This window comes from Megascapheus bottae, chromosome 5 (genome assembly GCF_031878675.1).
Source record: "Megascapheus bottae isolate mThoBot1 chromosome 5, mThoBot2.hap1, whole genome shotgun sequence".
Taxonomy (NCBI): Eukaryota; Metazoa; Chordata; class Mammalia; order Rodentia; family Geomyidae; genus Megascapheus; species Megascapheus bottae.
The window spans coordinates 74,885,026-75,004,706 of record NC_143513.1 but is presented as its reverse complement, the minus strand read 5'-3'; the positions used below and the strand labels follow the sequence as shown (position 1 = coordinate 75,004,706).

Here is a 119,681-nt window from a genome sequence, read left to right as displayed (position 1 = left end):
AGAAAGTAAGATAAGGATTTGCCCTCAAAATTACCTTTATATATTGATTTGATAACCTAGTTAAAAATGCTAAAGATGTTGATGTTGGAGAACAAATGTTGGTTATGTTGATAGTAGTACCGAGCATGCTGATGAACTGGCCATTCTCAAACAGCATGCAGGGGTTTATTTCAGTCTGACCAATTTGACAGCTGAGTAATTGCTTGGGGATGTGCTCAGCTGGAAAAGAATCTCTTTCAGGTAAGAGACACCCAAACCCCCTTCTCACTTGACATATCCTTTAGGAAACTAATGAAACAAACTGAAAACATTTTCTTCAAAAATGTCAGCCTGTCTCATGCCACTAGAAAACCAGGATTGCTGTAGCTTACCTGGTAGCATCCTAGCTTTGATCCAGAGCTCAGGGACAGTGCCCAGGTCCCAAGTTCAAGCCCCACAAACAACAAGTCAGCCTGAGAGGGCACCAGTACCTATAATGGTAGCTACTCATGAGGCTGAGATCTGAGGATCGAGGTTCAAAACCAGCTTTCTCTTCAATTAAATGCTGTAAGTGAAGCTCTGTCTCAAGCAGTAGAACGTTGGCCAAGAGCAAAAAAAGTTCAGGAGCCAGGTGCAGTGGCACACACCTATAATCCTAGCTACTCAGGAGGCTGAGATTTGAGGATCGCAGTTCAAAGCCAGCCTGAGCACTAAAGTCCGTGAGACTCTTATCTTCAATTAACCACCAGAAAACAAGAAGTGGTGCTGTGGCTCAAGGGGTAGGGTAGTAGCCTTGAGCTGAAGAGCTCAGAGACAATGCCCAGGCCCAGAGTTCAAGTCCCATGACCAACAGAAAAAAAAATTCAGGAACATAGCTCAGATCCTGAGTCCAAAACTCAGGATTAGCATAAAAAAAAAAGAAAAGTCAGCCTGGCTGGACCTCACTCTGGATTTGATCTCCAGCATCAGAAAGAAGAAAATGACCAAAATAATTCGGTTTAGTTTAATTTAATTTGTTTTATTATTGTTTTTTTGCCAGTCCTGGGGCTGGAGCTCAGGGACTGGGCACTGTCCCTGAGCTTCTTTTGCTTAAGACTAGCGCTTGACCATTTGAGCCATAGCTTCATTTCTGGCTTTTTCTGTGTATGTGGTACTGAGGAATTGAACCTAGGGCTTCCTGCATGCTAGGCGAGCACTCTACCACTAAGCCACATTCCCATCCCCTTCATTTAAATTTTGAAATGCTTATATGAATGTTGATATAATTGTGTCATGGAGAAGATTTATTAATGAAATATTTTGCTTTTGTTACTTTATTTAACCTTAAATATGATCTGAGGATTTCTAGTGTGGTAAATGCCTTAAATATAAATTATATTTTTTAAGGTATCTCTAGGAAATACTGGATGACTTGAGAATGCAAACTTTTTTTTTTTAGTATATACTGGAACAAAACTAATTACCTACAAAATAGCACCTATAATCCCATCACTTGAGGCTGACACACAGGATTTTCAGTTCAAGGCCAGCCTGGATTATACAGTAAGATCTTATCTCAAAAACAAAAACTTTATCATCAAAAAGATGGCTGAGGCCCTGGAGTTTGGCCTACTGGTAGAGTGCTTGCCTAGCATGCATGAAGACCTGGTTTCAATTCCTTAGTACCACATAGAAAAGCTGGAAGTGGTGCTGTGGTTCAAGTGGTAGAGCTCTAGCCTTGAGGAAAGCCCAAGGACAGTGCTAAGGCCCTGAGCTCAAGGCCAGGATTGGCAAAAAAAAAAAAAAAAAAAAAAAGATGGCTCAGCCAGCCGGCCCATATGAGTCTATGCCTGAAATCCTAGCTACTTATGCCAGGGCATGAAAGTCCATGAGACTCTTCTCTCCAATTAACCTGAAGACCTCAGGGACAGTGCCCAGGCCCAGAGTTCAATCTCATGACCACTCCCCCCCAAAAAAGAATAAAAGAAAAGAAAGATGGTTAAGACTGTGACTTCTTAGTAGGACAAGAGCTTCCATGCAGGGGACCCTGATCTTAATCCCCATGCTGGAAAAAAAAAAAAAAAAAAGGGAAAGGAGGGAAGGAAGAGAGAGGAGAGATAAGAAAAGAAAACAGGAGAAAAACATTTTGAAAATAATGAAGGAAAGAGCCGGTCAGAGTGGCTCACACCTGTAATCCTAGCTACTCAGGAGGCTGAGATCTGAGGATCATTGTTCAAAGCCAGCCTGGGCACTAAAGTCCATGAGACTATTATCTTCAATTAACCACTAGAAAATCGGAAGTGGTGCTGTGGCTCCAGGGGTAGGGTAGTAGCCTTGAGCTGAAGACCTCAGGGATAGCACCCAGGCCCAGAGTTCAAGTCCCACAACCGATAAAAAAATAATAATAATGAAGAAGAAAAGAGACAAATCACCTAAGGTCACATTTAAAAGTCCTCAGACTAGGTGCTGGTGGCTCGTGCCTGTAATCCTAGCCATCAAAAGGCTGAGATCTGAGGATTTTAAATTTAGAAGCCAATCAGCCACCAGAAAACTGAAAGTGGCACTGTGGCTCAAGTGGTAGAACATTAACTTTGAGCTAAAAGAGCTCAGGATCAGGGCGCAGGCTCTGAGTTCAAGCCCCATGACCGACATAAGGAACAAAAAATTGGGGCTGGGAGTTTGGCCTGATGGTAGAGTGCTTGCCTAGCATGCACAAAGAGCAGGGTTTGATTCCTCAGTACCACATACATAGAAAAAAGCTGGAAGTGGTGCTCTGGCTCAAGTGGAAGAGCTCTAGTCTCAAGAAAAAGTCCAAGGACAGTGCTCAGGCCCTGAGTTCAAGCCCCATGACTGGCAAAAAAAAAGTTACAAGTCCCCAAATGCAAAAACGAAATGAGAAAACCCAAAATTTCCAAGAGAATCTTAAGACTGATTGTAATCTTATGAAAGTGCCAGGGGTACACAGATTAGGAAGAAAACAATTTCAACACAATTGCAAGGAAGTTATAGGAATTAAACTAACAATGAATTGTTTTATGCCTAAAATCACATAATCAAGCCTAGTACGGGCAATCCGGAAAATTAACATCAGAATCAAGTTCAAAATACCAGAGGATTAAGTAAGAGGATTATAATATTAGCAGCAAAATTATTGACCTTGGCATTAGCTGGAGTACAGAACTGCAACTTCTGAGGAGAGAACGGGCAAGCGGGCCAATCAGGATTGCAATGGAAGGGCCTGTCCTAAAACTGGAAATCAGAAGTCAGCTGAGCCTGAAATTACAAAAGACACTCCAGAGCCCTGCTGGATATTGTTTTAAGAAACATGAATGCACACACATGTATCATCCTGTACTAAGTGTATACTCTACCACTGAGCTGCCCTTCAGCTCTCAATATGTCTCCCCCTTAGTACTAAGACACCGAGCCCAGGGCCTCATCCCTGCTAGGCCAGTGCTCTACCATCTGAGCCATGGACAGACACCGTTTTGCTAGTTCTTTCAAGTGGGGTCTCACTCTTACTTATTTGTCTGGGCTACCCTGGACTGGGATCCTCTGTTTAATTACCCTGTTCAGTTGGGGTGACAGGCTCATACTACCACACCCAGCTTTCTTGTTAAGATGAGATCTGGCTATCATTTGGCTTCAAATAATGATCCTCCTGCTTTTGCTCCTGACTTTCTGAGATTAAAGGTGCACAGCATCACAGCCAGCCCCAAATGGTTTTGATTGTTGAACAAGAACAATAAAGAGTATTTTATACAACCAAGAAGCGGTTGGTGACAAATACATTCCAGAGTTACTTTGGGTCATGGATTCCAAATGAGATGCCAAAGAGACCTTAAGTATCTTTTTATTTTTATTTTTGTTGGTTGTAGGACTTGAACTCAGAGCCTGGACGCTGTCTGTGAGCTCTTTTGCTCAAGGCTAGTATTCTACTATTTTGAGCCACAACTCTACTTCAAATTTTCTGGTTGCTAATTGGAGAGAAGGGTTTCACAGACTTTCTTGCCTGGACTGGCTTTGAACTGTGATCCCTAGATCAGCCTTCTGGATACTTACACATACAGGCATGATTTGCTGGCATTTAGCTTCTAAATATCATTAAGATAGAGAGGATAGCTTAGTGGTAGAGTGCTTGCCCAGCATGTACAAAGCCCTGGATTCGATTCCTTGGTACCACAACATAGAAAAGGCCGGAAGTGGTGCTGTGGCTCAAGCGGTAGAGAGCTAGCCTTGAGAAAGCTCAAGAACAGTGGCCAGGCCCCCAGTTCAAGCTCCAGAACTGGCCAAAAGAGAAAAGATACTTACTCGAGTGGATACTTCTCCTAAGTGAGGAGAAATAATGACCATTGTGGTAGTTTACATTTCCAGCAGCTTTGCTTTGTCACAGTACTGTGTGAAGTCCTTTATGTAGACAATTATTAATTGGATCAGCACTGCCCTTAGATCTGGGCAAGAAGGACTCTTTCCCTAGACCTCTGCTTTTGACAGTTGACTCTGTCCATGATTCAGATCATGTGACATGTGGAATGCAAAGCAATGTGTGTCCACATTTCCTCATTATGTCTTCATACCAGAAAGTAAACCGGGTAGGGGAGGGCACAGCTGTCATCCCACCCATCAAAAGGCTGCGGAGGGAGAATTAGGAGTTCCAAGCCAGCCTGGGCTACATAGCAAGACCTTGTCTCAACAAACCAAGGACTAAGGGTGTCGGTCAGTGGTACATCTTTTACCTAACAGGCTCAAATGGAGAGGAAACAAAACAAAGGGCCCCAAGATTGTGTCAGCAGAAGAAAGAAGCTCAGCAAAACAAATGAACTCATCCAGTCCAGCCTTTCAGATGACATTGCAAAACCAAGCCTTTTCCTTGTCCTTTCTAATGCACCCTCCCCACCCCCCCTTTCCTTTCTGTTCCAAGGGCACACAGCTGTGGAAGATTCTCTACTGTGCAATAGTAGAGTTGACTCTGTAACACCTATACATGTAGCCTTCTATGATACATGTTTGTGTGGGGAGAGAGAGCAAGATATCACCTTCTTCTAGTAGCTTCTATTTGCATGGTTATATTGTTATAAAAACATTATGATTTAATTGTATTTTAAAAATTACATGGAGGGGCTGGGCACGGTGGCTCATGCCTGTAATCCTAGCTACTCAGGAGGCTGAGATCTGAGGATCAAGGTTCAAAGCCAGCCTGGGCACCAAAGGACCCGAGGCTCTTATCTCCAGTTAACCTCTAGAAAAACGGGAAATGGGGCTTGGCTCAAGGATAGGGTGGTAGCCTTGAACTGAAGAGCTCAGGGACAGTGCCCAGGCTGAGTTCAAGCCCCACGACACCCCCCCCCACACACAAATTACATGGGGGAATTGTATGTCAGTTTGGAAGGTAGACAGTCACAAGAAAATAAGTGATAACTTGCAACATCATATTAATGAGTCCACAAAAGAATTGAGGACAAATGCAAACAAGGTGACACAGGCCCCCTAAAGAAGGGATGTGCCACAAATCTTTTTTTGTCTTTGGCAGAGTATGGGGAAAAGAGAAGGCCCTCATACAAATAAATAGGTAAAATCTGGTGAAACTTTGATGAGGTGTTCTGTTTTTTTGTTTTTTTTGCCAGTCCTGGGCCTTGAACTCAGGGCCTTGGCACTGCCCTTGGGTTTTCTCAAGGCTACAGCTCTACCACTTGAGTCAGCACCATTTCTGGCTTTTTTTTCTATGTAGGTGGTATCAAGGACTTGAACTCGGGTCTTCGTGCATGCTAGAAAAGCACTCTATCACTATGCCAAACTCCTGGAACCTTTTCTTTTCTTTTTCTTTTCCTTTTCTTTTTGTCAGTTATTGTTGCTGAACTTAGAGCCTAGGTTCTATGCCTGAGCTTTTATTGCTCAAGGTTGGTTGGTGCTCTATCATTTTGAGACATCGTTGCATTTCTGTTTCTAGGTGGTTAATTGGGGGTAAGTTTCAAGGACTTTCCTGCTCTGGCTGGCTTTATTCTGGAATCCTCAGATCTTAGCCTCCTAAGTAGCTAGGATTATAGATGTAAACCACCAGCCACCAGTTAGCACTTCTGCACTTCTGATAGACTTTTGGTGCTCAACTCTGGCATTCTACCCTTGAGCCACAGCTCTACTTTGGGCTTTTTGCTGGTTAATTGGAGATAAAAGTATTACAGATTTGTCTGCTGGGGGTAGTTTTGAACTATGATCCTCAGATCTTGGCCTCTTGAGTAGCTAGAATTACAGTTGTGAATACTGACACTCAACTGTCTGCTTTCTTTTGAAATAGGTTTCCCCTAAGTTGCACAGGATACCTTTGAACCTGTGATCATTTTGCCCCATTTCCCTGTGCAGCTGCTATTACAGTTGCAAACCATCATACTCAGCTTCATCCTCATTTTTAAAAACCATCATTGTTGTGTGTGTGTGTGTGTGTGTGTGTGTGTGTGTGTGTATTTGGATGTGTATCTGTATGTATGTGTGAGTATGAATTTATACATTTATTACATTTCGAGAATCAGGAGAGTGTAGATATCTAATAATGCTTTTCAGATGGTGAGATTACAGATAATTTTAATATTCATGATTTTACTTCTTTGTATCATATGCCTTTTCTACAATGTGTGACAAAATAAGTTGAAGTTCTTTTTAGAAAAGTGAGAAAAATGCCATGATCCCAAATTAATTGGGTGAATTAAGTAGGTATCATTCTTCACACTGAAGAAGATTCCTTAAGAATCACATTAGAAGCTAATTGCATTTATTTCATTTTATTATCTTTAAGTAGTTGTACAAAGGAGTTGCCATTTAACAAAGCAGTTTATGAAAACAATGCATCTTGATCAATGTCAACCCTTGCAACATTCTCACCCGTCCCTCCCAACCCACTCATTTTCTCACTTTTCCAATTTTTTTTTTTTTTGGTCAGTCGTGGGACTTGAACTCTGGGCCTGGGTGTTGTCCTGAGCTCTTTAGCTCAAGGCTACTGCCCAACCCCTTGAGCCATAGGGCCACTACCTGTTTTCTGGTGATTAATTAGAGATAAGAATCTCAAGTCCTGGGGCCGGGAGTTTGGCCTAGTGGTTAAAGTGCTTGCCTAGCATGCATGAAGACCCGGGTTCGATTCCTCAGTACCACATACATAGAAAAAAGCCAGAAGTGGTGCTGAGGCTCAAGTGGTAGAGCTCTAGCCTTGAGAAAGTCCAAGGACAGTGCTCAGGCCCTGAGCTCAAGCCCAGGACTGGCAAAAAAAAAAAAAGAATCTCAAGTCCTTTTGTCCCCAAGCTAGCTTTGAACTGCAATCCTCAGATCTCAGCCTCCTGAGTAGCTAGGGTTACAGGTGTGAGCACAGTGCCTGGCTTACTTTTCTAAATTTTGTATAATAAACATTAAATTATTTTCTTTTCCTTTTTTTTTTCTTTTCTTTTTCCAGTCCTGAGGTTTGAACTCAAGGGCTGAGCACTGTTCTTGAGCTTCTTTTGCTTGAGGCTAGCACTTTACACTTGAGCCATAGTCCTCACATCCAGTTGTTTTTTTTTTTTTAATTTATTGGAGATATGAATCTCACAGATGTTTTTGTCTGGGATGGTTTCCAAGTGTGATCCTCAAATCTCAGCCTCCTGAGTAGCTAAAATTACAGGCGTGAGCCACTCATGCTTGACTTCATTATCCGAGCTCGCCCCCTCCACTTCTCTTTATTTGTCTGCCCCTCTCCCTTTGACCCCACCACACCCTTCAAGTACCTGTGTCCTGGTGTGCCGGAGCCAGCCGGCAGCAAGGCGGAATACTTGATTAGGGGGTGAGGATGAGAAAAGAAAAGGAAAAGACAAGTAATAGATGGGGTTGGGTGGGCTACAGCCCAAGACTACAGCCAAAGGCTGCAGTCGTTTATTTCCTGTTCTCGTCTTAAATAGTCTCTACAAAACAAGAACCTGTCAGGTGTTACATTGATAATCAAGTCTCAGCAGAGAGTGATAAAGCAATAACACATTCAAACATAATGGTAACCAACTCTCAGCGGAAAGTGATTCACAATACTGACGATACAGCACAAAGTTCATAGGAAAGGTGTCATACAAGACAGCTCATTTCTCTGTGTGGTTATCTTACTCAGTGATGCAGATTCATGGGCCAGCCTGACCCTGCATTCGGCTCCCAACACTCGTGTTCATTTTGTTGCATTCTCCCTTGAATCTACCATGTTTCCATTAATGCATTTGTACATACTTGCATACCATCTAATGTATTATTATTATTATTATTATTATTATTATTATTATTATTATTATATTTGCCAGTCCTGGGGCTTGAACTCAGGGCCTGAGCATTGTCCTTGAGCCACAGCTCCACTTCTGGCTTTTCCTATGTATGTGATACCGAGGAATTGAACCTCGGTCTTTGTGCATGCTAGGCAAGCACTCTACCACTAGGCTAAACTCCCAGACCCCAATCTAATGTATTTGATGTTAGTTTTTAAGCTCAAGACTAGAACTCTATTACTTGAGCTGCCATTGTACTTCCAGCTTTTTAGTGGCTAACTGAAGATACAAGTCTCACAGACTTTCCTGTCCAGGACGACTTTGAACTATCATCCTCAGCTCTCAGCCTCCTGAGCAGTTAGAATTATAGGTATAAGCCACCAGTGTGAGCCCTGCTAACTTGTATTATTATACAGATGGAGATTTCAATTTTATATTTCCACATACATTTACAATGTATTCCAACCAATCTCCCCCCTTTTTTATGGGAACCCTTTCTCCTGCCAAGGGCTATTGGGTGTTTATAACATTCCCAGTCCATACACAGTTATTGACATAGGCAGATGATCAGAGGCAGCTGGCAAGAAGCATGCATGCTTGTCTTGTCATAGAGTAAGGGTAGTTTTTTACTTTTTTTGCCGGTCCTGGGGCTTGGACTCAGGTGCTGGACAATGTCCCTGAGCTGCTTTCTTTCTTTTGTTTTTTTCTTTGTGGGTCCTGGAGCTTGAATTCAGCCTCTGCACTGTTCCCGAGCTCTTCAGCTCCAGGCTACCACCCTACCCCTGGGCCTAAGCATTGTCCCTGAGCTCTTCAGCTCAAGGCTACAGCCCTACCCTTGAGCCAAGCCCCAACTTCCTGTTTTCTGGAGGTTAATTGGAGATAAGAGTCTCAGGTCCTTTTGTGCCAGTACTGGCTTTGAAACTTGATCCTCAGATCTCAGCCTCCTGAGTAGCTAGGATTAAAGGCATGAGACACTGTGCCAGCTGCTCCGCTCCGAGCTGATTTTGCTCAAGGCTAGTGCTCTACCACATGAGCCACAGTCCCACTTTTAGCTTTTTTTTATCTATGTGGTACTGAGGAGTAGAACCTAGGGCTTCATACGTGCTAGGCAAGCACTGTACCACTAAGACACATTCCCAGCCCTCAAAATGGAAATATCTTAATTTTCCTTTTCAAATGGTAGATGAGTGCCACATAGAATTGTTTGTGGGTAGATGATTTTATCATCTGACTTCTTTTACAATTTTTATCCAGATTCTATAAGCTTTAATTTTGCATACTATTGCCTAAAATTCAATATTCAGGCATATGTTATTGTTTGGAGAATGTCATTCCCTAAAGGGCAGAGATTGTGTTCTTATTTTGCCAAGAGCCTTCGTCCACTAAATTTAATAAACATTTGTTGGTGCCAACTGGGAAGGTTTTTACTAAATTTTGAGGAGAGCCAAGTCTGTCGTGACTAAAGCAGCCTCCCACATTCTTCACAGTGTCTGTTGGTGTCACAGCGAAGGACAAAGGAATCCAGCATTTCTTGGCATACTACTTTGAGAAGTTACTCTGTCAATATAAAAACATATAAGTAGGCCTTGTGCTGGTGATTCTCTCTTGTCATCCTAAATCCTAAAGAGGCTGAGATCTGAGGACTGTAATTCAAAGCCAGTTTGAACAGGAAAGTCTGTGAGACTCTTATCTGCAGTTAGTGAAAAGTAAAACTGGAAGTGGAGCTGTGGTTCAAATGGTAGAGTGCCAGCCTTGAACAAAAGAGCTAAGGGATAAGATAACACCCAGCTCCTCAGTTTCAGCCCCAGTGACTAGCATTAAAAAATAAAAATGAAACAATTCTAGAAAATTAAAAAAACCCCATGGGCCCGGAGTTTGGCCTAGTGGTAGAGTGCTTGCCTAGCATGCACAAAGACCCGGGTTCGACTCCTCGGTACCACATACATAGAAAAAAGCTGGAAGTGGTGCTGAGGCTCAAGTGGTAGAGCTGTGGCCTTGAGAAAGTCCAAGGACAGTGCTCAGGCCTTGAGTTCAAGCACCAGGACTGGCAAAAAAAAATGTCTAAAAATCCCCCAAAGCCTCAGTAGCTGAGTGCTAGTGGTTCATGCTTTTGGAGCTACTCCAAGGCCATGATCTGAGGATGGAAGCTGAAGGCCTCTGGATGGGGAGGTTCAGATAAAGCATTGAGACTATCATCTCCAGATAATGAGCTCAAGCCTAGCACTCTACCCTTTGAACCGCAGCTCCACTTCTGGCTTTTTGGGTAGTTAATTAAAGAGTCTTAGGGAATTTCTTGTCCAAGCTGGCTTTGAACCACAATCCTCAGATCTCAAACTTCTAGTGTAGCTAGGAGTACAAACAACGCTCAGCTATATTTATGTCTTCAACAAGTCTTCACTGACCAGTCCAGCCCCAAAGTGGACCCTGGGGAAGGAAGCCCTGAGAGCCAGGTACCCATCCTTGAAGATCTACCCCAGCCAGCGTCACCCTGGGGACCATTCCAGGCAGCCCGTTCAGTGGCCAGGGGACATGCGCAGAGGAGGCTCTTTACATGGAGCAGGTTTCCTAATGGAAGCATGCCTGCAACTCTATGAGCCTCAAGAGCAGTGATCTCTCCCCTCGGAGGGATATGCCTCAGATTTGTGTAGTGAAGCAGTTTTCTAGAGAATCAAGGCCATCATGACAGACACAATTAGCGTGAGTGTGGTTTCGTTTATTCATGTGATTGATCTGAACTCAGGACCAGATGGAAGAGGAGGGTGTGATCATTACTCTCATTCTGAGATTGAGCCAGAGGCAGTGAGTTTGAGAACACAGTCATATGGCAGTTGGCGTTGGTATAAAGCCAGAGAATGAGGGAGATCCTAAAAATATCTCTCACCAACTGTTGCCATGATTCTAATGGGATTTGTGGAGCTATGTGGTGGGTTGGGGGTTATGGGAGGCAGTGGTGGTGGGCAGAGGCCTGCGCTGCTTCATCGAGAGGGCTGGTGTGGTGGTGGGCAGGAAGAGACATGGAGAGAAAGTAGATGAAGAAAACTGCAACAGGCAGAGAGCCAAGGCCTGCAATTTGCTTCAGAAACATTCTTGCTAGCCATTACTGCTACCAAACTGCAAAGTGCTCAGACATCTCTAGCTCAGCCCACATAAGAAAGGGTCCCAATTTTAACCACTGTACACACCATCATGAGGATAGAATGTTCTTCTTTCCACCCATGGCCTCCCCTTCCTCCTCCTCCCCCTCCTCTTCCTTCTCTGCCCTCTTTTCTTCTACTCTTCTTCCTCCTTCTCTACCTCTCTCTCCTCTTTTTCCTCCTTTTCATCTCCTTCTTCCCTCCCCCCCCTCCTTCCCCCTCCTTCCCCCTCCTTCTTCTTTCTGGTACTGTAGTTTACATTCAGGGCTAGGCAGGTGCTGTATCACTCAAGCCTTGTCCAGAGTCCATGAGGGAAGGCCCAAACCTGTCCTATCCTACTTATTTCTCTTTTGTTGACAAATATCTCTAAGTGAATTTCCCTCCATGTAAAGGAGCCCATCCTATGCCATATCAACTCTTCTTCTACCTTCTTGCCTTTGTCTGTCTGTCTTTATTTATTTATTTATTTATTTATTTTTTGCCAGTCCTGGGCTTGAGCTCAGGGCCTGAGCACTGTCCTTGGACTTTCTCAAGGCTAGAGCTCTACCACTTGAGCCTCAGCACCCTTTCTGGCTTTTTTCTATGTATGTGGTACCGAGGAATCGAACCCGGGTCTTCATGCATGCTAGGCAAGACTCTACCACTAGGCCAAACTCCCGGCCCCTCTTTATTTATTTTTAAGTAGAGCTCAAACACAGGGCCTTGAACATACTAAGCAGGTACCCTACAATATCCCTACCCCATTCTGTCACCATCTCCTCCCTCCCTCCTTCCTTCATTTTTTTTTTAATTTTTGCCAGTCTTTGGGTTTGAACTCAGGGCCTGAGCACTGTCCTTGTCTTTCTCAAGGATAGAGCTCTACCACTCAAGCCACAATACCACTTCCGGCTTTTTCTATATATGTGGTACTCAGGAATCGAACCCGGGTCTTTGCGAAAGCTAGGCAAGCAAGCACTCTACCACTAGGCCAAACTCCTGGCCCCTCCTTCCTTCTTTTTAATTTTCCTTCTCTTCCTTTTTACTGCTGAGGATCTGACTCCAGACAGCTACATGCCAGGCAAGCACTCTGTCACTGAGTCACTGCCAGCCCTTTGTCTATGGATTTCTCTGCAATGCCATCTCCTCTTCTTTTATTCTTCTCTCCACCCCTTAACATGTGTTATCAATTTTCTCATTGTTCAAAACTCAGTTTAAATAAGCATACATTAGATCTACCTATTACAGTCCCTAGTTTAAAAATTGTACTTCTGAAGCTGGGCTCGGTGGCTCATGCCTGTAATCCTAGCTACTCTGGAGGCCGAGATCTAAGGATCAAAGTTCAAAGCCAGCCCAGGAACAAAAAGGACCTGAGACTCATATCCAATTAACGTCTAGAAAATGGGAAATGGGGTTTGGCTCAAGGGTAGGGCGGTAGCCTTGAGCTGAAGAGCTCAGGGACAGCACCCAGGCTGAGTTCAAGCCCCATGACCCATAATGATAATAATAATAATGATAAATTGCACTTTTGGCCAGGAGTGTGGCCTAGTGGTAGAGTGCTTGCCTAGCATTTATTAAACCCTCGGTTTGATTCCTTGGTATCACATACACAGAAAAGCTAGAAGTGGTGCTGAGCTCAAGTGGTAGAGCTCTAGCTTTAAGAAAACCCAAGGACAGTGTGCAGGCCTTGAGCTGAAGCCTGGGACTGGTTTAAGAAAAAAAAAAAAGAATTAGCATAGCCAAGCCCTGATGGCTCACACCTGTAATCCTAGCTACTCAGGAGGCTGAGGTCTGAGGATCATGGTTCAACACCAGCCCCTGCAGGAAAGCTCATGAGACTCTTTAATTAAGCACCAAAAAAGCTAGGAGTGGAGCTGTGGTCAAGTGGCATGGCACTAGCCTTGAGCAGAAAAGGTTCAGGGATCGTGCTCAGCCCTGAATTCAAGCCCCCGGATGAGCACACACACAGCTCCAACATATGCATTTTGAAATGGATTTTCTAAGCCTAATGGTAACTCCATTTCAGTACATGTGCTGTCAAAGCAAGCCCAGAAGAGACTTAAGGGGTGATATTCCCCTCCTGGAATTTTTGTTTTAATTAATTAATAAAAATCATTTTCATAGTACTGGAGTTTGAACTTTGATAGGGTCTTTACCACTGAGTCAGACCTCCCATTCTTTTTTTGTCAGTCCTGGGGCTTGAACTCAGGTCCTAGGAACTTTCCCTGAGCTTTTGTCCAAGGCTAGCACTCTACCACTTGAGCCACAATGCCACTTCCAACTTTGTTTCTGTGGTACTAAAGAATCGAACCCATGACTTCATGCATGCTAGGCAAGCCTTTATCACTAAGCTCCAGTTCCAGCCCCCAAATCCACATTCCCAGCCCTATCCTACTCTTTTTTTTTTTTTTTTTTTTGCTAGTTCTGGACCATTTTTCCTATGTATGTGGTACCAAGGACTCGAACTCGGGTCTTCGTGCATGCTAGGCAAGCACTCTACCACTAGGCTAAAGTCCTGCCTCTATCCTACTCTTTTTTAAACACTGGTTATTTTTGCTACAGTGCCTTAATTCCTGTTTAGGCAGGCCGTCTGGACGGTAACCCACCTATTGTGGGCTCTTGATTGACAGCTCTTGCCATCATGCCCAGCTGCTGTTGAGACAGAGTCTCACAAACTTTTCTACGTGGAGCTGGCCTTGAACCTCAATCCTCTTGATCACCACTTTTCATAAAGCTGAGAGCTGTATGCTACTATACTCAGCTGTAGATTGTGAGAGGGTCTCTTGTGCTTTTCCACCTTGGCTGGCCTCAAAATGGTTCTTCCTGTTCTCAGAGTTCCAAGTAGCTAGAAGTATAGGCATGAGCCACTGGTGCACAACTAATCAATTAGGTTTGTGGGGTCTGAAGTCTTTGACTCACGCTTGCTAGGAAGAAACTTTCTCTCTCAAGCCTTGTCTCCAGTTTAAATAGTGAACTAATTAAAAACTGATAGATAAGGCCATATTGTCCTTCAAAATCTATATACTGATTAGCATTCTCACTGGTGGAATTGTGTCTATTTCACCATATTTTTGCATTAATGGATATTATCAAATTTTTAAAAGCTTTGTCTATCTGGTGGTGAAAAATAGAGATCATTCCCATTTCATGCATGCAGGGTTAAGATCTTATCCTAATTGGTCTCTTCACTTGCAGTCTTCCTCTAAATCATCTTATATATTGTTAATAGAATCTCATATTTCTTGTGCCTCATTCTAATAATAACTCACCAAGATTTTTACTGATAACTTCATTGCTTGCAAAATTAAGTCCAGACCCTTATGCTCCAAGGCCTTGTCTACGTCAGCCTCACACTTCTTTCTTTGATCACCTCTAAATACCTGTGTGATCCTTTTGAGTGGAAAGGTGAACTGAAACTTCTGCTTCAGTACTTTCTGTGTCTGAATACACAAGTGGCATGTCTCTGCACGCAGAGAATTGGATGTAATTGTTGGGAAATGTGGCCCAGAGGTGGTTTGTTTTGTTTACTGGAGCCCTGGTGATTTTTAACATGCAGCCACTGTTGTGGCCTAGGGTTCCAGCTGCTCTAACACATTGGCTAGAAAAACCTTCCATTCTGTCTTTGTCTTTGTCCAGACCATCCATCCTTCCAGCCTGCAATACCTGTCTGGTCCTTTCATTCTCTAAATCCTGCTCATCCCTCTCAGGCCCAGTTTATACGCAACCACCATGAAGTCCTCCTCCAGGCCTCCTACCAAAAACAATTCCCTTCTGGGAACATTTTGTGACTTCCTTCTGATATTTATCATGTTCTGCTTGGTATCATCATTATTTTTAAAGTTTATTTTGTTCTCATAAAATTTCAAGCTCTTTGAAGTAACTCTAGATAATTAATCTTACTCATCACCTAGAATTCGGCTCTGTGGGGCATTTACCCAGTAGAGCTTAGTAGATTTTTTTTTTTTGATGTTTATTTGAGTTGCTTCTTTATTTTTTTTGCATAGTTGTTTCCTCTTCCCAGGGAACCCTGTGGCTCAGTGGTACCTTATCAGAGGGAGCAATAGTCCCTAACTGTTCTAGTTAGTTGCTATATTAGTCTCTAAACAGGTATCATTGGCAGATCAAATATGTTCATGGAATTTACTGAATGAACTCTGTGGACGTTTACCTTATTTTGCACAATTCAGCCCAGGTAGGTATATCAAATCAAATCCACCATCAGACTTTTTCTTTTTCGGTGCCAGTACTGGGGATTGAACTGAAGCCTCCTGCTCTTGCTTAGCTTTTTTGCTCAAGGCTGATACTCTACCACTTAAGCCATACCTCTACTTCCTGCTTTTTGCTGATAAATTAGAGATGAGAGTCTTGGGAACTTTTCTGTTGGGTTTGAATCATGATTCTCAGATCTCAGCCTCCTGAGTAGCTAAGGATTACAGGCATAAGCCTCTAGTGCCCTGCAAGATTTGAATTTTGAGTCTAAGGCTAAGCCTGAAGCATGCATTCACAAGCTTTCATGGGCCAGAGTGGGGCACAGAGCTCAGCTGCCCCATTCCATAGTCTGGGGCCTCTTCTGCTGTCCAGCATTCCCCTCACTGAGCAGTCTGTCTTTCCTCCCCATCGGCATGCAGGCCCACCTCTGAGGATGGAGAAGCCCAGGTCAAGAGGGCAAATGGAGGCACACACCCCTATCCAGTGAAATATCTGCATGCCAAGGAGGCAGACTATGAAATCAAATGTCTGTCTTCCTCTCAACATATAGACCTTCTCAATGACCCACTAGACGGAGTTCAAGGGCATCATTTTAGACTGCTTGTGATAGAAGTGAATAGGAACTTGCAGCTCTGTTGACCTATGAATATGGAGCCCATTTGGCCTTCTCTTCCCGTCCTTCCTTCCTTGCCTCGCATTTATAGACTTTCTGTGCAGGCCCATCCACGCATCCCTTTGTCTTCTCCTTAGGACTAGAGGCACCAGCTGTTGGTCTAGCCTTGGGAGGAGAGATGTGAGGATGACACTACATCGGCTTTGAAGTGAGGCAAGGGACCAAAGAGCAGGGAATTCTGGGGCTTCTAGAAACTCAAAACTGGGAATGGCTGGGATCTGTGGCTCATGTCTCTAGTCCTAGCCATTCAGGAAGCTGATATCTGAGGATCAAGGTTCAAAGCCAGCCTACAAAGGAAAGTCCAGGAAACTTTCTTTCTTTCTCTCTCTCTTTTTTTTTTTTTTTGTGGTTCATGGGCCTTGAACTTGGCTGTTGGGGAGCTCTTCGGCTCAAGGCTATTACCCTAACCTTGAGCCAAGTCCCACTTCCCGTTTTCTAGAGGTTAACTGGATATAAGAGTCTCAGGTCCTTTTGTGCCTGGGCTGGCTTTGAACTTTGATCCTCAGATCTCAGCCTCCTGAGTAGCTAGGATTACAAGCGTGAGCCACCTCGCCTGGCTTCCCAAAGACTCTTATCTCCAAATAGCCACCAATAGAAGTGGAGCTGTGGCTTAAGTGGTATAGTGCTGCTGATCTTGAGCAAAAAAGCTAAGGGGCAGCACCCACTTTGCTGAGTTCAAGTCATAGTACACACACATACACACATACATACACTCACACACACACACACACACACAAACACACACCAATGATGGGATCATGGTGGTCTTTTGTGGGCCTCACAGATTTGTAGTGTAAGATGTGGCTGACAGAGGTGCAGCGATGCTCACATTGGAATTGATCCTACCTCTCACCTTCTCAGACCCAGGTAACCTCAGGAGCCAGGCTGATTCTCCTTTTGCCCTGGAGGTTATTGGTAGCTGCAAAGCTGCAGGTGCTAATTCTACTTGAGACAAAGCAAAAGGAACTCACCTCTCTGGCTTGTTTATGTATAAGATAAACATTGGATGAGCTGATCTCTAAAATTAATTTTTTTGTACCTTTCTTGGAACACTTACAGCGCTTGGAAATGCCTTCTAAATTTATTTGTCATATAATTTGGTATGAACTCTGTCTTAAACTCTGTCTTAATCCTTTTTCTTAGATATACACATTTGTTGCTGTGTGTTAATACCAGATTTTTTTCCTCTTCTTTTCTTTCTTTTTTCCTTTTCTCTTTTGAGAGGAATACTGGGACTTTGAACTCAGGGTCTTGCACTGTCAGGCAGGTGTTCTACCACTTGAGCCATGCTCTGGCCTGTGAAAAACATAATGAAAGCATAATTCCAGAACTGGGGGACTAAGGGATCGCTTTCCTTAGCAAGTGGATGCCCATGAATCATTTTGATTAGCTGAAATCGTGAGTTCTACTTTCATTTCCAGCTGACCCTGAGTTGGTTGGAGAGGGTGAGGGAGGTTTCTTTCTTCCACACTCTCAAGTACAGTGCAGGTGGGAGCTGCCTGGACGCTGAAGCCAGCCCTGACTGGCCCTGCTCTTCACTGGGCAGCAAATGCTCTTGCTCAAATCAACGATTTATCTAGCATAAACCGCTAGATAAATAAAATGACATAGCAGGATTATAACACGTCAGGAATCACCCAAGGCAGAGGTCTGTGGTCAAACCAAGGGTTTCCACAAGACAGAAGGAAGGCCATTAAGAAGAGCTCCCTGATGCTGTGCTTTTGTGTCCAGGGACCAGACATGTTGTGACAAGCAGCACCTCCACTTAGGTACTCACCTGAATGTGTACACTTGAGACAAGGCATGCAAGGCCCTTTGAAGTTGGGACAGGGGAGCTATTGTTCAGAATGCACTGGGAATGCTTTGTGGTGTAATAACTCACAACGTTAGCAACAACACAAATACATCCTTTACCTTTATTCCCCATTATTTTTCATGAGCCTAACAGTTCAGCACTGAAGAGCAAGTGCCTCAGTGGGGCTGTGTAAAGGAATTCTCTGGCCTAGAGAGTGGGTTTGGCTCTGCCAAGCTGGGCAGCTCCCCTGCTGGGCCTTTGGGAAGAAACCAGTAAGAGCCTTTGACCAAGCTCTTTTTGGTAGGTGGCTGATTCACACTGTGTCTTGGACCATCATTAGCTATTGCCCTTCTATAAAACCTTAGCACCCTGGCCTGTGCAACTTGGCTAAGAGGATACAAGCATCCTGGTCTCAGAACCTTCCAACCATCCCGACATCTCTTTAGTGTTAGATGCTTGGCACATGGTAGGCACTGGCAAATGTGAACTCCCTTCTTTCCAGCCTGGTTTCCTCCAGGAGCTCTAGCCCTGACTTGACCTCCCATGAGGGGCCTGGCTCTTTTTTTGGGGGGTAGAGGGAGGGGAGCTTGAACACAGGGCCTGGGTGCTGTCCCTTAACTTCTTTGCCTTAAAGCAGCACTCTACCCCTTGAGCCACACATCTCTTCTGGCCTTTTCTGAGGAGTTTATTGGAGATGAGTATCTCAGGGACTTTCCTACCTGGGCTGGCTTCCAATGCTTTTCCTCAGATTTCAGCCTGCTGAGTAGCCAGGATTACAGGCAGGAGCCATCAGTGCAGGCTAGGGCGTGCGTGTGTGTGTGTGTGTGTGTGTGTGTGTGTGTGTGTGTGTGTGTGCACACGCGCGCGTGCGCTCTACCTCCTCCTCCATCCGTTCTGCAGGCCCACTGTGTGCAGCGTGGTAGCTTTGCCAGGAGCCCACCTCGCCGAGGTGGCTGTGTGCCGAGGGGTTGGAACGCAGAGCAGGGAGCGGGCGGGTGCTGGGGAGGGGAGCCCCGGCTCCCCCCCCTTCCCCGCCGCTTTGTCCGATCTGCAATCCCGGAGGCTGCCCGGACGCCGGCGCTCGCTTCGCACACACCTGCTGCCCGCAGCGAGTCAGGCGGCGGCCGAGGACGAGCCGGAGCCCGGCAGCTCCCGGGGTGGCCAGCCAGATCGCCCAGCCCCGACCCCTCCTGGACGCCAGCACCGCGATCCCGGCGGCGGCGCGGGGCGGGGGTGGTGTGTGTGGGAGGACCCCGCGCGGGGGACCCGATGCGAGGTGCGGAGCCGGGCAGCGCGATCCGCCCGGCCGCCCGGCCGCCCTGCCCCGGCCTCCCGCGGCCCCCGCGGCCCCTCCCGGGAGGCGGGTCCTGAGGGGGGCGGGCGGGCGCCGTCCTCGCCGCGGCCGCCGCCGCCGCCGCCCTGGGTCGTCCCGCAGGCAGGCTCCGGCCGGCCGGGAGGGGGTGCTCGCCACCCCGCGTCGAGCCCGCGCGCGTAGCGGGGCAGCGGCTCCGGGGCTCCGAAGGGGGCGGAGCGGCGCCGCGTGCGGCTGGCGGCCCCCGTCCGCCCGCGGTTCCGGCCCCCCGGCCGCCCCCGCCTCGCCGGCCTCGCTCCACGCCGGTGCGCGGCGCCCGGTCCCCGCCGCAGCCGCAGCGGCCGTCCGCCTCCCGGGGCCCCGAGCGCGCCGAGCCGCGAGGCCGGGAACGCCGGGGGCTCTGACCGGGAACGCCGGGGGCGCGGCGCCGACGCCGGGGCGCGGCCATGGAAGGGAAGCCCCGCGCCGGGGTCGCGCTGGTCCCGGGGCCGGACGGCCACGGGCCTTCCGCTCGCCGCCTCCGCCCGGGGCTGCTGCTCCCCGGCCTGTGGCTGCTGCTGCTGGCCGGGCCGGCCTCTGGCGCCCCAGGTAAGCCCCGCCGAGTCCCCCGGGAGGCGGCCGCGACCCTGGCCGCCTGCCCCGCGAGCTCTCCCCACCCCGGGCTTCCCCCGCCCAGGCTCTTTTATTCTCCTCCGCTCCCTCGCCCTCCTTCGGTGGAGATGCTCTTTTTTTTTTTCTTTAAATTTTTTATTCATTTTTTCCCCCCTTCCCTTATTCTTCGTGGGCCCAGCAGATAAAGGCAGAGAGGAAATAAAGAAATCACACCGAAGCGTGCGGTGCTAAGCCGGGCTGGCGGCAGGTCTGCAAAGCCAGCCTCCGGCGGACCCGTGGCGCCCGAGGCGGGTCTGAACGTGCCCGGTCTCCCCGCAGAACCGCGCGCTCCCGGGATCGGGATTGTGGCCTGGCTGCGCGGTGGTGGCTTTTACCCAATGGTTCCGAATACTTTGTGATCGAGGTGTCTGCTTCGAAGCAGCATTGCGTTGCCCCGAGCAGCCGGTGTCCCCCCTCCGCCCCAGATGCAGGCTGGGCTGGTCGTGTCCCCCGGTGCGCCAGGACACAAAGAACATTCAAAGAAAATTCTCTTGGAAAGCGCCCCTGGCCGGGGATCTTTCCAGGGAAATACAGCTCTTGGTCTTACTTCTGCAATGGCATTCTCGGTACAATGGAGTGTGAACCTATTTTGATTCTGAAGTGTCAGGGCATGAAAGGAGTTGAGCTGGGTTTTGCTGTTGTTGTTTTTGTTTTTCTTTGCAATGGATGTCATTTTGTAACAGTTCATCGGTGTGAGATTGAGAGGTATGATTTATGAAGAAGCATGGAGGGGGGCTGGTGGGGGAGGGAATGATTTAATTCGAGTTGCTTCTCTGAAATGTTTATTTGTCCATTGGGAGTGTACACACAGGGGGACCCGGGGACCCTCACCAAGCTGACACAAGCTCAGCTTGTGAGGCTCAGCTCCACCACTTTATGGGTGGGAGAACAAAAAGCAGAGGGAAATGGAAGCTACTCAGAACACTCCCTTCTCACGGGAGCAGGGCCAAAGGACTGGCCACTGGCTTTGGAAGGAGTTGGAACACAGTTGAAGGTGTCCCTTAGGCCTGACCATGGAGGAGCCTCTCTACTGCGTAAGGGATGGAAAGGAGCTCAAGGTAGCACAGAAGGGGACCCCCCACCTTCCTAACAAGAAAAACTAGGGTCAGGAATTGAGTCATTCAAGGTCACAAGGTGGGTGGTCTGTCCTGTACCCCATTTCCCTTCTGCTCTTGATCTATGGACAGGTACACAGCTGAAGGCTCCACTGAAATACCCCCTGGCAGGGGGAACCCCAACTCGAGGAGCCACATCAGAGCTGGGGTTGAAGGAGTAGGTCTCTTCCGAGCACCATACCACTGAACAAGCATTTTATCCAACCTGTGAATGCCAGCCCTGAGTCTAGAGGACAGGAGACGCTCCTAACCTATGCTCTTGGCTTTAGTCAACAAAGAAAGCTTAGACGACTGGATTCTCCTGTGGGGCCACCCAGCACACTGGTACTTTCCATTCACTGAACGCATTTTTTTTTTTTTTTAAATACACTTGATCCAGTCACCGGAAGTAGGCGTATCACCCCCATATGGCAGATGAGGAGACTGAGGCCTCAGGAGTTGGGGTGGAGTTGGCAGCAGATTCTACCATATACTTTTCTCCGGCTTTCCATAGCTTTTCCTGTGCCATCTGAGAATTCTGCAGAGATGGAGGAGAATATTGTTAGGTAACTTTAAAATCAACAGTGGCGCTATTTGTACCATCCCTACATAGCTTTTTCTTGTTTGGAAGTCTAGGCCTGTTTCCCTGACTCCCCTCCCTCCCTCCTTCTTCCGTTTGGAGACTACTGTGTCCTGGGATGGAAGGGCAGCAAGTGACCCTCGAAGTAGGGCCATCTCAGGGGTGACCCTGATCTGCTTCTCGAATGCTATGGTGGTGGTAGTGGTGGTTGGGGATGACCTTGGTGTCAGTGAATGGATTTTCAGAAAAACTGCTTATAGAATGCCCAGGCATGGCCAGTAGCTGTGGGCCCTGGGAAGACGTGGCAGCCTCAAGCCTGTTTGGAGTTTCTGTGGGAGCAGCAGGCTGTTCTGTGTCTGGCTGACATGGTACCCTCTCTGGCCCCAAGCTGGTTCAATAGTCTACTTTCCAGGTGGTCTCCTTATTCCAGCCTTGAGTTATATTTCTATGTGGTATTGATTTCTTGTCTATTTCTATTCCATTCAGCATTTTGCACGTGTTCTTTTTTTATTTTTTAAAGTTTTATACTTGAAACTTGACAGGTCGTTGTTGTTGACATCCTAACTTAGGGGGTTTTGGACTCTGTTTTGAATGTGGTGATTTTACTCAACCAACCACCTATAATATAAAGAGAGACTGGTGGCTCATCACTTTATACAGAGAAGTCTTCTTAAATAAGCATAGTAATTATGACATTGACAGCTTTGCGGAATCTAGGAATTATGGGAAGGTACAGAAAACAGTCCTCAAGGGCCAAGGTAGACACTCACCTAGCATGGCCAAGTCCAGGCATGAGAGGATTAGGGTGAGGGTGAGGGTAAAGGGAGTGGGGAAGGGCTGGGGACATTAGCTCAAGTGATAGCCTGACCGGCAGCTCGAGCCACTGAGTTCAAACTTCAGTACCACCAAGAAAGAAAGAGAACTGAATTGGTTTTGGAGAAACTAAATGACTACAGTTTTTATGTGTTGTCATGAGAATTCAACACGATGTGTAACTGTCATTTTTTAACCCAATATTTAACTAAAACATTTCCATATTTATTAGCTAGTAACTGAAAATGCAATTTTTCTAGCATAACAATTTACTTTTATCCCAGCTTTCTTTCTGGGGGAAGAGTAGCTACATAGACAATGCTTTGTCTATGGTTTTTTTTTCCCTATGTGTATGGATTTGCTTCATTACAAATATTTGTAGAAAGGACATTAGAATCTCTCTGGCTTACCAGGCTAGGATTCCTGCATGTTTTCTTCCTTTCCAGTGGATACTCAGGGTGTGGTTGTTGAATGAATAAATGTTTTGAAAATTGTAATGTTGAAATAAACCCTGGAGGTTCTTGTGGTTGACTTTAGTCATCACCTCCATTGAATCTTATTTAGGACTCTTGGTTAAATAAGCTAGTATTACATTGTTTCCACTACCTTCTTTCCAATTTCCTTAGGTTGGTTTTTTTTTTTTAATCTGTTTATGTTGTATTTGTATTCAGTGAATTTTCTTGGTATTTAAGTTCATTTGGAAAAAAATACGTAATTTAAGATAGTAACTATTGTTCTTTCTGTTTATTGTTCCCTCTCTCTCCATGCTTGAGCATTTTCTTTTATGTTTCAGATAATTTTGAAACACAGAAGTTTGGGATGATTTTGATTAGGAAAATATGTTCTCTCCCACCCCCGTCCTCTTTTTCCCCCCTTTGTTTTGGCAGTACTGGGATTTGGGGACCCAGGTCCTGTTGTATGCTAAGCTGACTCTACCACTTGGGCCATGCCCTAATCCTGTTTTGTGCCTTAAAAAAATTTTTTTTTCAGGTGGTATATTGACTGGGCTGGCCTCTAGCCTCCAGCCTCCTAACAATGCTCTCTTGACAGATGCACACTGGGATGCCCAGTTTATCATGAAGATGGGGTCTCACTAACTGTTTGCTCAGATTGGCTATCAGGATGCTTTTGACTCTCGCTGAGTAGCTGGGATTCCAGTGTGAGCCATTGCGCTTGACTTGATTTTCTTTTTGTAATTGTTTTCATTGCAGTTCTGCTGATGGCATGTTAAATTTTCATCCTGTTTAATGTGCTATTGTGTTATTCAAGGCTTCTTTTTCTGTTTGTACAGTCAAGGGCCTTTTGCTAAGCTTGCTTGCCTGTCATTTGAGCCACACCTCTAGTCGGGCCTTTGGCTGGTTAACTGGACTTGGAATTTCAAGGACTTTTCTGCCTGGCTTGATTTTGAATCCTTGATTCTCTAAATCTCAGCCTCCTTAGTAGCTAGGATAACAGGTATGAATCCTTGGCACCTGACTTATTGGCCATTTCAAAGTGAATATTTGTGAGTAGTTTAGTTTCCTAGACTAGATAAAGACTTTAAAAAGGTTTTAAAAGTGTGGTGCCAAGCTTCTCAGGAGGCAGACATCTGAGGATCTTGGTTCGAAGCCAACCCTGGTGGGAAAGTTGGTGAGACTCTTTTATCTCCAATTAATGACAGAAAAAGCCAGAAGTGGCACTGTGGGTCAAGTGATAGAGTGCTAGCCATGAGCAAAGAGGAATTCTGGGACAGTGCCCAGGCCCAGAGTTCAAGCCTCAGGACTGGGGTGGTGGTGGTGGTGGTAGTGGTGGTGGTTCTAGACCTCCTGCATCCACAGCATTTGGGGTTGGAGAGGAGCTTGTGTTTCTGGGGGTTGCTCTTAACTGACATTTGAATCTTTAATGGTAATGCCTGGGAATCTCCATTGTAACAAGTCCACAGTAAAAATTTTTAGGCATTTTAACCTCATCTAATACTTTAAACCCAGGAAATGAAATTAATACGTTTTGGAAATTATCATTTTATGCTTTGCTCTAATCTTTTTACTGTTAGTTCATTTAAAATTGGTCTCTTGAAATTGTTCTGGATGTTCTGTCTTTGGCTCTGTGTCTTTCTCCTATTGCCAGTACTGGGGCTTGAGCTTGGTGTCTCACTTTTGATTAGTTTTTTCATTCACAGCGGGTAGTCTACCACTTGAGCCACTCTCACACTTCCACATCTGTTTTTTTTTTTTTCCTGGTGTTTAATTGGAGATAAAAGTGTTCCACAAGGGGCCGGGAGTTTGGCCTGGTGGTATTTGCCTAGCATGTACGAAAACCTGGGTTCGATTCCCTGGCACCACATCTATAGAAAAAAAAAGTCAGAAGTGGTGCTGAGGCTCAAGTGGTACAGCTCTAGCCTTGAGAAAGTCCGAGGATCGTGCTCAGGCCCTGAGCTCAAGCCCAGGACTGGCAGAAAAAAAAAAAAAAGTGTTCCACAAGATTTTTGCCTAGGATCCTCAGATCTCAGCCTTCTGAGTAGCTAGGATTACAAGTGTGAGCCATTGGTTCCTGTTATTGTTTTTCTTTTTTATTTATTACTTTTTAATTTTTTGGTCATGGGGCTTGAACTCATGGCCTGGGCTTTGTCCCTGAGCTCTTTTGATGAAAGCTAGCACTCAGCTGCTTTGAGCCACATTGCCACTTCTGGTTTTCAGGTGGTTAATTGGAGAAAAGAGTCTCACAGACTTTCTGTCCAGGCTGGCTTTGAACCCCAGTCCTTATATCTCAGTCTCCTGGGTAGCTAGGATTAAAGATGTGAGCCATTGGGGCCCAGCCTTGGGTTTCTTTTGTTCAGTATTGTTTTTGGTTTGGGTGTGTGTGGGGTGGTGGTGGTGGGGTTTTCTTTAGACACAGAGGACTTGTGCTCAGCTCTCACTCCTGATCCTTGGCCACCAGCCTCCCTCAGGGTGAAAGTAGACCTCCCCCCATGGGTATTGTTATCAGCCAGAGGAGATCTGGGAGCCTGGGGGTTTCTATGTGGATGATAGGTGGAGCGAATCTCTGCCAGTATAATTGCGCAAGGAGGATTATTCCAGATAAGAACATTGAGTTTGTCCTGATGTCATCTGCTTTCAAGTTGTGACCACCCACCTAACACAAAGATGACATTTTCTCTGGTGTGTACTTAGGCAGCCAGATTTATTGGACCAGGAGCTGGAAAACCTGGATTGTGCATTTCTAGCCATAACATACTGGGACTAAGGACAGGTGGCTGTGTCCTGAGTTTCCCTAGCGGGGAGATGGCTCCAGGGGAAGATGTCAGATCACTCTCCCAGCTCTTTCTTCCTTCCTCCATCTGGGATTGCACTGACTTTGGGTAGCAATTGTTTTGTTGCTGGAGGTATTTTGTGAGAGCCTGGAGATATCCTGTTTACAATCCCCTTCTCTGTGAGTGGGGGAAGGCTCTTGTCTATGCTTCCAGTGCCTCTGGAGGAAGATGCCGAGTTTGAAGCTGGCCTGGGCAGTTGAGACACTGTTTCAAAATAAAATTGAAATTGAAAATAAACTCTGATATAAGTGCAACCCCTCTGTTTCTTAAATAAAAGAAAGAAAGAAAAGCAAGGAACTGGGCTCACAGCTGTACTTGTAGCTACTCAGGAGGTTGAGATCTGAGGAAGGTGATTTGAAGTCAGCTCAGGCAGAAAAGCCCAGGAGACTATTTAATTAACCTGCAAAAGGCCAAAAGTGGAGTGGTGGCTCAAGTGGTAGAGTGTCACCCTTAAGTGAAAAAGCTAAGAGAGAGTGTTCTGGTCCTGAGATCCATTCCTAGACCTGGTGCGTGCATGCATGTGTGCACACACACTCACACACACACACACCCCGAGACATGCGCGTGTGCACACACATGCACACAGAGTTACTGGGGTACTGAAGGGGTAGCAGAGACAGCATTTGCCTGGCTTGCACAAGGCCTTGGGGTTGATCTCAAGCGTCTTCCTAATGAATATACCCCTCTCCCCATGTGCTCCCCTCTGCGTCCTCTTGCGTCTTCACAGCGAGGTACACTCCGTGCTTTTGCTTCTTACTTTCTTATTGGTGCTTCCATTATTGGATGTGTTTGGATGATGCTTTCGGTGTGGTGCTTGTTATATCAGGCATTACTCTTCATTGGTGAATATCTAACGTCGTCTCCAGTACTGTCCACAGGCCTATAGTAATTTAAAAAATCATGTTATTCTATTGCATGGAGAAATTTGAGTTAGTAGATTATTGGTGGTGTGGGATTGATTTAAAGTTAGAATGGATTATAGATTCCATTATGTTCATAGTTTTCAAGAAAGAATTGATAAAAAGGCAGGGGCTGAAACTATAAGGAGTAGAAGTAACAGATGTGTAAGTCACCTGGTGAGAGAGTTCGCACAGCTGTGAGGATCAAGCCTAATAAGGCGTGGGGAGAAGTCTGGTTGGGAGGAGGAATGGAGGGGACTTGCTGGAAGGCTGAGCATGAAGTGTAAGGTGAGGAGTCATCTGTGGCGAGGTCAGAGCCCTCCATGTGCCCTGCCACGTGGATCGACCCTGGTTGCGGTGGTGGGTGGAGTGCGGGAGTTGTTGAAGTGAAACATGGACACAGGATGCTCATGGTGAAGGATGTTGAACTTGCCAGGAGCGAGGTTGGAGAGCCAGCTGGGCCTCTCGTCCTCAGCAGATGAGGGGAAGTGACCGGAGCACTCCGCCTGATAGGGAGAGCCTCGCCTGAGCTTTGCTCTGTCATCACCACCCTGCCCACTTCTCCCACCTTCTTTGCTCCTGACTACTGACATGGCCTCGCTCTATTCAGGTCCTCCTCTTCCTCCCACTGGGGCATCTCTCTAGAAACATATTTGGTTAAATCATTTCCTTCTTGCTTGAGAGGGATAGAGGCCATCATTGTGCGTGTGCGTGTGTGTGCGTGTGCGTGTGCGTGTGCGTGTGCGCTGGTCCTAGGGCTTGAACTCAGCCTGGGTGCTGTCCTTGAGCTTTTTTGCTCATGGCTAGTGCTCTACCACTTGAGCCACACTTCCATTTCTGGCTTTTTTTTTTGCCAGTCCTAGAGCTTGAACTCATGGGCACTGTCCTTGGGCTTTCCTCAAGGCTAGCTCTTTACCACTTGAGCCACAGCACCACTTCTGGCTTTTTCTATGTATGTGGCACCGAGGAATCGAACCCGGGTCTTTGTGCATGCTAGGCAAGCAGTCTACTACTAACTAGGCCAAACTCACAACCCCGCTTTTTTTTTTTTTTTTTTCTTTCTTTCTTTCTTTCTTTCTTTCTTTCTTTCTTTCTTTCTTTCTTTCTTTCTTTCTTTCTTTTGATAGTTAATTGGAGGTAAGAGTCTCCTGGGTTTTCCTGCCCAGGCTGGCTTTGAACCTTGATCCTCAGATCTCAGTCTCTTGAGTAGCTAGGATTACAGTTACAAGCCACCAGTGCCTGGCTCTGCCATGGTTTTTATCACACTCCAAATGTGAGTCAGGTCTGATACGAGGATGTAGAATGGGAGGAGGAATTTTGAATGTGAGAAACTGGGACAGTGGGTAGCAGACATTCAGTGTGTTGGCACCGCAAGGAAGTAGCACAATCATGTCAATAAGAGAGGTAGAGGGTGCGCGTGTGTGAGCACTGAGCTATGCCTGCAGATTGAGGTGAGGAGGTATGAAGCCAATTCTCATGCCCCAGGGTGAGGAAGAGTCAGTGGCCCTAGGCCCACTGCTTTGGGGACATTTTGTGTCTTCAGGAGTGACATAGATCTAAGGTGGGGCTGGTGGTAAGGCCCCAGCTTCCCTGTACAGGTGAGGAAATAGAAGGGGAGGAAATGAGCTCATCGGAGAGGGGCTGGAATTAGCTAATCTAGGGAAGGGGAGGCAGGGAGGACAGAAATGAAGTTTCTGAGTTGGAAGGCATGGGTTCCAGGGCAAGCCTGGAGAGATTCCTTCTAGAGGAGGGCAGAGTGGAGAGCCACAGGTAGTGAGTTCTGGGGACGGAGTGCATTGGGGTACAGGTGATGATGGTGGAGGGCTGTGGAGGTCGAGGTGGAAGTGGGGACGATCCAGAGGGTTCCAGGGTTGGGCGAGGAGAGCTGAAGGCGACAGGGCAGGCAGCCGCAGGATCTAGGTGGAGATCGAGGGGCAGCCAGGCGCCCCCCTCCAGTCGCCCTGGATGGCTCCGAGCCATAGCTGAAAAGGAGTAGGCGCCAGTGGTCCTGGGTTGCTGAGGGCAGGGATGCTGGCGAGGCGCCGCACTCCTGGTGCTCGGCTGGGGATTCTCAGCCCTGTGCAGTCATTCGGAAACTCCCAGGCTGCTGCTTTGTTCTCTGGCCTCTTGTTTGGGCGTGTGGAAGGAGCCCTTCATCACTTGATGCTTTGGGTGCTGGGATTAACTGAGGAGCCAGGCTGACGGACAGAGAGCTGTGTTTAGGATGCAGGAGGAGGCCTACTGCTGGCGAGCCTTCCAAGAGAGGAGTCAGAAACACACACAGCAGCCATCTTCAGCCAGCTGCTGTGAACCTGGGACAGGTGGGGACTCGTGCTGGGCTTTGCTAGGCCAGGTGTGGCTTCCAAACCAGCAACATCAGCACCGCTTAGGAAATCGGCTTCTTAGAAATGCCAGCTCAAGCCATCTTCACCCTGTGGAGTGAATCTACCCTTTAAGCAGTTCCTGGTGTCTCTGCACACTGAGCTTTGGGGATCCCTTGTCTAGGCAGTGTCTCATGGACGTCATTCGAACATTTTGGGTCGTGTTCTAATTAGCAGGGGTCTTTAGCTTGTCCACTCCAGATTTCAAGGTGAATGGAGGGATAGGAGCTGAACAAAAAAAAAAGAGAGAGAGAAAGGCAAGAGGTGGGGGGAAAAGGAGGAAGGAAAGAAAGAAAGGAGGCAATGAGGGATGTTCTGATACATGTTGCATGGATAAATCTTTAGGACACCGTGCTGAGTGACAGGAGCCAGTCACAAAAGGATAGGTGCTGTATGGTTTCAGTCATTTGAGATATTCAAAGAAGAGTGACAACCATACAGACAAACAGGCAGTGGGATGGTGGCCGCCAGGGCCTGGGAGAGATGGCATGGAGAATTATTGAATTGGTACATTGTCAGTTTCACCAAGGAATTGGTGGCCCAACAGTGTGACATGCTCAGTACTGCTGAACTTTGAGATGCTAAAGCACACGCTTGGTGGCTCATGCCTGTAATTCTAGCTACTCAGGAGATTGAGATCTGAGGATCCCAGTTCAAAGCTAGGCAGATCAATCGAAAAGATCCTGATTTCCAGTTAAGTGGAGGTGGGGCTCAAGTGGTAAAGTACCACCTTTAAGTGGGAACAAAACTAGGCGAGAGTGGGAGGCCCTGAGCTCAAGCCCCACCTTTGACGTACGATTTTAAGAAAGAAACAAACATCATGGTGGAGTGGAACTAGCTGGTTAGCATGGCAGGAGTGACACTTGGATGAAGCTGGCAGCCTTAGTGGTCTGGTCTCCTGGAGAGCAAGTCAGTGTTAGCTTTGGGAACCAGCCTCTCTCTCACAGCTTGCCCTACCTTATCCTACCTCACTTAGCCTGAGTCTTGGGGACAAGAGGTTGACATTTTCAAGCTGAGCCTGAACAGATTGTGTATGTGTGTGTGTTGTTGTTGTTGTTGTGTCTGTTGTGGGGTTTGAACTCTGGGCCTGGGTGCTGTCCCTGAACTCTTCAGCTCAAGGCTAGCTCTCTACCACTTGAGTCATAATACCACTTCCAGTTTTCTGGTGGTTAATTGGAAATAAGATTCTCCCAAACTTTCTTGCATGGGCTGGCTTTGAACCTCAATCCTTAGATCTCAGCCTCTTGAGTAGTTGGAATTATAGGTGTGAGCCACCATTGCCTGGCTTTGTTTTGTGTTTTTGAGACAAGGTTGCCCTATGTTGGTTAGGTTAGTCTGAAACTCCTAGGCTTAATTAGCCCTCCTGCCTCAGCCCCGATTGCTGAGGAGAGTTGTATGGAGTACCTTTTGTAATAGCTACTCAGTTCAGGGCTCTTGGAATACATGAGGGAGCAAATGTGAAAGTAGGGGATAGATAAACAGCTTGGCATGGAGAATTAGAAGGTATGCTTTTCTTTTTTCCTGCCAGTGCTGGGTCTTGAACTCATGACCTCATGTTCTCCCTTAGCTTTGTCACTGATGGCAGGTGCTCTACCACCCTAACCACAGTTCCACCTCCAGTCTTTTGTTGGTTAGTGAGAGATGAGTCTCTCTGGGGTGGGAGCGTGGCATAGTGGTAGAGTACCACATACACAGAAAAAGCCAGAAGTGGTGCTGTGGCTCAAGTGGTAGAGCTCTAACCTCAAGAAAAGCCCAAGGACAGTGCTAAGGCCGTGAGTCCAGGCCCTCCGACTGGCCAAAAAAAAAAAAAAAAAAGAATCTCTGTGATTTGTCTGCCTGGGCTCACTGGGCACCAAGATCTTCAGATCTCAGCCTCCTGAGTAGCTAGGATGATAGGTGTCAGCTGCCAGCACAGAGGAGAATTTGTGTTTTAATACAGCCACCTTGGAAAGGTGGCACTTTACTACCACTCTTGTTCTTAAAAAATCCCCTGGGCAAGGCAGTGCATGCCATTGGGACGGGGAGGGATTGTCCCCAGAGGCTCTGAGCAGTGAGTGACCCTATCTGAAAAAACAAAGCAAACTAAAAAAGCAAAGATGTCTTGGAGTATGGCTCAAGGGGTAGATTGCTTTGTTTAGCAAGAGCAAGGCCCCGAGTTCAGACTCTCATGCTGCAAAAAACGAAACAACAAACCCAAAGACCCATGTTGTTTTTTGCTCTTGGAATTATGCTTTTTATATTTTTTTTAAAATTTATTTTGAGAGTTACAATAGCTTCATTTGCTTTTTCCTGGTTATGAAAACACTATGCATTCCTTGCAATAATTAGTACTTGCTGTTCCCTCTGTCTAGAACATTCTTATCAGATTTTCTCTTCATGGATTACTCCCCTTCCTCCAGGTCTCTGCTTAAATCTCACATTATCTGAGAGACATTTTCTGACTCCAATTTAAAAAAAAATAAAGACTGGCTATCACTCTTTAGCTCCTTCCTGCCCTGTTTTTTTTTTTTTTCCAATTAGAGTATAGATTCCAGAAGGATTGATTTATTTTTATTTTTATTTATTGATTTTTTTTTGCCAGTCCTGGGGCTTGAACTCAGTGTTCTCTCTGGGTCTGAGCACTGTCTTTGGGCTTTCTCAAGGCTAGAGCTCTACCACTTGAACCCCAGCACTATTTCCAGCCTTTTCTATCAAGGGGGTACCGAGGAATCAAACTGGGGTCTTTCGTGCATGCTAGGCAAGCACTCTACCACCAGGCTAAACTCATGGCCCCAAGACAGATATTTTGCTTTTTTGGTGCCAGGCCTGGGCTCTGTGTGCTGTCCCTCTACTTTTTTTTTTTTTTTTTTTTTTGCTCAGGGTTAGTGCTCTATTACTTGAGCAAATGCTCCACTTCTAGCCTACTTTCCTGCCTGGGCAGGCTTTGAACCACAATCCCAAGATCTCAGTGTCCTGAGTAGCTAGGATTTCAGGGGTGAGCCACTGGCACCTGGTTGCTTGCCCATGTATGCAGCAGTCTTGAGGGCTACCCTGTACGGGGCCCCTGAGCTAACATCATGGAGCAAAGTCGGTTATGTCATGTAACTAGATGATAAAGGTCATATGTCAGAGGAGAGATAAGGAACTTGAGCAGGATTTGCAGTTTTAATCCTTGGGGATCAGGGAACCCCACTGAGAAGTAGCTGCATTTGTTCACTTGTGTGGCTGCAACAAAAGACCACTAATGGAGTGTCTTCCACAGCAAAAACGATGTCATCTCTGAGCTCTGCAATCCGAGACTAAAGGATCACAGGACCCTGTCACCTTCCTGGACAGGGTCTATTCCAGGTTCTGCCTTCCTGCTTAAGTTTCTGGCATGGAGCCAACCATACAGATGTTCTGTTTGTACCTGCCAGTTTAATTCTGCCTTTTTTTTTTTTTTCCGTTGTAGGGCTTGGACTTGGGGCCTTAAGGCTAGCTAGCCCTCTACCACTTTCATCCACAGCACCACTTCTGGTTTTCTGGTGATTAACTGGAGATAAGAGTCTCACACTTTCCTGTCCTAGTTGGCTTTGAACCACCATCCTCAGATCTCAGCCTCCTGAATAACTGGGGTTATAAGTGTGAGCCACCGGCACCCAGCTAGTTCTACCCTTTAGTGTGTGGCTGTTTGCATTGGTTTAGGAAGCCTACCCGACTTCTGTGAAGTTCGTTAACTAATTCCATCTTCACTGGTCCCATTTCTGCAAAAGACCATATTCTGGCTGGGACTTCATAGAAAGTCTTGGTTCAACCCATTGCAGTGACAGTTAAATGAAGATGTGAAGGTGGCCAGGGGCTGAGCTAGCAAGTATGTTCCTAGCAGATGGTGTGAGGGCAGAGAGTCCCTGGAATGATAGTCTCAGAGAGGCCAGTGTGACTGACATGGAGGCAGGGGAAGGACTTGAGCCTTAGGTGTGAGAGAAACGGGGTGGGGGGGGGGATGGCAGAGAGCACAAAGGTTCTGATCTCATGTTGTGATGAGACCTAGAATAGTTGTTGCACTCAGATGGTATGACAGACATACACAGAAAAACATCCACAGGCCAGGCGTGTGGTGCAAACTTGAAATATTAGCTGCATGGGAGCTGAACATTGGAGGATTGAAATTGGAGTCCTGGTAAAAGCGGGAAAAGGGTTGCATGACTCTATAATAGCCAATGGCTGAGCATGGTGATGTATGCTTGTGATCCCAACTATGAGAGAAGCACAGTGGCTAGGCACAGAGCTGCACGAGAGGAATTCTCATCGGAGGATCAAATCCAGGCTGGCCCACACATTAAGCAGGACTCCTACTTTGAAAATATCCCATGTAAACAGAGTCCGGTGGAGTGACTTAAGTGGTAGAGTACTCACGCAGTGCAAAGTGGTGAGTTTAATTCGTAGTACTGCTAACAATAATGATAAAAAGTATAAATTAGAAGGCAAAAATTACAGACTGAGAGATGTGGCTAAAGTGGTAGATGGCTTGCCTAGCAAGTACCAGCACTGAGTTCAGTCCTCAATATTGTTATTGTGGGATTTTTTTTTTTTTTCTTGATCAGTCATAGTCCTTGAACCCAGGGCCTGGGTTCTATCTCTGAAGTTTTTCCACAGGAAGCTAGTGCTCTACCACTTTGAGCCAAGTACCACTTCCAGTTAATTGGAAATAAGAGTCTCATGAACTTTTCTGCCTAGCCTGGCTTCAGACTGTGATCTTCAGATCTCAGTCTGTTGAGTGGCTACAATTACAGGTGTGAGCCACCAGCACCCATTTGAATTTCGGTATTAACATAGGAAGAGGAGGAGGAGGAGGAAGCAAAAATCACTACACAAACTGCTATGACATTTGGTATCTCTTCTCAGTGTTTTTTATGCCTATAAGTGCATGCCTGTGCACTTGTGCACATACAGTAGTATCATATTGTGCAGTGTTGTTTGGCAACTTGCATTTTTCCACTTGGCATTTTATCATGGGATCTTTATAATGTGAGGAAATACAGATCCACCTTATGGTTTTATCTGAAGCTGTGGGGCTTTCCGTGCTTCATTTAGCCCGTTCTCTGTGGCTGGATAATAATACTGCTTTCAACTTTTGCTCGGCTATGAGCCTCACTGAACCTGGATCTTTATATACTTTTCTAATTATTTCCAAAGAACAAATTTCCCCAGATAGAATTGCTGGACCAGGCAGTATGGACACATTACATTTTGCTCTCCACTGCCAAATTGCTCTCTAGAAAAAACTGAAGCAATCAATATTCTGTCTAGCGATGAATCAGAGTACTGCGTTCCCTTCCAGTCTCCACAGTGCCACCTCTTACCAATTTTTGTCATCTGTGCCAAACTCCTAGGTAGGAAATATCTCCTTAACAGTTGGCATTTTCGTGGGTTGGCATCTGAGCTTTTCATTGATCGCCTGGCATACTTCTTTCTCTCAATGGCTTTTGCAGAGATCTCAGGACTGACCGGGAAAGAAGCATCATCAATGGTGGGTGCTTGCCACTGCTCTACTGTGGGAATCACGTGTTTCTGTTAGCTATCATGGCCATTTCACAAAAAAAGCTCAGTAAGGCTTGCCAGCTTGCCTAAGGCCATACAATCAGTGGGATTCCTCCTTCCTGCCTGCCTCTGTGTGTGTGTGTGTGTGTGTGTGTGTGTAAATCACAATGCTTCCTAAAATAACTTTGTAAATATTTCTGTATTTCCATTTTAGATATAGATTTAGTGTTTGTATAGTTAAAAGCAGTTTTCCACGGAAGTGGCGCTGTGACTCCAGGGTTAGGGCTGTAGAGCTTTGAGCTGAAGAGCTTAGGGACAGTTCCCAGGCACAGAGTTCAAGCCCCCCAGCCGACTCTCCCTCCCGCCAAAAAAGGGTCAGTTTTCCAGAGAGAGAATACTTGGTGAGATTCCTAATTTTCCCCTACCCTAGGGTCTGGTTAGCCTCTGTCTCACCTCTCTCATATGTGAACATGTGTGTTTGTCCATGAAGTGTCAAACACATGTTCCAAAGTCCAGGGATTTTAGCTGCACGGGGTTGTAAACAGGCCAGGTTGCTGTTTTCTGGGCTGCAATAGGATCTGATAGGGAAGGCCCAGAGCTGGAGACTCCCTTCTCTTCCTGGCCTCATGTACTGGGACCAGCTTAGCTGACTTCCCCATGGCCTTCTTTGACCACAGCTGTATTTAGCGTCTCTCATCTGACTGTTCCCAACTTGAATTACAGTGATTACTTGATTTCTAAAATTGGGGTAAAATACATAATGGCATAAGACTTGCCATCAGAGCTGTGTTTAAGCACATGGATAAATGGTATTAAGACTCTTTAGGAACTCCTTTCATCTTGTAAAACTAGAACTCTGTATCTGTGGAAGAAAACAATAGATCATGTTTGTAGTTGTGGGACTGTTTGAGAGGATTAGAGGATGAGGGGGAAAAGAGAATTTTGGAGGGTGAAACACACCGAAGTGAGTTGCCTCTGTGATGAGTGAAGATAGCTGAAGGACTAAGAGTGGGTAGAGGGCTGGGGGAAGCGTGCCTTAGCGAATCCCCTTTGAATAAGCATGTAAGTGTTCGCTGTGATAAACAGCAGTGCGAGACGGACAGGGGGTGGGTGCTCGTGGGAGGGTGGTGAAGTCAAGCACACTTGATGACCAGTGTGCAGATGGAACAGTGAAGCTGGCTGTGGTTGTTTTGGGAAGAGGGAAGGGAAGGTGACGGAGAGCAGGGGAGGGGGCGAGTCCGCTCAAGGCACATCGTATGCATCTATGGATTTGTCGGCATGAAACCCTCTTGTACCACACTCATGCTAAGGGACAATGTGTCTGTATGTGCGGGGAATAATCTTTCTCTTTTCCTGCCCCTGAACTCGGCAAACCAGCCTTTGCTTTCTGTTTGGTGAGTGACTCCTTTGGTCCTTTGGATAAGTAGAAGCACAGAGCACTTACCCTTCCGTGTCTCAGCATTCCATTTAACAGGGCCTCAAGGTTCCTCCCTGTTGCGTATGTCATAGGTTCTTTCCTTTTAAAGGCTGTATAGTATTCCGTTGTAGGTATGAAACACATTTTGTTGATCCATTCGTCCCTCAGTGGATGCATGGGTTGTATCTCCTTTTTGGCTACTGTGAGTTAGTGATAATGATGTGTTCAGTTCTGTTTCTTCTGTCAGATGATGAACTGTGTGAGGTCAGGGGTAGCACTTGCTTTGTCTCTGTCTCTGCCCCATGGTTTGAGGTGAGGCAGTGTTGGAATGAGCTGGTGGTGCCGGGGACAGTGTGGGTGTGGTGACGTCACCCAGGTCCTGCAGCTCTGTGGGATGCTGTCTCTGAGGCTCTTGCCAGGAAGGGTGAGGATAGTGGACTGTGGCAGATATCCAGATGGGGAAACTGAGGCAGAGCCATGCGCTGAAAGATGGGGTAGAGAACTGACTGACTTCTGTCTATCAAGTTCAAGGGCATGCAATCACTTGGTTTCTGTCTGTGTTTGAACTCAGGGCCTCTCATTCTGGCTTAGTTTTTTTGCTCAGCATGGAAGCTCTGCTACTTGAGATGCACCTCCAGTCCAGCATTTTGCTAATTCATTGGAGATAGAGTCTAGAGGAGTTTTCTATCCAGGCTGAGATCCTTCCTCCATCCTCCTGAGTAGCTGCCATTACAGGTATGAGCCACTGGCACCTGGCCTCTCAATGCAGATTTTTTTTTCTTTTTTTGCTAGTCCTGGGCTTGGGCTGAGGGCCTGTGCACTGTCCGTGGACTTTCTCAAGGCTAGAGCTCTACCACTTGAGCCTCAGCACCACTTCCAGTTTTTTTGTATGTATGTGGTACTGAGGAATTGAAACCGGATCTTTGTGCACGCTAGGCAAGCACTCTACTACTAGGCCAAACTCCTGGACTCAGATTGTTGTTTTTTACTTAGTTGGTTATGTTGCTTTTTTGGCCTTGCTGGGTATAGGAGGGTGACTCTTGAGTCTTACTTGTTTTTAGATTTTTTTATTAAAAAAAAAAATCTCCCCCCCCTATTATTGTTGTCCTTGAAAGAAAGTAGAGGTAAAGCTGTTTTCAAAACAAGTGTGACTCTAAGCAGAGCTTGGAAGTAATAAAACCCTGGTCATTTCCCTCTCAGGTCAGTCCTCATTTCCTGTCACGGTGGATCTTGATGTATGCCAGAGTATTCAGGTTAGACTTGCATGCTCTTTATTTTCTTCAAGGTTTCTTCTTCCTAGGCTTTCTCCTTTTTGGAAGTTACTTACCAAGGGGTTTTGACTCATCAGGAATGGCCCTTGTTTTAAAGGCTTCCTAGAACATTCTAGATTCTCCCTTGGTCACAAAATAGCAGAATCATGAAGAACAAGAGCTAGTCCAGTTCCAAGTATAAATTTCATTTCAGTGTAAATTTCATTTCACCTTTTTAGACTACAGTATACATAATTTGAAATAGGGCCCCTGGGTGATTATCCTGTTGGCCACTGGCTAGCGACGCCTGCCCCGGGACTCCAAGCAGTCCTTAGAGTGTCCCTGTTTAATTGTGGCCCCGAGCTGTGAGGTTACGCAGTTATGCCAGTTACTTAGTTACGTGAATCCTCACCTGATTCTTAGGAAATATGGGCCCTATCCCTAGAGCCAGAGATAAGAGTATCATGGACTTTTTAGTGCCCGGACTTGATTTGAACCTTGATCCTCAGATCTCATCCTCTTGATTAGCTAGGATTAAAGGCATGAGCCATCCCGCCCAGCTAGCCTGATACTTGTTCATTCTCTTAATGCAACTTGAAATAAGGGTTTAAGGCACTCTGCCACGTGAGCCGGGCCCCCAGCCATTTAACACTTTATTTTTCAGGTAGGGCCTCTTGTTTTTCTGTGGGAGCCCGTTTTGGATCAAGGTAGTTCACCTATGCATAACTGGGATTATAGCATGTGACTTTAATCTGAATTATTAAGATTGCTTTTGGGGTAGGATAGGCTGGCACATCAATCCCTCCAATATTTACTCCTGGAGTAGGTGAGATTACAGGCATGTATTGCTGTGCCCAGCCTAACCGATTTGTGTGTCTAAAGTTCTGTAAACCGAGATTTGGTAAAAATAATGGTATTCATAGCTGGTATATACTTTTTGGAAGCTTGTCACATGTTAGCCCATCCTAAATTTTAAAATTCCAGACCATACCCTACCCAATTGAGTCAGAATCTCTTAAGGAGGGAGGGGGTTCAGGTTTAATAAAGTACCAGATGGGTCTGACTTGCCGTCAAAATTAGCCCTTTCTTGCACTCTCACCTAATCTATGTAATGCTCCTGGTGTGTGTGTCCGTGTGTCCTGGTGCTCAGAGCCAGGGCACTGTCCCTTAGTTTTTCTCTCCGGAGCTGGTTCTCTTACATATGCAATACTCCTGAGTGTGTGTGTGTGCGTGTGTGCGTGTGCGTGTGCGTGCGCACTGGAACTCAGGGCCAGGACACTGTCCCTAAGGTTTTCTCTCCAAAGCTGATGCTCTTCTACTTGAGCCCCAGCTCCACTTCGGGCTTTTTGGTGGTTAATTGGAGATGACTGTCATGGATTTTCCTGTCCAGGTTGGCTTGGAACCTCAATCCGCCTCTGATCTGAGCCTCCTGAGTAGCCAGGATTACAAGTATGCAGAGAGTCTAGTTTGTCTGATGGTGGAGGCTGTTCTCGTTGCCTCTCCTGTTAGCCTGGGGACTGAGCCATGGGAATAAACTAAGCAGTCATGCTCTGGAATATTTAAGAAGCTAATGCAAGGAGCTTCTCAGTTTTTAATTCTGTGCTGATCTCTCTACTGGGCCTTTTCTTTCTTTTCTTCCTTTTTGGTACAGGCCCTGGGGCTTGAACTCGGGGCCTGGGCACTGTCCCTGAGCTGCTTTTTGTTCAAGGTGAGCACTCTATCCACTTCCAGATTTTTAAAAAATTGTTGATAAGTCTTATAGACTTTCCTGCCCAGGCTGGCTTCAAACACAACCCTCAAATCTCAGCCTCTTGAATAACTAGGACCACTGGTGTGAGCCACTGGCTGCATGTTTACTGGGTCCTTTTCTTATGTAAGCTCCAATTTCTGAGCAGTTGATGGGAGAGGAATGACTGGAGTCTGGGTACTTGATCTGAATCTGAGCTCAGGTGGAGTCTCTTTCTGGGGTAGAGCAGTGTTCTCCCTGCCCTATGCTGACTAGTGTGCATCAGCGCAGTCGTTTGCGCAGGCGTGTCCCTGGGGCCAGCTTGTGTGCAGGCATCTGGGGAGGTGGCTCAGGGAGAGGATGCATTCTGGAATCCCAGGGGAAGGAACAGCAGCTGGGGCTGGAGGTTAAGGAAACTGGTTCCAGGGAGGGGAGGCCTCTGGTGTTCAGTGCCAGAAGGAAGAGTGATGGTGGGGAGCCTGCAGGAACTGCACGTTGGTGAGGCCTTGTTGGGATTCAGGAGGCATCAAATGAGGGAGAGGGAGGGGAAGTGAGGCACTTGACCTTGGCCAGGAAGGGAGAACAGCTAGAGAGGTGGTTGTGGTGACAGGGTTGGGCTGCGGCGAGGCGCAAGGTGGCTGTGACCTCATGTGAAAGGGCGTCTATGGCAGCCCAGCAGGACGGGATGCTGTGCAGTCTGCGTGGTTTCAGCCTCTAGGGAAAGCAGGAGTCCTGAGTGGTGAGACGGGGCTGGCCAGTCACTGGCCTCTAGCAGTTCCTGAAGGCAGCCTGGAAAGATGTGCCCTAGAACACAGTAAATTATGGGAAGTTGGAGGTGGTTACTCTTATCCCAACTCGTCTTCAAATGATAGGGCTCCCCCAAGGCCTTGGAGTACATTACTCAGATCCCAGAGGTGCTTTCTGCATAGCTCTTTAAAATTCATCTCATCACACAAATCAGGCTCAGAAGGGAATTTGCCTTCTAGAAGACTCTTGAGGCGAGCAGGCAGATGAGAGGCAGCATTCTCGTCTCTGGTCAGCTGCTGGAGTGATTTTCAGACCATGTTCAGATCTGGTTAGAAGTATCTTAAGATTTGTTTTTGTAAATTTGATAGGAACTCAGTTTTTGAAGTTGCATGTATAAATTAATTTTTGAAAAGTAAAGTATAATATGTACATATACAACACACATGTCTATTTACATATATATAAAAGTAAATGTATATATTTACCTCTTTAGGATGCAGGCCAAATGAACTTCCACAAACTGATTGTAGAATAGAATACTAAGATTAAGAAACAATGCCACCCTCAGAAGCCCCCATTATGTCTCCTTGTCACCTCTATCTAGGGTAATACGTAATAACTCTGTGTATGTGTGGTCTGGGATTTGAACTCAGGGCCTCACGCTCTGGTTTGGCTTTTTCATTTAAGGCTGGTGCTTTATCACTTGAGCCACAACTCCACTTCCTGGTTAATTGGAGATAAGAGTCCCATAGACAATCCTGCTCAGGTTGGCTGTAAACCTTGATCTTCTGATCTCTGCTTCCTGGGTAGCCACTGGCACTGGGCTGTCCTGGTTTCTAAGAACTGAAATATTGAGTTTGGGTGTTGTCAATCAGATGGTAGACACATTTTTTTTTTTTTTTTTTAGCACAGTAGAAACCATGGAAATGTTGGCTTCGCAGCTGCGGTGATTTGTTCTGCTGTGGATCTTAGAGTAAGATGGCCACAGTCTCTTTGAAAGTACAGTTTCCTTGGGAAAGGGTGCTTAGCACAGTCCAAAAGATGCAAAAGATCACTTCCCTGCCCCTGTTGCTTTACTCAAGCTCCACCCCCTCCCTTATGCCTAGTTTCAGATTCCTTACTTGTGAAATGGGTTGTTGGAAGAGACTGGGGGAATTGGCTTAATTCCAGAAAAATACTTAGTACAAAACTTGGCACACATCAGGCAGTTGGTAAGAGTAAGTTCTCACAAGAGTGAAGGAGTTGGCTGTTCTTGTTTTCCCTGGGAGTTATTTTATTTAAGATTTCACCTTGGGGATGTTGGTTAACATGGGGGCCACACATTTCGCAGGAATCTCCACAGGATGGATCTTGATTTTGTAACCAACAGAGAGATGGGTGAGGGAGTTTCCTTTTATTCCCTCCTGCTGGGTATGTAAGTCACAGCCAGGTGAATGCACTACTGGGCAGGCTATAGGCTGGTTTTTCTTCCTCTGTGAGATTACAGTGTATCCCGGCAGTTTTCAGCTGGGGGCAGGGACAGTGGATGGGGTCACAGAGCCAAAGAACTGGGGGGCCTAGTCTAGATGGCTCCGGACAGGACCACTACTAGACCTTTGTAAAAAGTTGTGGTTAGAATGTCTGTTCTGTGAGACATTTCTTTCTGCCAAGCACAGAAAGAGTAATTGTGTCATGACAGTAGAGCACTCTCAGATTTCACTGAGGACGCCTGTGTTTCTTATTGAAATGGTCTCAGTAATCAGGCCTCGTTTTCTCTGAAAGACCACTGAGTCCTCTGGAGAAATCAACTGAGGCTCCCATACAAGCAGAAAACCATTTTTTTTTTAAGAACAAATTGTAAGCAGTATTTAAAAGCAGAGAATAAAAGGCTGCACTCATGATGAAACAATGACTACAATATTATTTGGCTTCATATTATTATTCTGTTTAGCCAGTGAAGGAGGGGAGAAGGTGAGGAGCAGCAGATGGAGGGTAGCGATATGGAGGATTGTGTGGCAGAGGCATGGAGACGGTGTCTTCGTGTGTGGTTATGGGAGAGGGGCAGGAGGAGAAGGTGATGGAGATTCAATTTCAATATGTTATTTACTAAACATGATATTGGCTTGGACAGTGGATATATTTTAAAATCAATACATCATATGAAAAAAGAAATCAGCCATATCTAGCCTCTCTTAAGACTGGTCAGCCGGGGCTGGTGACTCATTCCTATAATCCTACCTACTTACGAGGCTAAGATAGGAGGATCACAGTTCAAAGCCAGCTTAGGTATAAAAGTTTGTGAGAATCTTAAATCTAACCAGCCAGCAAAAGGCTTGATGTGGAGCTGTAGCTCGAGTGGTAGAGTACCAGTACTGAGTAAAAAAGCCAAGTGACAAGCCTGAGTTCAAGCCCCTGTACTGGCACAAAACCATAACAACAATAACAATGACCTCCCCCCTCCCAAAAAAAACCCCCAAAACCTAACCCAACCAGAAGTGGTTGCTGAAGTTAATGATATGTTCTTGGGAAAATACTGAAGGTTGATTTTTATTGTGCTTCAACAAAACATGCTAGTACCCCGATTTTCAAGTGACAGTGATCAGAAGTCAGTCATGGTCTTGGATGGCCCGAGTGACTTCATACTTCAAATACATAAAGGTGATGGTTGAACCACACACAAAGTCAAAAAATCGATTGATCTCCACAGCACGTAATGATCTCTGGAAGGGAAGGAAGTGGCCCAGAGGTTTTGAGTAGCTAATGGGTGCTCCGCTTCAGCAGGGTGGAGGAGATCAGCAAGGAGAGTTCACTGGAAGTTGAACACGACAACTGCTAACTACTCAACCTGTATCTAGACAGCAGTTGTCAGAATTAATAAGGGAAGGCCAGGCACGGTGGCTCATGCCTGTAATCCTAGCTACTCAGGAGGCTGAGATCTGAGGATTAAGGTTCAAAGCCAGCCCATGCACTAAAGAATGTGAGACTCTTATCTCCAGTTAACCAATAGAAAGCTAAAAGTGGGGCTTGGCTCACAGGGTAGGGTGGTAGCCTTGAGCTGAAGAGCTTAAGGACAATGCCCAGGCCTAGAGTTCAAGCCCCATGCCCACAAAAAAAAATAATAAGGGAGGAATTAGTGCCTTCTTTCCCTGAAGCTTTGGAAATGTCCTAAGACAAGCACAAGTGATCTTAGAGAGACTGCCTCTAGGAGACGGTTAGTCCCTCGGAGTATGGAAATCCAGTTTCTTTTAGAAGCATGTACTAGCAGAAAGGAATTATAGGAATAGTCATAGAGTTGTGTGTGTGTGTGTGTGTGTGTCTGCCTTTTCACTTAGCATAAGGTTTTCAAGGTTCATCTGCATGGAAGCATGTATCAGAGTTTCATTCTTTTTTATGGTTGAATAATGTTGCATTGTGTGGCCATGCAACATTTTGTGTATTCATTAGTTGATGGATGTTTGGATGGTGACCATCTGTTAGCTGTCGTGAGTGCTGCTACGAGCATTTGTGTACAGCCTTTTCCTTGAGACACCTGTTTTCAGTGATTTGGGGGTATTACTGATAATGTTCCAGTATAATACAGGAGAGGAATTACTGATAATGTTCTCAGTGTAATAAAGTGGCTGGGTGCTGGTAGCTCATATTTGTCATCTGAGCACCTCACCAGGCTGATATTTGAGGGTCATGGTTTGAAACCATCCGGGGCTGAGAAGTCCATGAGACTTACCAGAAATAAGCCAGATGTGGCAGAAGTAGAGCTGTGGCTCTAGTGGTAGAGGTCAGCTCTGAAGGTCAGCCCTGAGTTTAAGTCCCAGTAGGGCACCCGTGAAAAAAGAAAACTAAGTGAGATGAACTGGTTTGATTTAGCCATTCTACAATGTTTATGCAAATACACACACACACACACATATATACTTTTTTTTTTTTTGTCATGGGTCTTGAATTCTGGGTCTGGCTGCTGTCCTGAGCTCTTTTGTTCAAGGCTAGTGCTCTATTACTTTGAGCCACAGTGTCACTTCTAGTTTTCCTGTGCTTAACTGGAGATGAGTCTCATGGCCTTTCCTGCCCAGATTGGCTTTGAACTGTGAGTCTCAGATCTCAACCTCCTGAGTAGCTAGGATTTATATGTGTGAGACTCCAGGGCCTGGCCATACACTTTTATAATCTATTTTAAAACTGTAAGGAATAAGAAAAGGAATGGGTAGCTAATTCTGATGGGTGATATTTTTTGGAATGTATGATGTCATTGAGACTGTAGGTGCTTTTGGCACTGCCCAGGGTGCCAGGCTTTGGGTAAGCCCAAACTTTAAAAAAAAATTCCTGTCCTTGGGCTTTCTCAAGGCTAGAGCTCTACCACTTGAGCCACAGCACCATTTCTGGCTTTTTTCTATGTATGTGGTACCAAGGAATCGAACCTGGGTCTTATTCTAGCATGAGGCTAAACTCCTGGCCCTAAACCCAAACTCTTGGTGCTGCCTGTCCTGTTGTAAAACACACAAGGTATTGGTACCTTCAGCCCCCACCCAGGGCTTTTTGAGATAGGAAGTGTCCAAGGTACAAGTGTACAAGTTAAGTACTGTGAAATTGTCCTTGTCACCATTGTCCTAAAGAATGCGATCTGTTATTATTCCCCTATTTCTCATGGGTCCAGCAAGGCTGTTTCTGCTTCCTCAGCTGTGGAGGGTGGGCACAGCTTGGCTGGCCATCTGAGGCGTGAAGCCTCAGGAGGTTGGTAACAGGTTTCTGGGGATAACTGGTGGAGTCATTTGGTCTGTGGTCAACCTTCTTTGACTTCCTGACTTCCAAACGAGCCTGAAGCTTTGTAGGCAATGTAGAGGCTGTGTTCCCGGTCCAATGCCTGGGAATGCCCCGGGAACTTGCTGACTCTCTCCCTGCATCTCTTCCTTGAGCCTCCCTTGGGCCTAACTATCTATGATTGCCTACAATGTCCTCTGGTCCTCTGGGCAGCTTGGTGTGTGTGTGTGTGTGTGTGTGTGTGTGTGTGTGTGTGTGTGTGTGTGTGTGTGTGTGTGTGTGTGTGTGTGTGTGTGTGTGTGTGTGTGTGTGTGTGTGTGTGTGTGTGTGTGTGTGTGTGTGTGTGTGTGTGTGTGTGTGTGTGTGTGTGTGTGTGTGTGTGTTTCTTGCCAGTCCTGGGTTTGGGCTCAGGGCCTGAGCACTGTCTTTGGGCTTTCTCAAGGCTAGCACTTGAGCCACAGCACCACTTCTGGCTTTTTGATATGCATGTGATACCGAGGAATCGAACCCCGGTTTTCGTGCATGCTAGAAAAGCACTCTACCACTAGGCAAAACTCCTGGCCTTATTTTGTTTTTTGGTACCAGTCTTGAGGCTTGAATTCAGGGCCTGAGTATTATCCCTGGCTTTTTTTTTTTTTTTTTTTTTTTTTTTTTTGTGGGTCATGGGGCTTGAACTCTGAGCCTGGGTACTGTCCCTGAGCTCTTCAGCTCAAGACTACCACCCCTTTGAGCCACAGCTCCATTTCCCTTTTCTACTGATTCATTGGATATGAGTCTTTTGGCCTTTAGTACCTGGGCTGGCTTTGAACAGTGATCCTCAGACCTCAGCCTCCTGAGTAGCTTGGATTACAGGTGTGAGCCACTGCGCCCAGCCTTCCCTGAGCTTTATGTTCAAGTCTAGTGTTCTACCACTTGAGCCACAGCCCTATTTTCCCCCTTACTTTTGGTAGTTAATTGGAGATAAGAGTCTCACGGACTTTTCCTGCTTAGGCTGGCTTCAAACCATGAACTTTAGATCTCAGCCTCCCGCATAGCTAGAATTGTAGCCATAAGCTACTGGCACTGGACATGTACAGCTGTTTTTATTGTATTTTTCTTTAAAATGTGAATTAAAGGTATATAAAAATAGCGTCCCGGTACTGAGGTGCAAAGAACATAATCCACAAAGCTGTGTTTTAGTATATACAGGTTTTTCTTATATTTATATTTATATATATACACACACATATATATGCACAAGACTTTTCTACCTTGTAATTATGAAATCTTTTGCACAGCTACCCAACAAACATTTTCTTGAGCCAAGCGCTGGTGGCTCATGCCTGTAATCCTAGCTACTCAGGAAGATGAGATCTTAGGATCACAGTTTGAAGCCAGCTGGAGAAGTAAAGTGTGAGATTCTTATCTCCAGTGAACTCGTCAGAAAAGGCCAGAACTGGGGAAATGGCACTGTGGTTCAGTTGGTAGAGTACTTGTCTTAAGCACCAAGAGGCTTAGGGACAGTACCTATGCCCTGAGGTCAAGGAGTAGCAAAAATAAAATAAAAAACATTAAAAATTTTTTTCACTTTTTTATTTAACTTCTTATATATTGCTTCCATGTAGGACCATATATTCCAGGCAGTGTTATAGTCCGAACAAATGGCTTTGACATCAGATGGATCTGGGTTTAAATCTTGTGTCTACTACTTGCTGGTTGTGGAACTTGAGCACTTCTGTCTTTTGGAGCATCAGGTTTCGTAAACAATACAGGGAGGAGAGTGGAACAGGTGGTGGCTATGGCGTTACAAGCTTCACCTTGAAGCTGGCCCTCGTGTTTCCTCTAAAGTGATCAGAAATACTTACTGTCACCTTGAGCAGTTGATGATACAGTTGAGTAGCATTCATTTCAATGTTCCCTCTTTCCCTCCCTCTCTCTCCCTCCCTTCACCCATCTTTAGCTGACAAAAAATTGATTATTGGGGGGCTCTTTCTCTAATGTCTACACACGAGCTGCACATCCCCTTATTCTCAGGTCTCTGGGAGAGATTCTTCTGTTCCTTGCTGGTGTCTTCAGCTGGACTCTGTCTGCTGTCTCTAGCTGAAGGTTCCCTAACTGGGGGTGTTGGGGAGGGATTGGTGAGCCTGTCTATTAATAGAGACTCTCTTAGGTCATTAAACGATTATGTGGAAGGTATTAACTGGGCTCTGATTAGGGAGAGGTCTTTCTCTCCAGGCAGGTAATTACCGACTGTTTACTCACATTCCTTTGGGTATGGGATAGGGGAGAAAGGAATTCAGATTTTTTTTTTCTTTGCCACTTTCTGGAAACTCTAGTGAAAGGGTTTGGGAAAAAGAGACCATGGGAACTTCTTCATTGTTCATGTTTTAAGGTTATTTTTGTACTTCATTAATCTATTCTTTGGAAAGGGACTAAAATAAATGTACCACTTTGGAAATATTCTAATTTCCTCCTTTCTTCTTCATAAGTGTCATAAATTTCAAGACCTACTTTAGTCTCCTTTTTTTTTCTTTTTTTGGTTGGTGTTTGTGGAGCTTATCTCTGTGCCTGGGGACTGTCCCTCTGCTCTTTTGCTCAAGGCTAGTGCTCTATCACTTTGAGCCATAGCTGTGCTTCTGGCTTCTAAGAAGTTAATTGAGATAAGAGTCTCCTGGGGACTTTCCTCACTTTGAACTGGGATTCTCAGATCTCAGCCTCCTGAGTAGCTAGGATGTACAGGCCCAGCTTGCTTTAGTCTTTATTCATGGTCCCTTTGGAACTTTGAACTTGAGAGATGGAAGGAAAGCTTCATTTTAATACTCAGTCACACAGCCAATGATATATCTGTAATCTTTATGTATATATATATGTATATATATATATTTTTGTATGCTAGTACTAGGCTTGACTCCAGAGCTTCAGGCTCTAATTTGGTTTTCTTGTTCAAGACTGACACTTGAGCCACACCTATACTTCCAGCTTTTTACTGGTTAGTTGGAGACAGGAGTATCACAGACATTTCTGCCAAGGCTGACTTCAAACCCCAGTCCTCAGATCTCAGCCTCCTGAATAGCTAGGATCGCACATGTGAGCTGAAGACTGTGTTTTTCTAAAGATGGTGCTGAACTTTCTAATCAGACAATTTGTTTTGGAGTATTCTCTCACATGCACAATGTTTTCAGACACCAAATAATGATTATTATTTCTAAAATTATATCTTTTTTATTTAATAATAATAATAATTTTTTTTTTGCTAGTCCTGGGCTTGAGTTCAGGAGCTGAGCACTGTCCTTGACTTTCTCAAGGCTAGAGCTCTACCACTTGAGCCTCAGCACCATCTTTGGCTTTTTTCTATGTATGTCGTACCGAGGAATCAAACCTGGGTCTTCGTGCATTCTAGGCAAGCACTCTATCATGAGGCAAAACTCCCCGCCTTATTTAATTTTTTTTGCCAGTCCTGGGGCTTGAACTTAGGGCCTGAACACTGTCCTTTGGCTTTCTCAAGGCTAGTGCTACACCACTTGAGCCATAGTACCACTTCTGGCTTTTTCTGTGTATGTGGTACTAAGGAATCGAACCTGGGTCTTTGTGCATTCTAGGTAAGCACTCTTACCACTAGGCCAAACTCCCAACCCCCTATAATTTTATCTTTGAGAGTTGGAATATCTTTAATTAATGTGCACTTTAAAAACCCACTCTGGGTGCTAGTGGCTTATAATAATCCTAGCTATTCAGGAGGTTGAGATCTGAGAATGATGGGTTGAAGCCAGCCTGGGTAAACTAAGATGAATGATTCTTTTTTTTTTTTTTGCCAGTCCTGGGCTTGAGCTCAGGGCCTGAGCACTGTCCTTGGACTTTCTCAAGGCTAGAGCTCTACCACTTTGAGCCTCAGCACCACTTCCGGCTTTTTTTTTCTTCTATGTATGTGGTACCAAGGAATCGAACCCGGGTCCTCATGCATGCTAGGCAAGCACTTTAACCACTAGGCAAAACTCCCTGCCCAAGATGAATGATTCTTATCTCCAATCAACTACCCCAGATCTGAAAGTGAACTTGTAGCTGTAGTGGTATAGTGGCAGCCATGAGTGGAAAAAAGCTAAGCAAGAATGGGAGGTCCAGAGTTCAAGCCCCAGTACAAAATATATCATTCAGACATACACAAAAGCTGAAAGATGCCCAACAGCATCAACTTCTTTTTTAACAAAAACAAAACATATCCCAGACATCATTCTTCACCACAATAAATATTTACATATCTTTAATAAGGATAATAGAAAACCGTATTCATAATATAATTATCACACCCAACAGAATTAAAAATAATTTTTTTTGCCAATCCTGGGGCTTGAACTCAGGGCCTGGGTTCTGTCCTTAGATACTTATTTTTTTGTTGTTGGTTGTGTGGCTTGAACTCTGGGCCTGGGCACTCTCCCTGAGCTCTTCAGCTCAAAGCTATCACCCTACCTCTTGAGCCACAGTATCACTTCTGATTTTCTAGTTATTAATTGGAGATATGAGTCTCAAGGTCTTTAGTGCCTGGGTTGGCTTTGAACAGTGATTCTCAGATCTCAGCCTCCCGGGTAGCTAGGATTATAGGTGTGAGCCACTCACCCAGCTTGCCCTTGGATACTTTTTGCTCAAAGCTAGCACTCTGCCACTTGAACCACTGTGCCACTTCTGGCTTTTTTCTGTTTATGTGGTATTGAGGAATCGAACCCAGGGCTTTGTGCATTGTAAGCGAGCACTCTTCCACTAGGCTAGCATTCTACCACTAGGCCACACTCCCAACTCCAAAATAATTTCTTTTTTATTTTTTGTTGGGCGTGGGGCTTGGGCTCTGGGCCTGGGCACTGTCCCTGAGCTCTTCAGCATAAGGCTTCCACCCTACCCCAGTAGCTGCACCCCCATTTCTTATTTTCTATAGATTAATTAGAGATTAATCTATAGAAATTCTTTAGAGCCCAGGCTGCTTTGAACTGTGATCCTCAGATCTCAGCCTCCTGAGTAGCTAGGATTACAGGCATGAGCCTGTAACTGTGCCCGGCTAACTTTATAAATTAAAAAAAAAATTTCTTCTACTTTATAAACGTTTCTTTCCTTTGCTTTTTAAAGCTCCTGCTATTTACTTGTGAAGGAAAACAGGTCATTTATCCCTGTAGATATCCCACATTCTATATCTGGCTATCTATATTCTCACAGTGTCATTTAATATGTTCTTCCAACCCCCCAAATTTCCTCTAAACCAGTAGGTAGATCAAGGATTTCCTCAGATTCAGGGTCAATGCTGTGGGTGGAAACACTTTGTAGGTGGTTCTTGAACTGCCAACTGCTTGGCATGAAGAGGGAACTAGTTTCTAGCTGTATCACTTTGATACTAAAACCTATGAGGGGCTTCCAGGGTCACCTCTGCTCCACCCACTAGGATTGAGCAGGCCATGATCCTTGTTACAATTGTGTGTGTGTATGTGTGTGCGCGCGCATATGTGTGCACACGCGTGTATGCCAGTCCTGGGGCTTGAATTCAGGACATGGGCACTGTCTCTGCGCTTTTTTGCTCAAGGCTAGCACTCTAGCACTACTTTGGCTATTTTTCTTTTTCTTTTCTTTTTTTTTTTTTAGGGGTTAATTGGAGATGAGTCTCATGGACTTTGCTTTGAACTGACATCCTCAGATCTCAGCTCCCTCAGTAGCTAGGTTTACAAGCCTGGTCTACTGACTTGTCTGAACATTTTATGTTTGAAGCATGCTAATATTGGTTTATTGGCATTATTTTACTATTGACGTTTTATAGATTTCTTTACACTGTAGGACTTTAGAAATATTGCCTTTTGGCTTATTTAACTTTCAGTCTGGTTAATTTCTTGGCAAATCAGTATTTACATTAACTTCATGGTATTCCATATCCCTAGGGTCCCAAGTAGCTCTCAAATAAACTACTGTAAGTCAGAATTGTAGCTACTTAGGGAGCTAATGTTATGACTAATTGCTCATCAGTAGGGGCTTTATACCAATAAGCATGCAGAAGAGGGGGTTTGGGAAAGATTGCCAGTGACTAGAACTCTGTAACATAAGGATGTGGTTGTGTGTGTGAGTGACGGAACTGAATCATAAAAAAAAAATATATGCAAGCTGGACACTGGAGGCTCATGCCTGTAATCCTGGCTATGCTAGAGGCGGAAATCTGAGGATTGTAGTTCAAAGCCAGCTCTGTCAAGAAAGTCCATTAGACTATCTTCCCGGCTCCTTATCCTTTCTTGACCTTCTCTCTTGCATTCTCCATGACAGCAACTTGCTTGTTTCCTTGCTGATCTCTGTACACCATGGACCATCAACAAGGGGCATTCTGATTGGTTAACAAGTGATACCTTTGGTCAGGAGGGATTTTGATTCAATAAATCAATGGATGTGTTGGGCTTTGGGCCAGACATGGGAGACACATGGATGAAAGACGAAGCCTCTCTTTTTCTGGAGTTCATGGTCTTCCAGAGGAGGCAGTAGAGCAAACCAAGACCACAATATGGATTTGATGAGGAAATGAAGATGGAAGAGGCGAGCTTCGAGCATGGCAGGATCTTGGCACACATGGCATTGTGAGAGGTCATGGAGTGGCTAGAGTGTGGCAGAGACTGACTTTAGCAAGCTAGGTGGTTCGGAGGGAAGGCTGTACATCCGCTGAGGCCTTTGGGTTTCTGAAGATGCCAGGCGCCACTGGCTTATGCCTTGTAACCTTAGCTACTCAGGAAGATTGGAGACAGCCCTGACAGACAACTCCGAGAAACTCTAGTTCCCGCTAACCAGCAAAATGTTGGGTGTGGCTGGGTGCTGGTGGCTCACACCTATAATCCTCGCTATTCAGGAGACTGAGATCTGAGGATTTCGGGTCACAGCCAGCCCATGCACGAACGCCCGTGAGATTGTTGTCTCTATTTAACCACCAGAAAACTGGAAGTGGCGGAGAGCGCTAGCCTTGAGCTGAAGAACTCAAGGACAGGTGTCCAGGCCCAGAGTTCAAGCCCCACGACTGGCCCCCCCAAAAAAAGATCAGCTGTGAGGGTATGACTCAAGTGGTAGAACACCAGTTTTGAATGAAAAAAGCTAAGGGTCAGTTCCTTAGTACCAACAGAAAACAATAAAAAATAAAAGGAACAAACGAAGGGCTTTAAAAATGGAATGATCTTTAGGTGACATATAGAAGTGGATTACTGATCAGAGCTGCATATTGGAAACTCCAGATGGATCAGAGGAGCTGGAGAAGGGCACAGAATTGATAGTGGGCTGTGGTTTCTGTAGAGAGAGACCACAGCCCCAGCTTGTTGGTCAGTGGCACACAACCTCACTTAGACGAGGGCTGGGGGCAGTTTTATTTCTCAGATCTGCATGCCTTGGTACATAGCCTCACAGGCTGGGACTATAGAAGCCTGCTATCGCATCTTGCCATATATTACCTTTGGCTGTTCTCTCTTGCCCATTACCCATCCTGTGCTAGGCTTTTGGTCTGTTTAACTTTTGCATGGTCTTTGGCTTGCTGTTCCCCCCACATCCCCCCAATTCCCTTCACTCTGCTTGCCAGGTGAATGGTGTACTTTGTGCCTGGCTGATTCATTCATTCATTCATTCATTTTGTAGGTCATGGGGCTTGAGCTCTAGGCCTGGGCATTGTCCCTGAGCTCTTTTAGCTCAAGGTTAGCGCTCTACCCCTCAGTCACAACACTGCTTCCAGTTTTCTGGTGGTTAATTGAAGATTAGAGTCTCATGGACTTTTTGTTCCTGGCTGGCTTTGAACTGTGATCCTCAGATCTCAGCCTCCTGAGTAGCTAGGATTACAGGCGTGACCCACAGGTGTCAGGCTAGGTTGATTTTTCTTCAGGGTAATGATGCTGAAATATTTGCTTTGCTCAAAATAGCCTGTCAGCCATTCTCCCAAGCAAATGGAAACACTGTTGCTTGCAGCCCAAATACAACCCACAGTGTCTAGCTCTCAGGGCTTTTATGCCTGTCAGACCCACCTTCCTCTCTCTTCAGCCTCCTGCTCCCTTCATGTCAAAGAAAGCTTCATTTGGTACTGAATGAAGGCATTAGACTACAGCATAGCTGTTTGCTGTGTGCTACTCTGGCCTTGTCATGGGCCGAGGCACTGGGATGACCTGATGCTCTGCTGGTCCCTCGTCACAGGATGTATGCCCGTCCAGCCCCCACTGGAATCCGAGACCAGATTATCTCCAAGCCGCTGGTGTCCTTTTCCCGGCTGTTACAGGACTGTGTTTAGAATTAAATTATTTTAGAACAGATGGTTGGCAGCGAAGTTCTTCCCTTTTGTTCTTAGTGAATTGAATATTTTGTTTGTTTTGGGTGTTTCAAGTGCTGGCACTCCTGCTTTCCAGGTTGGTAGGAGAGGCTTGTGTTTTCTTCAGGAAAGAAGAAAATCACACCAAGTGAAACATGGCATCTTCCAATAAATGCCACCACAGTCTGTGTTAAATCAGCATGTTCCTATCTCGATCTCCTCAAAAGAGAAAACCATACAAAGAAAGAGTCCATAAATCCCAGCATGAGTTTCCCATATGGATGATTTAACTGTAATAGTATACATTTTAAATATGTTTTGCAATATCATCATTTTAGCACTGTTTTGTGGTAATGGCAATTCTATTTTTAAATATTTGTTTTTGGTGCTGGTGCTGAAGCTTAAACTCGGGGCCTGGCATTCTTTTTTTAAATAGAAAATAACATATTGCTCATTTTATTTGACTGTTGAATTGCAAGGTGTTGTACAATTTTCTGAAAACACCTTTATCAGAATGATTTCACTTAAATGTTATCCTTTTAAATATTAGCTATGTTTTTTATTGCTAGTATTTTGAAATTATTAGGACTTGACATTCTTGCTTAGCTCTTTCTTTCTCTCTCACATCTAGTTATCTATCTTTGTGCTGATACTGGGACTTGAACTCAAGGCCCTGTGCTTGCTTGGTTTCTTTGCTCAAGGCTGATGCTTTGTGGTTCATCACTTGAACCTCAGCTCCATTTACCACTTTTTGCTAATTAGATGAACCTAAGAGTCTTGTGGACTTCTCTGCTTGAACTGGCTTCAGACCATGATCTTCAGATCTCAGGTTCCTCAGCAGCTAGGATTGTAGATATGAGCCACCAGCATTCTGCTCTAACAATCCATCTTAAATAGTATTTCTTATAATAGAATAAAAACTGGCCAGAGAAGCCGGTAATATGGTAGGAGCAACTGATATACCCCTAGGATTAAAAAAAAGAAAAGGAAGACGTTTTTCTAAGTGGTGGGAGAGGGGGCAGTGGGGGGGAACAGATAAAACATGGGAATGAGGGAAGAGTAGTCTTAATGACCCTAAATACTCTCGGACAAGTAGAAAGAGAATACAAGTAGCTAGAGATTTGCTAAGTTGGCCAGCAGTTTAATCATTTGGCTACTTTTTTTAATTTTTTTTGCCAATCCTGGAGCTTGAACTCGGGGCCCAGGCACTGTCCTTGGACACTTTTTGCTCAAGGCTAGTAGAGCTCTGCCATTTGAGCCACAGTGCCACTTCTGGCTTTTTCTGTGTATGTGGTTCCGGGGAACCACAGGGTTTTGTGCACGCTACGCCAGCACCCTACCACTAGGCCACATTCCTGGCCCCGTACTTTTGTTTTAAAGCAGTTGTATGTGTAAGGGCATCTTGTTTTGAGGATGCAATATCCGTGGGGTTAAGATGACTCAGTTTAGCAAAGAAGCAAACGTAGTAATTCCATTTGGATTCTGGCTCTGTAGAGTGTGATAGGGCCATGCCCTGGCTTTCCACTTCCACCTTCCAGGGACATGCTGTCTTCTTTCCACCCAGGCCTGCAGCCAGGAGCTGGCCACCTCACCTTCAAAAACACATGCCCTACCAGGTGCTGGTGGCTCACACCTGTAATCTTAGCTGTTCACGAGGCTGAGATCTGAGGAGTGCAGTTGGAAGCCAGCCCAGTCCACAAGACTCTTTTTAAAAATCTCCAGTTAACCATCAAAAAGCCGGAAGTGGAATTGTGGCTCAGGTGATAGAGTGCTAGCCTTGAGCAAAAGCTCAGGGATGGTGCCTAGGCCCTGAGTTCAAGTCATAAGACCAGTACACACACACACACACACACACACACACACACACACACACACACACACGTACACACACACACACACACACACACACACATACACACACTATGCCTTTGTGTGTCTCAGTAACTAAATTTAGCACATGCTTTCAATTCAATTATAATATAAATTGGCTTTTTTCCAATTTACTTTCTTTGCTGACATTATTATTATAATTATTGTTATTGTTAGTGCTGGCATTAGGGCTTGAACTCAGGCCCTGGGCACTCTCCTTCAGCTTGTTTGCTTAAGGCCTTTGTTTTCTATCATTTGAGCCATAACTCTCTGGCTTTTTGGTGGTTAATTGGAGATAAGAGTCTCACAGATTTTTTTAATCTGGACAGGCTTTGAACTATAATCCTTGGATCTCAGCCTCCACTGGCTAATTAAGATTATAGGTGTGAGCCATGGGCGCCTGGCTTTCACTAACACTTTTAGGACGATATGGTGTGAATGGAAGAGCCTCCTTGCTCTGTGTGCCATCTTGTGCTAGCCCTTAAACTGTTAGGGACTTATTTGTACAATAACGTGTTTGGCTGCTCTCAAGGGGTCCACATAGCTTGAAAGGTCCCTGATTCTGTGACTACTGCAGACAAGCAACGGTTCCAGTGGGAGAGAGCAGTTACCTTCATTATCTTGCTTATGTGAGCCTGGGCAATGAACCAGCCTGATGGTGACCAGGGCACGTGGACACATTTATGGTGTACATCCAATAAGCATATATTGGGCTTTGGGAGAGAAGGCATCTTGACAAGCTTCTTGCATTGCGGGGGGGGGGTCCCCACAGAACCGCTGGGTGACACCTGCATTTGTTGAGTCACTTGCTGGCATGCCACGGAGCTTCATGGGTCTGGGCCCAGCCCCTGTCCCTTCTCTGTGTCGTCAGAGAAAACCTTTCATGCTTTTGTGATCCAAAGCTTTAGAGCTTGGAAATTGATCTCCAGGGCTTGAAATGAGAGTCCCTAGTGCCTTTTATGTACAGAGAGTCTCACCTGGGTTTTCTAACCTCTTCCGGAATTAACTACAGAAGTAATTCCCTGTGGCATGGCAGCTGCTGTCTCTTGGGAGTGCCTGTTTCTCCCCTAGGGTTTGGCAGAAAGAATAAAAGTATCTCAGCTTGGCACATCTTATATTTCCCAATAGGAAGTTTTTGTACCTGTGTATTTTTTCCCCCAATCAAGAAGACTTTTTTATTTTGTTCTTTTGACCCCCTTTGCTGTCCCCATTCTTTGTCCTCTTAAAGCAAGGTTGACTTAATTGTAATTTGCGTCTGATCCTTTGGTTTATAAATTAGCCACTAAGCCTTGCTACTAGATGCAGTTCATCTCTTGCTATCTTCTGGTTCACTCGCCGATGCCTTTTGCATTCATTTAAAATGGGATCTTGCTCCCTGTACGGCTCTTATATTTCAAAACAAATTATATCACAGCAGAGTTTTCAAACAAACATGTGACATGATTTATCCCTAGGGACATTCTCAACTTGTTTAACCCAGTTGACAGAAGCATGGTTTTATTACTACTTAAACATATGACTTTTCGGCTGGCTATCTTGGGATTTAGCTTGGTTTTTCTGCTCATGGCTAGTGCAATTGAGCTAAACCTTCAGTCTGGCATTTTACTGGTTAATTGCAGATGGAGTCTTGAGAACATTTCTTCCCATGCTGGCTTTGAACTACAACCCTCAGATCTCAGTCTCTGGAGGAGCTAGGATTATAAGCATGAGCTACCAGCTCATTCCTCCCTCTGTCTCTCCCTCTCTCCCTCCCCCCCTCTCTTTTGCCAGTCTTAGGGCTAGAACTCAGGGCCTGAGCACTATCCTTGGGCTTTCTTCAGGGTTAGCGCTCTACCATGTGAGCCACAGCACCACTTCCAGCTTTTTCTATGTATGTGGCACAGAGGAATCTAATACCAGTCTTTATGCATGCTAGGCAAGGACTCTACCGCTAGGTCAAACTCCCAGCCCCAAGACTAAATATTCTTACAAATTGTAGTGTCTTTATTGTAGTCTTTACATTTGTGTCAAGACAAATTCTGTTCACTAACTCCACTTTCATCCTGACTAGTGGATCCCAGATATTTCTGCTGTCTTTGTTTGGTCTTCTATATACTTGCACTATTTTAACTCTATAGTATATGTCTTTGTAAACTCAGATTACAGATATATGTAATTGATTTGTATTATTATTTATATTATCAGTGGGCTTACAATGTGTTTATCACTTATTTTCTATTTCTTCTGAAATAATTATTCTTTTTCCTCAAGGATATTTTTGTATCTTTTGACTGTCTTTGGTTGGTATTAACACTTTTATCTGAAAATATTATTTTGTGCATTTCCTTGATTATTCAAATCCAGGATGTCAAATGTTTTCTCTTTCTTGTTCCATTGTTATTGGGCTTTTAGTTCTGCAAAATAGTTATCTGCTGTGTATTGCCATTATTTACCAGCTCTGCTACTTTATAGTTTGTCTTTGTTTTTGTTGTTCTGTGGTCTCCTGTTTATAGATGTGAGTTAAAAAAAATTCACCCTGCTTGAGATTTCATGATCTTTCTGCAATGTAGGATTTATGTCGCTTATTAATTTTGGAAGATTCTTTATGCTGTCTCTTTAAATATTGTCTTTATTACTTTAGTTTCTAAAAAATGTTTATCTAGTAGATGTTGGGCTGTCGCATTCTGTCTATGCTGTTACTTAATACCTCTTTTTTTTTTTTTTTTTTTTGGTCAGTTGTGGGACTTGAACTCTGGGCCTAGGCATTGTCCCTGAGTTTTTCAGCTCAAGGCAGCCACCCTACCCCTTTGAGCCACAGAGCCACTTCTGGTTTTTGGGTGGTTAATTGAAGATTAGAGTCTCATGGACTTTAGTGTGTGGGCTGGCTTTGAACCGTGATCCTCAGATCTCAGCTGCTTTTTGGCTTTTTCTGTGCATGTGGTAGTGAGGAATCGAATAAAGAGCTTCGTGCATGCTAGACAAGTGCTCTACCATGAGACCAAACTCCCTGCCTTGAGTGGGTACTCGTGTAGGTAATTTATTCACCTTTTCTAACCTCCCATTCCTTATGCGTTCAGTGAGTGAGAGAGACTGGGCTAGATGACCTTGTAAAGCCCCTTGCATTTCCTGTCTCCTAACTGTGTGTTGTTAGAAAGTATAAGACCAAAAAAAAGTATGTAAATGGGGGCCGGGAGTTTGGCCTAGTGGTTAAAGTGCTTGCCTAGCATGCCTGAAGACCCGGGTTCGAATCCTCAGTACCACATACATAGAAAAAAGCCAGAAGTGGTGCTGAGGCTCAAGTGGTAGAGCTCTAGCCTTGAGAAAGTCCAAGGTCAGTGCTCAGGCCCTGAGCTCAAGCCCAGGACTGGCAAAAAAAAAAAAAAGTATGTAAATGTGTTCACATGTATGCATGCTTAAGTAAAGGTACTGCTCAGGTTTATGAATATTTATAGATATTGTCTTGTCTGTGATTCTAGCAGTGTCTATCTGGTTTCCAGCTTGCTGCTGAACTTCTAGCTGTGACTCGTGGGGCTGGCTCTCTCATGAACGGGTGTGTGGAATGGGTGTGGTGTGTCTCCCTGCTGTGTGACTTCATGCATCCTGGCTAACCCCACTTTGATGTTCTTCCTAGATGAACTCTACCTGGAACGGCACAACCTTTCTTCACACTCGGTGGAGCCCCTGCTGGAGACGACTGTTGTGCGCAGCTCAGCGCCTTTGGCCTTAACAGACACTGCTCCAGGGTCCCAGGCAAGCTGGTCTCTCCTCATTCCCTCCTCCTCATCTGCTCTTGGGTTTGACACCGCTTTTTTAAACTATGGTCCCCAGACCCCAAGTGTAGCAGATCACAGCAACTTTGTGGCGAGTTATGGCTCAGTTTCAAGTAACGAGCTAGCCATGGATGATGAGGAGATGGACAACTGTCTGCCGGAGGTTCCCTGGACCACTTCACCCATGTTTTTTCCAGCACAGGATATCACCATCAGCCCTCCCGAGCCACCCCGGGAAACACCTGAGTCCCTGCTCACGCCATCCATCCCCACGATTTCTTTGCTGGATGAAGTGACTTCAGCCCGGCAAAACACACAGCAGCCATCAGTGGCATCTGCTGAGTCCTCCAGTCACTTCAACACTTTCGGGTCAGCTTTTCCCACCTCTGAAGGCTTCATGCCAACTCCTAGTAGGAATGTGGTGCTTTATCCTACTACCGAAATTCACAGCCAGTTATCAAGTAGGACTTTGCCAGAATTTTCAGCTTCAGAAATGGAGGAGGCAGAAACTCTCCCTTTTAGCTCCCTGTCTTCCATGCCTCAGCCGTTAGGTGATGGCGTGACTCAACGGCCATCTGTCTTCTTGGGAGAGGTCTCACTGCCTCTAGAAGATGTCCGGGCCACAGGCACAGATCGGTACCCTGATAAGACCTCTGCTTGGAGTCAGCATCTAGAAGAAATCACCCTTCCAAGAGTGTACCCCACTGTAACTGTGTCGCATACAGCTCCTGCCTCGAGCAGCATGCCTTTTGCTGTATTTTCAGACTCTCTGGTCCTTGTATCCTCTGCCAGCCAATCAGTAGTGGTGTCCTACAAGCCCTTTCTTTTGAACAATGCTGGTGAAGCATCTGAACTGCCTGCCAGTTCTGTGGTCTCCCCTTGTGTGGATGACACATGTGTCTTGAGCCCCATGGCCTCTGTCGGGCCACACACTAGGTGCACGTCTTGTGTGGAGATGTCACCTCAGCCTGTTGTGGCAACGAGACTTATGGAGAAAGACCTGGGGTCCGGGAGTGAGCCTGAGACGTTGACCACGGCCACGGTGAACAGAAGCCACTCTCCGTGGAGTAGTGTGGGCACAGAACCCTCTGCATTTGAAGAAAGTCCTCAACAACTTAATACGCTTTTCCCCTCCAGACCTGTTCTTTCCCTTTCTTCCAGGTTTATAGAGATCTTAAAATCAAGCCCTGACATGCTCACTAGCGTGGATGTGGGTAGTGTTACCAGCACCCAGGGGCTCCCTTTCTATGACCGCCTCTCCCCACCTGTGTCTCCTCATCCTGCTTTGGACTCTTCCATCACCCAGGCCCAGGAGACGCCAATCAGCATGACGGCTGTGTTTCCCTCAGTAGTCCCGAGTATTTCCCTTGACTTGTTTTTCTCTGTCACATCCAACCAAAACACCACGCCATCAAATGCTGGTCGAGATCCCACCTCGTTGACACCTTATAGTTTGATTGGCTTAGTAGGGTCTGAACGTGTGTCTGACCAAGAATCTACCAGTGTTTTTGAATACAGATCAGGCTTTTATTCAACCCCACCCCTGGGGGTCAGCAGCCCAGGCCCTTCGCCTGCCGAGGGTCTTTCTTCTCCCTCTGGGATGTCCAGTGATGTGTCCACCTTCATGTCGCAGCCCTTCCTCACCCTGGTTGAGACCCGTACATTGTCTGAATCTGTCAACTCCCAATCATCTCGACTTTCTGTTCCGAATTCCTCAACCCCAGAGTCTTCTCAGCCCTGGCCAAGTTCAGAGCTGGCCTTCGACACAGTCCCTTCTCTTTGGAGCCTCTCTGCCAGGTCACCGTCACTCACAAGCTCCCCCTTGGACTCTCTCAAGTTCACCAAAGCATCGGCCAATTCGCCAATGGATTCAGATGCTCATTTTACCTCAGCTTTTACTGAAACTACCTCCACTTCTGAGTTTTCCCACAAATCTGAACTCATCACACTGGTGCCCGCCAGTTCTGAGCCTGTCCTTGACATGTCTTCTGCCGAGGCTCACTTCTCACCCATGCCTCCTTCTTCCCATTGGACGCCCATCTTAATGGAGTCTTTTCTATCGCCAACTCTGACACCTTCCAACAGCCATATCCACGCAACAGATGTGCACACATCTGTCTCCCTGCCTTTCTCCAAAGTCATTCCCAGCAGTACGGAATTGTTGCCCCATGTGTCCCTGTCATCTGTTTCCTCATTGGTTTCTGAGGCGAGGCCCTCCCCTCTGTCCACAGAGCCAGTCCCTGTGCGTCTGTCCTCCACACCCGCAGATTTATCACCAGATCCCTCCCCTGCACCCAGCACGCCCAGTTCCACTGCTGTCACAGGCGATGCAGTGGACACTGGTCCCAACAGTGATCTTGTAAACGACAACCCTGAGGGGAGCAGTGCAGACTCTCCTCTGCCATCCCTCGGTCCCAGGACCACCTCCATTCCTGAAGCAACAGTTGGGATTCCAGCTCTGGTCACCACCAAGCCACCATATGTGTGTGATATTACAGTTCCAGACGCTTACTTGATCACGACTGGTAAGACTGCATCTCATCACCTCTATGGGGTAGGAGGTCTTGCTAAGATGCTCGAGTGTGGGCCATCTGGGGCAGACCATTGTAGCTAGGAGTACAGGCAGTGGTCTTACAGAACCTCCTATAGTGATCCTCTTCCTCTATCTGCCTCCCTTTAACTCTCCAGTTACCTAGCCTATTCCTCTGTCTCCTGTACTGTTAAATAAAGATGAGCGTGACACCTGCTGCATTGCCTTATTGGAAAGATTTGCATGCATTATCTTATCATGAAGATAGGCATGCATGCATGCATGCATATAAAATGTTTAGTCTTGCTGAGAACTGATGGCTCATGCCTATAATCCTAGCTACTCAGGATTCTGATATGAGGATCATGGTTTGAAGCTAGGTTGAGTAAGAAAGTTCATGAGACTCATCTTCAATTAACCATGAGAAAAACCAGAAAGGGAGCTGTGGCTCTAAGTGGTAGAGTGCTAGCCTTGAGTGAAAAGGCTTAGAAACAGTGCCCGGGCCCTGAGTTCAAGCCCTGCAACTGAAAAAAAATTTAGTCTGAACCTCATATCTAAGTATATACAAAATATTGTATGTTAGTTTGTAGTTGCAGTAACAACAAATATAAGTTTGTTAACGAGGGGCCAGGAGTTTGGCTTAGTGGTAGAGTGCTTGCTTAGCATGCACAATTCCTCTATATTACATGTATAGAAAAAGCTGGAAGTGGTATAGTGGCTCAAGTGGTAGAATGCCAGCCTTGAGAAAGCCCAAGGACAATGCTCAGGCCCTGAGTTCAAACTCAAGGACTGGCAAAAAAAAGTTTTTAATGAGCCATTGAAAAATTTTGTAGGGTTTGAATGTTTACATAGATGACAAGATGGAAATGAAACATTCTTATTTAGTTCAAGTAGAGAGCTGGGGCAGCTCAGTTAGTACAGCCCTTATAATTTCTTACTCACTTGATTTTTTAACTTTTATATATTATTTTGTCTCTAGGATATGTGATTTCTTCTCCCCCCTCTCTCTTTTATTAAATAATTTTTATTGTGATTAATAGAAGGGTTACATTCTATTCACCAGATAGAAGGTGCATAACTTCACAAACATTGATACCCTTTCTCATGACATGGTCCTCATTTCCCTCCCCTCCCACTTATCTTGATTTCCCCCATTCCCTATCCAATTTCAAATAACCAATTAAGCACATATAAAATATATCAGATAAAAAGGTGAAAAATTGTAACAATATGAGATAACCAAGGGATGGCAAAAGAGATGAGAGATAACATAGTACAGTAAGGACAACAATCACTCATTATATGGCTTTTGTTTCCTTATCCTGGAGGTCCTTACATTTAGTGTGGTACTATTTGTCCTAATATCTCTAGATTTTGTTCTATTGTAAATCTCTGCTAGGAGAGCCCAAGGTTTTTACTGAATATGACAAATGTCTCTCTCTCTTTTTTTTTTTTGCCAGTCCTGGGGCTTGAACTAAGCACAGAGTCTGAGCACTGTCCTTGGGCTTTCTCAAGGCTAGAGCTCTACCACTTGAGCCACAGCACCATTTCTGGTTTTTGCTATGTATGTGGTACTGAGGAATTGAACCCAGGGCTTTGTGCATGCTAGGCAAGCACTCTACCACTAGGCCATGCTCCCAGCTCTTCCTTTCTCTTCTTTCCTCTCTCCTCTCTCCTCTTTCCTCTCTCCTCTCTGGTCATGGGGCGTCAACTCCAGGCCTAGGCTCTGTCCCTGAGCTTTTTTATTCAAGGCTAGCACTCTACCACTGGCACCAGAGCTCTACTTCTGGTGGTTTGGTGGTCAATTAGAGATAAGAGTCTCCTAGAGTTCCTTGCCCAGGCTAGTTTTGAACCAGCTCTCAGCTTTCTAAATAGCTAAGATTACAGGTGTGAGCCACTGGCTCACAGCTCTGTTTGTGTTTTTAGTAGTTATCTGTCAGTAAGCAAGTGCAGAGAGGGGTTGGAAGAGATTTGTGTGCATGTGGTAGTGGGGGACTTGAACTTAGGCACTCTACCACTTGACCATACCCCTGTCATTCTTTCTGTGGAGCTCTGTTGGAGCTGCTGTTGGTCCATGATGGATTTGGAGGGAGGCACACGACATGGGCATTTATTGAGGTGGGAGTGTGGTCTGGAGGTATCTCCTCTTCTTTGGGGTCTGGGGAGGTTGTACACAGCTGGACATGGGAAAGCAAAGAGGAAAATGGGAACTGGGAGCTGTCTCCTGGCTGGGTCACAGCAGCAGCTTCCTGATCTGATCCACCGGGGGCGGAGACTTTGCGCTCAGGCTGCCTCTGCTTACCTGGCATCTTCAAGTCCCCACAGTGGTTCCTTCTAGTATTGGCCAGCTTGGGCCCTTCTGCTGTGGTTAATGTGGATCTCGTGTAGCAAAACAGTTTTGACATGAACACACTGTGGCATTGCCCTGTGGTCCAGAAGCAGGATACCATTCTTCTTTGAATTGGCACTAAAACGTATTTGGTGGTTGGATTTCATTTTTAGTGCTGGCCCGGAGAGCCGTGCAGGAGTACATCATCATGTCCATTAAGGAAGTGTTGAGAATCCACTTCAGCCGGGCCGTGGAGCTGAAGGTAAGTGCCTGAGGCTCGGCGATCTCACGTGTGGTGTCATGTGGCCACAGCTGTCCAGATGCTCTCGTTCCTCTGTATTGTGCCTCCCTGGTTCATATCTCATCCTCTCCATGTCCATCACACATTCCATCAGAGGAGACTTTCCTGATCTCAGACAGGCTCTGGGTTTGTCTACTGGGGAGGTGGGGGAAATGTGTTGGCAGAGCTGGAATAAAAAACTCTCAATCCAGAGAAGATAGTTTAAGGTGAGGTCCTTCATCATTTTGTTTCCCTTGATTTCCACGAGAGGCTTGAGTCCACATGTGTTTCTGTACACCAGTGAGATGGAAATGGAATGAATTCTGCATTGTGTCTATTGGACCGCAGTATAAGTTGAACTCCAGAGGAGTGTGGGAGCGAGGCTTTCTCCACTGGGGCCATATGCCACCACAGCTGTGGGCCCTGTGCAGTGGGGCTCAGGACACTGAGGTTGACACAGCACCTTTCAAAAACCGGAGAGAAAAGGAATGTCACACAAAGAAGTGTTTGTTTTTGCAGTGCTGGGGGTAGACTTCTAGGCTTTGTGCATGATAGGTAAGCGTGTGTGTGTGTGTGTGTGTGTGTGTGTGTGTGTGTGTGTGTGTTGGTACTTGGGCTTGGACTAGCTTTCTCACTTGGCTTTTTTACTCAAGGTTGGAGTTCTATTACTTTGGCTGCACCTTCACTTCTGGCTTCTTATCGGTCATTTGGAGATAACCAATCAGCTCTCACATTTGGTTACCTGGCTAGCTTAGAACCGGAATCCTTAGATCTCAGCCTCCTGAGTAAACAAGCTTACAGGAGTGAGCCACCAGTGCTCAGTTACTAGTATTTTATTTTTTTTTGTGCTGACTACATGTTGAAATGGCATTTCAAATATATTAAATAGTTCAAATGAAATACTTCAAGTTTAATTTTACCCGTCTATGTTCTTAACATATCTACTAGAATTCTTACAGTTGTATAGGTGGGCTACCATTCTGCTTATTTTGGACAGTGATAACCAATAGAATGAGTTCTCTTTTCTGTGTAGTTTAAGTATAGCAAACATAATAATTTTTCCATAACTCAGTCAGTTTTCTCCTTGCTCCTTTGTGGTTTTTGAGATTAGAAGAATATAAAAGGAATAGATAAAATTAAATCTTAATTGCATGACATTTACTCTTTTAGTTATGGTACTGATGATACTTTATTTTACCTATTTATTGGTTTTCTATTTAATACAACTTCCTTGGAGTTCGAATTATCTTTAATATTCTTCTTTCCCTAGGTGTATGAACTGTTCCCTGACTTCACATTTCTGGTAACATCTGGCCCTTTTGTTTACACGGCAATATCAGTCATTAATGTGCTCATCAATAGTAAACTTGTCCGAGACCAAACTCCTTTAATCCTGTCTGTGAGACCTTCCTTCCTCGTGCCAGAATCCAGGTTCCAAGTTCAAACAGGTGAGACCACTGAGCGCAGTTATTTTGATTTGTAGGCAGAATTTTGTTACATTTTAAGAGGTTAGGTATTGTTTTGAAAATCTACTAGTCTGTGTCTAGCCATGCATTCATCCATCCATCTCTCCATCTATTTTGAGATGTGGTCTTGTTGTGTTTCCCAGGATGGAGTAGACCTTAAGTGACCCATCTGACTCAGCCTTCTGGGTCGGGCATGTGCTGCCATACCTGGCTCTGTGATTTCAATTTTAAGAAAACTTTATAGCCATGGAATAAAAAATTCAAACCTATATGAAAGCAGAAGGAGTACATGATGCCCACGTACGTTTTTCAGCACACTCCCAAGCATATTATATCTACACCCATGTTACATTCCTCTACACTAACTCTGAGACTATATCATTACTCTCAGATCTTTTAGCCTATACCTTGAATTTTTAAGGACTATTAAACACATACATATGTTCCCCATCTCCATATTTTGCCTTAACTTGAAAAGTGCTCTCCTCCTCCTTCTTCTCCTCCTTCTTTTTGCCAGTCCTGGTGCTTGAACTCAGGGCCTGAGCACTGTCCTTGGGCTTTCTCAAGATTAGGGCTCTGCCACTTGAGCCACAGCACCACTTTCCCGTATTTGGTACCAAGGAATTGAACCCATGTCTTCGTGCATGCTTAGCAAGCACTCTACTACCAGGCCATGCTCCCGGCCAAAAAGTTCTATCCTTCTTGCGAGTAAGGATATCACTGACAGCAGAACAAGACCCTTTGCCCTTAAAGGAAAACATTTTTATATGTGTGCTTGTCCTGGGGTTTGAACACTATGTCTGGGTGCTGTCCCTGAGTTTGTTTTGCCCAATATTAAGCACTGTATCACCTGAGGCACAGCTCCATTTGGGGATTTTGCTAGCTAATTGGAGTTAAGAGTCTTAAAGAGGAAGTGGTGCTGTGGCTCAAGTGGTAGAGCACTAACCTTGAGAGAGCCCAAGGATAGTGCCCAGGCCCTGAGTTCAAGCCGTAGGACTGGCAAAAAAGAAAAGAAAAAACGAAAAAAGAAGGAAATCTTCCTACTCAAATGTTTGGAGTGTGGCCTACTGATATCGTGCTTGCCTAACATGCATGGAGCCCTGGGTTCGATTTCTTGGTACCAAAAACAAAAGTCTCCAAGACTTCCTTCCCAGGTTTGCTTTGGATTGTGGTCCTCAGTTCTCAGCCTTCTGACTAGCTAGGATTACAGGTGTGACCCACTGATGCCTGGTCAAACCTTATACATTGTATAAGAGTACTGGAATGTCACATCCTACCCCATCAATATATACAATTACTGTGAGTGAATTCAATGTGTATTTTTGAAGATTTATTTGAAGTAAATGTGTCATAGTGCTCTGCCCCACAACATGGATGAAGTTGTTGATTTAGATAATATCTCCCCTATCTTCATCTCTTAATTCTGTAAGAAACTTTCCCTTGTTTTTGTGGGGACGGCGGGGGGGGGGAGGTTGGTAGTGGGGCTTGAACTCACAGCCCAGGGAGTGTTCCTAAGCTTTTTTTGGCTCAAGGCTAGCACTCTGTCACTTTGAACCACAGCACCACCCTTGTTTTTTTTTTGAGTGGCTCCCCCTCAGCAGTGACAGGTGTGAGCCATCCACAGCTGACTTTCATCTCTTGTTTCTTTTTTTTTTTTGCCAGTCCTGGGCCTTGAACTCAGGGCCTGGGCACTGTCCCTGAGCTTCCTTTGCTCAAGGCAAGCACTCTACTACTTGAGCCACAGCACCACTTCCAGCTTTTTCTGTTTATGTAGTATTGAGAAATCAAACCAGGGTCTTCACGCATGCTAGGTAAGCACTCTACCACTAAGCCAAACCAGCCCTCATCTCTTTAATTCTTAAGCTGCATCTCTTTTTTTTTTTTTTTTTTTTTTGCCAGTCCTGGGCTTGAGCTCAGGGCCTGAGCACTGTCCTTGGACTTTCTCAAGGCTAGAGCTCTACCACTTGAGCCTCAGCACCACTTCTGGCTTTTTTCTGTGTATGTGGTACCGAGGAATCGAACCTGGGTCTTCATGCATGCTAGGCAAGCACTTTAACCACTAGGCCAAACTCCTGGCCCAAGCTGCATCTCTTTTGTGGGACTTTTACCACTGTCCTTCTTTTCAGTGCTTCAGTTTGTGCCCCCAAGTGTGGATACTGGTTTTTGCAACTTCACTCAGCGCATTGAGAAAGGTCTGCTGACAGCTCTCTTTGAAGTGAGGAAACATCACCCAGCCACCTACAACCTCACTGTGCAGGTAAGGGTTTTGCTGACAGCGGAACCGAATGCTCTGTCCTTAAAAGACAGCTTCTTCCACAATGTCTTCTTGCCCATCATGTCCTCCAGTGGAAGAAGCCCAGCTGCTGGACCAGGCTTGATTGCATCCTGTGGTGCAGTCTAGACAATAGGAAGGACAATGTAGTGCTGGCAGCAGTGCTCTGAGTAGCTAGTGACCGGAGTAGCTCAGCTCAGGAGACCTGGTGCAGGAGACTTGATAGCCAGTGGAGGAATGCCTAAAAGGACTATTGTTTTCATGGCAGTTGAGTATGCCTTATCTGAAATGCTTAGGATCCGAATTTGGAGTTTGGGGATTTCAGAATATTTGCAGAGAACTGACTGGTTGAATTTCTTTAACCAGAGAATCTGAAATGACTCAGAAATCTCGTGTGTGTGTGTGTGTGTGTGTGTGTGTGTGTGTGGTGTGCACACACGTATGTGCATACACTTGCTGGTCCTGGGGCTGGAACTCAGGGTCTGGATGCTGTCCCTTAGCTTTTGTGCTCGAGGCTAGTGCTCGTATCACTTGAGCTACTTGTGGCTCCACTTGTGGCTTTTTGTTGGCTAATTGGGGATAAGAATCTCATTGACTTTCCTGCTTGGACTGGCTTTGAATGAACACTTGCAGATTTCAGTTTTGTGAGTAGCTAGGATTATAGGCATGAGTCTCCTTGCCCAGCTCAAAAGCTTTTTGAGCATAGTCTGTCTTATTTTTTTATTTTTATTATATTTGTCAGTGGTGAAGCTTGAAATTAAGGCTTGGCTGCTGTCTCTGAGGTCTTTTGCTTAAGGCTAGCACTCTATCACTTTGAGCCACAGTCCCACTTCTGGTTTTCTGGTGGTTAATTGGAGATAAGAGTCTCATGGACTTTCCTGCCCAAGCTGCCTTTGAACTGTGATCCCTAGATCTCAGCCTCCCGAGTAGGTAGGATCACAGACACGAGCCCATCCTCAGGCATGACTGTTGTTGCTCCCCTGACGTTTGGGTTTGGAGCTGATGAGATTTTTAGAACTGTGAGTCTCGAGAGGGAAAGATTATAATAACCCCGCCCAGTGCACACCAGTATAAACACAGAAAAAGAACTGGCATTATATACTGTGTGCACGCTGCTGATGTTTCTGTATTTCTTTGATCTTTTATTTTTCCTTCCAAACTTTCTTTTTCTGGAATGCATGTTAACTAGACTCTGACACTCCTGTGTGCACTTTCATGTTTCTTAGTTCTTTCTCATATTTTACACATCTTTCAGTTCTCTGTTTTTACAGTTTCCCTAAACTGCATCCTTCAGGTCGCTCATTTAGTTTTCTACGGTGTTGATGAGGTAATTCAGTCTCTCTTCTGAGGTTTTTTTCTTTTTAGTAATCACCCCCCCCCCATCCTTTGCTCCTTTTTTGAGATAATGTAGGCTCACATTCAGAGTCTCTGAGATCGTGAATTAGGGTCTTTGAAAATTTACCTGTTACTGCTTACATTATGTCCGTTTTCTCTGCAATATTGTGTTAACCTCTGCTCTTTGCTTTTATGCAGCAAACTTCTTCTTAAGTGTCTGGAGACTATTGCTTGGTGGTTGGTTGTTAGGGATGAGGAACCCTGTTTATTTTGGAAATTGGTCCACCTTTTCCCCCCACCCTTTTGTGTTTTCTTATGAAAACTCCTCTTTTCCTTTCTTTTGCAGTCCTGCTTTGTCTTTTGAATGATCTGGTGTGCACTGGGGTTATTATAGCCTTTCCCTCTTTTGCCTTAGGGTTTGAGGCCTTTCATTCCCCTGGGGCAATGGCTCTTTTCTCTTAGAATCCAGTTCTCTGGGCTATTCTGGGAGGTGGAGTGGCTGCTAGAACCTGAATGCAGCCATTAGGAGGAGAAAAGGAAAAAGGCAATGAACTTGGCTCTTTGGGATTCAGTCTTCTGTTAGGTACTTTTGGCCACTGCTTGTCTGCTGTCTCCCCTGGAGAAGCAGGGACTCCTAGCTCAGCTTCGGTGTGTGCTGGGTGTTGGTTTCTTTCCTTCTTGTTTCAATAATATTCTTTACCCATCATCAAGGATTTGACATCTTCTGCTCTGCAGAGCTTTCTTCCTCTTGTGGTTGTTTCAGTGGGGTTTGGAGTAGACAGCAGAGGCAGAAGAGATAGAAATCCATGAGCTCAGCTCAGTATTTCAAGTAAAAAACACCCGGGCGTGGGAGTGCCGAGAATGTTGCAGTAAGGAACCAGGTCAGAAAGACAGTTATTCTTTCTTTACATTTAAAAAAAAAATCTCACTAGGTACTGGTGGCTCACATCGATAATCCTATTTAGGAGACTGAGACCTGAGAGAGAGAGAGAGAGAGAGAGAGAGAGAGAGAGAGAGAGAGAGAGAGAGAGAGAGAGGGGGGGGGGGGGAGGGAGGGAGGGAGGGAGGGAGGGAGAGAGGGAGAGAGGGAGAGAGGGAGAGAGGGAGAGGGAGAGAGAGAATAGTCAGTTTCAATTGTTTTCAGCTGACTGTTTCAATTTATTCTGGAAGTTTCTTCTGACTTTTTTTTTAATCCAGATCTTGAATGTGACTGTCAGTTCTTGGAGGATGGCTCCTCGGCGGGGCCCAGTGAATATTATCTTTGCTGTTAGAGGCACACAAGGATTTTTGAATGGGTCAGAGGTGAGCGAGCTGCTCAGGAACCTGAGTATGGTGGAGTTCAGCTTCTACCTGGGGTATCCTGTGCTGCAGATTGCAGAGCGTGAGTATGAGCTCCCTGGAAGAACTGGGGAGGTGACACTGGGTATTTTTGATGGTGGGTCTCTTTTTAAAAACATTTTAAATTGTGTGTGTGTGTTGGTACTGGGGCTTGAACTCAGGGCCTCATGTTCCCCCTTAGCTTTTTCTTTTTCTTTTTCTTTTTTTTTTTTGCTCAGACTAGTGCTCTACCAGTTGAGCCACAGCTCCACTTCTGGCTTTTTGTTGGATAACTGGCGATAAGAGTCTCACAGACTTTTCTTCCTGGGGTGGCTTTGAACCACAGTCCTCAGTAACTAGGATTGTAAACAGGAGCCACCAGTGGCCAGCCCTCTTCTAACTTTATAGAAGGTCTTTATTTAAAGCTATTTCAGGTTTATAGCAAATAGAACCTGGAGTACTGAGAGGTCCCCTTTCTCCTACTCCCCCACCCCCATAGGACCCCCATCTCAACGTCCAGCACTGGAGTGGGCCATCTGTTGTGGCTGGTAAACCCTCACTGCCACTCATCCCCGCCCATTGTCCATAGTTAATGTGGGTGCTCTCTCTTGGTGGGCATTCTATGGATTTGGACAAGTGTATGATGCCTTTATTTGATTATGGGAAGTTGTCTCCCTGGGCCCCTTTTTCTTGAGGAACTACTTGATGGAACTCCAACATAGATCATATCAAACTGGAACATTTGGGCCAGAGTGGGTCTCCAGAGCCTGCCATGTACTCTGTGCCTTGTTTGTGTTATGGTCGGCAGATGCTAAGAGTCTTGTGACTCTAGGCAAGAGCTCCATTACAGAGTTGCAACACTAGCTCCTGTTTTTTTTTTTTTTTCTCTTGAGGTAAACAGGATATTGTTTAAAAGAATACCAATTCTAGCCAGATACTGGTGGCTCATGCCTATAATTTTAGCTACTCAGGAGGCTGCGATCTGAGGATTGTGGTTCAAAGCCAGTACAGGTAGCAAAGTCTGCTCTGAGCAGAAAAAGTATAGGGATAACACTCAGGCCCTAAGTTTAAGCCCCAGTACCAGTGCACACAGATATATACATGTGCATGCATGCATGTGCACACATACCACACACCACACGCCCACACTATGCCAATTCTAGAAAAGACAAAACATACATATGGGGACAAATCTGTGACTGTCAATATAAGCAGGGAGGTAAGTTTGCCTACAGAAGGGTGGCCAAGGGTGCTTGGGTACTGTGAATTGTCCTGTATCTTCATTGTGGTGGATTTTAGAACTCACATATTTAGCGTACTCCCTAATACTGAATGTCCAAAAGAGTGGATTTTACTCTGTACTAACTAAAGCAAACAAACAAACAAAATGAAAACAAGCCCTTTCTTCCTGGCTTAGGCCATTGGGTTCCCAGTGCAAATGGAGATAGAATGGGGGAACATTTACTTTAAAAGATAGTTCTGGAGTTGAAGTCAGGCCAAAAAAAAAAAAAGCAAATTATTTATCAAAATGGAACTGCTATATGACCTAATAGGCCTTAATATTTTTCACTTCATTGTTGGTTGAGAAGAATAATCTGTAAAGCCTGGTAGTACATGTTAGTTTTGTGTAGCAACTTTTATTTGTATACAGTGTTTAACGCCAGGACTGTACAGACACACACTAAGACTGTCCTGGGGCAAGGTAGGAGTTGAGGTCACTTACCCAGAGTTAGAAATGACCAGAAAACCCGGGGCTCTGAAAGTGCAGCGTGTGAGCACTTTGCTCAGAGCACAGGCATTTGCGGGAGAACTTGGAGTGGATGATCTCTTTGGGTAGCAGAACCCATGATGAGGCTGAGTGGGCCCTTTCTTCCCTCCACCTGCTCTTTTCCTGGACACAAGCATCCTTAGCAACTGCTGTCTGTGTAGTTATACTCATGGAGCCTTTTGCTTCTTAAAACTAAGAATACATTGTAGTTTATCCAGTGTTCCCTGCCGTGCAGATGTGTGTCTTACAGGCTTTTCTCCCTTCCTGACTCTCTTGTAGCTTTCCAGTACCCACAGCTCAACTTGTCTCAGTTATTGAAGTCTTCTTGGGTCAGAACAGGTATGTTTAACTTCAGTAATGTTTCGGGAACTGTAAGAATACGAAATCTATGCAGGCCTATTGAGGACACACCTTCCCTGTTTCCTAAATTCAGGGCAACATGTACTTTAAAAATCTTGGCAGAGAATGAATGAAAAAGGGATTAAAATTGGGCTTTGGGAATGTGTCCCACTGAGTTATGGCACCAAAAAAAAAAAAAAAAAAAAAAAGACTGACCTTCTTTAGAATTCTTCTTTCAAGTCTAGGGCAGAGTCTAATGAATCAGGAGTGGGTGGGGAGAGGGGTTGGATAACATTTTCCTTAAATGTGATTTTGGGTGGTATAATATTAGGACAAATGAGGTGGCCAGGAATGGAGTGGGCATTACAGTATATAGTAAGGTAATAAAGACTTTATTTAACAAAGGGAAAAGTAAAGGCCACTCAGAAGACTGAATGGCCCTGGGCAGTTTCTTTCAGTTGCCCCTACCCCTCCTTTTCTCTCCTCCCTTCAGCTGAAGACTGGTGTGTTTGAAACAGACAAGGCTCTCTCCTCGGTGTCTTCAGGGTGAAGAGTTTGGCCTTTTTCCTTTTCCTCCTCCCCTTAGGCAGTTGTGATGGACTTGTGTAATACAAGGAGGACTCTCCCATGGACAGTTAGCTGCAGGATGTTGGGCTGACCTGACAAATGGAGGTTCTCCCCCCTGTCCCCCAGAATACTGCAAAATAAAAAGGCTTTTTTATTTTTATTTTTTGGTGCCTGTTGAACTCAGGGCCTGGCATTCTTTTTGTTGCTGTTGTTATTTGTTTGTTTGTTTGTTTTTGCCAGTCCTGAGGCTTGAACTCAGTGTCCCTGGACACTTTTTGCTCAAGGCTAGCGCTCTGTCACTTGAGCCACAGCACCACTTCTGGCTTTTTCTGGGTGTGTGGTACTGAGGAATCCATCCCAGAGCTTTGTGGGCGTGCTAGGCGAGCACTCTACTACTAGGCCACACTCCTGGCATTCTTGCTTGACTTTTTCCCACCATAGTGATGCTCTACCACTTGAACCATGCCTCCAGTTCCCTTTTTTGATGGTTAATTAGAGATAAAGTCTCAAAGGACTCCCCTTCCCCCCCCCCACTGACTTGGAACTGTGATCCTCAGTTCTCGTATTCTTGAGTAGCTGGATTATAGGCATGAGCCACAGATGTCTGGCTAAGAAAGACTTTCTAACCTAATCCAAATAGCCCCCTACTTGCAGCTATACCCAGCTCAGCCACCAGTCACCACGAAAGAGCTATAGTCATCATTTCTAGGCTTCTCAGGCCCTGGAGGTTCTTATAAATGTACAGCATTCCATGGAAGGGTTCAATTCTTTTCATGGCCCCTAGGCCCCAACCCCAGGTTCTTGCTTTCAAGGTGATTAAGTGACTTGGCCAAGGTTGCAAGGATTGAAACCAGCTCTGGACCCTGCTGATAAACGGATTGTCTGTCTAGATAATCTTGTCTAATGCAGATAAGAGCAGACAGGCAGTTAGTAGATGAATCCACTTTTTTTTTTTTTTTTTTTTTTGCCAGTCCTGGAGCTTGAACTCAGGGCCTGGGTGCTGTCCCTGAGCTTCTTTTGCCCCAAGTCTAGCATTCTATCAGTTGAGCCACAAAGTCACTTCTGGCTTTTTCTGCTTAATGTGATATTGAGGGATTGAATCCAGGGCTTCATGCATGTTAAGCAAGCACTCTACCACTAAGCCACATTCCCAGCCCCAGATGAATCCAATACTTAAGACAACTTCTGCTATTTTCATAAGTTTTGAGATAAGCACTGCTAGGCAGAACGTTTTGTCTTGTCTGGATGTTCGCTGTCTCATTCAGCTCATTCATGGCTGAGTTTCAGGGACTTTTGACCTCTTCTTTATAGCTGGAGCTAAGACTCTAGAGTGCCAATTCCCTCACCAATTCCCAGCCAATTGTTTGGTCCACTTTTAATATTTCCTCCTAATATCTTTTAATATATCCCCCTACCTCCGCACCTTATTTTTGGTGCTGGTATGAGGACTTGAATTCAGAATTTGGGTGCTGTCCCTGAGCCCTTGTATTTAAAGATGGTCCTCTATCATTTGAGTTCCACTTCTGGCTTTTTGTTGATTAATTGGAGATAAGAGTTCTATGTAGCTTTGAGTCATGATCCTCAGATCTCAGCCTCCTGAGTAGCTAGCATTATAAGCAGAAGCCACCAGTGTCTGGCTAGGCCTTGAGTTCTTGCTTGGCTTTTACATACAAAGCTGATGCTCTACTATTTTTGAGTTACATCTTTACTTCTGGCTTTTTGCTGGCTAATTGGAGATGAGTGCCTAGAATTTATCTTCTCGGTCTGATTTTGAACCTCAGTCTTCAGATCTCAGCCTCGTGAATAGCTAGGGTTACAGGAATGAATCAAGTATCCCCTTTTACATCTCCTTTCTAGGAATTGGCATTTGATGGTGATTTCATATGACTTTCACACACACATGCACATGCATACTTGTGCACTTCCCCTCTGACTCACTCGGGGTACCGTGTGTTTCCCGTTCAATGCAGTCCTCCTGGGTGTAGTGGAGAAGCAGCTCCAGAACGAAGTGTTTCCGGCCGAGATGGAACGCAAGCTGGCACAGCTGCTTAGCGAGGTGCCCAGCGGAAGGCGCGTGTGGAGGAGAGCCACTGTGGCCGCTGGGAACAGCGTGGTGCAGGTACATCCAGGGAGGGAAAGGAGAGCCGGAGAGAGCCCCTTCACGACCTGGCTTTGTCTTGCACACGGGAATGCCAGGTGGAAATGCTAACGTGGACCCATCGCCAGGTTATGTTGCAATGACTGTGGCAGCATCGCAGGTCAGCTGGAGGCCAGACAAATATTGACAGAGTCTAGTAGTAAGTGGATGGCCTGAAACTAGACCATGGAGAGCAGCACACCGTCAGCATGGGGGCTGTGTGAGCCTGGGTAGTCATGTGACCTCTTCCTGTTTACTTTTCTTTTTGCTGTGCTAGAAATTGAACTTGGCCTTATGCTTGCCAGGCAAGTGTTCCATTATGTAAGCATACCTTGAACTTTTTTTTTGGGGGGGGTGGGGGTTGTGGGGCTTGAACTCTGGGTCTGAGGGTTGTCCCTGAGTTCTTTAGCTCAAGGTTACCACCCTACCCCTTGAGCCACAGCCCCACTTCTGGTTTTCTAGTGGTTAATTGGAGATAAGAGTCTCTTGGACTTAAGTGTCCATGCTGGTCCCTGAGCCTTTTTTGTAGTAGTTTGTTTTTCAGATTGAGACTTCACCTTTGGGCTGGCTCTCCTCAGAACACCATCCTCTGAGCTACCACGTAGCTGGGATTATAAACTAGAGCAGCTGTGCCTGGATTTTAGTTTTCAAAAACAAGATTTTTTTTTTGGGGGGGGGTGATTGGGGGGGCCAGTCCTGGGGCTTGAACTCAGGGCCTGGATACTGTCCTTGGGCCACAATACAACTTCTGACTTTTTCTGAGTATGTGGTACAGAGGAATCAAACCCAGGGCTTCATGTATGGCACTCTGTGCTCACAGTGCTAGGTTTTTTTGTTTTTTAAACAATATTTATTTATTTATTTTTGCCAGTAGTCCTGGGCTTGAGCTCAGGGCCTGAGCACTGTCCTTGGACTTTTCTCAAGGCTAGAGCTCTAACACTTGAACCTCAACACCACTTCAGGCTTTTTTTCTAAATATGTGGTATCAAGGAATTAAACCTGGGTCTTCGTGCATGCTGGGCAAGCACTCTACCACCAGGCCAAAGTCCCGGCCCTGTTTTCTTTTTCTTTTCTTTTTTCATGACTAAAAGTCTAGCCAAATTTATGGAATGGCAAATGTCATTGATGGCATCATAGAACTGAATCAGTCATCTAGAAGATTCTTTTAAGAGGGAGAAGAAAGAAACTAACTTGCTATTTTTTTTTTTTTTTGGTTGTGGGACTTGAACTCTGGACCTAGGTGTTGTCCCTGAGCTCTTCAGCTCAAGGCTAGTGCTTTACCACTTGAGCAACAGCGCCACTTCTGGTTTTCTGGTGGTTAATTGGAGATAAGAGTCTCATGGACTTTAGTGTCCTGGCTGGTTTTGGACCGTGATCTTCAGATCTCAGCCTCCTGAGGAGCTAGGATTACAGACGTGAGCCACCGGTGCTCAACTCAAATGTAGTTTTTTAGGTTTCTAAAATGGTTCCATTTCCAGATGCTGAAATGATGGAGACATTGAAAACTAATAGTAATTTACAAGCTAATGAATTCAGCATAATCCTTGAAAAATAAGCATTAAACCAAGACCAAGTGTGAAAATAACTTCTAACAGCTTTTTCTTATTCCACAACTGGTGGCTTCCGAGAGCTCAGGGATTGAGTATGGGTTGACGTATGCATATAAAAGAATTATAGAGCACCATAAAACTGTGTAATGAGCTGTTAAATTGGGTGTGCAAGCTCCCTGAGGTAGGAATGCCACACTTGTGAGTCTTAACCAAGCCAGCCAGGTAGTGATGTCATGTGCCAGATAACATTATTATCCCTTGGAGTGCCAAACAAGGACTTAGAAATGAACCACAGTGCAAGTCTCCTCACTCAAACTTAATTTGTAAACAGGAAAACACTGAACCAACTCTAATGTTCAGTGATTAAGGGATGGATAAATAGTATATGTTCATATATTGGAATTTTATGCGACTAGTTTGTGTGTGTGTGTGTGTGTGTGTGTGTGTGTGTGTGTGTATGTGTGTGTATGTACTGGGGCTTGAACTCAGGGCCAGAGCACTGTCCCTGAGCTGCTTTTGCTCAAGGCTAGCACTCTACCATTTGAGCCACAGAGCCACTTCCTGCTTTTTCTGTTGATGTGATACTGAGGAATTGAACCCAGGGCTTCCTGCATGCTAAACAAATACTCATTCCCAGCCAGAGAATTCTGTGAGGTTTTTAACCCTAGTCCAGTGGTTTTTCAGTGGTGAGCACAAGCTGGTGTCTGGAGACTTTGTCACATTAGGTAGCTCAGAGGAGGCCGTCGCTACTGGCATCTGTTGGCTAGAGGCCAGTGCTCTCCATGTCAAAGAATGGTCACATGTTTTAGGGGGTGGAGGGAGGAAGGGGAGAGCAAATGCAGTCATTATATTCCATGTACATTATGTAAACATGCACTGAGTGTAGGGATGGGAGGGATAAAGTGGGGGAGAATGAAGGATAGGGTGCCATTGACCAAGAAGCACTATACTCATAACCCGACTTTTGGAATTCTTATCCCTGTGTCCAGTTATCAAGTAAGAATTTCTTTTAAAGCTTTGTTGATAGGGCTGAGGTTGAAAAGAGGAACTGCTAACCGGTTCAGGAGGAGATGAGGTAGAACCTCTCATATTGGTTCACAGTTGCCATCGCTGTGTTCTGTATATCCTATGGGCCCCATTGTCTGGAGAAGACGTTGGCCTAGACAAGACACCATTGTTATTCTACACAGAGGAACTTCCTTTTTGATTGTCCTTCCAATCAGTGGAGTGCCACCATGGTGGTTGTGGGGCCCTGGATGGTGGAAGGAGTTATTCTGAGGACTGGAACACATCCAGAGGCACACAGGAGTGTCTGATGTTAATGATTTCTGCTACCTCTCAGGTGGTGAACGTGTCCCGGCTGGAGGGAGATGACAACCCAGTGCAGCTCATCTACTTTGTGGAGGATCAAGATGGAGAGAGACTCAGTGCAGTCAGGTCTTCAGATCTGATCAACAAGATAGACCTTCAGAGAGCAGCCATTATCCTGGGGGTACCGAATTCAAGGCGCAATTGCCCAGCGTAAGTGTGTCGTCTGGGCTGTGTGCTGGGGTCCAGAGGCAGTGAGTGAGGACAGAGGGCTCTGAGTTTCCAGCCTTCTGATGTGTGTATGGTAAACTCATGTCTTAAACCCTAATTATAGCCAGGTGCTGGTGGCTCACACCTGTAATGCTAGCTACTTAGGAGGCTGAGATCTAGGATCAGGGTTCTAAGACAGCCCAGGCAAAAACGTCTACAAAACTCTTATCCCCAGTTAGCCACCAAAAAGCTAGAAGTGCAGCTGTGGCTCCAGTGGTGAAGCACGAGCCAGGAGTCAAAAAGCCAAACAAGAATGTGAGGTCCTAAGTTCAAGCCCCAGTACTGGCATAAAAGAAAAAGTAGGGCCGGGAGTTTGGCCTAGTGGTTAAAGTACTTGCCTAGCATGCATGAAGACCTGGGTTCGATTCCTTGGTACCACATATGTAGAAGAAAGCTGGAAGTAGTGCTGAGGCTCAAGTGGTAGAGCTCTAGCCTTGAGAAAAGTCCAAGGACAGTGCTCAGGCCCTGAGCTCAAGCCCAGGACTGGCAAAAAAAAAAAAAAAAAAGAAGAAAGAAAAAAAGTAGAAAATAAAGCTTTATTATAAAGTGATACTTATCTAGGGAACCAGTTAAGTTTGCTGAGATTTCAAATGGATTTCCATTACTTGTAGTTGAGACTATTCTTTTTCCTTCCCTAGCAGTCATATTCATGGGGTATAAGGTTATAGTACCTTATGTCAACGTTAGTACTCGTTTCCTTATTCCTGCTCTCTTTGACACTTAAAAAATAAGTTGTTGTAGGTAAAAGAATGTGCTTATTCTGGTCTTTAGTTTGGAATCTTGTATGTCATATTCTGCGCATTGAGGGGGACCTTGAGTCACTCAGGAAGTTGGCAGGTACACTGTGGGTTTATTGGCTTCCTTCAGGGTCTTTTCAACACAAAGACGTCCTTGATCCTGACCTTCTCCAATCCTGTTTCTCCCTTACCCTATCCTCACCCCCCAGCACAAGTTAGAAAGAGGCGTTTTTGCTACTTCTTTATTGTTGTTGGAAAGTACTTGGTCCCTTCCTGCCTAGCAAAGGCTAGTCTGAATGCCTCTTTTTCAATAGTCAGATTTGTGGGTACATATTTAATATGAAGAAGAGTAAGAGGCATGGGAGAGCATATTCCTCTACATTTGCCTTAATGAATCTGCCTGCTGTTTCAGTGTGAATGCTTTTTCTCTGTAACCCAAAGTGTTCCTTCTAAGAAGGTGAAATTTGCTCCCCAAAGTCAAGGGATAAGAAAACGTGCCAGCATTTAAGAATACTGAAATTGTTTTTATGGAGAACATGGAAGAGACCAATCCGTGTTTACAAAAAGCAACAGCTTTAGCTGGGCTCCAGTGGGATAGCCTCTAACCCTAGCTACTCAGGAGGCCGAGATACGAGGATTGTAGAGCAAAGCCAACCTGAGCAGGAAAGTCCTTGGGACTCTTAATCTCCAACTCAGCACCAAAAAGCTAGAAGTGGAGCTGTGGCTTAAGTAGTAGAGCTGTAGTCTTGAGCAAATGAGCTAAGGGATAATACTGAGCTCCAAGACTACATACACTCAGAAGAGGATAATGAAAAGTAACTTTAAAAAATGATGTCTGATTCTCCAAATAAAAATTAAAAAAACTTTTAATAAAAGAATAAATACCTCATTAATAATAATAAATGCCTCACGCCGGCTGAGGAGGGCAGCTGGTCCTGCTGCAGTACTGAAGATTTCCATGACCCCATTTTCTCCACCCCCCCACCCTCGCCCTCCCTCACCTGGCCCGGCCCTCACTTCTGTCTGCCCTTTCTATGACTCCAGATCAGTCCTTTGCCCTGTTTGCCTTCTTAAAATAAAAGTTGTCTGAAACCATAAAAAAAAAACCACCTCACATTTTTAGGATCTAGAAAGAGTCACAAGTAAGAAATAAGTCTGTTCATAAGCCATGTATAAGAAAAATACAGTGAAGCTCCTGTGTTTATTAATAGGACCTATGGATTGTCTTTATTTATTTTTTTGCCAGTCCTGGGACTTGAAGTCAGGGCCTGAGCACTGTCCTTGGGCTTTCTCAAGGCTTAGCACTCTATCACTTGAGACACAGCACCACTTCTGCCTTTTTCTATGTATGTGGTACTGAGGAATTGATCCTGGGTCTTTGTGCATGCTAGGCAAGCACTCTAACCCTAGGCCAGACTCCCAGCCATATGGATTATTTTTATCATTACAGAAAATAGTTATGGCTGGATGTGGTGATGCAGAGACCCTCAACCTGGTACTTCAGATTCAAGGCCAGCCTGAGCTACAAAGGGAGACACTCTCAAAAGACTCAAAAATGAAACATTTTTTTTTGTAAAATATATGTAAGATAAAATCCCCCCACTCTTTTGTGTGGGTGTGTGGGTGTGCGCATGCACATGTGCTAGTATTGGAGCTTGAATGCAGAACCCCCTGTTTTTACTTAAAGCTTTTTTTGCTCAAAGCTAGTACTCTACCACTTGAGCCATACCTCTACTTTTGGCTTTTTGCTGGTTAGTTGAAGATAAGAGTCTCTTGGATTTGTCTGGGCTGCCTTTGACCCTCGACTCTCAGGATTATAGGGATGAGTCATTGGTGCCAGCCAGTTTGTCCTATTTTTGATATGCAAATGCCCTGCAGTAAGAATTTAGGAGCAGATTAGCGGAATAAACTAGAAGCCCAAAACTTTAGAATCAACTGAGTTTTGTAGAATCAACCTAGCTTTGACAGGAAAGTGGTCACCTGCCTTAGAGACATCACGTGTGCATAGTCATGTTCCCCTTGTGATATTCCATGTTGCCTGACCACATTTCCTGTCGAGAGAGGTTATGACTCGTGGTCCTGTCTTAAACTGAACCACAGAGGCCTTCTGGCTGTCTCATAGAAGGGGGCACCTTTAGTCCAGGAAATGTGTGCATTCAGACGCATTGCTGAGCGACCTTGCGTGCTCATCTGCAGCCGTGGACCGGGTGAAGAGGCCTTCGCCAGAGTCGCAGAACAACAATGTGTGGGTCGTCGTGGGCGTGGTCATCCCGGTGCTTGTGGTCGTGGTGATCGTGGTCATCCTCTACTGGAAACTCTGCCGCACGGACAAGCTGGACTTTCAGCCTGACACTGTGGCCAACATTCAGCAGAGGCAGAAGGTGAGTGCTGGCCGCCTGGTCTACGCAGGCAGCTGCGAGTCTAAGCACTTGACACTCAGGGAGGGAGGGGGATGGGAATGTGGCTCAGGGGTAGAGTGCTTGCCGAACAGGCACAAAGCCCGGGGCTCTATTCTTCAATACCACATACACAAAAAGCCCGAAGTGGTGCTGTTGCTCAAGTGGTAGAGTGCTAAGCCTTGAGCAAAAGAAGCTCAGGGACAGTGCCCAGGTCCTGAGTTCAAAGCCCCAGGACTGGTTGTGGGATCTACTGTGATATTACTCTTGAAGATCCTAGCCACCAATGTTTTAATTCTGATCTGTTTCACACTCCAGTCTGTATGTCCATATTTTCATCTCTGCCAGACAGGTTGTGTGTATGTGTGTGGTGTGTACACTGATCCTGGGGCTTGAACTCAGGGCCTGAGTGCTGAGTGCCATCCCCAAGCTTTTTTGGTGTAAGGCTAGTGCTTAACCACTTGAGTCGTAAATCTTCTGGCTTTTTTGGTGGTTAATTGAAAATAAGAGTCTCATGGATTTTCCTGCCTGGGCTGGCTTTGAACTGTGATTCTCAGCATGCTGAGCAGCTAGGATTTAGCTGTCGACATAGTTCTTTTCTTTCTGGGTACCATGTTGAAAGCCCACTTTTCTACTTGATCAATGTCATTTACTCATTAAAAATTGGTAATGCATACTTGAACCATTTTACCATCAGATATGTAAAGGATATTTATTAGCCAGTCTTTCATGGTTTTTAAGTGTTAGAGCTCCTAAGAGGCACTGTGTCATTTTTCTTGAAATAAACACTATATATATATATATATATGCGCCACAATTTCCAATGAGGTTCTCTTTTGAGAAGAGCAAAGTAATCTCCGGCAGGGTTTTCTAGTGCTTTCTTCATACCTTCTTCCACCCCACCCCACCCCATTCCACTCTACCCCACCCCACCGCCTCACTGCAGTTATTTTTTTTACCTAATTTTGCTTTATTGGCCTGTTTTTTTTTGGGGGGGTGGGTATTTCCAAAACATTCCACTTAATTTATTAAAGGATTAATGATTCTCTTTTCACATGCATATTTCAACACTTTTCATAATATTTAACTGTCACATCAGGTTTCACAGCAAAGAAATTGACTTCAGGTCAACAGCTAGCTCATCTGGTATGAGCAAACCCAAGCAGAGCCCCGGAGAAGAGCTCAGGGTGACAGATGTTTGTCCCAGCATGCATCTGAGTCAGTGCGGTTACCAGGGGAACAGAGCATGGCAGTAGTCATTCTGCAGTATTTAATTAACACACACCTCTGTGGAGCTTTCAGATTCGAAGAACTCATTCTACTTAGAAAGTTTGATAAGCAAAAGACTAAAGAGAGCAAAGAATAAAGGATTATTCTAGTCGTCTTCTGATTTTATCTTGATTATCTTAGTATGAAACAATTCTGGGGGGAGAGAAATGGGGACAAAATCATGAGAAGGGGTATCAATGTGTGAGAAGTAATGCACCTACTGCCTGGCAAATGTAACTGTAACCCCTCTATACATTACCCCCAAAATAACAAATTAAAAAATTAAAAAAAAATACAATTCTGGTGGGGTATTGGTGGCTCATGCTTGTAATCTTACCTGTTCAAGAGGTTGAGATCTGAGGATTGTGTTGAAGCCAGCCTGGGCAGAAAAGTCTATAAGGTTCATCACCAATTAACTAGCAAAAAGGCCCGAAGTGAAGCTATGTCTCAAGTGGTACAGCATCAACCTTGAGCAAAAAAGCCAAGCGAAGCTGGGGCCTAGTGGCTTATACCATAATTCTCACTAGTCAGGATCTGAGCATTGTTCAAATTCAACTGGGACAGGAAAGTTCACCGGATTCTTCTATCTCAGGTTAAACATCAATAAGCTGAAAGTAGAGATACGGCACAAAGGGTGGGGCATTAGCCTTGAGGAAAAAAGCTCAGGATCAGCACCCAGGTCTTAAATTCAAGCTCTAGGACTGGTAGGATTGGAGAGGGGGAGGGAGGGGAGAGAGGGAGGGGGAGAGAGAGGGAAGGGGAGAGGGAGAGAGAGAAATTTTTTATTTATTATTATTATTATTATTATTATTATTGCCAGTCCTGAACTTGAGCTCAGGGCCTGAGCACTGTCCTTGGACTTTCTCAAGGTTAGAGCTCTACCACTTGAGCCTCAGCACCACTTCCAGCTTTTTTTTTCTATGTATGTGGTACCGAGGAAAGGATCCTGGGTCTTCGTGCATGCTAGGCAAGCACTCTACCACTAGGCCAAACTCCTGGCCCCTGAGATAGAAATTTTTTTAAAGAAAAAAAGCCATTTCAGAGCATGAGACCTTGAGTTCAAGCCCCAGTACCAACGCACACACAAATTCAGCAGAGGAACACAAAATATGTCACAAAATATGTTCTTATAGTTAATATTATTTCTGTAATAGATGAATAGATGAATGCAGCATATTCTCTTTCTTTTCCTGAATTAACTAAAAAAGGAATAAATCTTGACAAGCTTGCCTGCTCATGGCTTATCAAATATATTAGAAGGATTTATTCGCTCCTATATTTACTAGCCACCTTCATTTATTATTTACATAGTCTGCTAAGGTTTTGTTGTTATTGTTATACTAGTCAATAGCATGGAACAAAACGCCTCGAGTACTGCATGGTTCATGGTGTGAATTTCATTGCAATAAGCTGAATACTAGGTAGGGAAATGTTTTTATCCTGATTAAAGAAGATCTTTACGGGGAGACTTAAGCAGTGTAGGTGGTTACATGTTGAGGTCTTTTGTGCCCATATTTCTTGACATATAGGCTGCTGGAAAATTGTACTATCTGTGTCTCTTGGGTTGAAAATAGGAATGCCCCAAGCTTTCTCTTTGCCTCACTTTTTTTAAATTTTTTATTGTAATTAATAAAAGGGTTACATGATATTTGCCAGATAGAAGGTGCATTAATTCACATACATTGATACCCTTTCACATGTCTTGGTACCCATTACCCTCCCCCCCAACCCCCCCCCACCCATCTTGGTTTTCCCCCCTGCCTCACTTTTATTTCTGCAGTATTTCTGCAGTCCAGATGTGGCCATCAATAATGGGCTTCTTTTTACTTTGGGTTTTTTTTTTTTTGTGCTTTTCCTGGGGCTTGAACTCAGGGCTTGGCACTCTACCACTTGAGCCATACCTCCATTTCTGGCTTTTTGGTGGTTAGTGTTATGGACTTTCCTGCTGTGGGTGAGAGGGTGTTGGTGCATGTCCCCTAGCTTCCAGGACCACGGAGTCCCAAGCCATGAGGCTCAAGACAAGCCCAGCCATGGCTGTCACTTGGCTTGGTCACTTTCTAAATGGGCGCAGCATGGTGGTTATGGGTTGTTTTTTATTTTACAAATGACCGCCATCAAGTAGCAAATGTTCACAATGACATGCTCCGTATGATTGTAATCTCTCTCTCTCTCTCTCTCTCTCTCTCTCTCTCTCTCTCTCTCTCTCTCTCTCTCTCTCTCTCTCTCTCTCTCTCTCTCTCTCTCTCCCTCTCTCTCTCCCTCTCTCTCTCACTCTGGGCCTGGGTACTGTCCCTGAGCTCTTCAGCTCAAGGCTATTGTTCTGCCATTTGAGCAGCAGCACCTCTTCTGGTTTTCTGGTGGTTAATTGGAGATAAGGATCTGATGGACTTTTCCTGCCTGGGCTGGCTTTGAACCATGATCCTCAGATCTCAGCCTCCCGAGTAGCTAGGATTATAGGTGTGAGCCACTGTGCTGTGCGATTGCAGTTTTTTACATGGACACTTGTGGGATGTGCTGTGAGGTTTCCATTGTCTCCATGCCCCTCCTCGGGGTCAGGCTAGCTTGAACCCTGGGGCTGCCCTGTGCCCTGTGCCCTGTGGCCCTTGTCACATTTCTCAAACATGTGTTTGAAAATCTGCCAGCTTTAATCTTTCTTGTTGCTTGGTTAGGCGTCCCTCACTCGTCAGTGACATAATTTATGACATGCAGACATTGTGGCCTGTCCCCTCTGGGATATATTAAAGACAGGAAGAATAAAAGAAGTTCTCCTTCAGAAATAACTAGGCCTTAATATGAATATTGAAGACTTTAATTAATCCTGATTCCTCTTCCATGACATACTGATTAAGCTAAGTGTCAGTGGTGCATGCCTATAAAATCCTAGATACTCAGGAAGCTGAGATCTGAGGCTCACAGAAGTAGCCAACTTAGGAAGTTTTGAAAGTCCATGAGACTCTTATATCTAGTTGACCAACAAAAAGCTGAAAGTGGAACTGTGCTTAAGGAATAGAGCGCTAATCATGAGTAAAAAAGCTAAGGGGCAGTGCCCTGGCCTTGAATGGATCACACACACACACACACACACGCACAATCACAGCTGGGAGCAAGTGGCTCACTCCTGTAATCCTAGCTGCTCAGGAAGCTGAGATCTCAGGATTGCAGATTGAAGCCAGCCCAGGCAGGAAAATTTATGAGATTCATGTCTCTCACCACACCCTCCTATTAAAAAAAAAAAAGTGGAGATATGGCTAACGTGATAGAGTGCTTACCTTACGTGAAAAAGCTAAGGCACAAAAACATAAAGTAAATAAAATATGGATTGGAGACTAGTGAGGCTGGGTATAATACCAGCCAGACCCAATTCCATATTTTGTAAAAAAAAAAAAAATGGAAAAACGAGCTGTCATGCTTCAGAAAGTAAACAAAATGAATAAATGAATTCTTTTTTTGAGCTAAAAGATTTTATTAACACTGATATTTTACATCGTATTTCAAATGTCAAGTTTAACAAACACGTATTCAAGAAAGGAGTCAATATGCAATCACTGGCACATAAATTTAAGAACATAATTAAAATTAGGCTGTCTTTGTATGTCACAGGTATGTATCAATCTATATATCAATGTCTATAGAATATATATCCCATCATAGGAGTATATGTCTATATAGATATATGTATATCCCCAATTTCATGTCAGTGACCTGCAGTACCTCAGAATTGAGTCCTTGCTCTTGTACTGTTTGGATCTAATTTTCACATATCCAGGAGACCGTGCGTCTTTTGTTCCTTTGCTCTAGTTTCATCCACTTCCCAGAAAATGCCATTATTTTATCTTGTCCGGTGGCTATGTGGAACTCCATTGTATATATGTACCACATTTTTTGTATCCATTCATCTGTAGTAGGGCATCTGAGGTGTTTCTATTGCTATTTTTTTTTCTGTTGGTCATGGGGCTTGAACTCTGGACCTGGGCACTGTTCTTGAGCTCTTCAGCTCAAGGCTAGCACCCTACCCATGAGCCATAGCCCCACTTCTAGTTTTCTGGTGGTTAATTGGAGATAAGCGTCTCATGGACTTTAGTGCCCAGGCTGAGATCTTCTCAGCCTCCTGAGTAGCTAGGAATACAGGTGTGAGCTGCTATACCCAGCTTATTTTTCATTTTTTGAGGAACCTCCAAACCGTCTTCCAGAGTGGTTGTACTAGTTTATATTCCCACCAGCAGTGCAGTGGGGTTCTTCTTTCTCCACATTTGTTGTCGTCTGAATTCAGAATATTGGCCATTATGATCGGGATAAGGTGGCATCAGGGTTGTTTTGAATAATTAATTCTTTAAGTGGGGGAAATTCTTTAATTTCTTCCTTGTGTATGTACACGACTTCTGTTGCTGTTTGTAGAAGGTGCCGATTTTAGCCTGTGAGACAACAGGCTCTGATAGACATATTTGAAGGTGCTCTTTGGAATCAACAATAATCTAGCAGCTTGTGTATTTCAGTTATGAACATCAAACCTTGGTACCTCATAAAATCCAGTTGCTTTAGCTCATCTTTTTCTCTTTTCTTTTGGCCAGTCTTGGTGCCTGAACTCAGGGCCTGGGCAAGTGCTCTACGCTTGAGCCATAGCACCATGTCCTCTAGCTGATGTTTCTATGTTCCCTCAAGTCATGGGATATTTATTGTAGGCTAACCATGTGTCACACCCTGGTGCTAACAAACTATCCTATCTGACTTTATCGCTGGAACTATATCTGATGCCAGCTGTTTATGTTCATTGCCTCGTGTTTTTACCAGCCAACAGCAATGAGAGTGTACCTGTACTAGGGCTCAAACTCAAGGTCTCATATTCTTGATTGGCTTCCTCACTTAAGACCATTGTTTTTCCACTTGCTCTATGAGTGCACTTCTGGCTTTTTGGTGGTTAAGTGGAGATAAGAGTCTGTCTGATTTGTCTGCCTGGACTGACTTGGAACTTCATGTCTTAGATCTCAGCCTCCTGGGTAGCTAGAATGACAGATATGAAATACTGGAGCCTGCCTACTCTGCTTTTTCTTATAAAGGTGTTGACAGATTCTCAGGGGCAGGTGGTGTGTGGCCAGCTCGGTAGAAGCAGGGTGCTGTGTGTACGTTGTTTGTCGGAGTCCCTTTCGAGACCTTTGGTTTCAGTGGCTGGTTCACAGTTCCTCTCTCGATGTAGGTAAAGCAAACCTACTAACATGTAAAAGAGATGGTTGCTCCCAGGATGGAAGGCATGTACTTTCTTACTGGGAAATATCCCCAAAAAGAGTGTTAGAAAGATTTATTCAATGATAGTGATCTTAGTTATGGCCGGGAGTTTGGCCTAGTGGTAAGAGTGCTTGCCTAGCATGCACAAAGACCAGGGTTCAATTCCTCGGTACCACATACATAGAAAAAAGCTGGAAATGGTGCCGTGGCTCAAGTGAGTAGTGTTCTAGCCTTGAGAAAGCCCAAGGACAGTGTTCAGGCCCTGAGTTCAATCCCCACCACTGGCAAAAATAAAAAAAAAAATGGCAGTGATCGTAGATAAGATGGCTGTTGTATCTGTTACTCTTTCACTGGAGGCATTTGTTTAGGAAGATAAAAGGGAATTGTAGCTGGAGCAAAGCAACCTTGTAAAATTGAGCATCGGTGTCCAATTTGCAGCTTCTGTCTTAAAAAAATACTTCCTTGGCCAGGTTCTGGACACTCCCACCTGTAATCCTAACAAACTCAGAAAAGACACCGAGATTTCAGATTGTGTTTTGAAACCAGCCTGTGCAGGAATGTCTGTATCTGCAGTTAACAGCCAAAAAGCCAGAAGTGGAGCTGTGGCTCAAGTGGTAGAGGGCTAACTTTGCATGAAAAAGCTGAGACAGCACCCAGGCACCGAGTTTAAGCTCCAGTTCTGGTGCACACACACAAAAGAATCTACTTGACAAGTGCCTGTCAAGAAAATACTCGAGAACTGTATAGATGGATTTGTAATTTCAAGATGGGAATAATATTTAGAATTACATATTTCACAAACTAGGACAGCATGTCAAAGTCTGTGGCATCTCCCCTAATTATACCGAATTGATTTACTTAAAGTTTAGGAGTTTCATTCTGACTTGCCTAATTCTATCTGTATTCAAAAGTTCAGGAGTTTCATTTTGATTTGCCTAATTCTATCTGAATTCACTCATACATACTTTGCTTAAAAAAAAAAAAAGGTGAAGCAGGCACTGGTGGCTCACACCTGTAATCCTAGCTGCTCAGGAGCTGAGCGCTCAGGATCATGGTTTAAAGCCAGACCCAGAAGGAAAGTCTGTGAGAAGCTCATCTCCATTGATCATGAAAAGTGCCAGAAGTGTTGCTGTGGCTCGAGTGGTACAGCACTAGCTTCGAGCAAAAGAAGGTCAGGGACCCACGGAGTGAGGGGGCGAGGTGGCTCATGCCTGTAATCCTAGCTACTCATGAGGCTGAGATCTGAGGATTGAGGTTCAAAGCCAGCCCAGACACTACAAAGCCCAGAGATTCTTATCTCCAATTAATTACTAGAAAATGAGAAGTGGGGCTGTGGCTCGAGGGTAGGGTGGTAGCCTTGGTCTGAAGAGCTCAGGGACAGTGCCCAGGTCCAGAGTTCAAGCCCCATAACCCCCCCCCCCTCCAAAAAAAAAGTACGAAGGTCAGGGACAGCACCCAGGCCCTCAGTTCAAGTCCCAGGACTGGCACCAAAAAAGAAAAAGGAGTGTAGCTGAGTCTGTGGAAATCTACAACAAAAGAGGAGAAAATAATGAACTAGTAAGTATAGGGTTTCCTGTTCTTAAGTGCGCTAATTACAACAGAAGCCAAACGTGTTGCTCTGGAGTTAAAGAAATCCAGGAGGTGTACGGTAATGGCCAATAACGAGCACTGGCGTGCAGCTGTGGCTCAAGTGGTAGACTATTACTTTGAGTGAAAATTTAAGGGACAGAACCCAGGCTCTGAGTTCAAGGCCCTGGACCAGTATCAAAGAGAAAAGCAATCGAGAAATACATTCTAGAGAAAAAGAAATCCACATCCTTTGTGCCAGCTGTTTTCATTTGATGTATACAGAGCATGCTAGGAAGCCACTCCACGAGTGGAGGAGGTGTTTTTCTGTGAGGTGGGACCAGGACTATTAAAGCGACATTGGAGGGGGCTGGAGAAAGTCAGTCAGAGAGGTATAGATACATTCTGTACCTACAAGGAGCAGCCTAGTCCATGGAAAATTCTTTGTGGGGTACAGGTAAGATGAATGAGGAGAGGCAGTGCAGTTCATCCTTTGACTAGCATTGTTCTTGAGCCTGAGAAGCCAGAAAGTGCTTTTGTAAAAGGAACTCATTAATAAGAGAATTTGCCTTTTGTTTCCAAGCAACTCTTTGGAAGCTATCTTTCTAGTGAGTGTTGTCTCCCTCTGCTGGCTAACATCATTATTGCAAGCTGCTTTCCTTATAGCTGGGATTTTTTAAGTCTTAGAGATCCAAGCCACTGGTGTTGCTTTTTGTGTATAAAGAGAAACAAATATATGGTAGTACCATTTGCTTCTATGTACAGTCAGTTATTTAAAATCACTCATGAGATCTGAATGACTGTCTTTTGGTTGCTAGGACCATCTGTAGGTATGAATGGATACAAGCTGATAGCAGGCTTTGATTGCATGTGGCATTCCTAAGGCTAATATGCCTTCCCAAACCTTGAAGGCTAGACTGAGGGAACTGCCAGTCAGTGCTCACCAAAATGTGAGCACTGTTATAAATATGGTGTCATCAAAAATGGAGCTCCAGGGGCTGGGAGTTTGGCCTAGTGGTAGAGTGCTTGCCTAGCATGCACGAAGACCCAGTTCAATTCCTTGGTACCAAATACATAGAAAAATGCCGGAAGTGTTGCTGAGGCTCAAGTGGTAGAGCTCTAGCCTTGAGAAAAAAATCCAAGGACAGTGCTCAGGCCCTGAGCTCAAGCCCAGGACTGGCAAAAAAAAAAAAAAAAAATGGAGCTCCATGTCAGGCACTGGTGCCTCATGCCTATTACCCTAGGTTCTCAGGAGGCTGAGATCTTAAGGACTGTAGTTTGAGGCCAGCGTGGGCAGAAAAGTCCCTGTGAGACTCTTATCTTCAACTGACCACTCTAAAAACCAGAAGTGGAGCTGTGGCTCAAAGCGGTAGGGTGCTATTTGGGTAAAAGAGTTCAGGGACAGATCCTAGGCCCCAATACTGACAAAAAAAAAAAAAAAAAGGAGCTCCATCCAGCCACCAGTGGCTTGCAGCCTGCGATTCTAGCTAGCTGGGAGGCTGAGAAAGGCTGGATCACACTCTAGGCCAGACTGGGCGGAAAAGCTCAGGAAACTTTAGTCTTGTGGAGGGAAGCTGGAGGTGGCAGCAACTGCCTATAATCCCAGCCATGATGGAAAGCCCCAAACAGGCACATTGTAACCTAGGAACATGCTGGAGTAGAAAGCAAGCCTTTTTTTCTCCCCCAATCCTGGGGCTTACATTCAGGGCCTGAGCACTCCCTAGTACCATCAAGAAGAAAAGAACAATAGTGATCACCTCTCTGGGTATCTTGATTTTCCTTCTTATCTCAACATAGGCTTAGAGGTAAAGGTTAGATCCCGTGTGGCTCCCAGGGTTGAGGCGTGGGTGAGGTGGTGTTGGGCTTCGTGTCCCCAGGAAAGGACCTCTGCTTCATCACCCCCTGTGTGAAGATGATCTTCATCCACGGACCCCTTTTCTCATTGAGCTTTGTCACCATTACTTTTGTCAGCTGACCCTTTGGGAAATTCTTCATTTGACTCGGCTTGTCATGCCAACCTTCCCAGGTTCTCCTGTTGCTTTGAAGTCACTTAGTTTCTTCCTTGCTCGCTCTTCCTTTCCCTCAGCTTTAAGTTCTTTGATGTTCTCTCAACATTGTATCCATAGGATCTATATTCACCTCAAAAAAAAAAAATCCCAGCCCCTCTGCATGGCACCTTCTGTCCCCATAGGCTTTATTGTCTGTGTCATCTTTCAGTTCCTTAAGCTATTGTCCTGTCTGCAGCTGTCCAGAGCTGTTTTCCTGTGAGAACTGCTCTGTGTCTCCAACCAGGGCGTTTAAAGTGGGGGCTGTGTTTTTCTCTGCTCCAGGTATCGTTTCTTTGTGACTCACTTCCTTCCCTACCATCCCACCACTGCAGATCTCTGCCTAAAACTTACATGTTGTCACCCAGATGCTGGGGACTCTCGCCTGTAATCCTTGCTACCCAGGAGGCTGAGATCCGAAGATCATTGCTTGAAGTCAGCATAGGAAAGCCCCTGAGACTTTTATCCCCAATGTACTGTAAGAGCTATGGTTCAAGTGGTAGAGCACCAGCCTTCAGTGACTAAAGGGAAGGGGCAGAGCCCAGGACCTGAGTTTAAGCCCCAGTCGTGGCACAAAACAAACTAATAAACATTACAGGCCATCACAGGCCTTTGCTCTTCCTTTGTCTCTGCTATCTGTTTGGCTTCGAGTTTTTTCTGTCTGGTTTGCAGGGAGCTCTGTTTCCATTTTCTTGGTTAGGAGTTGGGGCTTGGGTCTTTCTGGTTTCATGCATGTGGCTTCAGCAGGCCCTCTTCTTGCCCCCTCCCCACTTCCTGTCTCCTTGGATTTAGGAAATCTGCCTGTTTGGAAATGTTTGTAGTTTTCTGACTACCCAGAGGGTAGAAGCTGACATTTGCAGCTGTCGGGGTCCAGGCTGGCTTCTCTCTTCTGTCCCCTTTAGTACACTATCATAATCTCTTTTCTGATCCTTCTCAAGATACCATCTAGAACATTCTCTCTGTAGCCTTTTCAGGGCCTGGCTCAAGTCCCCTTATCTGTGTAAAGATGTCAAGTCAGCTGCTCCCTTTCCGTAACTGCTCTGCAGCAGGGCTGTGGCCCTGTTTGAATGGGTCTTGTAGTATGGTCTTGGTCTTCCACATTTGTGTTCTGTAAGCCTCTGTTACATCTTCTGGGTCTAAGAACGAGATGGGGATGCTTCTGGAATTGTATTGGGGACACTGCCTGCCCAGTCTGAGGTCAGAGGTCATGCTCTGTGTCAGCCCTCATGTGTACATTGCTGCCATGCTCACGTGCGTTCGTGTGTGTTTTAGCTGCAGATCCCTAGCGTGAAGGGCTTCGACTTTGCTAAGCAGCATCTGGGCCAGCATAATAAAGAGGACATCTTGATTATCCATGAGCCGGCGCCGCTGCCTGGACCCGTGAAGGAGCACGCCACGCCCTCTGAAAACGGAGACGTGCCCAGCCCCAAGTCCAAGATTCCCCCCAGGAACGTCCGCCACAGAGGAAGGTTGGTGCTTTGCTTTCTGGATTGTTCTGTCACTGTGCACGGTTCTGTTTTCACGTGGTCCGTTTCCAGTAGCAGAAGGACTGGTACCGTCCTGGGTGAACAGCCCGGGAGACTCGCACTGGGAGCCAGGAGTGACTCTGAGCTGCCTGTCTCCAAAAGCCTTAATCCAGTTGGTGCCCCTCGACCCGAGGAGGGACTGGCCAGCTCAAGTGTGCATGTTGCAGAGTTAAAGGAATTCTACTCGTAAGTGCATAGCCCATAATATGCATCCCATGGAGAGTAAGCACAGGACACGTAGTTGGCATACTTCATTTAGAAGATAATATGCATACTTTGCATAGCATGCAGATTCACGCAGAATGCACAGTACAGGACGCATAACTCACGCAATACGTATAGTCCACCCGGCTGCTTTGCCCTCTGCTTGTTGCGCCAGTGGCTGGCTGTCCTATGGTCACTGTCTGCGGACGGCCTCCCTGGAGTCCCCGTTGGCTTGTCTTTCCCAGCCGTCCCGGCTGTCGCCTTGGCAAGTACGTTGCATGGGACTCGGTGCCACCTCCTCCTGGCCCACTACTCATGCCCAATTGATTTCCCATCCCTCGGATTAGACTGGAGCACATGTAGAGCTGCTTAGTCATTTCCCAGCTGCCAGGAAGTCCTCTGTCACGAGCCAGGCTGGCGTAGAGTGCAGGTCAGGTCGGGAAGTTCGTTCCCCAGAGCCCTCAGCTCTTCAGGCCTCCTTTGAGCCTTGCAACTCTGAACTCCAGGATTTCCTATTAAGAGTAGAAAAAAAGTGTGGCCACATCGGCATCCAAACCAGTGCCATCGTTTCCGTCTTATCAGAGAACCCTACCCCAGGGGTCTGGCCTAGTTTTAAGAATTTAAAATTCAAGCATGATGTTTATGAAAGAAAATCAATTATATGGAGAGATACTCTTTGCTCAATTATTTTACTGGCTGAGAATAAATTAAATCACTGTGGGTGATTTGGTAGGCTAGGATTCTTTTGCAAAGGATTTTTTTTTTGGTCTTGCCTTATAACGTCATCTTAAACATCTATTCGCATCATTATTTTTTTTTTTGGCACTGGGGATCGAACCCAGAACGTTGCACTTCCTAGGCAAGCGCTTTGCCACTGAGCTACATCCCAGCCCTCGCATCATGATTTTTGCAGTGTACACCACAACCACTCAGTGAGCTCAGATTCTACTATGGATTTCAACAACTGTGAATAAAAAGTGCTCAGGAAAAAAAAAAAGTGACATCCGTAAAAAAAATACAGATTTTGTGTTATTTTCAAAACAATAAGGTAATATATCCACATTATATTAAGTGTCACAAATAACCTAGATATGGGTACTGGTGGCTCATGCCTGTAACCCCAGCTACTTAGCAGACTAAGGTTTGGGGACTGTGGTTCGAAGCCAGCTCTGAGCAAGAAAGTCCATGAAACTCTTCTCCCAGTTAACCACCAAAAACCTGGAAGTGGAGCTGTGGTTAGTTCAGAGACAGTGCCTGAATTAAATCCTGAATTCAAGCTTCAGAATTAGTGCACGTGGGTGCGCGCACACACACACACACACACGCACGCACGCAAAATCACCAAAAATCAAAACCAGAAACACATTTAAAGCGTACAGATAAATGGGTGTGGCCTACACATATTGTGGCACTTTATATAAAGCACTCACGGAGTTCAGTATCCACAGGGGTTTTAGCAATAGCACCCCAATGGTAGGGAGGGGTGTCGGTATAATATCATAACTCCCTGGGGGTGATAAGGTGTCTGGCACTCTACATTTCTGTAAAGTCAAGAAGAGGGGGTGCTAGTTTTCCTAGCCTGATGAACCCGGATGCTGACCCCTGTGAATGAAGCTAGGCGCAGTGTTCAAGCCTGCAATCCTTATGTATTTGGAAGGCAGAAATTGGAGGATCATAATATACAAGGCCAGCTAGGCAAAAAGTAGCTCTTCTGACTCCATCTCAACCAGGGGCTGGCTGGGTAACATGGCACACTCCTGTGATCCTGGCTAGCCATTTCTACCTAGCAGCCTGACTTGCAAACGAATGTAGCCTTTTTCCTTCCCCCTCTTTCCTGCTCCTCTCATTCGTTGTGATTTGTGTGTGTCTGCAGAGTCTCCCCCTCAGATGCCGACTCAACCGTCAGCGAGGAGTCCAGCGAGAGAGATGTGGGGGACAAGATGCCCGCAGGGGCCCCTGAGGGAAATGCCCACCGAGCCCCGCAGAGCGGTCTGTGACTCTCCTGTTCAGTCAGATAAGATTGCCACAGCCAGGCTGTTATTCTATTCCAAGTGCCAAACTGACAAAAAAGATAAGAGGGGCCGGGAGTTTGGCCTAGTGATAGAGTGCTTGCCTAGCATGCATGAAGACCCTGGTTTGATTCCTCGGCACCACATACATAGAAAAAAGCTGGAAGTGGTGCTGTAGCTCAAGTGGTAGAGCTCTTGCCTTGGGAAAAGTCTAAGGACAGTGCTCAGGCCCTGAGTTCAAGCCCCACCACTGGCAAAACAAAAACAAAAACAAAAACAAAAGAAATCTACTGAAGGGCAGGGCTATAGCTCAGGGGCAAAGTGCAATGTCCTGGGTTTGATCCCTGTATCAAAAAAGAATTCAGTTAAAAACCAAAAAATTCTGTAGAACTAAATGGGCAGGTGCCCGTGGCTTATACCTGTAATCCTAGCTATTCAAGAGGCAGAGATGGGAGGGCTTCACTTCAAAGCCAGCCTGGGCAGGAAAGCCTGTGAGACTCTTATCTCTAGTTAACCACCAGAAAACCGGAAGTGGGACTATGGCTCAAAGTGGACAGAGCACTAGCCTTGAGCTGAAGAGCTCAGGGACAGTACTGAGGCCCACAGTCCGAGCCCCACAACTGACCAGAAAAAAAAAATCTACTAAATGGAATAGTTGTCCCCTGCTGAATTTCTCAGCATTGACTGTCTCCATGGCAATCTATATTGGTGTCTGTTTTGAGACATAGGGTCTGTGGTAGAAATGGGGGTTCACTGAGGCACGTGTTCATTCTGATTTAGGGTCCATATATTCCTTTTGAAAGGACTGAGAGATTAAACGGAAACTCCAGTCCTAAAAACTGCCTGTTGGATATAGTGAGTCTCTTGGGGATCAATTCCAGAATGTCACAGCTGGCACTGTAGCAAGATCGTGGTCCTCACATGTCCATTGCCTCTGTGCTTGGCCCTCAGTGTCCATCATCATTTTCTGAACTGAGGATGTAGGAGGTCTGTGGCCATCCCGTAGTTTGCTTTAGTAGCTTTGCACCGGGAGATAAGTAGCTCTCAGATGAACTTTGTCCCCCATTCTGAGAGGCATCACTGAGAGACTTAGGCCTTGGACTAAAGCCATGCCCACAGGCCAGCCTCTCCTTGGGAGCCATTTCTGGATGGATGCCAGGATAGCTAGGCTTTAGTTTAATAGGTTCTTTTAAGTAAATGTGCCCATTTATTTGTTGTTTTGACCAGAGCTTTATTTATATCTTAGGATTGTGTTTCAGTAGTGCGAAGATAAGGGAAAACCTCAGGATGTTATTTTAAATAGTAATTTTTATACTGGACTTTTTTTTATTGTTGTTGTTTATTTCACCAGTCCTGGGGCTTGAGCTCAGGGCCTGGGCACTGTCCTTGTCTTTGTGCTTTCTCAAGACACACTGGACCACTTGAGCCACAGTACCACTTCTGGCTTTTTCTGTGTATGCGGTACCAAGGAATTGAGCCCAGGACTCTGTGCATGCTAGGAAAGCACTCTACCACTAGGCAACGCTCCTAAGCCTGTACTCAACATTTTTATTTATTTTATTTTTTGTGGGTCATGGAGCTTGAACTCAGCCTGGGCGTTGTCCCTGAGCTCTTCAGCTCAAGGCTGCTACCCTACCCTTGAGCCAAGCCCCATTCCCATGTTCTAGAGGTTAATTGAAGATAAGAGTCTCAGGTCCTTTTGTGCCTGGGCTGGCTTTGAACCTTGATCTTCAGATCTCAGGCTGCTGACTAGCTAGGATTACAGGCATGAGCCATCACGCCCAGCTTTTACTTGACCTTTTGGATCATAAATTTATCTGTATGAAATTACACCAAGTGAACTGTATTGTATAAATGAAGAGATTAGGGGCTGAAGCTCTCTTCTCTGGGGTTCTTGGGAGACAAAGCCTGCATACCCTTTTATAATCTAAAGGAAAAACCTCGCAGACTAAAGGAAGAGCTTTTGCTTAGGATCTACTTTCATAGAGTCCTGAAATGTACTTACTACCATGGTAGTAGGTGTGCTGTTTCAGAGAGATAGGATTAAAGTCTAGGTTTCATCCTGGGAAAGAAATACTTGGGGGAAGGTAAAAAAAAGAGCTGTAGGTAGTCATTTCTGTTCATTGTTTGGCTGAGAAACATGTTTCTTTGAGTGCCTCCCTTTCCCTTCTTTGGGGTTTCATACCCAGTAGCAGCAAAATCCAAGACTGCTCTTGGGGAATGTTCAAAATCAGGTGGTTCACACCTGGAATTGTACTCAGGAGGCTGAGATCTCAGAATTATGGTTTAATGCTACCCTGGGCAAACAAATCTGTAAGACTGTAATTTCCAATTACAAGCAAAAAGCTGGAAGTAGGACTGTGGTTTTAGTGGTAGAGTACCATCCCTTGAGCAAAAAAAGCTAAGGATGAATGTGAGGGCCTACTCCAAAATCCTGCAAGCTCTCTTCCAGTTCAAATTCAGAGACTAGAAATGTTTCTAAGAGTTCTGTCAAAAGCCAGGCGTGGTGGCTCACCCCTATAATCCTGGCTACTCAGAAGGCTGAGATCTGAGGATCTCTGTTCAAACCCAGCTCGGGGGCATGGCAGTCCAACAGTCCGTGAGACTCTTTATCTCAGTGATAGAGCATTATCCTTGAGCTGAAGAGCTCAGAGACAGCACTTGAGCCCAACATTCAAGCTTCACAACCTACCAAAAAAAAAAAAAATCCAAAACAAAAAACAAGTTCTGCCAATTGTTTAATGACCAGCTGAGCAACCTGAAGTTTTGTCTTTCTATATCCTGAAGATTTGAATCGAATGTGGACAAAAGTGGGCAGTGTTTTTTTTTTTTTTTCACATCTTTCCTGAAACTGTCTTTTTGTTGTTGTTGTTTTTGCTGCTGCTGGTTATGGAGCTTGAACTCAGGGTCTGGGTGCTGTCTCTGAGCTTTTCTGCTCAAGGCTAGTGCTCTACCACTCTGATCCCCAGCACCGCTTCTGGTTTTCTGGTGGTTAACTGGAGATAAGTGTCTCACGACTTTCCTGCCTAGGCTGGCTGTGAACCCTGATCCTCAGATCAGGTCCTCCTGACTCAGCTGTGTTTGTCATTTGTAAGTGACTCTGGAAGAGACATTGTTTAGGCTGGACCATTTGGGGTTAGAGAAGCTTCCAGCTCTGCCCGCAGTGTGGGGGGATGGCCTTTTGGACTGAGCATGGCCCTGCTGTTTAAGTGACTTCCTCCCTGGTTTTCCTCTCCTCTCCAGCACCCCCCCTTCCCAGCTCTGGGACGGAGCAGCACTCCTCCGCTTCTATCTTCGAGCACGTGGACAGGCTCTCGCGCTCGTCCGAGGCCAGCCGGCGGGTCCCCAGCAAGGTGCAGCTAATCGCCATGCAGCCCATCCCTGTGCCCCCGGCCCCGCACCCCGCGCTGGCCAGCCGAGCAGCTGACACCAACAAAATCAACAAAGAGGTGTGTGCTCTGGTTAGCTAGACCCACCATGCTGGTGGCTCACACCTGCATCCTAGCTACTCAGGGGGCTGAGGTCTGAGAATCACTTTTCAAAACGACCCCATGAAGACTGATCTGAGTCCTATCTCCAGTTAACCAACAAAAAAGCTGGAACTGGAGGTGTGGCGAAAGTGGTAGAGTGCCAGCTTTGAGTGATAAAAGCTAAGGGACAGCACCTTGGCCCTGAGTTCAAGTCCCAGAACAGATAAAAAAAAAAAAAACAACACCAAAAGCCCACATTAGCAAGAATAATAATTAAAAAAAAAACCCTCATACTTTGGCTTAGTCAGTGCTTAAAAATGAACCAGCAGTATACTGTCAAATGGTTACTAAGAGCATAGTAAGTATGCCCTACAACACTGTTAGCTCAGTGCCAGTAGATCTCACCTGTAATCGGAGGTATTCAGGAGGCTCCAAGGATTGCAGTTCAGAGCAGTGGAGACAGGAAAGTTGGTGAGACTCTCATCTCTAGTTAACCAGCAAAACCTGGAAGTGGTACAGCATGAACCCTGAGCAAAAGTAAGGCAAGCCAGAATGCAAGGCCTGAGTTCAAGCACCCCAGGACTGGCACCAAAATGGACAAAAATTCTTTTTCTTCCCTCACTCCTGGGGCTTGAACTCAGGGCCTGGGCACTGTCCTTGAATACTTCTTGGTCAAGACTAGTGCCCTGCCACTTGAGCCACAGCACCACTTCTGGCTTTTTCAGTGTATGTGGAACTGAGGAATCAAACTGAGGGCTTCCTTCATGCTAGGCTAGCACTCTACCACTAGTTGTTGTTCTTTTCTTTTTGTCTTGTTCTTTCATTTATCTGTCTTTGAGTGAGTAAGGGGGACAAAGGCATGGAGAGACAAAAGGTGAACAAATGCAGCAGTGGTACTTCCTAGACACTATGTTGAAAATGAACTGCACCACTTGTGAGTGGTGATGGAAAGGAAAAACTGGGGAAGAATAAGGGAAGGGGTGACATCCAAAAAGAAATGCACTCTTTACTTGACTGCAACCCCTCAGTACATCAACTTTGTAACAACTGCAGAAACAAAACAAAATGAGACACTGGTCAAACGCAGCTTATCTGAAGCCTGGGCAGACCCTGGCCTGGGCCTGCTCAGCTCCCCTGGCCTCAGGCACACCCTGCATGGCCTGCATGGCCTTCAGGGTCTCTACCTTTTCTGGGTGGGGAGGAAATGGAAGGGGTGCAGACAGACTCTGGAAGGGGTCTCCCTGAGCCAGGTGATTATCAGTGAGTAACTGCAGTGAGTATTGTCAGTATTACTGCAGGCTCCTTTGCACTGCACCTGGCTATCAGAATTGGACCTTCTGTTTGTCACTGGTCAGTGTCCGAGGTTTGGGTGTCTTGGGGGGAAGGAGAAGGGCAGCTCTTGCTGGGGACCAGTTACGACGGCTGTTACCCTGCGCCTGAGCTCGGGCATCCCGGAGCCCCCAGACAGCGAGTCCCGGTCGTGGGGGAGAGCAAGGGGCCCATAAAAAGCGTGGCGAAGGAGGGTTCTGGACACCCTGTCTTCGCCCCCCTCCCCCCCGCCCCCTCCGCCCCACTCAGATTCAGACGGCGCTGCGGCACAAGTCCGAGATCGAGCACCACCGCAACAAGATCCGGCTGCGTGCCAAGAGGCGGGGCCACTACGAGTTCCCGGTGGTGGACGACCTGTCGTCGGGGGACACGAAGGAGCGGCACCGCGTGTACCGCCGGGCGCAGATGCAGATCGACAAGATCCTGGACCCCACGGCCAGCGTGCCGTCGGTGTTCATCGAGCCCCGGAAGAGGTGGGCGGGGGCGGGGCCGCGCCTGCCCCCTGGCTGCCATGCGTGGGGGGCGGGGGCGGGGGCGGGCGGCCCGCACCAGGCCCCGCACGCCGTACACACACGGCGGGCCTCGGCTGGGGAGGCTTCTTCCCTGGAAAGACCATTTCCGATTTTGCCTGGCAGCTCGCGGATAAAGCGTTCGCCCAAGTCACGTCGGAAACACCAGGTGAACGGGTGCCCGGCCGACGCGGAGAAGGACCGGCTCATCACCACCGACAGCGACGGCACCTACCGCCGGCCGCCGGGCGTGCACAACTCGGCCTACCTGGGCTGCCCGGTGCGCGTGCGCGCCCTGCGGGGTGGGCGGGGCGAGGGTAGTGGGCGGGGCCGGGAGGCGGGGCCTGGCCGGGAGGCGGGGTCGGGACTCCCGCCAGCCTCGCTGCCCTTGGTGGGCCTGGAAGTGTTCCCCAGTTTTCCTTCCTGCTTGCAAACCCTGTCCTCGGGTTTTATGGTTTATTGGTTTATTTAGCTGGTACCGGAGCTTGGTGTCAAGGCTTTTGCACTCTCACTTGACTTCTTTTGTCTCAAGGCCGGTGCTCTACCACTTGAACCACACCTTCGCTATTGGCTTTTTTTTTTTTGCTGCTTCTTTGAGCCCAGTGGACTTTTCTACCCAGGCTTGTTTCAGACTTTCGCCTGGCTCCTCTGACAAATGTCAACTTCAAGTTTATGAGAGAGAGAGACAGACAGACGGAGGAGAGGAGGGGGAGGGGTATACGTTTTCTCCCCATTAGTCGGATGAGCAGGATGTGTGTGTGTGTTAGGGTTTTCTTCTCCCCTCTTACCCAAGAAGGCTAAGAGGGTAGTTTGCTCAGCTCAGTATACCTTAACTGAAGTGTCTAGGATGTGAAGAGCATCAGATTGGGAAGGTTTTGCATTTAAGGAAGTTCATCTAACTGGGTACACTGACTTCTATAATCTTAGCAAAGTCTGGAGGCTAAGATCTAAGGATCAAGGATCAGAGACGGCCAGGCCACTAAAGTCCTTGTGATTCTTATCTCTAGCCACCAGAAAAACCAGAAGTAGCCTTGTGGCTCAAGGGTAGGGGGTTAGCCTTGAGCTGAAGAGCTCAGGGACAATACCCAAGCCCAGAGTTCAAGTTCCACAACTGACAAAAAAAGTGCTAATCAAGAGCACAGGGCTCTGAGTTCAAGCCCGAGCTTGCTGACACACTCACAGGAAAGAAAAGCAGGCTTTGACTGTGACCCTTGTAATCCACTCAAGAGTCAATAAGTGGAAATGGGGTAGCTTCCATCTTCCTAGATACTGAGTTCTGCTGACCCAGGAGCCCTGGCTGCACTTCCCACAGCAGGTGGCGCCCTTGAACCTGCCATGGCTTTCCTTCCCCAGGAGAGTCATCTGGTGCTTTTGTTTGGCTGTAGCAGGAGTCTCCTGAGGTGCAGAACTAAAGAATGGAAGCAACTGGAACTTCCCTTTCTGATCTGGTTCCATAACCAGCCTGGGCTCCTCCTCTGAAAGATTCCCACGGGAGTGCCTTCATTCCTGGAGCTTCCACACATGGTCTTTGCTGTTGCCTATCTGAGGGGAATGACCTGCCCCCCTTGCCATCCATTCTTGACCTCACCCACCACCTCATGTCCTCTTGGTGGTCCGGATGCTCCTTTTCCTTTCTTTTTTGGGGTGTGTGTGTGTAATAGTTTTGTTGCATTACCTAGGCTTATCTCAAACTTCTGTTATTCAAAAATCCTCCTGTCTAAGTAGATGGGACTCCCTCACCCTCTTCCTCCCTCCCACTTACCTTTCTCACTTCTCTACCCACTTTCGCTCCCGCCTTCCTTCCCTCTATCTTTCCTATTTCAGATTCAGCAAATGGGAAAGAAAATTGAGTACCAAGGTGGGTGGGGGTGGGGGAGTCAAGCCCAGAAGAGATTGGCACAGGAGTTTGGGCGTCTGATCTTACCTTCTCTAACCTAACTCTCAGAAGGCTTACCTTCTAGTTAGCTGCTAAAAGGGCCTCCATTCTACTTTTCCTCCCTAGACACTCTGAAACAACGTGCTTTTTCAACAATAATGCCTTTCTCCAGAGTCACTGTTTTCTTAGAGTGCTTGCATGTGCTATAGGGTTTTGCATCATGGTGGTTTCTATTTCTCCTTCCTATGACCTTGTCCTTGAGAGCCCTTGTTCTCTCATGCCAGACACAGTTCCTCAGTCTCCTAACTGGAGGTAGTGTTCCAGCTCAGGCCTGGCAGACTGGGCCCTCAGGGTACAGCCAGCCAATTATCTGTTTGGGTAAACACAGGAAGGTTTTTGCCAGACAGCCACTCTTGTGTGTTGCATATTTGTCTTTGCTGCTTTGGTGAGTTGAGGGTGTGCAGAGCTTGCAAGAGTGAACAAGCTCTTTGGTTTGCAGAAGTGGGTGTGGTGCTTCCTCTGGTTCTAGCTACTTGAGAGGCTGAAATAGGAAGATCACCTGAACCCAAGTCTGGGACCAGACCAGGAAACACTGAGAACTATTAAATTGGGCAATAGGCACAAATGGAGGTCCACCCGAACAAACCAGGACACTTCCAAAAAATAGTCCACCAAAGCTGGGCATGATGGCTCACGCCTATAATCCTAGCTACTCAGGAGGTTGAGATCTGAGAATCATAGTTCAAAGCCAGTCTGGGCCTGAAAGTCCATGAGACTCTTATCGCCAATTAACCATCATAAAATCGGAAGTGACACTGTGGTTCAAGGGGTAAGGCAGTATCCTTGAGCTCAGGGACAATGCCCAGGCCCAGAGTTCAAGTCTCACAACCTTAAAAAAAAAAGTTCACCACATGGACAAGAGTGTGGACTAGTGGTAGAGTGCTTGCCTAGCATGCTATGCATGAAGCCCTAGGTTTGATTCCTTGGTACCACATACACCCATAAAGATAGAGCACTAGCCTTGAGAAAGCCCAAGGATGGTGTCCAGGCCCTGAGCTCAAGCCCCAGGACTAGCCAAAACAACAACAACAACGGGGGGAAAAAAAAGCACCAAACCTTGCAAAATAGGTCCCAAATCGGCATGATCTTTGATATTGAACTGTTCCTTATTCTCTTACTCAGCTTTTTTTGCTCAAGACTAGGTCTCTCCCACATAAACATACCTCTCCTTCTGGCTTTTTGCAGGTTATCTGAATATAAGAATCTAGTGAACCTTTCTGTTCCACTTAGCCTGAAACCATGATCCTCAGATCTCAGCCTCCTGAGTAGCAAGGATTACATGCGTGAGCATGTAATGTCAGATGTTTAAAGAAACAGCTCATTTCTTTTTCTTTTCTTTTCTTTTTTTTTTTTGTTGGTTGTAGGGCTTGAACTCTGGGCTTGAGCACTGTCTCTGAGCTCTTTAGCTCAAGGCTAGTACTCTACCACTTTGAGCCACAGCAGTACTTCCAGTTTTCTACTGGTTAATTGGAGATAAAAGTCTCATAGGCTTTTGTGCTCATGCCAGTTTTGAACTGGAATCCTCTGATCTAAGTAGCTAGGATTACAGGCGTGAGCCACTGCCACCCGTCTTCTTTTTTCTTAAAAGGAGTACAAGCTTCACGAGAAACATCTGTGTGGGCTTGCCCGAGGGCATTGTAGTCTTGACTATCTGGAATTAAGTGGAGGCTGCCTTTTGTGCTGGTATGTAACCCTCCATCTTCCCTGGACACACACCTCGTGGTCTGTGGGAAGCAGTTCCCAGACAGCTGGCCATGGCACAGAAAGCATGTCTGGGTATTTCTTTGTAATGAACTCACTGACCCAGACAGGTGTGGGAATGTCTTCCTTGGCGCCTACAGGAGGTTCCCAGCCAGCTGTGCTGGTGTAGGCCATTGGTGAACAAAGCATTCTGGGAGAAGGAGACCAACCTTCTGCACACACAGCTGGAGACACCCCCTCCCCAACTTCCTTTCACATTTATAGCTCTTATAACCATGACAGTTAGACACCAAATGACACTGTGGTGGTCAGTTTTGGGTCATTATAACAAAATACCTGATACTATCAACTTAGAAAACACAAAAGTTTTATTTTGGCTCTCCGTTTTAGAGGTTTCAGTCCAAGTCTGTGTGACTCTTTGCTTTGGGCCTACGGTGAGGCAGCAGAAGCTAGATGCCAGTGGCTCACACCTATAATCCTAGCAACTCAGGAGGCTGAGATATGAGGATTGCCATTCCTGACCTGCCTAGGCTGGAAAGCCTAAATACCAGAAAGCCAAAAAAAGGGGCTGTGGCTTAGTTGGTAGAGTATTAGCCTTGAGTGCAAAACCTCGGACAGTACCCAGGACCTGAGTTCAAGCCCTAGCACAGACCCTAGATAGATAGACAAAGAGGAGAGCCAGAGTCCAGCAGTCCTCATCAGCGTTCCCTCCTCAATGACCTGCAGTCTTCCCACTAAGTCCTGCCTCTTAAACATCCCCCACCTCCCAACTCAGGACTGAGCCTTTACCACCTGGTACTTTTCAAGAGCTGAGCTATAGGAGACTACTGTTCTTCTGTTTTCCATTTTCTTTTTTTTTTTTTTTACAATTTATCCCATGTAGATTATGGCAGCATTTTGTTTGAAGCTCAGTATCAGGAAGTAAGATTTATTATTATTATTATTATTATTATTATTTGCCAGTTCTGGGGCTTACATTAAGGGCCTGAGCACTGTCCTTGGACTTTCTCAAGGCTAGAGCTCTACCACTTGAGTCACAGCACCATTTCTGGCTTTTTTCTATGTATGTGGTACCGAGGAATCAAACCTGGGTCTTTGTGCATGCTAGGCAAGCACTCTACCACTAGGCCAAACTCCCAGCCCAACTTTGAGTTTTTAAGGAAGATGTAGGGTTTTTGTTTTTCTGTAGTAGAACTCAGAGCCTTAGACTCTCACTTAGCTCCCCCGCCCCCAGCACAGGGTTGGTGCTCTCCTCCCACCCCCAGTACAGGATTGGTGCTCTATCACTTGAGCCTCTGACTTTTTGCTGGGAAACTGGAAATAAGAGTCTATTGGATTTGTTCAGGAGATGGACTGTCTTAGAATTGTGATCCTCAGATCTTACCCTCTAGTTGATATAATTAGAGATGTGAGCCACTGGCACCTGGCTTTTTTTTGTTGTTGTTTTTTCTTTTGGTGCTCAAGACTATCTTGTTTTTTTTTTTTTTTTTTTTTTTTTTATGGGCTGGGAGTTTGGCCTAGTGCTAGAGTGCTTGCCTAGCATTCACGAAGACCCAGGTTTGATTCCTTGGTACCACATACATAGAAAAAAGCCGGAAGTGGTGCTGAGGCTCAAGTGGTAGAATTCTAGTCTTGAGAAAGTCAAAGGACAGTGCTCAGGCCCTGAGTTCAAGCCCAGGACTGGCAAAAAAAAAGACATTAAAGACTATCTTAGTTTTTTGTGGTTTTTTTTTTTTTACAATAGCAGCCATCTTTATTAAAAATTCACCACTTTGGGTATTTTTGCTTTAGGTTTCTGTGGTTTAGGGACATCCAAAATTTCTTTATAATTTGCACTTATCCCCCTTGCCCAGCGACCAACTGTGACCATTCGAGCTGGATTCTTACCCTCAGGGCAGTCTTTCTTAAAATGTTCCACAGAGCCACAGAGTTTGCAACTACCACCATCCACATAGACTCCCTTGGGGTTCTTAGGATATGATCGGGACAGGTGTCCCATCTTCCCACACACAAAACACTTTGCAAATGGAAACTGTCCCAGAGCAGGGTCTACTTTAGCTCTGCACTTGGTTATTTCATGTTCTGTGGACCCACACCGATAACATATTCCAGTGCCCATATCTTGATTTTCTTTTTTTTTCCAGTATTTTTTATTGTATTTAATAAAAGGGTAACATGATATTTGCCAGATAGAAGGTGCATTAATTCACATACATTGATACCCTTCCACATGTCTTGGTCCCATTACCCTCCCCCCCACCCCCCTCTTGGTTTTCCCCCCTTCCATATCTTGATTTTCAAGGCAGCTGGGCGATCTGCAACTCCATGGCCAGGTTTTCTACAGTAGAAGCATACTATTGCATTTTTCTTTGCTGCTTGTCTTTTTAATCTTCTTTCTTCCCGCTGATTGTCTTTCTTTAAAGCAACTGCAATTTCTTCTCTTACTTTCTGACTTTGTTGACATGATCTCTCCATGTGAAACATCTGGGAGTTCTGTCTTAGGTATTCCATGAATCCATTCACATGTTCATGTAAGTACTCCTTTTTCTTTTTGTTCTTTTTCTGCTTGCCCTGGAGTGCATCATTTTTAAGGGACAACCTCTTGGCTTCAGGTTGTTCATGTTTTGGAAGGTTTTGGCTCCTTCCTTCTTAAGGATCCCTTTTTCATGTCCTCCCATGATGTTGCAGAAAAGGGCCTCGTATTCCTGGTGGTACTAACTCTTGTCCACCTGGTCATGATGTCATCAGAGGTTCCTCAGAGATCGCACGTGAAACCTCCAGAGCAGCCAAGTCCACGGAGCAGAGCAGCTCAGCCCTCCCTCCGGAGGGAGATGGACTATCTTGGTTTTTATACCCATGACAATATGATTGGGCATTCTGAGTATATTCCCTTTGACACATATTCTTAACTGCTTAGGTGTTCAATAAAAATATACAATTGTAGGTATGAAGTACATTTCAGAATGTTGAGGTTTGCAGGAAAAAAAAAAAGACTAATGCTCCCACCTTTTTGTTTTCTGTTTCAAGCTTTTATCTCCCAGAAAATGGAATATATAAGCTGGGTGCTGTAGCTCACACCTATAATCCTAGCTACTCAGGAGGCTGAGATCAAGATTCAAAGCCAGCCTGGGCACTAAAGTCCATGAGATTGTTATCTCCAGTTAAGCACTAGAAAATTGAGCTGTGGCTCAAGGGATAGGGTGGTAGCTTTGACCTGAAGAGGTCAGGGATAGCGCCCAGGCCTAGTTCAAGCTCCATGACCCACAAAAACAAACAAACAAACAAACAAAAATATATATATATTCTGCAAGTGTGGTTTCTAAATTCATATCATAAACCCTTTCCTAACGGTCAAAAATGATTGCAGTTCAAAGGCAGCCCAGGCAGAAAAGTCCATGAGGTGCTTATCTCCAATTAACCAGCAGAAAATCAGAAGTAGAGCTGTGGTTCAAGTGGTAGAATGCTAGCCTTGGGAGAAAATGGGAAAGGACAGTGCCCAGGTACTGAGTTCCAGACCCAGTATCTATACACACACTATTAAATTAGGTTTTGTTTCAGAGTCTCCCTAAAGCTCTGCCTGATTCTTCCTTCCCCCTCTATGCAGTCTGACCCCGACCTCCCGGCAGAGGTACACACGCCTTCGTCCACTGAGCCGGGCAGGTATCCGGGCCTGCCCTTCCCTGCTTCCCAGTACATCCCACCCCGGCCGTCCATCGAGGAGGCCCGCCAGACCATGCACTCGCTCCTCGACGACGCCTTTGCCCTTGTGGCCCCCAGCAGCCAGCCGGCCAGTGCTGCAGGCCCCGGTGCTCCTGCTGGCCTGCCCGTCAACAGCACCCCTTCCCGGGAGGAACGGAGAGCTGCCCAGTGGGGATCCTTCTACAGCCCAGCCCAGACAGCCAACAACCCTTGCAGCGTAAGTGCTGGCGTTCTAGAATTCTGTCCTGGACAAGATGTTGGAGTGTTTTTGTGTGACTGTGTTTCTGTAGACTCTGGTTACATTAGATAAACATGAAAGGTTGAGGTGAAAATTGATGCTAGGGACCAAAACCAGCCTGGGCAGAAAAATCTGGGAGACTCCATCTCCAAAATGACCAACAAAAACTAGAGTTGGGAGTCATGGCTCCAGAGTTAGAGCACCAGCCACAAGCAAAGACAGTGTTCTAAACTCTAGGATATGGAAACAAGAGCTTTACCTTGTGTGACTGTTGTTCTTAATGTACCATGTTATTTCTCTTCTCTTTTTTTGCCCTGATGGCTAATCTCACATTGTTACTGTATCTGATATTGTTACCTGGTATATTGTTTATACGTTTATTTATTTGAAATAGGAAAGGGAAGGGGGGAAAGCAAGATGACTGGGAGGGAATGAGAGGAGGGAAATGGGGACAAAAACATGAGAGGGGGTATCAGTGTGTGAGAAGTAATGCACCTACTACCTGACGAATGTAACTGGACCCCTCTATACATTATCCGGACCAAAAAAATAAAGTTGAGCATAAGAAAAAAAAAAGACAGTGTTCTAAGAGTTCAGTCTTGCATAATAGGCCTTAGTTTTTTGTTTTGTTTTAAATCACATTCCTCTTAATTCTTTTTTTTTCTTCCAGTCCCAGGGTTTGAACTCAGGGCCTGACCACTGTCCTTGGGCTTTCTTAAGGCCACTTGAGCCACAGCACCACTTCCAACTTTTTCTGTATATGTGGAATCAAACCCAGGACTCAGTGCATGCTAGGCAAGCACTCTACCACTAGGCCATATCTCTGGCCCTCTAAGTATGTTCTTTATACTGGAATTTTCTCATTGCTTTCATGTTCTGTTGGGAATGCAGAGGTTTCAGGGGGCAACGTTCTAGCTTTACCATGGATGTCATGAAACTGAGATGGTTTAATTCTCACAACATGGACTCATTGATGTACGGTTTAGAAAATGCCCAAATTGTTTTATGTCTTGCATGGCTACCTGGGCCCAGAGAGGTGCCCAAGGCTTGGAAAGGTCATGGCAGTCAGTCTTCTAGCTGGCAAGGACAACCATTTGCTAGTACCAACTTCCCCTCTCCAGCTGACATTTCAGGGTTTCATCTAGCTTCACCGTTCTTGTATTTAGTTTGTTCTGTTGCCTTCTTAACACAGGGACCAAGTTGAATGGAAGGAACTTCTTCTCATACTGTTTTCTGTTAGTTTCAAACGAAATGAGTAGATTAAAAGGTATGTGATCTGTTAACTGTAGAGAGAAGTTAATAGGTCACAATTTAAATTTATTAGTTGGAAAGTGTTTATATTAGGTTCCTCTGATTTTTTTTTACCCTTCTTACTGTGGATTTGGATGACAATAAACATATTATTAAGAGAATTTTGAGCCATATGCATATGCTGGTAGCTGATGTCTGTAATCCTAACTCCTGAGAAGGCTGAGATCTGAGGATCACAGTTCAAAGCCAGCAGTGGCAGAATCCAAGAGACTCTAGTCTCCAATTAGCTAGCAAAAAACCACATATGGAAATGTGGCTCACATGGTAAATCATAAGCCCGGGGAAAAAAAAAAACACGAGAAAAGGTGTTTTTGAAGGCTCCACCATGCTCCCCTGACTCTGTCACTGCTCCACCTTCCCCTGAGACTGAGGAAGGCAGCATGACTGGTTTTTATTAGAAGGATGACCACCTACTTGGAAGCCCTGAGAGGAATGCCTGGCTGGCTATGCAGTCACCAGGATGGTTGATGGTTGTCCCGGGCCTGGTACTGGCTAGCAGCCCTGCAGCTTTGTACAAGAGCAGTTGCTCAACAGCTACCACTTCCACCCGTGGGAGGGGAAAAGCTGCTTCCGTGCTCCTGGCCGTGGAAGCATGCCCAGTGCTGGCCCATGGCTTCATCCTCAGGGCCCGTAGCCTTGCAAGCACAGCCACTCTTTGACCCTCTTTGAAATCCAATTTCCTGTGTTTAGAAAGTTACTCTTGTGTATTGAACAATCTGGTGATGATTATTATTTTGAAGTTGGACTAAAATTGAGGAAGTTCAGTACTTGAACTCAGGGCTATTTCTCCCTGATCTTTTTTTGCTCAATGGCAGCACTTCTACCACTTGAGCCATAGCTCCACTTTTGCCTTTTTGATGGTTAATTAGAGAGAAGAATCTCAGAGACTTTCCTGCCTGAGCTGCCTTTGAATTACAATTCTTAGATTTCAGCCCACTGAGTAGCTAGAATTACAGGTGAGCTACCGGCACTAGGCTGAAAAAGAATTTTCTTTTTTAGTTTTGAAATTGGTTTGGATTTCCAAAGTAGTCCAAGTTCCAGCTTCTTTCCTTCAGTGCAGGAAAGGTGCCTGCCTGGGGTATGGGTGAGGGGAATGGCTTATGTTCAGTCTAATTTTTTTTTTAATTCAGCATTTTAAAAATGGTTATTCTGAAGTCAATGTATAGATAAAATTACCACTTTATAAGTTCTAATCTTTTTTTGCTAGTCCCGAGGTTTGAATCCCAGGCCTGTGGACTGAGCTTCTTTTGCTCAAGACTAGTACTCTTCCATTTTGTCCACAGCACCACTTCCAGCTTTCTGCTTATGTGGTCCTGAACAATAGAACCCAGGCTTCATGTTAGGCAAGCACTCTACCACTAAGCCACATTCCCAGCCTTTAATCATTTTTAATGTTAAAAAAAAAGCTCTTCTTTAATCTTTCCGGAAGTGAATGTGACAGAACGAAATTCAGGGACCAGTGTGGATGCAGATGTTCTCTGGTCAATGTAAGCTTCTCTTGTTCACTCAGAAACGTAAAGCACCTGCTGTGTGCATTGCGGGGGAGACAATAGGGACAGGGTGGCTACAGCACAAGGCCTTGCTCTGCTCTGACATCTGGATATGACATCCAGGTATAGCATTGGTCCCTGTTCTGTTTTTACATCCGGGAGCTGCATGGGTCCCTGCGTTCCTCTTTCATCTGGGTACGGCTAGGATCCCTGTCCACTTCTCACATCTGAGTATAGCACAGGTCTCTTCATCAGGCGGAGGTGGTGAGAGTAGCCAGATAGATAGCTTGCTAGCACATGGTTGGTGCTGTACAGGGGAGTTTGCATGGAAGAACACCAGGCTGGACATCAAGGAGCTTGGGAAAAGATTTTCTGAAGGAAATGACATCCATGTGGTAGTCCAGAGGATAATGGTTAGTTAAGGAAGAGAACCAGGTGCTGGTGGCACACTCCTGTAATCCTAGCTACTCAGGAGGCTGAGATCTGAGGATCAGGGGTTGAAGCCAGTCCTGGCACGAATGTTTGTGAGATTCTTATCTCCAATTAATCACCAGAAAACTAGAAGTAGAGCTTTGGAATAAAGCACTGGCTTTGAGCAGAAAAGCTAAGGGGTAGCACCCAGGCCCCGAGTTCAAACCCCAGGAGTGACAAAAAAAAAAAAGACTATTTTTGGTGTTTGGAAGTATAGCAGAGGTCCCAAAATAGAAGCACATGGACCAGACTTTCTCCTCAGGCAAGATGAAAGAAGAGAGACTGGATCTTCCTTCCTTCTTGGAACAGTTGAAAATCTGAGTCAAATGTATGAGTTTTTCATGACCCTGAATGTCAGGGCAACAAAGGCAGGGATCAAAGAGGAGTAAGTTGAGTCCTGCCGTAGTCCCAGAACGTCTGGAGTGAGTTAGGCCATCCTGTGCGGAAGGCAGCCCAGCAGAGAGTCCTTCTGGACTTGGAAGTCCAGAAAGGAAAAGAAACTGGTTCTTCTACCCCAAACCCATGCAGCAGGAGAATTTATCCAGGAAAATGGAAAGCATTTTCCCATACAAAGCCTTGAAACCCCACAGAAACTTTATTTGTAATTGACTAGAAACAATCTGAATATTCATGTGCTTGACTCTGGGTCACCACATGTGGTAGCTGTCCATAACTGAGTAGGTACAACAGTGTCATCAAGGCAATGAGGTATTGCTGCTATGAACAGAGACACAACTGAATCTCAGTGATGCGAGAGGAGAAACCAACTTAAAAGTGCACGCTGCGTGATTGTGCTCAGTATACAATTCTAGAAAATGTAGAGAAATCTAGAGCAACCGGAAACAGTTCAGTGATTGTTCTAGGATGGGGCGGGGGTGGAGACAGGCGTGAAATGGAGGATTATGAGGGTACACCAGGTAACTCTGAGGGCAACGTATGTGTTTATTCCTTTTTTCTGATGCCAGGGTTAGAACCTTGCTCGTGCTACATATGAAAGGCTTGTTTATTTTACTGCTGGTACTGGCACTGCACTCATGGCCTCATACTCTTCCTTAGCTGTTTTTGCTCAAGGCTCACAGACTATTTTGGGGGGAGAGAGAGGGAGAGCTTGGCTGTCTTCAAGCCTTTGTCCTCTAGATCTCACTCCTTAGTAGCTAGGAATACAGGCATGATCTTGAAATACCTATTGTGCAGAGTGAGAGGAACCAGCTTAGGGTCACAGGGCTCAATTCTTACCATAGAAGTCCTTGTTGAGGTAGACGGTCATGGAATCATAGTGGCATGTTTTCTTTGTCATGGACCTTTGATGTATTTAGAGGACAATCTGTCACAGTTTAATCGAGTGGAAAATGAGAATCCCTGGCTTTTCCACTCTAGACCTGCTGTCTGTGCACATTGACAAATTGCTGGTAAAGTTATGGCTTGTTTCTGGGAGGAACCCGGTCACCCTCTATTTGCTGCCTCGGACTCCAGTAAAAAACCACAAGAATGTGGATTTCAAGGTGCCTTCAGTTACCACATGAGCTTTTGTGCTGCATCTTATGACCTTCTGCTCCCTCCCTGTTACCAGCTCAAAGGTGCCGAGTGTGCATTGTCAAGGACTGACTGGAGGTGTTTCCACTTCCGGTGTAAATTAAACTTTGGAGTGGCCACCTCTCCATCAGGCTTGGGCAGCTGAGCTGGTTTCTCTACTTCACCCTGGCCCCTAGACCCCACAGCCATTTTGACTTGACTTTTATGCTCTATTGACTTGTGTTTGATGCATTTGGGTGGCAGGTTTTTTTTGACATGGCTGATAAAATATTTAAAAATCAATTCTGTGTGCTGGGTGAGGTGGCTCATGCCCATAATCCTAGCTACTCAGGAGGCTCAAAGCCAGCCTGGGTGCTCTAGTCCTTGAGACTCTTATCTCCAGTTAACCACTAGAAAATGGAAAGTGGGGCTTGGCTCAAGGAGTAGGGTGGTAGCCTTGAGCAAAAGAAGCTCAGGAACAGTGCCCCGGCCCTGAGTTCAAGCCCCATGACCGGCAAAAAAAATCAATTCTATGCCCAGACTTTTCTATCCATGTGCTCCCTTTAAAATGAGAGAACCACAGAAATTGTCAGGAATGTTTTCGTTGCTGCTTCTGATGCTTTTGCTGCTGCTGCTGCTGCTGCTGCTTCTACTTCTACTGCTTCTGCTTCCTCCTCCTCTTCCCCCTCCTCCTCCTCTTCCCCCCCCCTCCTCCTCCTCCTCCTCCTTCTCCTCCTCTTCCTTCTCCTCCTCTTCTTCTTCTTTTTTCTTTTGTGGGTCATGGGCCTTGAACTCTGGGCCTGGGCGCTCTCCCTGAGCTCTTCAGCTCAAGCTACCACCCTGCCTCTTGAGCCGCAGTCACTTCCCATTTTCTGGAGGTTAATTGAAGATTAATTGGTGGTTAATTGGAGAGTCTCACAGACTTTAGTGCCCGGGATGGCTTTGAACAGCGATCCTAGCTAGGATTATAGGCATGAGCCGCTGAACCTGGCCAAGAATGTTTCTGTTTCTAAACATGCCTTCTCTTAAAATAGGCCAGCCTGGCCAGCCCTGGTGGCTCACGCCTGTCATCCTAGCTACTCAGGAGGCTGAGATCTGGCAATTCAAAGCCAGCCTGGGCACAAAAGAACTTGAGGCTCTTATCTCCAATTAACCACTAAAAAATGGGAAGTGGGGCTGGGCTGTAGCTCCAGAGGTAGGGGCATAGTCTTGAGCTGAAGAGCTCCGGGACAATGCCATGCCCAGAGTTCAAGCCCCAGAACCCACAATAAATAAATAAATAAAATAGGACAGCCTCTTTCTCACTGGAGTGAGTTGAACTGCCTCACCCTTAATAATCAAACAGATCAAGTGTCTACAGCCGTTTCCCACTGTCTCTCTTGTTTTTTCACTTACATCTCCTGAAGTCCTGACTGGTAAAGTACTAACTTTTGATTTAAACAAACAACAACAAAAAGCAAACCTAGGCACTTTACATATGGATATTTTAAAACTCCAAGCGTGGTCAGAGAGCTCAGGGACACAGACTCAAAGTTATCTTTAGTCATTTGAAGAAGGAATTGAAGTTTTATTTCCTTCTGTCCCTCCTTCTTCTGTAATCCTTTTTTATTTATTGCACCTCCTGTGTGGTTCTCATCTCCCTCCATCTGCCAAGAAGCTGGCAGCAGAGAGGGTGAGAAGAAGCAGTAATCTGATCACAGTTTTATATTTGATAATCCCTTCAGGAATCTGGGAGTCAAAGACCCTTATTTCCTGCTTGGCATCAGGAAATAGGTCCAGGGAAATGGACATGGCCAGTCTGCCTGACTCCCTGCCCTCTGCTCTCCTCCCCTTATAAACCACCAAGTAGGATTTCCCCAATGGGGAAAATCTGACTGGGGAACCAAGGCAGTCCAACGGAACGGAGGAAGGGCCTTCGCTTTGAAGAAACTTAAAGGACTGCTTCTAAAGATGCAGATTCAGGCCGGGTGTGGTTGCCCACACGTGTAATCCCAGCAAGTAGGATGGTAGAGAATGGTTTGAGAGCCTCCATTTTGACCAATCAAAACTGAGCGTGGTAGAGCATGCCTGTCACCCCGGCTATGCGGAAAGCAGCAACAGGAGGATCAAGGTCCCCAATTCTATGTATGTATGTACGTACGTATGTATGTACGTGTATGTACATGCCTGTCTATACATTTGTGTATGTATGTATATTTTTAGTTACACCAAAGGAGAGATCTAGAAGTTAAGAGTTGAACTTCAGTCCTCTTGCTCTTTTGAATTTCTTCCAGAGATACGAAGAATACGGGATGACTCCCCCGTCCGGCCCGTTGCCAAGGTAAGGTTTTCAGAACAAAATGTACTTTCTCACAGAGGCTGTTCTTGTTAACTGGGTGAACTCACATCTTTTAGCTAATATGAACGCATGTAAGACTCTGAGTTGCATATTCTCTTGATCTAACAGAAGAGGAGGGAGCAATTCTCTGCTGACTTCGTTCGAAAAAGCTCAACAGGATACTAAAATTTTATTTTTATTGTGATGTTGAGATTTGAACTTCTTTTTTTTTTTTTTGGCCAGTCCTGGGCTTGAGCTCAGGGCCTGAGCACTGTCCTTGGACTTTCTCAAGGCTAGAGCTCTACCACTTGAGCCTCAGCACCACTTCTGGCTTTTTTCTATGTATGTGGTACCAAGGAATCGAACCTGGGTCTTCATGCATGCTAGGCGAGCATAAAGCTCTCTTTCATATGGTGATCCGGGATTACCATCTGGCAGAAACCAAGACAAGCCCATGTCAGTGGCTCATGCCTACAATCGGAGCTTCTACAGAGGCTGAAATCGGAGGATTGCTGGCTGGAGGCAGCGGGGACAGGAAAGCCTATGACATTCTTATCTCCGATGAAGCACCAAAAAGCCAAAGTGGAGCTGTGGCTCGAGTGTAGAGCACTGGCCTTGAGCAAAAGAAGTTCAAGGACACGGTCCTGTCTCTGAGTACAAGCAAGGGAAGTGGTCCTGATGGGTGTATGTGCTTTGCCTTCAGACCAAATTTTGGCCCTGGGTTGCTGCCGTCTTCAGAGCTGGTGGCCCCTGAGCCCCCACAGCCTCAAGTATCAGCCGAAGCTCCATTTGCTGCCCGAGGGATCTACTCTGAAGACATGCCATCGGTGGCCCGGCCTCGACCCGTGGGGGGCACGACAGGTATGTGTGGCCATTGAGTTTGCATTTCAGCACTGTAGCCCATTCACTTTGGGGCTACATTGGGAAAGCCTCATTTACGCTTTGCAGAGCCTGAGCGTCCTGAGGATAGAGCTCCAGCCCTGAACAAAAGCAGTTAATCGAGAGTGTGAGGCCCTAAGTTCAAGCCCTACTACTGACACAAAAGAAACCCTCCCTTCAAGGGAAAAACAAAACAAAGAATGATATTCCCTGACTTTTTTTTTAAAGGTGTATTATATATTCAGATCCTTGTGAATGTTAAAAGTCACGAGCAAGAAGCAGCCAAGTTTCAGCTTGTTTGGGGTCCATGTGTTTGTTATCATCTGTCCTTGAAGGAGCAGTGCTCGGAGCTGGTGGCATCTGAATAGTCTCCCTCTCCTGCAAACCCTGACGTCTCCATCATGTCGTGTTCCTTCTAGGCTCCCAGATCCAGCACCTGACACAGGTGGGGATCGCCAGCAGAATTGGGGCCCAGCCTGTTGAAATTGCACCTGGAAGAGGCAGCCAGTACAGTGGAGCAGGCTGGCCTGCGTACGGGGAGGAGGAAGCAGGACGAAGAGAAGCTGTGAGTACACTGGCCTTCCGTCAGAACTCGGACACCCGGGTTTGGAATGTGGCTTAGTACTTACCTAGCATGCACAAAGCCCTGTGTTTGATTCCTCAGCACCCCATAAACAGAAAAAGCTGGAAGTGGTACTGTGGCTCAAGTGGTAGAGTGCTAGCCTTGAACAAAAGGGACAGTGCCCAGGCTCTGAGGTCAAGCCTCAGGACTGGTGACTAAATGACTTTGTGGTGTGCCAGGGCTTGGTGGTCACAGTGTATGTCCATGTGCAAGAACTCAGTGGCAGGGCTTGTCTTCATCTCAGGCGTTCTCTGACTGCTGGGATTTGCTGTCCTCTGGTAGGCAGTGCAGTAACATTGGCCATGTCTTTCAGACCCACATGCTTGGACATCAAAAATATTCTTCTTCACGACTCTTGCAGGTGCCAAGGACTTCGGGCCGGGAGCCCTCGGCTCCTCCTGGGAGCCTCGCGCCCCGGGGACTGCAGGGCCCTGGGCTGGGGTACCCCACCAGCTCCACTGAGGACCTCCAGCCTGGCCACTCGTCGGCCTCCCTCATCAAAGCGATCCGCGAGGAGCTGCTGCGGCTCTCCCAGAAACAGAGCGCCGTGGCCAGCTTCCACAGCTGAGGCCTCCCTCCGCAGCTTTGCCAAGTATCCGCTTCCCGTGGAAGCAAGACGACAAGGAACTGGCCTGAGCACGCGTGTGCTGGGAACTGGACCAAGCGTCATCTGTGACCCGGACCCGCTGCCCAGCCAAGGAAGGGAACACGGTTCAGTGCTAGAAGATGCCTCTGGTCACACACCAACCCCCGACACTTTTATACTCGACTGACCATGTGGTGACCACTGTGGTTTATCGAGCATCGTGGACTTTTGGCTCCAAGCCAGCACAACTTCCCAAAAACTCAACACAAACCTAAGCGAACACATCACTCACATGGAGGTAGTCTGCTTTGTGAAGGGGAAAGGTTACAATGTGTCGCTGGTTCAGGGCTAAGAGGAGCTGAGTGTGTCCGTGGGTCACAGTGTCACCCATGCGCAGTCGTACACTGCTGAAGACATTAACTGTTTCATTTCCTTCTTTTCCTCCATAGGAACTTATTTTAATAATAATTAATATTAACAGGAGTACTAAGACTGCTTGGGAATAAAACAAAACAAAAAAAGGTACTTGTGAGAAACCAAACCATAGATTGTAGAACCTGGGGATTCCCAACGAAGCCATCGCCCCATTTGCCGCCCCGCCCCCCTCCTCCTCCAGATTCCTTCTTCTCTTCCTGGTGCTAAAGTTCAAGGGCCCTTCACTTTTTTGGCAGGGTAATGCAACGTTGGCTTTTGCAAGTGGGAGACTATGTTGAAGGTTTCATTATTTTTTTTCTTCTAGAAAGAGCAGAAACAAAACTCCCTAATTGGGGTAGGGGTGGGACAAGGAGAGAACTTAATATTTATTTAGTTATTCAAAATACACATTGAAGTTGAATACACATGGATGGACATTCTTACTTGTATTTACTGTTTATCCATTGGTCATGCGCAACTCCCAACCCACATTGGCCCAACCGTTAATGTCCAGACCCCAGAGTGAGGCTGTCAGGTCATCTTAACATAGATCCTTGCACTTCATTTGACATCTGCTCCCAAGTGAGAAGTCACATATGAAAATGCATTGTTTCTAATTCATTCCAGAGCCCACCAAACAGGGAGGAGAAGCCATCCTTCCTGGTCACATCACCTGTGTTCAAGTCCTGGCAGTGGAGCAGAGTTCAGGTTAGCTTGTTAGTAATGAAGCAAGAAGGGAGAGTTTTGAGATCATGAGGGAAAGGAGAAAGTTGCCCCTATTTCTGATTGTATTGTCTTACTATTTTGTTGAATGACTGTTAAACTATCTTAGGTACTTTGGGCCAGAGAAAAGGAAATCCTCCCACTTTCAAAGGCCCCTCTTGCATGTCTCCACGTGAAGTGAGAGCATGCCATTCCATTTTCTGGTCCCTGAGTGAAACTCAGAATTGCAGACTAACAGAGGAGAGTCCCACCATGAGCCACGTTAGCAGATGAACTAATACTATTAACCATAGGTGGCTTGGTAGAATTGGGAACCAGAACCTGGCAACCCCTAGAGCAGGCTCCTGGAATGTGATCGTGAGTTTTAGAATTGCTTCTGTACTTGTGCAGTTAGGCTGGTCACCCAGACTTAGAGTCTCAATCAGTTTGGGGAAGCTGACGAGTCAGTGCTGGCTCCCACTAGACGAGTGTGGAACTGGGGAGGCCGTGTGCTGGGATGCTGAGCCAGGCTGGCCCCAAGGCTCTGCCGAGCGTGAAGTTTCTACTGACTGATCTTGTTTCAAGACCACACTCTGCCCAAAGGGGAGAATGTGCTTTCCATATCAATCAAAAAGACCAACTGCCCTGAATACAATAGTGAGACTTTTAGGTATCTCAAGTAAGATTTTATTCTGGAACGTTTATTCTGATGAGTTCAAATTGTGTGACAACAGATAGAATAAATGGCCTTTTCTGCTCTGTGTCCTGCATGGTCTGCATCTGGGGTGCCCTAGAAGTGGTCACTTCCTGTGTGCACTACAGAAACAGTGTGGCAGCAGGGTTCACCAGGAGATTCTACCCGTATTTTTTATTCTTAGAACTGATAGACCTTGAGACAGACATCAAGACCAAAGATGGCATGTGATAAACTGGTGGTGTGTGGTGTGGCGTGAGCAGGCCTCATGGGGTCGCCAGCACCCCACGGTGGTGAAATAAAGCACAGTTTGTACTCATTTCCTTTCACCTGGCTAGGCAGGATTCCCAGTCACCAAACTCAGAACCAAGGAGCTGTCAGAGGACCCACGGTGCTCTTCCTGTTGATTCCCAGGAGCAGAGATTGTGTAGCACCTTGGAGTCCCCTTATTGAAGCAGACTTTATGTCTGTTCCCTCCCCCCTCCATTTTCAGAAGCTCTGGTAACAGGAATTTTAAATTTGCGTTAGAGAAGATGGTTTGGAGAAGGGATTTTTTGGGCCATCTCCATTGTCACTGGTGCAGTGTATCAGCTTTCTTCTTTGAATCTCCTTCATTTCCCCATCCGTAGAAAGAAAGCAGCCCTCCCCACCATCACCAGGGCTGCTAGTGGTGAGAATCGGATGTGATGCGTTGGGCAAGCAGCCTCCCCCTTCCCCCCAGGAGGGAGCGGAAGTCAGGGAGGAAATAGCAGGGGTGGCTGCAAGGGTGGACCATGGGATGCCTTGGGATCCCCCAGCAAGGGCATTGACTTGAAGGTAATCAGAGCAAAACTGGATGCCTACTGCGACTCATCCTCACTCCTGTTGGATTCAAACTCTTCTCTGCTTGTGCAGAGTGTCTGTAAAGCATCTTCCTGTTCTTGACTTTCTGCTGTATCTTACACTAAGGGGTCATCCCATAGAAGCTCTGTCCTTGTAGATCTTCGAATCTAAGCTGGACAGTACAGGTGGGTATAAAAGATGGGAACTAAAGCTAGATGCTGGTGCTCGTGCCTATAATCTTAGCTGCTCGGGAGGCTTGAGAT

At 45.8% G+C, this 119,681-nt stretch overlaps 1 protein-coding gene, 1 long non-coding RNA gene and 1 pseudogene across 2 annotated transcripts; 1 reads left to right on the top strand and 2 right to left on the bottom strand.

Annotated features, from left to right (window-relative positions):
• Nucleotides 1-25,645: 25,645 nt before the first annotated feature.
• Nucleotides 25,646-26,899, bottom strand: LOC150063643 (uncharacterized). The gene is made up of 4 exons (XR_016535448.1): nucleotides 26,819-26,899; nucleotides 26,503-26,625; nucleotides 26,053-26,145; nucleotides 25,646-25,949 (listed from the first exon to the last, which is right to left on the bottom strand). It is a non-coding gene; the product is annotated as an uncharacterized LOC150063643 (long non-coding RNA).
• A 31,225-nt stretch (nucleotides 26,900-58,124) lies between these two features.
• Kiaa1549 (KIAA1549 ortholog) lies at nucleotides 58,125-118,653 on the top strand. The gene is given in 20 exon segments (XM_090332246.1): nucleotides 58,125-60,801; nucleotides 63,309-63,397; nucleotides 64,686-64,863; nucleotides 67,008-67,138; nucleotides 69,686-69,869; nucleotides 71,853-71,912; nucleotides 74,450-74,598; nucleotides 77,509-77,655; nucleotides 77,657-77,687; nucleotides 80,678-80,862; nucleotides 92,250-92,446; nucleotides 94,581-94,696; nucleotides 97,960-98,165; nucleotides 99,765-99,988; nucleotides 100,151-100,304; nucleotides 107,266-107,577; nucleotides 114,656-114,702; nucleotides 115,403-115,560; nucleotides 115,998-116,143; nucleotides 116,562-118,653. Coding segments are annotated over 20 exon segments (5,598 nt in total). The 3' UTR covers nucleotides 116,769-118,653.
• On the bottom strand, nucleotides 105,418-106,398 carry LOC150063642 (zinc finger CCHC domain-containing protein 9-like; annotated as a pseudogene).
• Nucleotides 118,654-119,681: the final 1,028 nt, after the last annotated feature.